We start from the raw sequence: 144,179 nt of genomic DNA on the forward strand, positions 1-144,179 counted from the left end.
CAGCCCTGCCCATATGTGTGGTGGGGCCTCACTTGCTTGATGACTTTTGACCTTTCCAAAAATGTGATGTGTGTTCCTTGGTCATCAGAAGGCTGCCTGCCCTTGGTGTTAGTGGATGTCAGGGAGCCTTAAAGTAAGAATTCCTTTGAAGCGTGACATTGGGAAATACAGAGCTAAAACCTCCCTGGTTGGCCACATGGAGCTGATTCTGAAGCCTAAAACTGGCTCAAGTTGGACTTCTCTGTTGCTGCCCCCCCCCTTTTTTTTTTTTTTTTTGCTTTTGCTGAACTCTTGTCAGGTACCAGCAAACAGGAAGAGGGATTGTTGTGAGCTTTCGTTAGACTCAAACATCATGGATATTAGGATAACCAGGTTCAGACAAATTCCCAAGTTTGATGGACTGCTGGATGAAGTTGCTACTCAAAGTTTAGGGCTATTAAAACTATAAGAATAGTTTCAATTTACTGAATTACTGAATGACTGTTTCAATTTACTGAAAGAGTTCAGGGTGTGTGAGAGCATGGAGGGATGAGGCTGAGATTGTTATGAGCTCATCCATTGCTAATTTTGTGTGCGTGTATGTGTATATTTGCCTTGCCTTGCATTAGTAATTCTTGCTTTTTCATGTAGAGGTAATAGAGATTCATCTTCCCCAGCCTTAGTATGTGGGGTTCAACTCTTAGAATCCTTGACCATGATTGTGCTGGCTGGGGAATTCGGGAATTGATATTCACACATCTGGATGACAACCAGCTGCATAGTGGCCTCATAGGTGTAATAAAAGAGTTCAGGGTCATATTCTGCTCTGCCTTGCATGTCTTTTTCAACCTTGACTATGGATGTTAGAGAAGCTTATTAAACAACTGTTAGGACAGTCCCCCAAATCCTGCCAAAATTTCCTGCTGAATTGTTTAATGAATCAAAAGGGAAACAAACATCTGGGGCATAATCATATTAGCTATATTTTTATTATGACAATGTTGTGTTGCCCTGTCTTTTTTGAGATAGAACTACAGAGTCCTGCTCAGAGACAAAACTGCAGTCCCAGGTATAGAAACTTGTCCATCCTCAATTATAAGCTGGTTTGAAAGTGGTTGGAAACCCTGTTTAATTAACATTGGCACCTCTGTAGACTTTACAATTCAGTGACAAAAAAGTGGAGGTGTTGAAGAGAAAGCTAGAAAGAAACAAGATTGGATGTGAGCACCTACTTGGCCCCTTTCAACTATGACTTTATGACACTATGCCCTAGCACAGAGCCAGCCCACTGAACATGTCAAACCACATAACAGCCACAGGCACTCCCAACAATTCTTGTTCTGTACATTGGCTCTTCCATTCATTGTCCACTTGGCAGTGCTGTATGTTTGACACAAAGTTGTGTAGGCCAGGATTGGCCTCTGTGATGCAGGTGGCATTCCCCTAAAGGATGCCAATAGTGGCACAATCAGTGACATCTTTGTCTCACCCCGGTTCCATCTGAGACTGATGCTCCACTAGGAAGAAAGCAGATCATCTGTAAAGGGAGAGGACCTCTCAAGATGTCTGGGAATTCTATTTATATTATCCCTCCAGCTATTATCTTCACTGACATTTCCTTTAACAGGTCTGTTAACATTCTAAGATGTGCCGACTTCTGTGTGCATCTCTCTCTGCATCCATAGCCATCTACCTAACCATAATGCACAAAAAAATGGACTTGCTGGACTTCCCTCTTCTCCCCCATACACTTAAGAGCTGGATTTGTGCCATTATTGCACACCATTATCCCAGGACTTGCCAGAAGGCCGTTTGTTGCATTTGGGAACAGAACATTATTTTACAATAAATTCAGTTGTAGCTCCATCAGTCCTGTTTTTGTCTATTGTTAACTAGCAGTAGATCCGCAATGGTTCAAAAAGGCTCATTCCTAACCCTACCTGGAGATAGAAGGAACTGAATCTGGCACTCTTGGGATGCAAACTAGAGGGTGTACCACTGAGCTAAGCCTATAACTTATAACAAACACATAACTTGTTTAGCCAAAGAAACTAGTTAACTCTCAGCTAGGACTGGGGAAGATGTATTATGAGCGAAAGCTGTTCAGGTTAAATTGAATAAAGATGATCCATGGAGAGTTCTGCTGGATTAAAGATGCCAGCTTTTTCAGAGTGCCCCCCCCACTTTTCAAATGAAGGGCTTTTTTGGGAGGGAGATCAAGGGGTGAGAAAAGTTTTGCCTTAATTTATGCTCACTGAGCTGCTGTAATAGGAACAGGGCAAGATAAAGATAGCTAAAAGAGAAGTTGCAAGAAGCTGTTTATTCATATTGATCAGAAACAAGGTCTTCAGAATCTGTTGTTCCACAAAATAACATCAGATCTTCTAACGTGGTTTTATTCTCCAGTTTGGAGGACAAATTGAGTCCCTGTGGGCATCCTTCCTGCTGTTGAGGTGTGGCTGCATCACATGTGTACACTTTCTGATCTGATTGCTTTCTGAGTCCATCTTGACTGTCATTCCACCAACACAAATATACATGGGGAGCTGGAATTGTTGCAAATGGTATTGGCTGTAGGTTCTACAAGGACCTGATCAGAGGCAGGTTTTGAATCCAAGTGTCAGCTAGAAGGGGAAGTGATTTGGAGTGAATTTGGATAATGAAAAAGCTAAAGTCTTCAGGTCATGCTCACCTGATAACATCATGAATGTTTCTGAATTGTTTTCTTGGCAACAATGTGGAAGTGGTTTTCCAAGACTCCCTTCTGAGGTGTTTTAAAATTTTCCCAGTGTAGCTTTTAGCCCCAGACTGATGGCCTCTTATCACAAGATTAACCAGGTCCAACTTCACTTAGCTTTTAAGATCAGTCAGGTTCAGCCAAGTATTGTTACCTACATGATGCCAGCTCAGTAAAGGCAAGGCCCCCTGAGTCCAGCTCATCTCCTGGCAATTTCATGGACACATGCATGCTGTTTCAGTGGCAACAATGTGGAAGTGATTATCCATTGCTTTCTGGAATTGGCCAAAGTGGCTACAGGCATTTATCTAGTTGGGCCAGTTTAGATGAGCCAGAGCCAAAAAACAAACAAGCATGCCAAGAGACCAGGGTAGGATGGGAAATAAGAAAAGGAAAATGGGAACAGAGCAGAATCAATGTTGTCACTGGAATGGGAGTTATCAAAATGTTGGCACAACTTAAGATCCAAAGGGCCAAGCACTGTCCTCCATGTAATCCCACCAGGGGTAAAGTAATTTTTGTTTCCTACTTGGCACTCATGGTAACAGGATGCCAGACACCTGAGTTTGGTTTGATTCAAAATCCTTATCCATCCATCCATCCATCACTTTTAAGCTGCTTCCATTGTACACCCTAAGCAGTGTATGACAATATCCTTGAACCATTTCATTAAAACCAAATCAATAAAACCACATCAACAAATACTATCAATAAAACAATGTCATAACAGTTGGATAACCCAGCCATTATCCAATCCCACATCTATACTAAAGGTGCCCCCAGTAGGACCACTCACTCTTCTATCCCTGTGTGGACTAGGCTATCAAGTTAAGCCACAACTCAATTTTTAATTTTATTTATGGCCAAAAGTCCCAAAGCTACAATATGGTTGATATATTAGGGTGTAACATGTTATGTGAATAAAAGCATCAAGAGGTAGTGGCCTTCCCTTCGGTGGGGGCATTTAAGCAGGACTTGGCCAGCCATTTGTCACAGACCCTGTATAGGTAAGATTCTTCTGTTGAGCAGATGTGAACTTCAATGCTCCAATTCAATAATTCCTTTGAGTATTGTAGCAAAAGGCAGCACACCTTGTGCTCTTCCCCACACAATGAAGTCACAAAGGTACACCAAGAACTTCTGACAATTTACTGTAGGACAATTCTCTCTTTTTTCCTTATTCATTTTTTAACTAGAACAATTGAACCCTTGAGTCTTCAAAGCAGCCAAGGGCAGAGTGACAGCGCAGGGAACAAATCCAGTGTACAGGAAGTAGCAAAAACTGGAGGAGATGTAGTTCAGGGGTGAGAATTGAGTGTTTGAATTGTCCTTGACTGGTGAATATGAAATGCATCTTCTCCAGATTATCTGCAGTTATTTTGGGGGGTGCAGGTCTGCAGGTGATGCAGTCTTGCTGTGCTAGCAGAAACTGAACATAGGTATTTAGGGAGTAGAGAAACCTTGTAAGCAAGGTAAGCATTGATAGGTACTCAGGGTTAATAACCAAGTGTTTATTTAAGGAACAATCCAAACAAATTCACAGTTGTCAGGAATTTAGAAGAATGCTATGGGAACCAATAAGCCCCACCCAGCCAATCTTCACTAATCCCCTTTTACTTTTCCAGTGGTCAAAATATTGAATTTCCCCAACTCCCCCATCTGTTTACCTTTAGTGTTCTTTTTCCTAGGCAATGTCCTCTCTTCCTTCCAAATGTAACTTAATAGCATCACTGAGAAATCCTTTTCTGGCATCTCTACCAGATGCACCACAGATCTCCAGTGGAGTAAGCCCTTCGCTGAAGACAGTTCAGGGCTTAAATACTGCAAAGAGTGCTTTGATCTGGACTTCAAAATCCTGGGAAACCAAAGCATCTACTAGCTGAGTCTACACAGCACCCTTCAGCCAAATCTGACAGACCACATTGTGGCTCAGCATGTTGTCTGAATAAAGCCCTTGTGATGTTGGTAAACTATGGTTAATAGTTAACTAAGGTCCGTGAATGCCACAAAGCAAAGCATGGTTTGGGTGATGTATGAACTAGACACTGATTCTTGTATTGACTGGTATCTGAACTCTGAACTAGAAAATCAGGGTCAAACCTTCACTCAACAAAGGAGTGCTCTGATACTAAGCTATGCTTCTTCCCCATTTCAATTGTTCTGCACCAGGAAGAGAGAAAGACATCAGTTTCTGAAAGAAAGGAAATTTCAGATTCTCAGAATAGCTCTTAAGATTCTCCATCACTTTGTGGGAAACTTTCACAGGACCCTAATGCTATAGATATGTTGTGTTGTGCAAACACAGCCAACTACCAATTGCATTTTAGCATAACCCAGGCTGTGTAGTTAGTTTGTACTTCAGTGGATTGTGCAAAATTGGATTGAGAAACCATGATTAATGACATATAAGCATGTCGTGTGAATACAGTCACCGAGCTGGAAGAAGCTGAGTGTATTTCAAAGGTGGCTGAATAAATCCATCCTGTTCTCACGGTTTGTGAGCCATTAAAACAGGAGGTATTTTTCAATTTATTATTATTTTTAATTGTACTTTGTTCAAGGTCTTGTCATCCGGCCATGTCTCATGGATGCTCTCATTTGGGTATGGCTCATAGCCCATCTGGGAAGGAGTTGCTTCTCTCCCTGGGAAACTGTGAGGCCCCCAGACCCAGAGGAACTACTCAATTGTAGCTCTTCCAGAATAAAAGATTTTGAGGTGCTAGTCCCAGAGGGAGGATGGAACACTCTTAATTGCTCAACAGCTTCTTATAAATGCTGGGGCCCTGGCCGCTGTCCGAGACAGGCACAGCTATCATAAAAGTCTGTGCCAAGGTGGGGGAATGGCTCTACCAGCTGCTTCCACCCTCCCTGCCCATGCTTCCACTCAGTCCCTCCCTCCCACCTCTGTTTCACAGTTATAAATACAATTGTCAGCTCATTAAACAAAACTGGGGATCTGGCATTTGGCAGATCAATTAACCGATTAAAGTTTCATACACTTGCATATCTAATACTATATTTTAAGATAGTGTCTCTCTGTATATTTTTCTCACCTAGGGATCCCAAATGATACTTGGAGAATTTCTTTAGTTTTGCTATTTTTAAAAAAAACAAACACTCTAGCAGTTTGGCTTTCAATGGATGCATGCTTTGAACAAGTTTGGGGCACTCATGAGCTTAGTGCTACTTTTCAAGATCATTAATCCACTATATAAAACAGGCAAGATATCAGGACAGACTGTTGGTTAGAAAACTGAGCTGTGAAGTTGACAATTCAGATCTCCCCTTCACTTTGAATTTACTGGATACATTTTGGTTTTGTGCACTGTAGTTTTGGAGCCTGTTTTCCAAGCTTGTTGAAAGCATTACAGATTGTAAAAGGGTGTGTATGTGTATGACCCATTGCACTAAGCCATGATGTATTTTGTTTGCTTTTGGCTTAGCATGAGTATGAGCCTAGCTATTTTGGTTTGTTGGATAAACCATAATGAAAACAAATCATGGCTTAATGTATTATGAACCCAGCCAGCATGAATGCAGCATTCTCTGAACAGATAGACAAAGTGCTATATAAATTGCTGCTTTCCTCTTAAGTTTGGTTTGTGCACTGAACCAGAAATATTTATACTTTTCTTTTTTTTGATTCTGGAAGGATTTCAACTTAATACTGGCTGAGTTTAGAGAGGGGTGTGTGTGTGTGTACACATAGCTGGCTCACAATACACTGACACTTTGATGTTTTCCAGGCCATGGACTTAACAGGGAATGGACTATAACAAGCTTTTCCTGGTTACCTCTGTCTTTTGCCACCAGCATCCTTCTGACTTTTTTTTTTCCTGTAGAGCAGAAACTGATAAAGTCTCCAGAATATCAAGGCAGGAAATAGATGGGAATCCTGTCTCTCTGTAGGTCGTGCTGCAGAGACAGACATTGTCTCTCACTCTTGCATATCTATCTGCTGGTTTTGCCAGGTGTCTGGAAGACAGCTGCACCGGAAACATGAGGCTCTGGCCATCCTCCCCTGAAACAAGGAAATTCCTGGCCACAGATATGGTGCTGAGCAAGGGAATGATGCCCTGGAAGAACCGTATCTAAAGTCCATCTTGAAAGCCACTTCCTGAAAGCAGTGAAAACCACAATTTCCAATTTATCCTCTCAAAAACTTGGCAGGGTGCATCGTAGTAGGAGAAGAGGTAATGGGACAGTGCCTAATAAACAAAGTAAGAATACTTGATCATTCTTCTGAAAAGAGAAAACTCCATCTTGTTGAATCATTGCTGGGGATGCATATGGGAAGTGCTTGCCCATTTGGGCAAACTGGTGTTTCCAAAGAGGGCTAAGCCCTACTTTTCCTTTTGTAGGCATCTACCCCCAGCTTTGAATAGGATGTGTGGGGGTCATGGTGACCCAGAAACCTTTGCCAAACTGTGACAGCTGAATGATTGCCCTGGAGTTATTACCAGGAACAACAGCTGAATGATTGCCCTGGAATTATTACCAGGAACAAGAACCTCCTAGGGATACATCCCTACTGAAGGAGTGAACAATGTGGTACCCACACATGCCTTTCTGCTCATGGGCACCTTGGCTGGCACTTTCCAGTCTCTCAGAACTGACTTAATTTTCTAAAATATATTTTTAATGAAAAAAGGGAATGGGGCCTGGGTGACAAAACAACGCGCTGGTCTTTTATCTTTACTTACAGGAATGCCTCTGGATTCCATAGGCAGCCACAGAAAATCTTCAGTGAGCCACTGTGACTTACATATACGATGGATATTTAAAAGCTTGGTTAACCCAACACACTTTACATGGTTACTGAATCAATCCATTTTATGATTTGTATTGTACAAAATAATCAACTGGCCCAGTAGCATCTGCAGGAGGGGCAAGGGCAGAGGGTCCGAGTGATGAAAGCAGTCTCACAACATGACCCCTGTCCCTTTTCTATGTGCATCATAATGTCAGCATCTTCAAAAGGGCAAAGATTACAGTGCAATGCTACAGCACTGTTTTGGTCATTCTGATGAAAGCAGGGAGAGCCTCTGGATGCCATTGGTTTGTCCAGCATGCTAAGCCAGCAAAAATCCTAACCAAGATTCAGACTGACCAACCTTAGTAGTTTGTGCACACAGTGTGTTTAATTTGGTTTTTGTTTAGTGTAGTGTAGAGTATCACAACATCTGCAACTTCCAAATGTGTAGACTCATTCTTTTGAGTCAGCCAATGGCAGCCAAAGTTGTTTTCTGTGACATTGAAGAAATTCAGTCTATTACCGCTGGAGACATTTGTGATGCTTGGCAAAGAACTGCTATCAAGACCATGAATCTTCCATCACCTCTGTTTCCAGGAAAAAGGAACGGGCCGTGCACACCTCAGTACATTCCTGAAGCCTCCTGGGAGCCTTTTCTGCTCCGTTGCCACATGCAAGACAGCAGGCAGCATTTTCCTTTTACCTGAAACAGTGGAGTAGGTGACTCAGCATCTCTGGCTCTGGAAATTGTGTACCCCATGATTGTGGAGCTGCTGGGGAGGGCAACACTTCCAAAAAACAGCAGAGGAACAAAAGTGAGCATTCTAAGAATCCAAAGTTTCAAAAAAATGCCAATTGTGCATAAGAGGTCTTTTATTTATTTGGTTGGTTGGTTGGTTGGTACTTGTAAATATTCAACAGGCAACTGCTGCTGCTTGCCCACTTTTTAGTTAGCAGGACCTTTTTGTTGTAGCCATCAGTTCCTAACCCAATATGGAAGGATATCTGTACTCACAGTAAGCCACCTTCAAATGCCTGGGACCAGAGCAGACATGACACAAGAAACACAGGATTCTTTATAGTTCAGGAGAGCAGAATCCATTGGCCTTCCAGTTGCTGCTGCATTCCAGATCTCATCATCCTAAACTACTGGCCATGCTGGTTGAGGCTCTTGGGGTTAGTTCCCACCACAGGTAGATGCCACAGTGATTGGTGTTGGGCTAAAACTTGGTGTGAATTAGTGGGGGTAGAAAAAAAGGGGCAGAAAGGGGGGCAAGTGCACTTTAAGATGGGGAAGCCAACTCATACATTGGATTTTTGGAAAAGAAATAAGAGTGTTGAAAAAGAGTGTTCCCTTCAAAGGTTTATAAAGAAGTGGGCAGTAAGGACAAGTGATTTGTCTGGAAGTGGGGTCTTGCCTCCTTCATCCCTCCTCTGGAACCATCCTTGTCATGAATGTCTACACAGACAAGAAATATAATTGACCAACTTTGGGCCAAGCAGATTTGCTCAGCCTGACCTACCTCCCAGGGTGCTTATGAAAACCAACTTTTATTGCAGTAAATGGCATATAGACCGCTTTGAAGCTGTGAAGTAAGCTGGAGTTAAAGCATCTGTGCCTGGAGGGAAATAATCAGCTGTGTTGGGGAAATAGTATCTAAAGAAAATCTGTCATATGCCTGGTTGTTTTTTTTTTTGAGATTTGTAGCAGTTTGGGGTTTTAATATGAAAAATAGCATAGAGCACATATCCTCATATTTTGTGGTACTGCACTCCCTTAAAGTGATACATGAATTTGTCTACCCTCACCAAGAATGAAACTAATGTTTTAATTGGTATTGGAGTTGAGCAATATATAATATGTTGCTTTTAATTATTACATATTTACCACAGGGGGTCTCAAACCCACAACTGCACTGGAGCTTGCACAGGCAAAGTGAGGACCAAACCCAGGGCACGTTTTGAGAAGGATCCCCCTCTCTGTGTGCAATGCTGATCAGGTGTGTGTGTATGTGTTTAAACTGCTACAGTCGTAGCTGCTAATGACCCAGGGCAAGTATCCTCCCACAGTATGAAAACCCCTGGCGCAGAGTTTTAAGCCTCCCTCCCTCTCCATCTTCCATGCATCTAGAACCCTTCCAGGAAAATGAGAACAAGCAAAGCAGTTACCAGTCTCTGAATCATATTGGTTTTAACCCTATGGCTCAGATTCAGAATGGAAGATTGGAGGGAATTTTAACCATGGCCACTAACTAAATGAATAGAGCTCAGATCTTTTGGAATTTTGATTGCGAGCAATTTAATGGGCCAATTATCCCTTATGCCAAAAGTCAGTGACCTACAGTTTTAAGGCTATGTGTGGCACTTGCATAATTTCTTAAGTCCTCTGCAGGTTTTTCTTGCCCTCCACAGCCTGCTGCTTGGGGAAGAGTATAAGGGAAAAAAGGTGTGTCTGGGGGGGGGGGGGGGGTTGCTGAGAAAAATGGGTGTCCCAAGTACTTTCGGATATGGGCACACCCAATGTTTATTTCTCCTCTGCTCATTGTATAGCACTCAACAGATTTTTTGGGGGGGCGGCTTGTCTTCAAGTCAGTGTTGACTCCTGGCAACTGCCTGGGCTAGTCCCTGCAGTTTACTTGGCAAGATTTCGGAAGTGGTTTGCCTTTGCCTCCTTCCTAGGCCTGAGAGAGAGTGACTGGCCCAAGGTCATCCAGCTGGTTTCATGCCTAAGGTGGGACTAGAACCCATGGTCTCCTGGTTTCTATCCCAGTGCCTTAACCACTGCACCAAACTGGCTCCTCTGAATGTAGCCCTCAATAGACAAGATTGCTCACCATTGCCCCACATTTTTGCAAGGCATATGGCAACTTGAAGGATCCTGTCTTCAAATAGGATTAGGCCTCTATGCTCCATATACAGGTTTTTTAAAAAAAATAATAATTAAAAAAAAACATTGGTCAAAAACACACCCAACAATTAAATGGAACTTCTGCCTCTATACTTAATATTAGGGTATATTAATATTAATATACCCTAATATTAATATATTAATATTATCTTGATGACATTCCCACCCTTTTTTGATAAGTTGCATATATTTCTAAAGAGAGCAGAGCTTGGAGAATAATAGGCATCCCATATTACCATGTGAGCCATTGTTCTAGGGATTCCCACCAGAATGCCTTGTGGCAAAGAAAAGACATTCCAGGAACAAGCCAGCACAGTAACCCAGTGGTGTCTAGGCGGTGCTGACAAGATCTTAATCACCACGGACTTGTTAGCAAAGCAATTAGCTGATGAATTGTGAATATGTGCCCTTGGATTAAGAAATCCTTTCCATGTTGCCGTAAGCATAATCAGCCATACTACTGACTACAGGTGATTTCATGTTTGCCGAATGTAGGAAGCATTTCCCCATCAGCTCCTCCCTCCTTGGTACAGTCTGTATTCACTTGCAATTCCCTTCTCGCGTGGCAAAGCCATCCAAACTTGGATCAATTGCGATTCAAACTTAAAGGTGGTCACTCTTAGGCTTGTAAATGTTGAAGAAATCAGCAAGAGTCAGATTCCCACAATTCCTGAATTCCAGGTAATTAATTCCTTACCCTCCTGGACCTCATCTATTCCTTAGTAGAGGTGCTGTAGATGTTTTCTTGGTCTTTGGTTCATGTTTTTTTTTCAGCAAATCAACCTGGAGTTTGCATTTCCCAGTCATGTAGAAATCGATAGGTAGCCATGTTTTAGATAGTGGCTGAGCCTGACTTTTGCAAAGCAGTTCCTGATGCTTAAACATGTTTTAAGAAATTGTTTTATTTTGAGGATAATTGCACGTGAAAAATATGTTACTTTAGGTGGAAATTGCATGCAAAAATGTTTTACATTACAGAGCATTGTATACCATTTCAGTGCGTGTTTTGTGCAGTTTAAAGCAATTTGCAGTTCATGCAAATTTCTGTGAAACTGACCTTTATGTGTGACCCTTATAGACCACTGGGAGACGGGCTGCCCCAGCTTGAATAGTATCAGGTTCAGCTTGGTGTACATATGCTGCACCACAATTTTAGGAGTTGCACTGGTGACCAATAAGCTTTCAGGTGTGGTTATGTTTGTTAGATTTGAAGCTTTTTATGTTTCGGGACCTGGAAATGTCAAGATTACTTTCTCGGTGTAGAATCTACTCACTTGGGGAGATCCAGTTAGGAAGCTTGCTGTGGGTACCAAGCCCTAGGAAAGGCCATCATTAAGAACCTTGAGGGCAAATATGATCTATCGTAGCCCCTCTCCTCTGGAACAGTATGGCAGAGGACATAAGGACTGCCCCATCTTTGCTATTGTTCTGGAAGGCAATTAAGATTCGGCTGTTCAGAGAGTCTTTGGGGATAGTTCAGGATAATTGAATAGCTCTTGAAGAGGTTGTGTCAGACAGTTGTGAAGGAGTATGAGCTGAATACCTGTTATGTAATTGTGACCTTCTGTTTGTTTACTGATACAATACCTTAGCCCAGCTACTAGCATCAGTATTGCCTCTAAACCAATTCAGGTAGGAATTCTAGATAGGACACTGGAAGCTGCCAGGGTAATCTCAAACTCTATGGGTTACGAATTCACTAAACAAACTAAGCTGAGACTTAGTCAGAACATACCTGCTGGTAACCAGTCTCATAATTTCAAGGCTCTGTCTTAAACCCAGATCCAACCCAACAGCTGGGTTCTCCAACACAAGTCAAAGCTGCTAGTTCTGCAACACAGAATCACATTAACTGGATTTTAAAAATGTACGATTTCACCCACTTTCTCCAGGTGCTTACTATCCCATGAACCAGGAAAGTAGAGACAAAGCTCCACTGCATCATGAGAGTAGGATTCCCTGCTAGTGGTGGCAATACCACCACTGCTGGAAAGGCTCATGTGAAAACTTCCCTCCCAATGTTTTTCTTGGGGTTGAATGGAGCCTGCCAAGTACTAGAAAGACTGATTGCAAAAGAAAGACTGAACATTCATACATAGATACCCCTTGGCGTTCTCCCTATTAACTGGGTGCAAGAACACAGCTCCCGTTCATGTGAATTTCACCAAAATTCTCCATTGTAAAGAGTTTTGAAAGCAACTTCTCTTCCATCAAAGCAAGTGTGAATGGATAGGGGGAAAATGCAAGAACATTTCTCAACCTGGCACTAAACGAAACCAAAGTAGATTATAATGTTGGGTTTGCAAAACTACCATCTCGTCTTTGGTATTTTATTTATTTATTTATTAATCAAATTTATCGCCGCCCATCTCCCAAAAGGGACTCTGGGCAGTTTACAATAAAAGATAGATAAAAATATAAAACTATAAAGCCCTATAATACAGATAGAATAAATATAATAAAAACCTTGATGGTTAAAAGTTCTTTATGATTTGCAGGCAGAACTGGGTCCTTCTAAGAAACTAACCATCCCCAAAAATGGCTACTCTCCCTCCCGCCCGCCCGCCCCAGGCATAATTACAGAACCAGGTCTTTAGCTGTTTCCTAAAGTCCAGGAGGGAGGGAGCTAATCTCACTTCCGGGGGAAGGATATTCCAAAGGGCAGGTGCTATTGCAGAGAAGGCCTGCCTCCTGGACCCCGCCAGATGGAATTCTCTTGCAGACGGGGTCCGTAGCATGCCCTCTCTACACGACCTGGTGGGGCAGGCTGATGTGATGGGGAGGAGACGGTCCCTTAGGTAACCTGGACCCGTGCCATGCAGGGCTTTAAAGGTGATAACCAACACCTTGAATTGGACCCGGAAGCATAATGGCAACCAATGCAGCTCGCGGAGCAAAGGAGTGACGTGTACTGATCTTGGGAAACCCAAGATCGCCCGCGCAGCTGCATTTTGCACCAGCTGTAGCTTCCAGATACTCTTCAAGGGTAGCCCCTTGTAGAGCGCATTGCAGTAGTCTATATGGGAGATAACCAGGGCATGAGTGACCGTTCGAAGGGACTCTCGCTCCAGGAAGGGGCGTAACTGGCGCACAACACGAAGTTGCACAAACGCCCTCCTAGCCATGGCTGCCACCTGCTCTTCGAGCAGGAGCCGTGAGTCCAGGAGGACTCCCAAGTTATGCACCGGGTCTGTCTGGGGCAGTGCAACCCCATCCAGAATTAAAGATGATAATTTCCCAGAAAACAAGGAGCCATTAATCCACAGCCACTCCATCTTCCCCTGGGTTCAGCCGCAACCTGTTGTCCACCATCCAGGCCCCCACAGCCCCCAGGCACTCGGAAAGGGTGGCCACAGCATCACTTACTTCACCTGGGATGGAGATGTATAATTGGGTATCATCTGCATATTGATGATACCTCGCCCTGTAGTGACAGATGATCTCGCCCAGTGGTTTCATGTAGATGTTAAAAAGGAGCGGAGAGAGTACCAAACCCTGCAGCATCCCACAAAGGAGGGGCCGCGGGCCGGATCTCTCGCTCCCTATCAACACTGACTGGGACTGACCATGGAGGAAGGAAGTGAACCAGCGCAGAACTACGCCGCCTACCCCCAACTCCCTAAGTCGGTCCAGAAGGATACCATGGTCAATGGTATTGAAAGCCGCTGAGAGGTCAAGAAGAGCAAGGATGGATGCACTGCCTCCATCTTGCTCCCGCCAGAGGTCATCCATAAGTGCAACCAATGCCGTTTCCATCCCATAACTGGGCCTGAAACCTGACTGAAAGGGGTCTAGATAATCCGTTTCATCCAGAATCCTCTGGAGCTGCAAAGCCACCACTTTCTCAACCACCTTCCCCAAAAAGGGGAGGTGGGAAACTGGATGAAAATTGTCCAGTATAGTAGGGTCCAGCGATGGTTTCTTGAGGAGGGTGCACACCAGCGCTTCCTTAAAGGCTGCTGGGAACACTCCCTCTCTCAAGGATGTGTTTACCATCCCCTGGACCCAGCCACATGTTACCTCCCATGCTGCTTTCACCAGCCAGGAGGGGCATGGATCTAATTGGCACGTGGTAGCATTTATAGTCCGAAGGATCCTGTCCACTTCCTTGGGTTCAACAGGATCAAACTGGTCCCAGATAACCTGGTAACTACGTTCCCTGGGTATCTCCTCTGACTCTGTCTCACGCTTGGAGTCTAACTCGGTCTGAATCCGAGCGATTTTATCCTGCAGGTGCCATGAAAATTCCTCCACACAGCCCTGTAGATGGAAATCTGACTCCCCTTTCCCTAAAAGGGATCGGGTACTCTTAAACAGGGCCACCGGGCAGCAATCTGTGGATGCAATAAGAGCGGAGAAGTATTGGCGCTTCGCTGCTCTTACCGCCACAAGGTAGGCCTTAATCACGGCTCTAGCTTGTGTTCGGTCGGGTTCGGCTTTTGTCTTCCTCCAGTGGCGCTCTAGGCGTCTCTTAACCCTCTTCAAAACCCTGAACTCCTCCGTAAACCACGGGGAGTGCTGGGTTTGAGTGGGCAAGAGAGGCCACACAGGCGCGATCCTGTCCAAGGCTCTGGCTGCCTCCCTATTCCAGGCAGCAGCCAGGGCCTCCACTGGACTGTGCAGGAGAAACTCGGGTTTAACCCCCAGCTCCCTCTGAAACCCAGCCGGGTCCATCAGTCGCCGGGGGCGGACCAATCGAATGGGTCCTGCCTCCCTGCGGAGGGGGGTGGCATGAGAGAATCTCAAGGCCACCAGGGCATGATCTGACCATGACAAAGGGGAAAGCTGTAATTCTCCCCTCAGATCATCTTGCCACTGCTCCGACAAGAAAACTAGGTCTGGGGTGAGGCCATTGTCTCTAGTCGGGTCCTGAATAATCTGGAACAGGCCCATGGCTGCCATAGTAGCCATGAACTCCCAGGCCGCTTCCGAGGCCCGCCCCAAGGAAGGCAGATTGAAGTCCCCCAACACCATAAGCCTGGGGAACTCCATTGCCAAACCTGAGACGGCCTCCAGCAGCTCAGGCAGGGAGGTCGCTACGCAGCAGGGAGGCTGGTACAGTAGCAGCACTCCCAACTGTTCTTGAGAACCCAGCTTGAAGAACAGGGTCTCACACCTGGCCACTTGAGGAGCAGGGCCCCTGACGGCCGCTAGGGATTCTCGGATGACAACAGCCACCCCTCCTCCCCTGCCCTGAGGTCGCGGCTGATGCCAGACTCAAAACCCAGCCAGGCATATCTCCGAAAGAGCAACGCCTCCTTCAACGCCCAGCCAGGTTTCAGTAATACACGCCAGGTCTGCCCCCTCTTCTGTGATCAAGTCACATATGAGGGGGACCTTGTTGTTTATTGACCTGGCATTACAGAGCAGCAGCCGAAAGTCAGGACAACCACGAGTCTGCTGTCCAGGGCCCGGGTTCGAGCACAGAGGGCCGGAACACGCCACAGGTAACAAGCACCGGGGGCGTCTTCCTCTATGATGGTTCCTCCCTCTGGCTCCCGTCATATCGTCCCCTGCCTGTCACCACCTCAATCACCTGCCCCACCCTACAACCCCGGGATCTCGAGGTCCATTAGCCCCCACTCCTGGACTTCTAAGATCACTGGTTAAGGATAGGGACCCTTCCATTCGTTCACACAACCACACCACAACTCAATCACAGGGCAATGGTGGGCCCCCCCAGTGCACCAGCTCATGCTCTTGGCACTGGTAGAGCCCAACCACCACCCACACTCACACACTGTGCCCCCCCTCAGCTTCTCTCATTAGTCAGCAGGGGGGCTACCCAACCACTACTCCTCACCTCTTGCCTCTCACTCAAGAAGGTGAGTATTCTCGCACTACTCATCCAAACCTGGGCGCCCGCTCACATCTCTCACACCTGAAGGGGCCCACAATTCACCATTTAGGGATCCCTAATAGCCTAATTATATCCTGGGACGGTTAGGAAGGGATGGTCAGTTAATTTGCTATAATCTCTATCTCGATGTCCTCAAGACTGCCCAGCTTGCTTTATCAGTTCCTCAAACCCCCAGTCTGCCAGATTCTCAATTCCAGCCTCTTGTTTGTTGTCTGTTATCTTGTGTCCTAACGCCCCTGGCCAGTTCATTCAGTATTGAATGAGTGAGTTCATTCCAAGAAACAGCAAAAGCACTTCATGGAAGTTGGAGGTAACCTGCTCAACTTGGGTTCTGACTGAACTGATGCTCTTTTCCCGACACCATCTAGACACCACATTTTGGTGCCTCATTAGAAAATTCTAATCCAAAATCAACAGAACTGTGCGATACATGAAAACTTAAATTGCCTTTTCCTTTTGTGTAGCCAGGTTCTCCCTCCCTGCACTCCAATCAGATTTTAACGTCTATTAAATGTTTCAGCATTTTTCGTACCCATCTCTTGCCAAGATATTTTTATTAAGCCACGTGGGAACAAGAAAGAGAGGAAGAGTCTATGGAACAGTTCTCGTATGTGCAACTTATTTTGCTGTATACCGAGAAGTCTTGTGCTAGGAAATGCCTAGGTTCTTAGACCTTTCCAATTTATTTTAAGAACAAAATATTTTTACTGTGCTTCTAATAGCATGCTGCTGTCAGGAGACTGAGGTACAAAAAGTTCTACTGCCGTAACACAACAACCAAAATTGATAATATTTATACACATCAGTGAACGATCAACAAGGAGTCCAGAGAACACTAAAATAATGGCAGATGTAATGCTTTGAGATGAAAACATAATCAAAAGCCGAAGCAAATAAATATTTTCCTCCAGAACCTCAGCAGGTGGTAGCAATTTATCTCAGCTCGGAAGTTAAGCAAGGTTCGATAAATGCTTGGATGGGAAACTCCAGGGTGAGATTCCAGAGTAGTTGGCTAGACTAGAAAATTGATGAACATCACAAAAAGCAGTAGTGGCAAAACACATCTGTATTATTGCATTTGATTAAACAGCGTCATTCCAGTCCTTAGCCAGGATACTTGGGCCCCCAAGATCAAAGGAGGAGTTGGGAAGGAGCAGCATCTGGGTGAGAGATAGCTACTTTTTTCCCTATAGGCCCGTAGAAATGGGGCTGGGTAGACTTCACAGGAACTTGTATCAGGGGTCTGGGGAGGGGTTGATGCATACAAGGCCTTGTTCCTTGTATTTGACAACCAAAGAACAGTGGTAAGTCAACATGCAGACAGATACTGGTATGGTGGTCCTTCAATCAGTTTCAGTCCAAACTGTTTAGTGAACCATAGCTATGTTTTTAAAGATTAGCAGACACCATGGGCACCAACAATATTCACACTTAGCACCTTTCCTGCACTGTCAGTACATAGCTCTAGTATATTCGTATGACTACTCCTCTAGTGCTTCATGTTTTTTCTTCTCTCACGCTCAGTGGCTGTAGAATAACGTTACTGCAGTGAAATCTTGATTTAACAGACCAATCACAAATTACAATATTCCCAGTGACTTACATCATGTGCATAATGGCATCTTGGCGTAGCGGTTAAGACAACAGGCTAGAAACTGGGAGACTGTGAGGTCTAGTCCTGCCTCAGGCACAAAGCCAGCTGGGGGACCTTGGGCACTTTTTTTCAGCCCTAGGAAGCAGGCAAGGGCAAACCACATCTGAAATCTTGCCAAGAAAACTGCAGCGACTAGTCCAGGCAGAGTCATCAGGAGTCAAAACTAACTCGATAGCATTAAAAAAAAAAAGGCAAATAATGTCATTTGTATCAATTTATACCATTTGTGGTGCCACAACGTCATTTGAATAATTAGCTTTATGAAATTTCAGCAATGATGCTAATCATCAAGAATCCTGTAAAATTAGTATAAATCTAATTGATTTTTTTGGATGTAATGGACTTGTCTGTAATTTCAGGGGGATGTCTGGACAGAAATTTGGTCCATTGGATCTGAAAGTCTGCTAAACGGAGTTCTGTAAAATTGATATCTTTGATGCAACTTTGCTCAGTGTGGAATCTTTTTGACACATCTCCAAATAGCCTATTTGCAAAGTGAGTTAAGAGGGGGCATATGAAGTGAAGTCTCCAAGGCATATTTTAAACCAAATGTGTGCATTTTTTTCTAGGCCGAAGTTTGGCCTTGGATTTGTGAGCCAGGCCTGCATTCCAAAAAGTAGTGTCTGGGGCTGGATAAAAAGTAAAAGCCCCCTTGAGTCAAGCTGAGCTCAGGGGGATTAGATGGTGTCAGGTCCTCTGAGGCAGGCAAATTCAGGAAACAAGAACCACTTGGATTTCTGGGAAGATCTTTCTTGCTAGCAGAGTAATGTAACAGAATCTTAAAAGCAATTCTCCAGTTCAATTTATACCAAGCCTAATTAAGGTGGAGTTAAACTGAGTCTCATTTTTATGTTTCTCCCTCCCCTGGACTCAGGAATGTTTTCTATAACATCTCCTGTAATGATCGTTCTCCCGTTTCTGCATTCCCAGGGTCTGTTGATAGATGTCTGTTGATAGATGATTGCAGGTGGATATATTCATGTCCTTTCCTTGGCAAGAATATGGAAGTTGTTTGCCATTGCCTTTTTCTGGATTTGTCTGTTTTGAGTTTCCAGTGCAGCTTACCAACCTTGCCCTCCCAACCTGCTGGTAGTGCTGTCTAAATTTTCCCAATTTGGGGTCTTTCTTGAGATGGCCATGCTATCAAAAGATGATGATCAAGGGAACCAAAGTCCAGCACATCCAATTGGGAAGGCTAAGTTAGATGCTAAAATGGTAGAGATCATCTAATGTACAATTAAGATGCTGGACTGGGGAAACTCGCTAGGTGACTTTGGGCCAGCCACACACTCTCAGCCCAACCTCTACCTTACAGGGCAAGTGTGGGGATTGTATAAAGACAGATCCCAATGGGAGCTACTGGAGGGAAGGACAAAAGCTTAAGGAATGAATAAATCTGCTCCTAAGCTTTTGAGTAAATCTGCATTCCCCATGTGCCCAGTCTGTAAATATGGATTCAGCTAAACATTTACAACCAATGGCAGCTGCTGCTTCTCCAACATAACAAAGTTCAGGGAAGCCAGAATGTAGATAGCAAGAAACAGGCCTGGCATGCAAGGGAGAAGCCTGCTCAAGTTAGAAGAGTTCAGACATCAGAGTTTGCCGCTCCAGTTCAGGGTACCTTCTGAAGGTGACCCTGGAGGCAAAGCAATTTTACCCTCATCCTTTCTAGACAAGGGTTCCTTGTTTGAGACCAGGAGACAGACGGGTTTTGCCTGATAAAGCCACTCACTTATCAGAGAGACAGAAAGAGAATAGCGTCACTCCAGTCCTTAGCCAGGATACTTGGGCCCCCAAGATCAAAGGAGGAGTTGGGAAGGAGCAGCATCTGGGCGAGAGATAGCTAGTTGTCTAGGGCTGCCCCAGTGCAGAGCAAATGAGCGGGGCAGGGAGGCCTGGGGAAACAGCGAGAGACTTGCTAACATGTCCATGTTAAGTAAGTAAACAGAAGTAGCTGCCTGATGAAGAGATGTTCCATAGCTGAACACCAGAGCACAGACTTTGCCTGCAAAGGATCCCCAGGTTCAGGGTCCCATGAAAAAGATCAGACCAGGGTTCCACTCGTGGCAACTCCAAGCCAGGCTGATGTTTTATTTTATTTTTTTAAAAAAATCAAAGGCTGTTTTCATTCTAGTCTGAGCAGTTCCTGATTCCAGGGGTTTGCCTGGATCCAAACCCCATTTCCTCATCCTAGAATAACAAAGTTGCCCTGCTAAGCTGCAGCCCAGAGGGCCCAGAGGCCAATGGGTCACAGTGCACACAATTTTCCAATTCCTTTTGGTGCAACAATCCAGCAGCCAGCAGTGACAGGCAGAAGTGAGGAATTTGTGCCTGGGAGGCAAAAGAAACTGCAGCCATCTCCCCCAGTCTGGCTTCTTACAGATGTATTAGGCTAAAGTTCCCACCATCCAATCTTAACACATCTGTGGGGAGCTAGCTTGAGATCAGATATTGGTTATCTTCTTACTCCAAGAGTTCCAATTTAGCAGACTAAGCTAAGCTTTTTTTGTAGCTACTGTCCTGATTAAGTCAGCTTTCCAAGCAGCAAAAGTAAAATCACAAAAATTGCCCTAGATGGTATCAGCACAGACTGATATAAACAATAATCTGGAATTTTTTCTGATAATCCACTGCTTATGTTCATAAATTACTTCAAGCCCTGTTTTGCTTAACTGTCAGTAATTGAATATATCTCAACCATTTGATTAATTAATTAATTAATTAATTATTAAACTTGTATGCCACTTGACTCCCAATGTCTCTGGCTGGCTCACAACAATCACAACAAAGAAATTACATAAAACCAATTAAAAGGAAGCATAAAAGATAAAAGATGGCAAGAATGACTGACTGGATAGAATGAAGCAAGGGGTCTCCTTCTCCCTTGGCAAATGCTTGGGCAAAGAGTCACATCTTCAGGGCCCTTCCAAACACCATCCAGACCTTGAGGGGAATCCCTTTCCAGAGGGCAGGTGCTGCTAGAGAGAAGGGGTGCTTTTGAGGTCCTGATAGATGACACTGTTTAACTGAAGGAACTTGGAGTGTGCCAACCATGCAAGATCAAATCAGCTGGGCAGATACTATGGTAGACACGTGGTCCCTCAAATAATCAAGTCCTATGCCATGTAGGCATTTCACTATGATTAGTTGAATGTACCACACATTGTGCTATAAAGCATGATTTACAGATCATGATGGCTGCATTCACACATCACACAAAGCCCAAACCAATCATATGATATGTGCTGTCTTTGTTTTGCCTTTATTTTTCTCTTCTTGATGGGGGGAAGGGGTCAAATGCATGCTTAGGCAGCCCAAATGGCACCATTTTCACACAGAAGAATTTAAAAAAAAGTTAGAGTAGGGAAAACCCACATGTTCCTCACACATAAAACGTAGGGGAGAAAACCAAGGTGAGAAGACCAAAAGTAGGAGAGAGCATGCTTGGTAGATACAGAATGGAGGTGGGGAATTGGTGGGGCTCCAAATATTCCAGAAAACAATGTGGTTGAGGGGCTGCTGGGAAATGGGAATCACAGCCCTGCAAATTGCAAAATTTTCCTGCAGATTTGTGTAGCCTTCCCTTGCATTAATTTCCTTTCAGCCCTCCCACAATTGCTTGTCAGGGTGACAAATAATATTACCAAAAATTGTACCAAAGCAGTATTTCTCAAGCTTGGCATCCTTCAGATGTGTAGACTTAAACTCCCAGAATTCCCCAGCCAGCATGAAGTCCACACCCCTGTAGGTTGCCAAGTTTGAAAACACTGTATTAAAGCTATTTTAGATCAGGTGGGTGCTTTGGATTGTTAAAGGATTGATTGACAGGTCCTTTGATCACAGTTGATCGGCTTATTGGCAGAAGCACATGAATAATGTTGTTGGTATGCAAGCTTGGAAAGAATAGGTTACATTCAAATTTCATACTAGTTGTGGTGAAGTGGAAGGCACACAATTGATGAGAATAAATATTCAGAGCCAGAACAAATGAGAATGGAATTATGGTTCAGAGTGATGTGGTCACAAGACCTGGAAAAAAAAAAAACACCCTTGGGCACATGAGTGGAAAGCTACTGTGGCCATCATCAGATCAGGCATCTAAAGGGATGATTGATGAGGCAGAAGATAACTCAGACAAGAGTTCATCCCTCCTGAATGCTTTACAAGGGGGCCATCATTTCAATAGGCTCTGTTCTCATGCTGTTAAAGAAGATTAACATTCAGGATTTAAGTGGGAAAGCCCTTTTGGAAATGGAGAGATGCAATGGACCAACTCTTGGTTCCTTATTGTTCTACTTGCTACCAATGGTCTCAGAAGTTGAAGAACATCTAAAGAAAGGGGTTTACACAGTGCAAGCTTCAGTATAATTGCCCAGAATCAGACACACCCAAAGGAATTTACTCTCTCAGTAAATTCTTATTGCACTCTTACACCCAAGGGAATGGATGCTTTTATCCAGCATCCATTCCCTTAGGTGTAAGTGCCATAACGCAATGAAGCATACTGCTTGGAAGAGCTGCCTTGTATGTGGACTTCAGACAGCAGCTACTAATGTCATCATTTTTATTGCTTATTTACACCTCACTTTTTTTCTTTTGCTCCAGGGCCCAGGCACAGTTATCCACCTAGTCATCTTCACAACTCTGAAGTAAGGGAGACTGCCTGACAGATAATGACTAACACAGACTCACTAAACAAACTTCCTGGAATGAATGGGAACTTGAATCTGGTTCTTTCCAGTCTTTGTACAATTCTAAATACTCTGTGGTAATTAAGGATAAGAAGTCCATTGAAAAATGCTTGAGCAGCAGCAAAAGAAGATGTCATGCCTTTAAAAAAAAACAAACCCTACCACTTGCCTGTTCTGATACTATACACCAGTGTTTCTCAGCCTTGGCAACTTCAAGGCATGTGGATTTCAACAGTTGAAGTCCACGCGTCTTAAAGTTGCCAAGGTTGAGAAACACTGCTATACACAAACATAGACGCTAGTTGAGTAAGAATATTGTGGCAATGGCTTTAAGATAACCTTCAATAACTCAGACTGAGCAGACTGTAATTCCCATTATCGAGCATAACCAGGTTGGCAAACAGTATTACCAAAAACTGTAGATACTAGGAACTGTGATCCAAAACATGTGGCTTTTAACCATGGCTAGAACCCAAGAAGCAAGTATATGCAAAACCTCAGGCCATCTTTCTTGGTTGGATTGGTAGCTCAATAATACATTTTAGTGTAAATTGATTAAGAAAACCAAGAATAACCCAGAAAATGGGTAGAAAATTGGATGTCATTTATCCATTTTTGGTATGCACATTTCAAGCTTAACGACCAGTATGTTAACTGCCAGAGCTAATGTGGTATTTTCAACATAATGGAAGGCTGATCATGGATTTTTTTAATATGCATAAGCCTTTGCTCACCCATTTTCCCCTTCAATGGAGTATTTTTCCCTTGTGGTTATGAATGAAGGTGAACAATTAAGATCAGATCTTGTTATAGATCAGGGTTAGATAATAACCTCACACATGCATGCTTGAAGGAGAAAAATATTGTGCCTTTTCATCCAAGCTTCTATTTCCATTCTTCTTCTGCAGGACAAACAGCTGTAGCACACTGATGAAATAAATAATATAATATAATTAATATAAAATATAATATAATAACCACAACCACCACAACACTGGTTACATTTTGCAGTCACCCTTGCAAACTATTGCAGTAGCTGTCACAAAAAATTTCTTTGGAATTTATCTAACCAGAAGCAGCGGACAGGCACTGAGAGCCCAGAAACCAAGACATAAATAAGAAAGGCTAGCTCTGAAGCCAAGACCTGAATAAGAACTAGAAAAGGCTAACTCTGACCCTGCCTCGTGGGCCCTTTCCAAACTTTCAGACGAGACGGAGGCTACCGAAAATCACAGGCGCAACCCGAGGAAAAAACAGAAAGCAAGCCGAACGGAGACCTCCTCGCTCCTTCCCGGGGTCCCCGGCCCAGAAGCGCGGCTCGGGAGTGGGGGCGGCGCGCGTGTTCCTTTAAGGGGTTGGTCCTGCCGCGGTTTCCTTTTGGATCCCCGCCGCCCCGCCCCGCGGATCTACAACCCACTTCGCTAAAGTTGCAGGCGGCTCAGTTGTTCTTGTCCACCGCGGAGGGAGGTTTCAGCTCTCGGCTGCTGCTGCGGCTTGCAGTCTGTTGAGGACGCTGCGCTGGTTATGCCCCCTCGCTCCGTAAGTAGGAGGTTCGGAGAAGAAGTTGAAGGAAGAGCCCTCTTTCTCCCTCCCCGTTTTTCTCCTCTTCTCTCCGCTGCGTTTCATCCCACCGGGAGGAGGCAGGACCGGAGTGCGGGACGCACGAACACGCATCCGCGCAATTTTAAGCACCTTTGTGGGCCAGCGGTTAGCCAGAGAACCTGTTCCGTAGGTATTAGGCGGAGGGTGAGGATTTTCTGGGGTGATGGGGATATATATCCAAACGACGCCTTGATCTTAAGAGCAAAACGGCTGGACCAACGATGTCTGCAAGCGTGGAGATGCCGCTCATATTGTCAAGCCCATATGGGCTGGGCTTACATCGCACACCCCGAATTAGGTAGCAGTTGTATGCACAGAGACTTCACTTGGTGAGGGTTTATCTCAGGATTTGTTTCCCCAACCATCCTCCCTTGGCTTAGTTGGTTGTGTGAACTCAGCTGGTTTGGTCAGGGTATTGTTCAATGTATTGTGCAACCCAGGAAATATATTAATTTGTTAATTCTGCACCTTGTGGGAACACAACCCTTGTGCATGGCTGGACTGAAGCCAGAGAGGCAATTAAAGGTGCTGAGTATTGCAGACCTGTAAATCTCTTTTCTAAATCCAACAAGCAGAGGACCTCACTGGGAGGGGGAAGATGGGGAAAAGACACGTTGGAACATCTTGTCTGCATCTTATTGGTATATAGTACTGAAATTGCCCTGTGCGACCTGGAAAGTTGATTTTATTTTATCTTTTTCACCCTTGTGTTGGAGAGCAGTCGGAAGCATCAGCCTGTTTTGAAATCCATCCAAACGACGCTTTGATCTTAAGAACAAAATGACTGGACCAACAACATCTGCAAGCGTGGAGATGCCTCTCATATTGTCAAGGTGGGCCCTGCTGCCAAAAAGAACTGAAATGTATGGTCTGATGATGTTGCGTTGTTGGGAACATCCCTTTGCCCTCAGTGGCCAGTTACATCTTAATAAAGGGTATTAAGACTGAGCAAACATGTATAAGTATGAAATTACCTGGGCTACTATCTGAGAATAGGAAAGGAACAGGAGGATGGAGATCTATCTAAGCACAGCAGACAGAGAAGTGCTGATATGAAAGCGTAAGCAGGCATATAATTGGTGTTCCATTACAACATCCCCAAATGTGCCCAGGATAAATTTGAATTGAAGGAATGGGGGTGAGCAAAACTTGCCAAACACAATGTAAATAACAACCATTTTCCTAGAAGGGAGAACTGGAAGGAATAATCTGTTGATCGTAGTCTGGTAGGATGGAAACCTGGGACTCACTGTCAGACTGCCACCCAAGAGTTAACAAGATTATTGAAATTGCATGATTATTTGAACCGTTAACAGTTACCTACTGCTGATTAGGTATCTGCAATAAATCATGCCTTCACTTCGTACTGGGGAATTCTATGCATTGTGTGACTAGACTGATGTGATGAACTCTTTCCATTTGGTCTATGGGTTGGGATGAACTAAGCAAACACATGGCTGGATGTTTTGCACTGTCTGTCTCCTGATGGAATCTATGAGAGCAGCTCTGCATTTATATTTATACTTGGAAACACGTCCCACTGAGCTCACAGATTTTTTTCCCCCGCTCTCATGTAAGCGTGTGTTGGATTACAGCCCTTGTTCTTTCAAGGTGAGTTTTGGGATGAGTTGATAACCCGGAAATGCTAATGTCTTAAAAGCTGCTTCACATCAAGTGTCTTGTTTTGTTTCTTTATGCCAAAGCCTTTTTGTGAAAAATTTCATCTTTCACGTCAGAAATGGGAACTCTCCCATTTTCACACCTAAAGCCTAAACCAGCCAAGATTATGATGCAGCTTTGTTCAATCCTATAAGGAAAGACAGTGTAGGAGGAAACCCATATTAATCGATCAACAACAATGAAACAAACAGGTGGAGTCTGTAGCACCTTTTCTGGCTGACTATATGGATCCGATGAAGTGAGCTGTAGTTCACGAAAGCTTGTGCCTTTTAATAAAAGTTGTTAGTTGGAAGAAATGCTATCAGCTTCCTCTTGATAAAGAAAGGCAGTAGATAAATATATTGTGAACTAATTAAGCCATCATCAGCTGAGGGAAGTGTTTGATTTCTCTCCAGAATTCCATTCTGACTTGGCACCACCTATTAATGATGCTAGGGAAACTATTTTGAGATGCAGTATGCCTCAACTTCTGGAAATTCAAGACTCATCTTTGACTCAAGTATGCATTTGGGGGCCCATGTCTTAATTTTGGCCATATATTTCTGCTACTTTGGCGACCCTTTTAATATCAGGCTAGAACTAATGGATCCCAACTGAAGAGGCATGAAGGAATTCTTCTAGTTCTGTTGTTTATGCAAGTGATTCCTGTTCTTGTGATAGCTTTTATTTATTTTTGTAATTGATCACTTTTGCCCCTTGCCTCATCAGAACAGAAACTGACTTTGGAATGCCAGCAACTAACTTGAGTTCCCAACTCAGTTCGCTTAATGGTGTGCTAATTTTGTTAAAATGCATTCTGTTATCCATAATGGATAACAACTGACTCCTTAGTAAGTCCTATACTTTTCACTAAGGCTTATTTCCAAGTAAGTTTGGTCAGGATTATAATTAACATCAGCATTATGGGATCTGCTTTGTTTTTATATAGAACCCTGAGTGTTTCCCTATGCAAGTTAATAGCTCTGGAAGTTAACAAGCCTGGTTTGAAGAACTAGACTATCTAGAAGATGTACTCAATCTAGGAATTTATTTTTACTGCCAGATTTGAATGGACACTCTTTACACAATTTTTCCAAACACTAAAGTTGTTTAGTGGCAAATGGAAGAAGAATCATGCCCAATCTCAGGGATTGGAAACTCTTGTTTATCTCCAGCAAAATTACCCAGAAGTCTCTCAAAAATATTCATCCCTGTCTTAGGCTGCAATATTTAGTCCAGAAAGAAGGTAAAGCTTTCCTTGAGTCTAACTTGACTCCTGGCAGTTTCATGGGCATGTCCATAAGCCAAAAGGAATCTGACAGCACCTTTTCCAACCAACAAATAAGTATTCATGAGCTGCAGGTCAAATTGTTACCAGATCCACTATCTCCTCCTATGGTGCACATGTCCATGTAGTTCTCTTGACCTTCGTAAGTTTCTGCTTTTGTTACCTATTGACATTTTTTTAAACATTCCAGTCTAGCCTACAGCCATGGGATTCTTTGGTGAACTCCAAGTGCTAACCAGGATCCATCCTGCTTAGCTTCTTAGACAAACCAAGGTTGGCCAGGTGCTGCTAGACAAACTAGGCTAAGGAACATAAAGTTTCATTTGAATCAAGCTGCATTCCTGGTGACTTTGTTGAGATGTTCATGGAGTTTTCTTGGCAACAATATGAAAGATAGTTGTCAGGGCTTCAGGGATGTTATTTTAACTTACAGCCTTGGGATTCCTTGATGGCTTCCACTGCAAGTACTAAGTCCAGTCCTGCTTAGATTTTATAGATCAAGCAAGATTAACTATGTCCTGCAAAGAAGCTCCTTGAAATTTATGGGACTCACCTCTAAGTTAACCTACACTTGGCTGTTAAAAACCTGAATGAATCCTCTTGTGACCCCTGAATTGGGTACAATGAATAAGTAAAAACTGATAGCAAAAGAAGCAAGTTAAACATTTTACTCCCCCACCTCCACGATAAAAGGATTATCTTGTTTGGACTGTATGCAGCATATATAATTCTTATGTTAAGTCCTGGTTTGATAGTTTGGGCAGTCTTTTAAAGGTGCCCCCTGCCCCCTTCTGTTTTATTTCATCATTCCTGTAAGTTAACTTTGTTTTTTGAAAGTGGTAGAACATACAGGGATGTCTTTGATTTTTCCTCTCCGTGGGAAATCTAAGAAGAATGGCAACATGTAATTTACCCTGTCCATGCTATTATTATATGATAAATAATGATGGAACTTTGAAGAGGCATTGGGCTGGTGTTTTTAAAATAAAAGTCCTTCCAAAGACTCTAATCACAATTTATAATGGAAAATTTTGAGAGAAATAAAAGATTTGGGGGAAGGGAAGATGCGGTTTGCAGCACAAAAGATTATGTAACCTGCTGTGTTCTAAAGGGCCATTCCAGAGCCAATGGTTCTGGTTAGAAGACAAGAAGTACAGCTCTGACCAAGACCATGGACAACTTCCCTAGAATCCCCCAATTTGTAATATTAAGTCCATTTACTTAAAATGACTTTTCATCCTGATCCCATCCACTTCTCCGTCTTATGTCCCAGTTGTAAAAGAATCTGCAGCTTGGGACAAGAAATTTAAGAACAGCTACTGTTCAAAGAGGCAAGCCTAAATTAAGGCAGCTGTTTGCCTGCTTGATAAATAAGGCAGTTTCCCATAATATGAGTGTTCCTGTCACTCTAAGGATGCTTTTGTGCTGGCAGTTTGCACAAGAAAAATGAGGTAGTGATGGAGAAGTAGGGGCATATCTCAAGAGTCAGCAAAGGAAGGAATGACTGAGATGAAAACAGCAGACTATATGGTTACTTTGAGTTAAAATGAGGCCATTCTAACCTGACAATAGGGCTATGCATGCTGCATATTCTGAAGAAGAGTTTGGGTCTCGTGTAAGCACAGGACTTTGCTCTTCTACATTTAGACTGAAGCGAGGACTGGGAAAAAACTCCTTGCTTTAGGGAATCAACTCATAAAGCCGCACTATAGTTTTTCACAATTGCAAGGAAGTTGGTCTGCTTTAATGAATAGCAGTAGCTCACTTGAGGTCCAAAGCACTTCTGAATCATTCTGAAAGCCTGTATAACTCCAGCTGGCAAGAGCCAACCATTTAGGGCAAATATGCCCCTTTCTCATTATGCTCATGAGCAAATCTGAGATACCGTACATAATTGCTTAATATGAAGAATTTCACTTTCAGCTTAGTTCTGCTTTAAGAACATGGATGCTAGCTAATTCTTGGACAAGACTGATTGGTCACTCTGTAGCACATATTGCTTGGAAATCCTCCCAGAAATATCTATTTGCTTGCATATTGCCTCTTTACTTTAATTGGTTGTTTCTTTTTAAGAGCTGGGTTTAGAATATTGGACTAGAAATGAGGAGGTGCAGATTCAAAGCTCTAATAAACCATGTACGGGATGTGTGCATAATATATGTGCATATGCATAATCTCAGGCTGACCTTGGGTCAGTCAGACCCTGAGTCTAATTGATCTCTTAAGGTTGTTGTGAGGGTAAAATGTTGTGGGGGGGAGAGTACAAGCACAACCTTGAATTTCTGGAAGAGAGATGGGCTATAAATGTAATAAATGCAGTAGAAGACTAGCATGATTTAAATGTCAAAATGAAGGTGTGATGGAATATGAGGGTGACCTTGGAAAACAGGGGAAGAGATGCCACCTCGGGAATGATCCGATAAAAGAGAAAGGAGCCCACAACAGAGTAACGGCCAGAGAAAGCAACTTAGGAAGGACCTGCCTTAACTGGTTAGGCAGTAAATGGGGATGGCAGGAGATTTGTACTTTCAGACTTGCTAGATTCTGTTAATGTAGCCTTACAATAAAGTAGAATTAGCTCATCTCATTGTGTTTCCTGTCTGGTTTACCTGGGAGGGCTGACATCAATCTTGCAAGTCTGAAAGTACAAATCTCCCGCCCTCCCTATTTACCATCTGAGTGGTCAGGGTGGGTCCTTCCTAAGTTTTTTTCTCTGGCTGTTACTGTGTTGTGAGCTCCTTTCTCTCTGATCATTTCCTAGGCAGCATCTCCTCCCCCGGCTTCCAAGGTCACCATCATATTCCATCACAGAAGGTGTATTTTGCCCCCATTCACTAATGCCATAGATGGGGCTGCCTGTCCTCTGCTGCATGAGTTACTGTTCTGAATTTAAAATGATAGAGCTGGAAGGGACCTTATTTCATCCTGCCCTTGATAAAGGATGGATCTTTGTTTCTACAGCATCATGGATAGGAGGATCGCTTTCCATGGCTTGCACACCTTACCTTGTGTCTTCCATTCCAGGAACTAAATAAACAGAGGTTTGGTTGAAATCCTAAATCTGATAGGCTCAAGAGGATTTGTGTACCTAAATATACTGTAGATGTTCAGTTAAGCAGCAGCCCAGGGCTCAGTTCCATGAGAGTGCACTGGAGTCAGCAGTGCTTAACTTGTAGAGGACTGAGCTGTTAGCTCAGAAATATGGGCAGGTGGGTTGCTTACACAAGCAAGCAATTCTTACTGTGTTTCAGTTGGAGATACTTGTGGTGTAAAAGTGAAATATGTCTCCAGCACATCTCAGTTGTAATAAGGATAATTACCCTTAGCTGAGGCACACATGGACTTAACTCCAGGCATTTTGCATTTAAATAAATGTGGCTGGGTTCACACATTGCACAATGCCATTATGTGGTTGGTTTGGTTTGGACTTAACATGTGCAAATTCAGTAACTGTGGGTTGTTCAACCCTGGCCAAGGCTCTGCCTGTGCATCAACCCACTCAGATGTGGCTTATTCAAGAAATGACTGTTAAGCAAACCAGGATAGAGCACAGTTGATCAGGGTATCCTGTCCCCTGACTCCAGAATATTGATAAATGGGACCTACAGAATACTGCAGTTTGGAGTGCTCCTACTGAAGGCATCAGCCAGCTAGTGACATTGTTTTCTGATACCTGCCCTTCCATCCTCCCGGTTTTCTGCCACCCGCTCCCAACAATAAGCATTCTGTGATATTTTGGCTATAACTCTGCTGTAATTTGGCATATGAGCTTGCAGTTAGCATAATGACTGCTTTTTGCATCTTTCCAAAGTTCACAGGGGTGAGAAAGGCAGTCATTATTGGCCTCCATGAGCAAGAAGCCAAGTGTGTGAATTTCTGCAATGTGTGGCAAGGATGAGAAAGGCCATTTGAGGCCTTTGGTAAGAAAAGAGGGTGAGGGGGGGGAAATCCTCTTTATAGAGCTGCTCCTTTGGTGCAGACAGGGAGGTGGCAAGTTTCGAAGGAGGTTCAATCTTTGCCTAGCCAGGAGGCCAAAAAGTCAAATGTCTGAGCAGAAAGGGCACAGGGAGATGCTAGTGATGGGTACAAAGTGCCCTCTGTTGGCAGGAAGGAATGGTATTTTGAGATTCAATCTACCATGCAAGGCAACTTGCAATAATTTTGCACTATAAAAAAGAGAGAGATCCTTCCTTGCATTGGAGGAGAAATCAAGACACGTTCATGTTACTTTAATGAGCTGCACCATCTCTAAGATACTATGAAGTCATGGTGAAGCACTTCTCCATCAAATTAATTTTTTTAAGGGGCGCGAGGCACACGTAACTCTTCACTGCAAAATAATTGGACTTGCAGGTGCTTCACCATAGCTGACTTGCATTTGAGGATGTACACTATTTTTGAGGCTGACAGCCACATTTGGCCTTTAGGTAGCGTGCTAGGGACCACCCTTCAAAAAGTGGGTGGTCCCCAACATTTAATTTGATTTCTTTCACATTATTTAATCTGTTTCTGTCTCAGGAGGTAGAAGCAGCTGCTTGATCTGGAGCAGGCTTAGAAACAGAGCAGGATTAGGGGTGGCTAATAGTGGGATGGGAACTTCTTCAGGAAATCTGTGGGTTGTAAGGCTACACTGGGAAGAAAGAAATTCTGGAAGAAGACAATTGCAAATCACTTCCATATGGTTGCCCCCCCACATTTCCATGGATGTGTCTACATAACAACAGTTGAGCTCCAGTTAGAGGAATGTTTTGCTTTTTTTAAGGTATTGTGCTGCCAGCCACTTAGGGTTCTCAGCTTTAAGCTGTCCTTGACCCAGGTAATATATGTAAATCTGTTCTCTAAGGCACACAACATAGTATTTATACTTTTCTAGGCTAAGGGAGCCCAAGGCAGCCAACAACATAAGAGTACAAAAATAATCATAAAATGTTTGAGATTCAAAGGGTACAAAACAAAAAAGATATATTAAGATGTAGTTTCCCCAGCATTAAAAACAAAAGATCCTGAAACTTCGGAATTAAAATGTTGTATGGCATTTGGAAAGCCATAAAAGCATTCCAAGTGTTTATACTTCACATCTATTTATTTAGTGCAGCATGTTATACTTTTGCCCAATTAGGTAACATCACATAGCTGACCTTGGATGATCATAAAAAGGCTAGGTGGGATCACTTGGAGGAGACGCCACCAGGAAATTCCAGAATTATAGGCTAGATGGAAAAGTCACTAAAACTTCCTTGAAGAAGGAAATAATAAGCCACTTCAGCACTGCTGCCAAGGAACTGGCCATCCTTGTATAGTCACCAGAAATTGAGCTCAGCTTGACGGAATCATTATCCTTTAGCTGTAGACTTCTGTTAGTTATGTTCTTGAGGACACTTGAATCATCTCAATTAAAAAAAAAAGATTAAACACACCAAAGAAAAACTATGAAAAGTGGTTTATTGGGGAATCAGTGAATTCAGGTGGAAGAGAAATAACCTTCCAGAAATAAAAGGATGATTTCATAAAGTCATGACATTGGAAGGGGCCATCATGTTCCATCCTTTGAACAATTTTTTCAGGAGATGCATATCTTTCTCTGGATGCAAATAAATGTCAGTTTATAAATACAAACCAACCACCCAACCCTTCTTCCCAAACAGGATGTGAGTTTCTAACATATATAAAATGTCCAAGTGTTATCTGAGGTCTGGAAGCCAGGGAGAAATTTGGAGGTGGGAAGGAAGAGCATGGATAAACTTGAGTCCTTAAGAGGGAGGTTGAAAAAAAAATCCTATTTGTACTGAGACATTTCTTTTCCTTGAAATGTCTCAGTATAGTAAAAATTCAGTATAAATTCAGTTGGATTTTGGATTGGATTGAACAGGATTCAATTCAGTTTTGATAGGCTGCTCTGAGAAAACAACATCCTCCGGCATAGCTAGTAGACCAGCCTTTCTCAACCTTTTGACCCTGGAGGAATCCTTGAAATATTTTTCAGACCTCAGGGAACCCCTGCATATTCAGGCTCAAATATAGGCCGGAGTTACAAAATTACTGTATTTGTTTCATGGGTAGGCCTATATATATGCATTAACAGGGTTCTTAAACTGAAAATAAAGAAAGTTACCTCTTTAATGTGAAGTTGTCCAAATTTGAAATAATGTTTTATTATGATCTCCCAGCGACCCCTAGTGACCTCTTGCAGAACCCTAGGGTGCCACGGAACCCAGGTTGGGAAACCATGTAGTAGCGTAAAAATGTTCTTGAGTTCGGCACTTTCTTGGCAGATATTTTGGTACTGCCTTCTTTGTGGATGTTTTTTCATCTTTCCAGTTGAGCTTACTTTGCCATACTATGAAGAGGTAACTAACACTATTGCCATAGTTTGTAACCAAATAGCCCAACCCCAACCTCCCAAACAAAGAAATGAATTAGCTTATTACTTTATTGGATGCATTTACTTATTTCCAGGTATCATGAGGCATCTCCCCCAACATTTCTTTTTAATTGTATTATAATAGAGTAAGAAGGTTCTTGAGTTGAGCTAACTCATGATGACTTCATGGATGCGTCTGTGCAGGTTTCTTGACTGCGGTACAGAAGTGGCTTGTTGCCTTTGCAATGTCCCAGTTTAGCCAACAACATCAAAGAAGCAACCAGGATGATGTGGATTGCATCTTTGGGGGGTATTTTCTATCCCATCCTGATGTGTCTAAAGTTGACAGTTTATGCATTGTTGTGTGAGAACAATGGCAGGTAACCTATTGAAAAACCAGTAATCTCTCATCTTGTCTACTTGTTTTGCTGTTGCAACTAGTTGAGATGTATGTTTGTATATACACAGAAACATATATACACACACACACAACACACACACCTATACACATACACATATGCATAGACTAGTTCTTAAATGTGCAGTAGTGATGTTTTTGACCTTTGCAACCAAATGGATTCCTTCTCTGTTAGGAGGAAGCCAATCATCAATACAAAGAAACTGTTGACTGCTAGTCTTCTCTTGAAATGTAGTCCTATTTTAGTCTGACGTTTTACTGAGCAAACCATGCCCAATTCTCTTTCCTGAGGGCAGGACCACTAAGAGAAGGAGTGCTCTGACTTAACTATTTTTGTGTTTCTGTCCCATGCCATGGGCCTATCTTGCTTAGCTTTGGGGGATCAGCCAAGGTCAGGTTGATGCTGCCACCTGCTGAGGCAATGTGGTAAGACTCTATATTAATCTGGATGGTTTCTACCCTCACTCTTTTGATTGACAGGTTTTCATTCCGGTTCCAGAATCTTCCACAAATGATGTTCTTCCCCCTGGTGGTGATGCTGCTACAGACTGGGAGTAGCCATGGCTCCCTTCCTTTCTACAATGGCTTCTACTATGACCGAGTCATGAATGATAAAGGAGATGGAGGAGGTAGAGTTTGGACAGGGAAATTAGTATCTGGCCTGATGGGTAGTTGATTTACTTAAAATCTATAGATAAATCAGGATTCTAAAGTGAGAGTTTACAGGAGACAAATAAAAACTGTGGTTGAGCTTTCACAGTTTTCTGTTTAACTTTGATTTGATTTATAGATAACTAGGTCAGAAAACCGTTTGACCTGGCAAGAAACGTGCATATCTTACACCATTGCAGTTGTTTGTAAATTACATTAAATTGTAAATATAGCTCTGCTGAATCAGTCCAAGGTCCATCATAGTCCAGCCTTTTGTTTGGCTTTGGGGTGTCGCAACCAGGAGCTGGAGACAGACTCCTCTCCCACTGTTGTTCCTGGGCAAGCGGTATTTTGAGGTGTGCTGTCTGACATCTGACCTTTGTTTCTTCCTTTCTCAGCTCTGCTCAATGGTGTTCGACTGATGGTTGAGACATCCGATGATGCCATCTTTACCCACCGTGGTGCCAACGTTACGCTGCCCTGCCATTATCACTATGCACCTAAACTGAATGCCCCACGCAGGATCCGCATCAAATGGTCCAAGCTGCGGGAGGACAACACTAAAGAGCGAGATGTGTTGGTGGCATCTGGGCCAAAGCACCGCAGCTTTGGTGAGTTCCGTGGACGGACTCATCTGCAGCAGGAATCTGCTGATGAAGCATCCTTGGTGATCAATGACTTGCGCTTACACGATGCCGGGAAGTACCGCTGTGAAGTAATTGATGGTCTGGAAGACGAGAGTGGGACCGTGGATCTAGAACTGCAAGGTGAGTAGGGTGTAACTGTTGTGACCAAAAAAGTGAGGTGTAATGAAGTGGTTAAGAAATTGGCCTTGAACTGGGGGGACCCAGTTGACCACAGAGCTTCTAGATGATGTTGAGAGGCAGATACATTTTCTCTCACCAAGTTATTGTAGGGACAAAATGGAGGGCAATACCCATGTATGGCATCTTGAGCTTTCAGGGTAAAAATTGGGGTAAAGGTAAAGGTTTCCCTTGACGTAAAGTCCAGTCGAGTCCGACTCTAGGGGGCGGTGCTCATCTCCGTTTCTAAGCCTTGGAGCCGGCGTTGTCATAGACACTTCCGGGTCATGTGGCCAGCATGACGACTCGGAACGCCGTTACCTTCCCGCCGAAGCGGTACCTATTGATCTACTCACATTTGCATGTTTTCGAACTGCTTGGTGTGCAGGAGCTGGGATTAATTGGGATACAGATGCAAAAATAAATGGAAAAAGTACAACAAAGCCACAGAACTAGATGCCCCAACATCGTATTTGTATTAGGGTAACATTGCACAAAGATGGACACATTCTTGAAGAAAAGATTAAAAGGCATAATATATGGGAAAGCTATGCACACTAGACAAAACTGCAAGGTGAAATGTGTATTCTTTGAGAAAGAGGTGCAAAAATGCATACAAATTTGTGTGAGGTTTTTAAAAGTTAGCATGTATATGGAATGAAGATATGAATGCAAGAATGAGATATTTAAAGTGTTGGATTAGCTTCTGACTAGCAAGAAGGTACTTTGCTATTTTATTTGGAAGCTTAGTAAGGTCAGCAGAAATAGATAGATAGATAGATAGATAGATAGATAGATAGATAGATAGATAGATAGATAGATAGATAGTATTTACTTCAGTAAGTGACCAGGTAACTAGAGTTTCTTCCTCTTTCTGGCCACCAGATGTCACCAGAAGTCCGTCATTTTTTTCAAAATTAACCTTCCTATGGACTATGAACCCAAAGATAAAATGCTATGTAAGAATAAAATTGGTATCATTTTGATGTAAGCAGCCTATTGTGTGATTGCTTTGCTATAGTCCAGATCCTACATTTGCAAAGTGGGCAGAAAGAAGATATGTGGCCTTCAATCCGGGTATTTTTTTTTAAACCAGGCAACATTTGGCTGTCTGGTTGTTGCTGAACTAAAATTTCCAGCTGCTTCATTCAGTATGGCTAGTGGGGAGGGATGCTAGTTCAACAGTGTCTAGATTGCCACAGGTTGCCCACCTCTGTTTTACTTTATCTCTCCCCACACTAAGATCATCTAAGTTGGGTTTGATTCACTCCTCCAATTCCAGAGATCAATATGGCCCTCCACTTTTTTTATTTGAATGTTGGATTATCCAGTACCAAATGCATACATTCAGTGGTCTTTCTATTTTTCTTCATCCGCTTTTCCCAATCCAGGAGTTGTCTTTCCGTATCAGCCTCCCCATGGACGCTATAAGCTTAACTTCCATGAAGCCAAGAAGAGCTGTGAAGATCAGGATGCAGTGATAGCCTCCTTTGACCAGCTCTTCAAGTCCTGGATGGAAGGCTTAGACTGGTGCAATGCTGGCTGGCTGACTGATGGCACAGTCCAGTACCCCATCACATTACCCCGGGAGCCCTGTGGTGGGAATCACTTAGCCCCTGGTATCAGAAGCTATGGAGAGCGTCATAAGAACCTCCATCACTTTGATGTCTTTTGTTTTTCTTCTGCTCTGAAAGGTGAGTGCAGTTATCTTTGGGGCAGTGACTATTTTTACAGGGAGGTGTATTGAGAAAGAGGTAGCAGGCTGGGGGATCTTTTCTCTTTCTGGACCACAACTGATGTCCATGTTCTGATATCATCTGGGACTGGCTACTAGCATGTCCTGTACATCAGTCTGCCTTTGAAGGTGGTTTGGAAACGGCAGTTAATTCAGATTCAAACTAGACTATGGGCTGGACTGGTTGATGGGAACATAGGGATCTATCTTCAAAGGCAGACCATTGAGTCATTGTAGACAGGAGTTTTTCTTAGCTAAAGAGGTCAGGGATGGAATCTGATATCTTTTTTATTAAAAAAAAATTCTTCCATTGAGTTGTGTTTTGTAGCTCAACATGAGAGAGATCTCACTTTCAGATACAAATATAAGATAGGTTCTTTTTCTAATGCAACAGCTAAGGTATGAAACTGCCTCTATAGGGAGGTGTGGTTGGTTCCCTCTTTAAAACTTCGAATAAGCCATCCCTTTACATATTTTGTCTGGCTCTAGTTTGAGTTGAAATCAATCTCCATTACAATTTTGCTTTTGTTTTATCATGTTCTGGTGATACATTAATCTTCCATTACTTAGTGAGTGCCCTTGATATGTGTTGTACTACAATTCCCATCACCCCCAGCCAATATTCTATTAAAAGCTGTCATCTCATACAGATAAGAGGACACTCTTCCACAGTGGTGCAACTTGCATATCACTTGCTTTTCATTCTAAACTTTGGGTTAGTGAAATGTAGGACCTCATCCAATGAACAATAAACCATTGTTTATGGCTTAGCATTATATCTCATCTGTGCCCCTCTGGCTTGTTTAACAAATCATGGTTAGCCTAAACTATGTTAGCCCACATTTGGCTCTTTGGACTATAATAACTGATGAGTTAGCATGGTACGCAAAGCTAGCCAGTTGCAATACATTCATTCTCTTCCTTTTTAGCAATTCTGATTTCTTTTTATGTTAGATTTCTAAAAAATATATAAATATCAATAAAATATTCTTTGCCCACCTGAATAGGGACTGTCTACTATCTGGCTCACAATCAGAAGTTCACCTTAGAAGAGGCCAAGCAAGCATGCCAGGATGACCAGGCTGAAATTGCCAAGGTGGGTCAGCTTTATTCAGCCTGGAAGTTCCTGGACTTGGACCGTTGTGATGCTGGGTGGCTGGCGGATGGCAGTGTGCGCTACCCCATCACTTCTCCCCGACCCAACTGTGGCCCACCAGAACCAGGGGTCCGAAGCTTTGGCTTTCCCCAAACCGGGAAATTTGGAGTCTACTGTTACAAGATGAGCTAAGGAAAAGCTTCCTTCATCAGTGGACAGTGTCCTTTTTATCACCACTTAGAGTTTATTATTTAAAGGGCCAGTCTCTGGGGGTCTGTTTTAACTGTATGTTTTCAAGTTTGTGTTTTCTTCTGTGGGTTTTTTAAAAACACTTTTGTAATGAAACAGAAAATGCTGCACGAGCTGCGATATGGAAATTGAGTTGCCTTGGTGCTGAACCTATGAGCTTCCAGCTATGTTGCCTGTGTAATCATGTAGCTGGAAGACCTGAGCTTAACTTGGGATGGTGCACATGAGAAGAGTTGGCTTGTTCATCTGGTTATGATGTCTTTTGGAATGGGCTCCTGCCGACATCTCTCAAGGAGATTAGGAAGCCATCTGAAGGCAGCTGTTATAATCACTGTCTTGGGAAAGGAATTCCTAGTCCAGTGTGACGTTCCCGACTCTTAGTAGCATATGATCTCATCTTAAGTGATCCAATATTTACAACTTTCAAAGTGAACTGGCTATTTTGATGGCTCAGGACACTGTATGGTAAGGGACTACATTATTACTTAATAGGCTTCTAAGGATCAGAAATAAGGGTTGTTTGCCTTCTGACTTGTTGGCAAGAATCTCAGGGCAAAAATGGATGCAGAGGGGGCTGTTTCTCAGTATCCCTTCTCCTGTTCTTCAGGCTGTCGTCATGAACTGGGGAAAATACAATTCCTTCTGTTTAATGCTGAACTGGACCCATATGCATATTGGGTAGTGCCTGTGATGGCACCAATTCATCTCCCACTCCCATCTTTTTGTAAAGTGAAGAAAGTGGAATGACTGGGCTCACACAAGAGGCTCTGCTATATTGTACTTTGTTTGGTTTTGGCATAGATCGTTGTGCAAACCCAACCATTTAGTATACCATAGTTAAACTATGGCTTAGAGTAATGCATGAATCCAAGTTTCTATCTTTGCACACACATACATAGATACCTCTTCTAAATTTGATTTTAAGAATTAGACCAGTCTGAGGAGAAATCAAGGAATAGAGCTTTTGTCATTTGCAATCTGATGTTCAGCTTGCTGTAAAGGGTGGGCAAATCTGGGCCTGGATTAACACATCTCACTAAGCCATATTGTCTTGTTTTGTCACTTTTTGTATGCAGAACAAGCGAAACTCTGTTAGGACACTGCAAACAAACCATTGTTTTGGGGAGCTTTTGCTTCCGTGCCTTTGTATTGTCAAGTGTGTCTTGAACATTGTCTTGTGGTGTCTAAAGATGGGGTGTCTGGGACCTCTGCTAATAAAACTTTGAAGGAAACCACACAAAGAAATAACTTGGATGTCAGTGCCATGCTCCATCCTGATTGCAGAAGCTGTCAACAACCAACCATAAACTTGTTCTAGAAGTCCTTTTTCTACCAGATTCTCCAGAATAGAAATAGCATTGAGGAGGTAGTGAGATACCGAGATTAATCCTGAGCAGTTTGGGGCAGAATGGAAAGGAAGTGTTGAAAAGTGAGATGCACTGGGCAGGGGGCAGGAAGAAAATGTTGTGGGGGTGTGGAGGGGCCACAGGAAAGACTGGAAGGCTGATGGAAGGAGCGTTGAATGAGCTGCATTCATAGGGGCGCCGATGACTAATGAAAAGTCTCTGCTGTTTACAGCACAGATTGAAACACTCCACTTAAATACTGAAATCAGATTAAACACTCTCTTTATGTAAAGAGCCAAAATCATTTGCAGAGGTGGTTTCACTCTTCTCATAATTAAAGCCAGCCTAAGACTGCGGCAGGACATTACCACGTTGAAGCCCAAATGGTGTTGATCCCCTTGCTGTTTTGTATGACAGCATTGGGCCTATTAGAGAATTGTTCCTTTGTCTCTTCCCTGCTTACTTTTCTGCTAGCTTTGCCATTAAACTTTGGTCATAAGCCCTCAACTACCTTCTCCCCACCTACTGCCACGGCATGCTTTACATTTACTTCTCCAGTTTCACTTGGACAGTAGCACTGTTGTGATTTCAGGAATCTTATGAAATGGAGTTTGATTTCTGCCACCCTGCTGTGAAACAGGAACTACACTGATTTATGAATAAGAACCATGCGACTGTAAGGAAAGTAAGCAAGCACAACTGGATGAGCATTTGTAGATGTCTACAAACAGCCCATTTATAAAAAGCTGTACTAAACAAGAGGATGCTACAGCAAGCAATGTCAACTCATCAAGACTGGTGCTATCTTTTGAAGGCGCTGCCTCCTCCGTTTGGATCCTCTGGGCTATGGGGTCATAGCTGTCACCTCCTTTTGGACATGACTGAGCAGGGCATCTGACCTGCACTAGAGCACTCACAACAGGTGCACCCCAATGGTCAGGTACACTCATGCATCCAGGTGCACCCACCCACCCACAGTGCATGCAAACAGCACCTCAGCCAGGATAAATTACAACAACTTTTATTGTACAGGATTCACCATAGCACTGACAGCAATAGGCTTGGCTCTTTTTCATTCAAGACTTTGCTTTTTGTGCACCGGGCTTTCCAGAAAATAAAAATTCTGGGGCTCTTTTCCTTGATAGTCTTTTTTGTTTGCAAAATAAAAAGTTCTTCCTGGTTTCCTTCCCCAGTCCCACCCTTCCCCTACCCGACAGTTTCCCTTTCCCCATTGGATACAGAGCACATACCCAAAGCTGGGCTCCTACCAGCATCTCAGAGACATTGGCAAGTCCATTTAAGTTACTGTAAAAGTGACTACTTGGTTTCCTCTCTGTTTTCAATTATTATAATATATATATATTAAAAATAGATGCAGGGATCCAAGTGCCCTGCACAGTTCCCTGTAAGAGAGAATACGCCATCTCAGGATGGGAGCTGCTTTGCTATGCGTCCTGGGGAAGGAAATTGCAGCAAGCAGAAACATAGGCATTATAATTAGCCCCAGCCTGCTTCCAGCCCATTCCCTCAAGGGACTTAAAAAATGAAAATGGGGAGGAGGAATGAGTCAGAAGGGATGCAATGTCAATTTCAGCTAGGACCACTGGAGTCTGACCAGGAAGGGCTGGAGCTCAAAGGCAGCAGGGTGTGGAGTTCAGTTCTGCCCCCTTCTTACCTGTTTGCATTTAGCTGATCTGATGCTCTTGCTAATTTCAACTTCCACACGTGATTTGACATTTTGCATTTATTTAAAGGAATGAACATATCCAAAACAAGCAATCACTATTTGCACCGTGTTGGGAGAGCTGGAAAAGAGGTTTCCTGACCCTTTTCCTTACAATGCCTTGACCCAGTTTGCTTCCTCTTTTAAATGCTCCCTTCCTCTCTGTGTCTCCTCCTGAATCCCATGATATGCATTCATTTATTTATTTATTCATTCAATTTCTATAATTTGCTGCAATAGTGGAAAGATTTGGGGTGGGATGGGGGGGTGTTAAAAATACTTGTCCACTCTGCAGTTTAAAAATTACATTTCTTGTAAGATAAAAATCAGGATTCCTCCCCCTCCTCCACCTCCTCCTCCACCACCTCCAGATAATCTGTTATTTAACTTAAACCCACATCCTCAGTAACCCTCCCTATCCCTTTTCCCACAAAGGCACAAAGATAGTTGGATCTAGCAATCATTAAAAAAAAATGCTGGAATTATGTTTGCTTCCTATTTTGCAAAGGGTTCTTTTCTCTCCCTTTTTTTGTTCTTTTCTTTATATATACACATTGTTCCTTATATAATGAGACCCCCCCCCAAAGCAACAACAACAAAAAATATATCGATTTTGTTAATATGACCGTTCCATAAATTCTCTCTCTCTCTGCTCCCAAATTGCTCTCTTTAAAGGGTGGATCATGCCATCATCTTTCCATTGGTCCTTGATCGAGTCCGTGAACTTCTCTTGTGTAGTCTGCGTTTATAGGTGGAGGCTGTGGGAGGAGAGTGAGAAGAAAAGAGACCTTGTTGTTCCAGAATGATGGCTACAGAGGCCCAGCTTGTCCCAAGCTGGATTGACTGAGTTTTTCCCTCCCTCTGGCTCGTTCTCTTCCCGTGGAAAAACACCACAGAGGCTGTAGCATGTTGTTTCTCTGGCTGCCCATGACGAACATGCTACAGTGCCAGATTCTTAGCTCTTGCACAATTGTGCTTTTTTTTTTTTTTACCTTTGGGGCACTGGGAGTTGATGTTTTAGTTGGGTGGGGATTTCTTAGTGCACCTTGGAGCAGATCCTGTCCCACCTGCTCCCTGTCCCTCCACCCCTCCTTCCCACAAACATTAAGGTGAAAGAGATCAGGGACTGCCAGAGAGAATTCTGTTCATGTCCCATGGATGAGCAAGGGACTATTTTGGGGGGCCCTGGTGGGGTGGGGGAGCTGCATGTAAATGAAAGCCTTGTTATCATTAAGACTTACGAAATTTTAAACTTTTGATTGCATGGCTTAAAATGAAACAGGAGCTTCCCTTTCCTGGTAGAAAAGGTAGAAAATGGTCCAAGACTTTCTTGGTGCCTAGAAATCTAATCCCTGAAGAAAGCTATTCTACCATTTCTAATAAAAGAGCCAGCTCAGATGAACTATACAGATCCAAGCTAGACCGCAGGCTAGATGGTTCTGTGGTGTAGCTCAAACTCTCCAGTTGGGTTAGAGCAATGTTCAGATAGAGAGCCAGTCTGGTACAGTGGTTAAGGCATCAGGCTAGAAACCAGGAGACCATGAGTTCTAGTCCTGCCTTAGGCACAAAACCAGCTGGGTGACCTTGGGTCAGTCACTCTCTCTCAGCCCTAGGAAGGAGTCAATGGCAAACCACTTCCGAAATCTTGCAGGGAAAACTGCAGGGACAAGTCCAGGCAGTTGCCAGGAGTCAACAATGACTTAAAGGCACACACACACACACATCTTCAACAGCAATCTTATGTTGACCCCCAGAGTGTGCAACATTTGAAGAAAAGAAAAATTGCATGAATTGGGCAGGAAGATGACCACCTCCTGCAGCTTAGGATTGTTTTTCTTCTTTGTCTCTTGGTTTGTCCAAAATAAATCCATGCAGCAAAAGATCAGGCTTTTATCGCATGGACTAGGAACCTCCTGTCTTCGTTCTTCTCCAAAATGCCATGTTGTAAGTGTTAGCAGACCAATGTGTGCTTCAGTTTGGAGTCTACACCCTACATCCATCTTTTGGGATGTTTTCTGGAATGGTCATGTGATGTGCAATGTGTGCTTACATGACCATTCCAGGAAATGCTGGGGGTGTGGGGGGAGAACAGAAAGTTTGCACTGGAACTTCACAATCCCCTACCACTGACCAGTTGGCTGGGCTGAAAGGTTGAATTCCAGAACTCCTGGAGGCCACTAGTTTATCCTTCTTTAATTTATACTCATCCTGTCTTGTGAGTTCCTCTGCTTGCTCTGTGTTCTTGTACAATTCTGAGAAACCAAAGATTTATAGAAGTTTGCTGAGTACCATATGTTGGCCAAGAAGGACTTGCCAACTATAGGCATTCCTTTAATTAAGACTCAGTGCTCAATTACCAGTCAGCCCTTGCAGTCCAGCTTTATTGGGAGATGTTTGAACTAATAATCTCTGTAGTACTAAAGCTACAGTCAAGAGCATTTCCCACATATCAGGAGGTTTAATGTAGCCGCCTGAATGTTAGAACGAATCATCTGATCATTGCTAACAAGGAAAGAAAAGCTAGAACAGAAACTTAGCACACAAGGGATTCTTCTACCCCAGTGCAGGCATTGTCTTAATTGAAAGCAGGTTTAAATCTCATTTGTGGAAAGTCTTTCAGGGAATTCCCTCCTAATTAAAAGAATTTTACAAATGAGTAGGTGGTTCATACAAATAGTATGAACAGGGTAGAGAGAGCAAGGGATCTATTACAGCTCTAATTCTATCATGAGAAAATATAATGTCTCTCCTTCTACAGAATGACTTTATTTTCTCCCCTAGTTGTCTACTTCACTTAGTCACCCGAGGCAAATGTTACCAAAACTTTACCCCCCACCCTTTTTGAATCCAGAAATACCTAGTATAGATTGATGCATACTAGCTGGCTAGTCAGAACCCAGTCAGTTTGGTTTATAAACCATGGTTATACAGATTCAGGCAATAAAATCAGCCAATATAACATAATTCATATATCTAATCTGTTTGAATAAAGATTATTGTAAATTTTCATTTGGGCTGAAATACCCACATGGAATACTGAAATACTCAAAATACTCTATTTGTTATAGATTAAAGGGCTATGGGTACAAGCTCTGTAAATTCACCAGAAAACATTACGTACAATCTATACAGGCTATCCGGGGCTCTTCCCAGTGCCCATTTGGTTGGCATCGGATGGTGGGCACATGGCGCTGTATGTAACCCTGATTGCATTGGTATCGCACCATGGCGTTGATCTCATAGCGGTCCTTCTTCTTGCCAAAGTGCCTGGCGTTCTCAACTGCAGGAGGGTCTCCACAGGCAACTGGTGGAGAAAAGGAAATCGTTCAGATTGCTTTCTGCTCAAAGCAGCATTCAGCCAACTGGATGCTCCTAGTTGCTATAGTAATTATAGTTTCTGGTCACTGGAATCATTTTCAATGTTTGTCATGGCCTCTTTGGATGATTCCTCTTCTGAAGAGGAGGAGAAAGCAAGGGCTGGATCAAGAATCTAGGAAGTCTGATCCAGTAGTGCTAGGGCTTAGATTACAGCATTTTCTACTGCTTCTCATTTCCCAACCCTGGACTGTAACCCTGTTCAGCCACAACCTCCAGGCCACTTGAAGGGCAGAGACAAAGGAAAGAGAGAAGAAGGAATGTCAGAGTGATGGGAAGAATGTTTTGGGAGCAGTGGTCTATTTGGGAATAATAGTGTACTCAGGAATTTGATATTATTCCCAAGTAATCCTTTTTCTGCAATAGGTACAGGTTCTAACTGGGGAGAGATCATGGACACCTGGTATAAACACAGTCAAGGGCTTGGAGACTTTCAGTATCAATGTGACCTTGTGCCTGGACTCTAATCCATGATTGAATGGATTAAAAAAAAAAAGAACAGTGTGACTTGTTATAGAAGAAATCGAGAAACTCCTTAGATATTACAAAGAATATGCGATGGACACCAGGAGTGGCTTGAATGAGACCCGGGGAAACAACTGCCTCATGGATAGCAGCCCTGCAGCCAGTAGTTATGCCTAAATTTCCCACAGTGTCATAATCCAATGTGGCATGGAATCATTGTAGCAATTTTAAGTGACAGACTAGACCAGGGTTTCTCAACCTTGGCAACTTTAAGATGTGTGGACTTCAACTCCCAGAATTCCCCAGCCATTCCACACATCTTAAAGTTGCCAAGGTTGAGAAACCCTGGACTAGACCTAGTTATGTGGTGCTGACATTAGGCCAGAAACCAACAGCTTGGCAGAAGTGCTGAGGCCTTTCCTTTTTATCTCCAGGAGACATGGATTATGGCTTTTTCAAAATGTCATCCCAGAAAGAAGAACAAAGCTGACACAAGGCACTTATACATGGTGCAGAGAATTGTACCTGAACAGTGCAGGTGCCATGGATAAATCTAAATGAAGAAATGCTAAATTACTTGGAAAAGCCTCAATGAATGTAGTGGCATCCTTGGAGTGAATTATTGCTCCCAAGAAGCCCACTTTCTACAACTGGTTAAGATTAGCATCTGCTGTACTTGGATCAGGGCCAGTGGTTTTCAATATTTCATTTTCAGCTGCTGGGACAGCCTGTCCTTGGATCTTCCATGTCTTTCCTCCAAGTCTTGCCTCACTGCCTAGTGCTCTTAATCATTGCTTGGTCCTGACAATGCCATACTACTCTGTCCTCTGGACCTTGACTGCTGAGACATAAGCCGTTTGCAGTGATAACCTTGGACTGCTTGACTGGGCTGTGAGCCCTTCTGAACAGGACATTGAGCCTCACCTATTCCTCTTTTGCACGTGAATGGGAGGTGGTAATTGCATGGAACGTCATTCCATTCACCCTTCTCATGCCAGATCATTACCACACAGTCTTCTCCTTTGACAAAAAAGTTATCCGGCTGGTTAGGTCGCCAGTTCTCATATTGCTAGGGAAAGAGAGGAATAAAGCCGGAGTAAAACAGAGTCAGATGAAATGAAGGGAAGGTTTAAGTTAAGTTAGAAGCAGCTGCAACATCCCCATAGGGAAGTTTTGTTCTATGATGCTGGAATTTGAGGGTCATGACCTGCTTCCTATGTAAGACTGTACTTCTCTAGTTTTCCAGCAAACCTTCGTTTTCCATTATGGGTTACAAGCACCTTTAAGGAAGGGAGGCATTTTAATTGGGGAAAATGCCTAATCCATCCTGCCTTAGAAATGCCCAACCTTTTTTTTTTTTTGGACCAAGGACTCCCTTGGTTTCTGAGTGATATACAAGGGCTACATCCCAAAGGGGGCAGTTCCAGGACATAAAAGCAGGGATGGAGCCAAGACCAATACTGATTTAATTTGGTACCAATCTCATTATTAAAAATGAGTAGACACAGTAAATAAGATTACTCTCTGTATATTTAAGCATTCCCCTCCTGTCACATAAAAAACAATTGCTTGGTGGGTTCTGGGGGCTGTCCCTAAGACTTTGGGCTGCTGTAGGCAGATCTGGGCAATATTATACTTCTTGAGTAAGAAAGGTGATTTGTATTCTTGCTACAAAACATAGCTGCTTCCCATACTTCCTTCTCTCCCTGTAGTGTTTCCTTATATTGGCATTCCCCAAGTTGGTGTCCTATAGGCACTGTGGGATTAGCCTGTTGGATACTTGGATCTCTGAAGCACTGATTTCCCAGCAGTCCAGAAACATCTCTATATTAGATAACCTCCAGAGTCTAACTTACAAGAGAATGTCCATCAGACCAGCGGAAGTCATCTTCCACAGCTCGGTCGCTTAGCCCAATCCACTGGTAGTTCTGTGCATTGCCTAGAAAACACACACAGAAAGAGAAATTAAAATGAATGCTGGCTTATCTGGAGGCAGAGGATGACTCCTCTGACTTTGAACCTAAGAGTGAGGTTCAAACTAAGCTATGGAGCACTTCAAATTCAATGCAAAAAGGTGCTTTGGAGCACCAGGGCACCTGCCTACAATTCCTTAAAGCAGCTACATCTTTTCCCAGGACTGCACATCAGTTTCTATGGTGCACCATGATCCCTGGAAAAGACATACATGGTTTAAGGAGTTACAGAGAGATGCTATGGCATGCCCCTGCAGACTTTGAAGCATCTTCTTGCCTTTGAATCCAAAGCAGTGCACAGCTCTAGTTTATGCAATGCTCAAATTAAATGTGGAGCACTTTCTTTCATTCAGTAAGTAATAATGGGGCATTTATTCCAGTTTAGTTTTATAACATATAGAGGAGAGGAGTGATTCAGTCTTCAGGCACCCTTAAAATTTCTTCCATGCCCTGGAAAATAATTAATGCTAACCTGTTGCTATCAGCAGCAATGGGAATAGCTTTATTATTGACACACAATGGAGCGTGATCTTTCTTGGTTGGGGAGAGGAATGTCCTACTTGGAGTCAAGCTGTATGTTAATTAACAGGATATGCAATTTGGCCTTACATTCAGGGGACCTAATTATTTTGCAAAAAACAAAAAAACAAGGTGGAATAATCTTTGAAGAGGACAAAGACTCTGTCAAGCTCACATTAGCTCCTGGGGGCTTCATGGAGACATCCATGCAGTTTTGTTGGCAGCCATAAAGAAGTGGTTTGCCATTTCCTTTCTTCTAGCCTAAACCACAGGATAGTTTGATTTTCTTCTGTCCAGGTACTAACCAAGTCTGACCCCACTTTTCTTCCAATAGAAGAGAATCTATGTAGCTCAGGGTTGAAGTGTGGAGTCCTTGGTGCCTCTGAGCTTGGTTCTTGGCTTGTAGACATTTTGTTACCTGACTAGGTAACTTCATCAGTGCTAGTGATGATGTTACCTAGTCAGGTAATGAAATGTCTGCAAGCAAGCAACCAAGCTCAGAGAGAGCAGCAAGGACACCACTTTCTTTTCTTGTCTGCCAGTTACTGCAGAAAAAACTCCACTCATTTCAGAAACTTGCAAGCTTAAGTTGATTGCCCTCTCAGGAAAGCCTCCCTGTAAGGACTTGGAGAGATCAAAAATGAGGAGAAATGTGTATTATAGCCTGAACCCCTTGAGCAAATATGGCCAAGTAAGATTTTTTTCCTAAAATAATGACTTCCTCCTCTTCTTGTGCCTGAAGAACAATGACTTGTCCAGTAATAAAACTAATAATATATACTAATTATGGCTGACCTCAGTCATTACTCATTTTCTTAAAATATTTTCATATTTCATTTTTCTAGGAGTACTGAGAGCAGCTAAAAAGAATTAAAGTCATATTAAAATGCTACCATGTAGCCTTGTAAAACATTGGTTTCCCCCCTCCCCCGGTAAAATCAACAATGATCAACCTTGGTTTGTTCTGGCAAGGTTTTCATTTTACTGTTCAGCACTGACAAGGATTTGAACAGATGAGTTTCAGGCAGTAATGAGCACCACAGAATGGGAGCAGTTATCGAAAGACCCACTTTCACATGGATACCAAGCTGGCTTTTAGGGTGGGGGGGGGAAACATTCAGATCGAAGCCTCTAGCTGTTCTTATGAACTATAAACCATAGGACTGTGCAAACCGTCAGTTTAGAAATGTGATTAGTCAATTGGAATATGAACTGATTTGAAGCATCAGATTGGATGCCTCTGAACTGATTTGGTTCTTAATCAGCAATTCAGGGGCCTTTCGCATCTGTGGAAAAGCACTTGTTCCAAATCATTTCAGAAGTCTGCATTAGGTAGAGTCAGGTCTCTGAATCCATTTGAAAATCCAAATTACATTTTGGGTGATTTACAGACCTCTAATACACCATTACAGTCATATCAAATAGTTTTCTAAATTGGTCCATTTTTCATTGCCAAGCCATGAAAGGTCTCTTTAACTGGTATGTTTTTTATAGGAAAAAAATAGACATCCTCATACAGTATTAGTCATGGGCTATAGCCCAAAGATGTACTAAAGTACCTGATAACCAGGACCGTTTTATCAAGGAAAAAAAAAATCAACTGCAAGATCAAATGCAGATATTCTTAACTTTTCTGACATACCTTATTATGAACTACTAGCTATTTTCTTTCTTTCTAACTGCATATATTTTGGGAACCTTTCTTATTATACTTTACTTAGAAATTATTGATTTCTATATCTAATTTACTTGCTAATTGTGAAGGTTTTTTTAAACTGGATTTATCTGGTTTTTATATTCCCCTTGTATTAAGGATTTCATTAAAGTCATTAAGACCCAAAAAGCATGTTTTACTGCTTGATCAAGTGTTAATATAGAATGAATACATTCAACTATTTTGGCTGTTTTAGAGACTTATCAAATTTCTATGCAGCTTTTATTTTTAAAGCAACAATATTATGAATTCAATAATCAACATTCAAATGAATTGAAAAAAGCAAGGGAAAAATAATTGATAAAATGAATACAAGACTCTAAAGCCCAAATGTGTAACTCATCAAGAATATTGATAATGAATTTGTGATTTTTTCCCCAAAGATTTATATGCTTCAAAATTCCATAGTAGATAAAATTAATAATAATTTACATAATTTGAAGTTGCTTGGATTATCAAAGAACACTCAATACTTAGATTCTAAAAAAAAGAAAAACAAAACAAAACACCAAACTCCCCAAAGCACCTTCCTCCAGGAAAGTAGCAGAAACTACCAGCAGTTTACAAATCATAGTTTGTGAACCTATAGTCTCGTCTAGCTTGTCCTGCAGTCACCCCTGAATATCACCTAAATATTTATTTAACACATTTCCAATGTACCCAATTAACTAAAATTCTTCAGATGGATAAGAACATGATTAAAATATTAAACTTTTACCTTATACAGATATAAAAGAACTTGAAAATATGGAATATAATAAAACTGAAAAGGTACTAAAGTGGAAATACAAAAGATAAATCAAGAAAAGGACTTAGACAAGGAGCAGTTGTGACAAAAAATTCTGGACAATGCCTTTTTACTGGATTTGCAAAGTGGCTTGGTAAAGGATCTGAAGAATTTTTTGGAATGCCTAAGATTAATGAAAGACCAAATCCTGCAACACCTCTGGAATGAATTAAAGGCCAAGATTGTGAAGTGCAAAGGGAAGGAATATAAAGTTGGACTGTTTGATCAGGGATAAAGTATTTGTTTGACATTTCTGGTAGCTTCTAATGGACTTTTTGCTGAACCAGGATTGAAAAGATGATAATTTCTGGATTGTGTATAGTTAAGTTAGGTTATGGGAAGAAGAGTTTTTGTTTGTAATTTTAAAAGAGGGTGAAGAGCTATTATGTTAGCTTATGCTTGGTGTGATGAAGGTTGGAAGCCACTTTTTTATTATTGTCTTTGTTTCTTTTTCTTTTTTCTTTTACTCTCTCTCTTTTCTTTTTTCTTTCTCTTGTACTTTTAAAACTTCTTTTCTTTTTAGTTTAGTTTGTATTTGTGTTTCTGTGTCTACTAAAAACTTCAATAAAAATTATTATTAAAAAAAAATAGTTTAACAAACAAACAATCCATGGATAAGTAGCCCTGAAAGGTTGGCACTGGGATAAGGTGAGGTTGGAGCCAGAAGATTGTACTGAGTGTTTGACTAGAGATTGTGGGTCAGGCACCTGGATTTATTGTATTTGGGTTGTGAGGGTTTTTTTTTTTTGGTTGTATTTTTTATTATTGTTGTGAGTTGCCCAGGGTTTTGTTACAAGATGGGCAGCTACAGAAGTTTTATAAATAAATAAATAAATAAATAAAAATAAAAAACAATTAAAGCCAGTTTCCCAGTAACAATGATTAGAATGAATGAACACACAAAGTAAACAGGACTGGTTGACATATGGTTTGCAAACTGCATCTAACCCCAGTTTTTAGTGTTTAGGGTGATTTTTATTACAATGGCAAAAAGTGCACCACCGGAAGACCTGAGAGACCAGGTTAGGGACAGATTGTCATGGAGAAAAATCTATCTATGGGGTCTAAGAGTCAACAACAACTTGATGGAACATAATAAGGGCAGACCTCTGAAAAGTTGCCCTGCTTTCTAAAGAGCTGCAAAGCCCTTCTATGTCACTATGTCACTATGTCATCTGAAGAATTCTCATGGCATTTGAAAGGTCAGAAGATTAAACTGTGGCCCTGTCAGCTGAAACATTGCCAACTTTGGATTTAACCCATGTTTTATGTACTGCAGCTCATGATCATTATAATATAGCACTGGTGCATTCTACTAAAATATGCCAGGCCTAGCCATGAAAAGTCAGCTTGTCTAGACAATCCATTTCTCCTAAGACAAATTCAGAATCAGTGTTGTAGCTCCTAACAGTCCATTGGTTTGAAGGTATTTTTATTTTTTAAAGCAAGTTCAAGCTGCCACACTCACTGTTTACAAACTCCTGCTCTTCAGGGGTGATGATACTGCTCAGGTGGGACTGATATTCTCGGCACAGGTTCTCTGCATCCATCCAGGTGAGTTTCTCTTCAAAATGCTTGTAGCAGTTACCTTGAAATTTGGTCCAGCCTGTTTCACATTCTGCCAGATCTAGACATGGACACAGAAGGACTACATTAACAAGAATCAAAGCAGAGAGTGAAGTTTAACCCATTCCAAATTTCTTTGTAGAAGGCTTGATGGTACTTGACCCGGCAGTTGTGTAAAACTTACCTGTTTCTTCCAAAACAAAGTATTATTGATTTTCTTGCCAATGAATGCCATCATTTTAAGGCAAAAGATACCTTGGCAGAGCTTATTAGAAATGCCAAAATGGAGGGAAAAGTGTTTTATAGGCATCTGAAGTTTAGAAGCTTCTATCTAGGCAAATGTTCAGATTATGGGCAAGAAAAAAAAATCCTGCAGGATATTCTTTAGTTCTGTACAACTTGGTACATGTTATGGAGAAATTAATCCATACAAGTTTATTTAAGAGGGAATATGAAATTTTAAAAATTGATTCCATGTGCTTGTGTATTTAATTGTTGTGCCCTATTGTGTATTTCCTCATACCCAAAGGGCACCCCAAGTTTTTATATATGTATGCATTTGATTAATTTATATGGCTGCCCAACTCGCAAATTGTGACTGTGGGAATTATGATTGGTCTATAACAAATAAACAGAACAAAACAAAAATAATAGTAAAAACATAAAAAGAACAGTAAGAACATACATGTCCAAAGCCATTCTCTTAAACCATAGCAAAATGGGCTCGTCTAACATCCCAGCCCAATGCCTGGGGAAGAGCCAGGTTTTCAAGGCCTTATGGAAGGCCATGAAGATCATGGTCAAGGCCATCTGAATCTCAGGGGGCAAGCTATTCCACAGGGCAGGTGCCATGCAGAGAAGACCTGCCACCTGATGGCATTGTTTCGTAGAGGGACCTGGATCATGCACACTATCTAACATACACTAATTCATACTTACATACTTTCTATTTGCATCTCATTGAGATACACCGTATTCATGTCATTTTTAATAAATATTCATTCTAACTTTGTTCTGAGAGCATAAATGGAGAAACCTCAATATATTTGTTTTTGTCCTGGATCATATTGGTAATCAGAGATAAGCCTATATTTTCTACGAGGGAGACAGAGGAATAGGAGCCTTTTGTGAGGAGATGAAAGACGGACACAAGCATAACATCATTAATGCCAAGTAGAACAGAATAAGTATATTTTTCTCTTTCCTTATTTTCTGCTTCTAAAAATAGGTGCCCTTCTACATTAGACCAGCTGAAGGACCTTATATATAAGCATTTAAGTACATAAGAAACACAGGAAGGTATTTCTGGCTCTGCCCCAACTCCACAACTTTTTCCCATATTGAGGTGTGAAACATTTTTGTCCCTCCACATTCACCATGGTGCACATAAAACCTTCTTGAATAATTCAGGTTTTGTTTTTTATGGGGGGGGGGCTTCTAAAACCTGTTAGCCAAGCATACATTGAAGCATCCATGCATTGTTGTGGCTTGCCTTTTAATACAAACCAGTCTATCTTTCAAGACAAAGCAGAATGCAATTATCTTTCTGTTTTCTTGTAACTCCAGGTTCCACCATGCAGCTCTGATCAAGAAATGCATAAGGAAATAGATGCTTAGGGAATGGAGGGTACCAAAAGAGGAAGCACTCAAATAAAATGCATATTTTCAGGGAAAATTGCCTATAACAAAGGATATGATTTGTCAAGTGCCAGTTGTAAATGAGGTTGGGGGAGACTAACATATGGATGTAGCTAAAAGGTTTTCTTTGCTTACTAAAAATGATGCAGCAAACACCCAGGTGTCTTAAGAGCTTCAGAGAGAGATACACAACACTTGAGCGAGGCTTGGCTCTGCTTTTGGGTAACAGTGTGACAACAAACATCTCTCTTGCTCCCTGCCAGGCTCCCTATCCCATCAGCCTTTAACCCTGTTAAACAAATCTTTTAATTAAATAAGAAAAGGGAAGGCCAGTTTGATTTCCAACCATGGGTATTTCCATCCTGGCCATGTAGACATTCTTAGAAAACAAATATGGTGGATTACAGCAACTCAAATGCTGGGAACATCCTGCCTATGCTTGCTATTTTGTAGATGTGCTTATTTCAACTGTGGCCATTAGCCCCAAAGTCGGAGGACCTCTAGCTCAAAGGAGCGATCGTACAGGTAGTTCTCACCTACCAACCACAATTGGTAGACTTTGAAAATGGAATTTGTTATTGGGGAAGAGGCTGGCAAAAGAAAGATCAAATTTAGAAATAAGCAGAATCAGGCTGAGGGCTGTAGGAAAAAAAAAACAATTCTCAAAAATTTCCCCCACTGCATCCCCATAGGAAAAACAGTTGGGCAGAGGCTCAGAAAGCTGCCAACTCTTCCATCCTAAGTCCCCGCCATTCTAGCCACATGATTCAGAGCAGACAGCTTGCAGCCTGCCCTGCCCTGTGAGAGCACCCATAGAAACCCCAGACTGATGCCCCTGCCTCAATTAGACCCATGACATACAAACAGAGGCAATGCGTATGCATCCACCTGATTAGAATCTGTCTCTTATACACACACATAAAATAAATGCATACCCCAATTAGTCCCTGGAGAGAAGGTACACACGAACACAAGATGCTACACAGAAGAAAATTCAGACCCTTTCTATGGCCTTTACTAGTAAAGGGATTGGAAAAATTCCAGAAGCCATGCTGTATGTGTTTCCCCTACCTTGTATGACCCCATAAAAACTCTCAGCATTTCCTGGTGGCTTCCCATGCAAGCACTAACCAGGCCTGACTCTGTTTAGTTTCCAAGCCTGGATGTGTTTCACCAAGGTCAACAGTAGATAGTGATAAGAGGAAACAGCGTTTTTCCGCCTGGCAACAGGCATTTTAGGAGTTAGTTGTGATGATATGAGAAATGGATGCAATACAATAGTACTGGGTGCATATGTGTCAGATTGCCTTTTTCCATCCCCCAGAGAAAAAAGAAGGGATACAGTTAGTAGAATTAGCTGAAGCTGGGTAAGGTAGGCAGGCCATACCAACGTCACAGCGGTTCCCTCCGTAGCTGGGAAGGCATAAGCATGTGAAAGTGCGGATGCCATCGACACAGGTAGCTCCATTCAGACAGGGGCTGGAGTGGCACTCATCAACGTCTGGAAGAAATCAAGGGCTGCCATTAGGACTTTGGCTGGGCAGAAAGTCCACAACAGGAGACCTGGTTTTCTTGGTTTAACCAGAATATAGAGGAGGGAGTGAACTAAAGATTTGTAGAGGCAATGAGACACATTTGGACACTGGGGCCAAGTGAAACTGCAGCCACTGAAGTGGAAGAAAATGAATGGGAAGATGGAAAGGAAGAGATTCCCAACCATGGGGGGGGGGGGGGGGGAAACTTAGCAACCACCTGGCTACCCTGATATTGCAATGATGACCAGAACTTGCAGGTGAACTGCAGAAAAAGCACCACCGTTCACATTTTTGGGGACAGCTTAATAACATGAATGGAGTTATAATCAAGAGCAGCTTTCTCTGGCTTGGTGGCCTCCAACCATGTCAGAGTATAGCTCCTTACTATTATAGGACGTACCTGTCAAAGTTGATGGTGGTTAATATCCAACTCATTTGGAAGGCACTGGATTGAGAAAGTCCAATCAATAGCCTTTATGTTTGCTATAGGATGCCAGATACACTTGCTGGAAAGTTTGTGATAAAAGGTCTGAAAGGGGTAATGAGCAATGAGCAGGTAGTTCGATGTTATGTTTATAGTGTTATTTAAATACATTTAAATCTTGGGAGTAATTTGGAAGAACATAGAGCTTATATATGAGTATATCTACACGTTAAAAGTTTAAAAAGGACTAATGTGTAATGAACATCTGAGTTCTGGGAAAGGTGATCTTGGTTAAGACTTGAGAAGTAATAGTCATTAAATAATGAAAATTTTTGATAATATACAGGATTATATGTTGAGGAATATAAAAATAGTACATTAGTGATCAAACATTGTATGTACAGGGTTAATTTAGTTCATCTAAATCAGATAAATAAGCAACAAAGCTTTTAAGTTGTGTTCACAGTCATTCAACAGTATGATTTCTTTTCTTTTTTTTTTTGCCAATAAATTTTTATCTGCCTAGTTAAGCAAATCTGGCTTGTGGTTTTCCAGCCTTCATCCATCAGCTAATGAGAATAGTTGTAAAGTCAAAGCAAGTCAAGCCCAGGAAGAATTCAATCACTCTAAACTGTGGGAAGAGTGGGATATTTTTAATTAGTAAAGGCAACAAAAATATGGATAATGACCAATTTCTTATACTTGGTCCACTGGGGATCTAATTTCCTTAGAGCTCAGCAAAGCAAACCCACAACCTAAATGCACTTAACCCAAAGCCTGAAGTATAAATAATCTTCCAACCAAGCAGCATAAGGAACAATAGCTGAAACTCTGCAACAAAGTTCCCTGAGAAGACTCAGCTGTTGGCTTGTGACCACCCCAAGCACAGGAGAGTTGGGCTGCATGAATGGTCACTGATGACTGCCCATTCTGATAGATGGCTAAGTTTGTCTCTTAGGCCCCTATAAAACTACTTTCTGACCAGGAATCTTGCACAAGCAAACCAGAGTTGCCTTCAAAATATCAAGTTAGATTGTACTCTGATCTGTGTTTTGTGAGTCTGAATGCTTGGGTCCATTAGAAATGTACTTTTCTGCTGCTTTTCTGATTGATAAAAAAGACAGTAGAAATTGCCTGATGGTGTTTTCCTTGCTCAAGAAAACAAATCTAATGAGCGAGGAAACCATTTTAATTGTAAGAAGAAAACATTCAAGGCTATGAAATGGAGTTGGCTCTCGTTTATCTTTGTTAATGAAATTGTACCTTTATCCTTGAAAGATTTGTCCTTCAGCTTCCGAGGGAGTGAAAAGCTTTAGAAATGTTGATCCTGAAATACTGATAATCTAGAAACTATCCCCATAGCATAGCTAAAAAAGGATTAGTATTTGCTGCAAATGTATAGTGAAAGATGGTGACCTAGATAGGGTAAATGTTTTGCAGAAAAGAAAAAAATAAAATTATATATCTATATATTCATATTCACTAATGCTGGTAAGGCACAAGGCACAAGATAGGGACCAAGTTTCCACTATGGAAAGTCTAGGACAGGGAATAATCAAGACTAGAAATTCTATAAAAGTTCTGCCGCTGCGGAAACAGCATTGGCACCATTCATTGCTCTCAATGACCTGTCCAGGGTGCTGAAAATTTTTTCCACTTGATATTCTTGACCAAGATTCTGGCCCGTCTTGAGGTTTCTGTTCTGGTATCTGGATGTTTGAATTTTGAATGCCCTGAAAGATCTGCTTTCTTTATCATTTGGCTGTACCACTTGCCTTCTATAAATTCTGCTTCCCTGAGACATATATCAATGGTCACTGGAGGCTGAAAGTTTGCTTCTTGGGAAAACCATTGCTAAACATGGGATGATCCCCAACATTCCCAAACTGGCAACCTCCAGATATGTGGGCTTAATTCCCAGAATTCTCAACAATGCCTATGGAATTCTGAGTGTGTGTATGTGCAATGTCCACACATCTGGGGAGTACCTAAGTTGGGGAAGGTTTCTATAAGAAGGAACAATTCTAGAAAGTTTGCTCCTATCTCTTGCTAGTCAGAGGTGGTCCAGCTACCCAAGATTGCAGGGGTGAAGGATTATCAATTAATTGCACAGTAGGGGGGATATTTTTATATGTGGCTTGGGACTGCTAATATCTGGGGCTTGTAAGAGATTTTTAAAATAATAAATTCTTAAAATAAATATGCAGCAAACAGTGCAGAACGATATGTAATAGCATATGGGTGAAGAGTTTAGGCATCGCTCTTTGGTATGTGAACTATGGTGTCAGAAATACATCTTCCCCAGAAAAAATGAATGTATGACTTATGGTTCTGATGATTAGACAGCACAGATTACAGAAAAAAAGAGTTATGCTGCAACCATACAGTAAGAGTAAATTTGTAATTGTACTTATAACTGCTGTAAAGAAGTTTGGAAGCTACTTCTTTGTACTTTTTTCTTTTCTATTTTCTATTTTCCTTTTTTTTTCTTTTTTCCTTTCTGCACTTTTAGCTTTCTCTTTGATTTCTTTCTTTTTTTTTCTTACTTTATATTAGTTTGTATTAGTTTTTAACTTCCTTTTTTTAAAAAAAAAATCATACATAAATACATCTCCCCCTTTTTTATCTGTGAAATTGTAAAGTATGCAGAGGAAAAAACTTTGAAAAGCACAGCATCTAGAATACATCTTCCTAGCCATGGCTCATGTGCTTTCTTCAAATCAACAAAACCAGAAAGCGAGTGTATGAAATTGATTTCAGACAAGTGATCCATCAGAGTGGCATTCAACAAAGTATCTTACCAGCCAACAGACCAAGGATGTTATTACCTTTACAGTTTCCTTTTTTAGAACATAAGCTGTGCCCAGCTGGACTGGACCCCTGGCCCATCTAGTCCCAGAAGTCTGTTCTCACAGTGCCCAACCAACTGCAAAAGGAAGCCCACTAGTCTCCCAGCAGATGGCCTTCAGAGGCAGTCATACTGCCATCAAGGTTAATAGCCATTGATCCCCATGACTTCCATAAATTGGTCCATGCCTTTTGTGAAGCCTGACCAAGAAACACAAAATGAAACAATAAATTGGAAAACAAGACTAGTACAGTAAGTTGAAAATACCTCCCCACTTACCCTTCCAATCACATCCCATCCTAGATTTGCCAGATCTCAAGGTTAGACTTGAAATTTTATTCTTCCTACCAATCTGTTATGATGCCCACCCTTATACTGTTGTGTTGGTTTCCTGCTATCTCTGGATCAACCCCTACTCCTTGTACTAAGTCAGCACATTCTTGTCCCCATGTTTCTGTTTCTGCCTTCTTCTCCCCAGTTCTCTCCTAAAATTTACTATTTTGCTTTCCTCTCATGGTATAACAACATGAGGGTGGAAGAGTGAGGAGGAAGGTTGAAAGTATGGCAGCTGGGGTGAAGGTTAACCCTGCCCTCCAGCCTGCCACCTCATTTTCAAATTCCTACTATTGTCAAGAGCTTTACAACTGTTCAGTAAGAAAGGCAAATCCAGCATTCTGAGCATGTAGTTCTGCTGTTATTTACCCCTTCTGACAGAGCTCTTCACTGAAAGAGTTCTAGATATAATGGAGTAGAGATCAGATCAATACCTAGAATTCAAACATGCAGTTGAATAGCTGATCTCTCATGACTAATGTTTGGGCTGATTGCAACCACACCTATTTACTTGAATTGTTGTTTACCATCTCTGTATTTTTCTAGTAATCCCTTCTCTGTTTTTGAACCACTATTCGTCACAGTGGTTAAAAATAAGCTTTGAGATAAGCGGGAGAAAACAGTCGACTTACTTTATTAATTTATAGCCACAGCCACACCCCGCCCCCTGCAAATCCCCTGCCACAAGAAGTATGTTACAGAAGTAGAGTACAATAGAATAAAATAAAATATAACAAAATACAGAAATCAGCAGAAGCTGCAGCACCTTGAATCTATCCACTGCAGGATGAATTAAAGGTCATGGACTGCAGGTCATTAAAAGTCATGGACTGTAATCTACCATGTTAATCTGGTGTGCGTCAGAAAACAGATGTCTTCAACTACCCAGTAGCAATTGCAACTGAGTGAAACTTTGTTACATTACTGGAAATGTCAGTGGAGAAATTAGCATGTAAAAAGTAGGTAACTTGAATTAAAAACCAGCAGCATAGTGAGTAAGGAGTTGGGATTATGAGCTCTGCACACCAAGCACAATTGAGAGGGCAATGAAGGCAGCATTGGAAGAGAAGCAGAAATGTTCTACATAAAGGATGTAGTTATGCTCCCCTTTGTTAGATTGAGGGCAATTTTGCTAATGTGAATGTTCTTCTATAGGGTTAGTCCCAACTTTGACATAAAACCCTAAATGGATTGGAAATGTATAGAATAAATCAGCTGTAATATTATTGGAATTCCATAAAAATTGTATTAATCTGTGTCTTCCTCCCTCTTCCCCATGGCTATAGCATGGCCAAACAGAACTAGAACTAGAACCACCCAGAGTCCCTCTTTTGGGGGAGATGGGTGGTAACAAAATTTGAATAATAAATAAATAATAATAAACTACAAACAGATTTTATATATGCAGGGTGTGTTTAATTCAATGTACCTGCTCTTTCTTGGTTCTCTCTTCATGCTCAGAACCTAAGACATTTGCCCCCTCCCATAAATAGGGTGTTTTTTCAAGAGCACTTTGCTTGGTATGATGTATATTCTCCAGTTCCATATTAAGAAGAATTCAAGACTTACCAATGTCACAGTATTCACCCATATATCCAGGTGGGCACAAACAGGTGATGTTTCCTTCTTGTTCTTGGCAGGTCCCAGTTCCACATAGTTTCTCCTCACATGTCTTAGGTGTAGCTGCAACCAAATATATGTTTTCTTTAATTATTCTGTAGAACCATCAAGCTCACAGTTACTTTTAGAGATAAGCACATTTTCTATTACAACACAGACAGAATTTCTTAAACTGAAATAAGGGTTTGATTCCAGTGTTGAGAAAATATATCCACTGAAACCTCACCACAGTCCAGAAACAAACTTCCTTCCCTAGTAAAACTACATTGTTTGCCCCTAACTGTGAACTCTAGCTCACCCACTCTTGTAGCCCTTTGGATTTCAAGGATTGTAAAAGTAAAGTAAGGATTATATTTGGTCCAAAGCTTTGGTCAGAAGATGCTTTCAGTGCCTACGAGATTTGCACAGCTACTGCATGTGAGACTATATAGAAATAATAGTTCATGGTTTTCGGTGAGACAAATATAATTTTATAACCATGTGCTTTTATTTGTTGATATGGAAGTCCTTTCTGAGAATGCTCCATAGTAGTGGTCAAAGATTTTGGGATTTTTCATCAATACTTTAGAGAAAACTGAGCATTTTATTTCCTAGGATAGGTAAAAACAATTTTTAAAAAACTATCTGGTGTAAGGGACAGATATACAGCTATATTTTTAGCTCCCTCATATTTGAAATGTTATAGAATTTATTAGAGTCCCTGACATTACAGTGTTCTAACTTCTTTTGTCTCCTAGCTGATGACAAAAGAGATGAGGCAATAACAAGAAATCAAAATACAAGTAACCTTTTAATAAGTTTTAAACAGGATGAGAGGAGAGCCAATATGTCCAATTTTGAATGTTCAAAATCTTTTGCTAACCAGCCAGTTAGATGAACAGGAATGAAGACCTTCCTGAGATTCTACTTCTAAGAGCCACCATGTCAAGGGAGAAATAAGGGAAAGATCAGCAAGTGTGAAAAATTAGGAGAATCAGACTGGCTATTGAAAGTTGCACTGCATACATATATTTCTGAACCTACCTTGTGTAAGAAGCTCTATCCCATCAGTCACCTCTGATGAAACGTTAGGAAGGAGATCAGTAGCTGTTGGTGATGGTAGTGGAATCCCTGGAGTAGCAACATCTCCTGTTTCCAACTCTGGTGTTGGATGTGTGTTGGTCTCTGTTTCAACCTGAGACTCAGTTAGATGCCTTGAGTGTTCAGTTAATTCAACATCTGGTTTGCTGGTGCCAAATAGGACATCTGGCAAAAAAACTTTCTCTGGTGTATCTGACACTGCCTGAGGGGCTGGACCTGAACTATCCCCATTAATCTGACTCCTTTCATCAAAAGCCCCAGATGGTAAGCCACTGATGAATGGTACCCCAGATGTTTCTGAGTAGCTTTCAGATAATGAAGATGTTTCTCTACCTGGTTCATAATGGGTTGAAGTTTCTAGGTGGGTTTTTGGCAAGACTGATGTTTCGCCACTTGTTTCATTAAACAAAGGGGTTTCTACACTAGTTTCTTGAAATGTGGATGTCTTACCGCTAATTTCATGATATTCTGGGGATGATATGGTACTTTCGGGATATGCAGAAACTTCTGTACCAGATGTGGAGGCTTCCCCACTTGATTCATGAAAATGGGAATATGTTGCCTCTGTTCCTCCAACCAGTTCCTGTAAAACTGTTGGTCTTGTCACAGCTTCTATTGAATCAGAAGTTACTAAGGTGATTTCTGGGATTCCAGAGACATCACCACTAGCACTGGCTGTGGTTGAAGACTCTCCACTTAAGTCAGTGATATCAGTAGTTTCTCCACTAAAATATGGAATGCCTGATGAAGTCCCACTGAAGTCAACTTTCCCAGATGATATTCCACTAGCTGTTGTCACATCATATAATGCTCCAGATGTTTCCTCCTGTCCTGAAGAAAGCCCACTTATTTCTAATACCCCAGATGTCCCTTTTCCTAATTCTTGTGCAACAGATGGCTGTGTGATAACTTCCACCAAAGTTGCATTCACAAGGGAAACTGTAGGAAACCCAGACGTGAGGCCACTGTAATCATATGTTCCAGATGAAAAGCCACTGACAAGATCAACACCAGAGCTTTCTCCACTAATGTCTGTTAGTCCACTTGGAAGTCCACTGACTTCAGTAACTCCTGAACCCCACCCACTCAAGTCTACTTGTCCAGAAGAAGGCTGGCCACTCACATCTAAAACTCCTGGTGTTGTGCCTGATAGATCTTCATCTCCTGAAGGTAATCCACTTATTTCTACAAATCCTTTCCCTTCTTCTTCTTTAGCTGAAGGAGTTGTCACTTCATACAAATTAGCATCAATGAAAGTAACACCTGAAGGTTCACCACTCCCATCAATACCTGAAGCTTGGCCACTTAAGTCTGCATAGCCACTTAGATCAGATGTCCTAACAGATGTCCCACTGAAGTCAATTCCTGAGGACAATCCACTGATATCTAGTAGGCCAGATGACTGTCCACTAACATCAAGTCCTGATGGGAATTCACTGATATCAGGTATCCTAGATAGTTCCCCACTGGTACCAAGTCCTGAAGAAAGCCCACTGATGTCACTGGTTCCATAGACATCAATTCCTGAGGGCAATCCACTGGTTATGCCACTAACATCCCAGTCAGCAGAGGGGAAACCTGATAAATCTCCATCTCCACTGACTCCAATTGTCCCTTTCCCTTCCATTTCCCTTTCTGTTGCTGTGGTCACAACTTCCACCAAAGTGGCATTCACCAGAGACACAGTAGGAAATCCAGATGTGAGACCACTATAATCATACTCTCCAGATGGTGAGCCACTGAGATCAATGCCAGAATGCTCTCCACTAAATCCAGAAGGCAACCCACTAATTTCTGGGATCCCTTTGCCTTCCTGGAGCCCAGGTATTTGCTCTTGGATTCCTGAACTAATCCCTGATAATTCTTCATCTCCAGAAGGTAAGATGCTGACTTCAATAATGCCAGAAGACAGGCCACTTATGTCTCCTGATGGTAGCCCACTCTCTCCAGAAGGCAACCCACTCATTTCAGGGACTCCAGTGGGAAATTCACTTTCTCCAAATCCTGAGGGTTTTCCACTAGGCTCAATCATTCCACTTATATCTGGGATTCCAGAACTCCAACCAGAAGCAGACGTCTCTGTGATTGGAGCTTCTGCACTTGTTTCATCAGGTATTGCATCAATGGGGAGAACAGTTGGTCGACTCACAGCTGATGGACTCACTTGCATGAAAGAGAAAGAAAGAGCACACATGCAAGGGTGAATTCTCAAGCGATGCAAAGAGGAACATCAATTTTAGGGTATGTTTAGACTTTTTTTTTTAAAAGCAATATTATCCTGTAATACATTAAATATACAGGTAGTCCTTGCTTAACAACCACAATTGGGACTGGAATTTTGGTTGCTAAGTGAAACCCAAATTCTGAATGTGATAAGAATCTATGTGTTAACCTGTAGTCTAGAAACAGTTTCCAATTGTAATTAAATTCAGTGTCAGATTTATTTTTAAAATACGATGTTATTTTAGACATTGAAGCTTATTCCTACAGCTTATTTAGCCATTATTCCATTGAAAATAACAAATGCCTTTTCCAGTAAGTATATATCTTTGCAGCGGTCAATATGTACATATCTAATTCAGTATGCTTTGAGGGAATATGTGGTTTAATAAAGTTTAAATAAATTTATTTTATTTAATAAAATAATAAAATTATTGCAGGTTGAAGTGGGAATTCAATTTTTAAGATTTATTTCATTCTGGTATGAATAATTTTCTAGAATTATTGAGCTATACAACATTGCCACCAGCTATGAAAGAATGATTTGACCTGCTCATTATATTTCCAGGAATTTTTAGAAAAATGTTTTATCCATTTTGGTGATCAGAACTGGAGTAATATGCCAATAGTAAAACATCAATTTTCTCTAAATATAATATTCAGAGTAAATTTAATATTCTTCCACTGAAATTATCATTGTTGCATATCTGTTACTACATCTCTAAGTTCTACATCTTTTTAATTCTGCTGTATAATCTTTGACTTGTTTCTGAATCATACTTCAGCAGTTTATAAATAAGGCCATGTAGATGTTCTGAGTGATACGTTATAAAATGTTTAAATTCAGTTAAGTCTTTATGTGTCCCCTTTTGCATCTCATACATACCTGCTATAATATTTTTCCACTCTGTAAATAATTATTTTGAAACAAATCCTTATTATTTTTGTCAAATAGATTCCTAAGTGTTTAACCTTTTGGCAGTAGTGTTAAACCCCATTACTAGATGCAGGTATCATTTTTTTTTCCCCTCTGCTAAAGTCTATGTCAACATTTGGGTTTTTAAAGAATTTTTGTTATTGATCTGATAACCTGAAACAAGGCTGTATTGCTGTATATATTCCATTAACAGTTCTCTGTGGCTTTTGGTTTGTTTTGGTAATTTGCATAAACATAGCATAGAGAGGTCTTTAGGCAAAGAGTCTGACCAGTTTTAGAAAGCTGCAGATATAAATGACTTATAATGAGGAAAAATAGTTTAAATATAAAACTGCTACCAAAAAGAGACTGGAGCTAGTTTTGCATCACACACTAAACTCTAAATCTAAGTTAAAAAACACAGTTCCTGAGTTCATGTAATTTGCTATGCCCAAACAAATAAACCACACTATGGATTAATCTGATGGCTTGATTCATGACATATGCTGGACCACAAACTATCTGGCCTTTTTTAGCCTAGATAAATGATTTGGGTGAATCCTTCCAGGAAGCATAGAAAAACAGGGATGAAAAATCACAGATATTGGCAGAAGGATACAGTATATATCTTAATTTTTCAAACAAGTCAATGCTCAACCCTCCTGGATTCCATAGTCTTAGAAACTATAGCTGTCTTTTGCATTAAATTCCTTTGTCTTCCATCATGACCTTTCTGTCATGAAGGCATTAGGGCAAATTGGATATATTTTTGCTGGCTGGATTCACACATAGTATGTTTAATAATGGTTTATTGGAGAATCTATAATTGGCTAGGCCAAACCAAACACATTATGATATTGTGTAATCCCAGTGCTGTCTTTATGTTTTCAAATTCTGAATCATTAATGGAGTTCTAAAGAAATTCTAATTTGGATTCAGTGTGTGTTGGAGAAAACTTACTTTGATTCGGACATCTTTAAACCTGTCCAAATCAGCATGATTAGATTCAGGATCTGTCAAATACAGCTACAATTACTGCTGTTGTTGTCACTGCTACTATCATTATTACTATGATGGTAAAAGCTCAATTTTATGGACCATTTGGAAAGGGTATCCATGAAATCTGAATGTCCATTAAATCCAGGAGTTACATAGAAGTTGCATAAATGTGTGTTATTTGTATCATTATGTAGTTACAAGTGAATAAGTGACTTAATGAGACAAAGGTTATAGATATTTGCAAATAATGCAAATAATTTTTTATATATGGACAAAAAACACTTTTTGAGATTATCTGGACTTTTGGGGGAGAGGGAGAATGGACTGGATCTAAATTTCATTCATTAAATCTGAAATCTGCTAAATGGGAGTCCATTTAGAATCTACTAGAGTTGGGTGGCTAATCAATTTAACTTCCTAACTAATTAAATAAAAATTAAGATGAGGTTTTACTATATTCTTATCATTAAATATATTTTTATACAGATTCCTATACAAATGCATCTCAAAAAAGTTGCAGTTATGTCAGTTTATTCTGGAGTTGAACCAATGGAACTTACTTACCCGATAACAGTGATATATTAGTTGGAAATACTTCTGTTCCCCACTCGGTTTGATTTTCAGAATCAGTGGCAAACTCCATTTCCACAGTTGTTTCTTCCCCAGAAGGGACTTCTTCTACTCCAGGAACCAGCTGGGCTGCAATTAAGTCTTCCTCTATATCCTCATACAAAGATGGTAGAGCTGAAAGATAGAAATCATTGTTGGGAATACCCCAAATATGGAAGTTTAAGGTAGATATACAGATGTATTTGGTTTGTATTTTGAATGATACCACTTTCAAAAAAAGCCCAAACAAGATATATCCTTCTTATTGTCATTTCCCAACACTGGAAATTATGGGCTACAATCTCTACTAGTGTCAGCCTTCCCAGGTAGATCAGACAGGAAACACGATCAGATGAGTTAATACTTTATTGTAAGTTTACATTAACAGAATCTTGGAAGTCTGAAAGTACAAATCTCCCACTGTCTCCTTTACAGCCTGAGAAACTAGGGAGGATCCCTTCTGAGCCGCTTTCTCCATCCATTATGCAGCTGTGGGCTATGCCCTCTCTTATCTGACCATTCCCCAGGCACCATCTCTTCACCCCATTTCTCAGGACTTTCTCACATACCATTACATCTAGCTATCACTTACTGGAGTTTATCTAATTATTTTAAATGCTTGTCAGAGAAAGGTAAGTAGCACATTGCATGACAATGAGTTCCAAAGTTCACTGGCGCACAAGTAAGCAACCTCCCCTCCTTTTTGTTAAACCTTGTGCCAGCCAATTCCATTGTACAGCTCAAGTTATACCATGGATATACTTTCATATGACATAGATATACCATGTAAATGTATTTCCAACTGTGCCATATATCATCTATTCTTTGCCCTCAAATTTGTTCCAGAGGGCTCTCAATTCCATGGAAGAGAAATCTACGTACCACTATTGCCTGTTTTATTAATGGCCAGACACCACTGGATACAACTTTCTGTATTTATTCAGTATTCTTAATAGGGCTAAATTATTTCCCCATTCCTTTATTTTTCTATTGATTTGTTCTATGAATTGTCATTACTGTTGAATTCCACCTTAAATAGAATAATTTGTAATATTAAATATTCCTGTAACAGCTAAGTCTTTCCGCTGATGCAAATCATTTGTATTTTTCATCACTTACCCACCCTTAAATATTAATATGCATTTGTACCTTGAAAAAGCACAAGAGCTACATTCATACATCTGGTATAAATCTACCAGACATACTTGCACAACAGCTTTGATAATATTAACCTTAATTACATGTTAGTGGCATAGCATATTGTGTAAACCCAGCCCACTTGGTTAGCTTATAGTTAAATGCAATGTGTGAACCCCCAGAATGAATTCAGATACTGTATGAATGCAGCCTGTAAAAATAACATTATCTTGGTGTAGTCAAGAGGGAAGAGATGATGGTTCAATGGTAGAGCAACTGATTTATATAGTTCTGAGTTTAATCCCTGGCATCTCTAAGAAAGTGTTAAAAAAAAAAAAGAACTCCTGGAGAACCTTGCTAGTCAGTGTCAATAATAATGGACTTGTCTTAGTATCAGGGCATTTTGCATACTTATCAAAATATATAGTCTTATTGATGACTTTATTAAGACATCATTTCTCATGCTTGCTAAAATAGGTTAGAACCTGGGAGACCATGAGTTCTAGTCCTGCCGTGGGCACAAAGCCAGCTGGGTGACCTTGGGCCAGTCACTCTCTCTCAGCCCTAAAAGCAGGCAATGGCAAAGCACTTCCAAAATCTTGCCAAGAAAACTGTGGAGACTAGTCCAGGTAGTTGCCAGGAGTCAACATAGACTTAAAGGCATTAAAAAAAAAATTATGTACACGTAGAAGGAAAAATTCCAAGAAACATTATCTTAATGTGTATATTAAAAATACCATGCATAATCTTGCTTAAGAAACTTACATTAAGTTTTGCCTTTATTAATATTTCACAGCATAGCTTATCGAGTATGGAGAAATACTTTCTTACTCGTTGATATGATTTAAATACTAGTTTGAGCCAGGGCTTTGGAATGCTCTGTTAGACATCTCCCCAGTAAAAGTTTGGATTAACTTAAGTCCTATTTATTTCAATGGGTCAACACTAGACTCGGCTAAATCTAATTTTTCCTTGCATGCTACTGTTCCCATAATACCTTGAAAAAAAACCAGACTGTGATGCCAAGATCCAGCAGGAAAGCTGCCCCTTTTCAGTTGTGCAGAAAAGGTGCATGAAGCCTCCATGATATGAAGGAATTGAGAAGAAGATTGAGTTCTGAGTGGAAGAGATTGCTCCCCCAGTTCAGAAAGATGAGCCTCTCCTTACCTCTGAAGCAAAAGGCATGATGCTTGGATTGAGGGTCAGGGAATCCTGTCTGATTGGGGTACAAGTACGTAGTTCTCACTCCAGGCTTGTCTCCACCACAGGAAGGACGAGGATTAACAATGGGATATCGGAGGCTTCCATCAGCCAACCAGCCTGCCTGACAGTTATCCAGGCCCAGTATCCAGGCAGCGTAGAGTTGTCCGGTGGAAGCCAAGGTAGCATTTTGGCTCTCACAGTATTCTTGGGCTTCCAGGAAGGTGAATTGTACTGTCTGAGTAGCAAAGAAGACCTCACCTACAGATAAAGAGTGAAAGGAGGTGAGGTCCTGCGATTTCCCCAAAATGCCTGAGAACATGGATCTAGCACATATCCATAACCCCTCCAAGCAGCTGCACCCTTTCCTGGGATTGCGCAGCTGCTGTGGAGAGCAGCTGAAAAATCCCATAAAGGGATGCAGTTGCTTTTGTTGGTGGTCCAAATCCAATGGCACTGACTCTTCAGCACTACCTGACCTACTGGCAACAATAGGGTGTAAGTAGAGAACAAAGGTTTTGTTATGTGTCTCCTTCTGCCTGCTTCGTCTAAGTGATTGCTAGACTGAAGTCACCTACTTCTGTCTTTCTTGCAGGGCATATGTACCACAAGGCTCATTGTTTTGACTCTCCTCCTCATGGGCTGCAGTTAGTCTAGGCTTTGTCTAGCTCTATCACGCTTCTCCTGTAAATAAATATCCTTTCTGTGATAAAACCTGCTTTACTAATCTTTGCTCAGGGCAGATTCCTGCTCTCCAGAATGCGCTCTCTCTCACACACCTACAGAACACTTCAATCTTCAACAGCTTAAGATGTGGCAGACTGCTACGACTTTCACATTCCTGAAAGCTCTGAAACATTGAACCTAAAATGTTGTCCAGCCCTATTTCCCATGACTAAATCAGACATGGATAAAGCACTGTCCTTCCTTCTCCAGAAGGTCCCATAAATGGAAACGTACCTTTCAGTCTTTCGATATAGCAGTAGACGTCAAACTTTTCTGATGCTGGGCGCATACCGTATGTTCGCACCCCAGGGAAGTCCTCCTTGTCTCCCGCACATTTACTGCGTGGAACAACAATGGGATACCTGGCCAACATGGATGAATCTCATTAAAGGTCTCAGAATTTTTCACTAATAGATGAGAATTGCTTTGTGTGGTTGTGGGCTAGGATCATGCAACCATTTTCAGTCTAAGGCGTGAACTTCATGCCGGCCGGAGAATTCTGGAAGTTGAAGTCCTCACTTCTTAAAGTTGCTAAGGTTGAGAAACACTGGTCTAAGGATTGCGCTTAGCATTTTGGGGATATGTCTGAAGCTACATTCCCAAAGTAGATGAGGCCAAAATTTATATTTAATTAACTGAATAAATTTTATGATCACTTCACATGTACTTAATGGTTAAAACATTAAACTCTGTAATTTGCTGACAACCTTTGGAGAGTCTTCTGAGAGCTCACCCAAAGCTTTCAGATCTGGATGTGGCTCTGGGGCACCAGCCTGTGCAACTGGTGAGGTCACAATGGGCTGATTTGAACCAAGATCCTCAGCTGGAAGACCATTAACAACAACCTCTTTGCTGAACAACATTAAAAAGAATGTGACAACAACTGGGTCCTTTGCATGATTTGAAAATGAATTTGTGAACCTGCCTGAATGTTTGTTATTTTAACTTCTATATTCCTCAATGTGTGATGTTGTGGTTATTAGTTTCTGTTCTGTTTTTATATGTTTTTAAAGCAATTGTAAACCATCTAGAGTTGCTTGCCACTAAACAGCCTTCTAAATCTAATAAAATAGATGAACAAATAAAGGCAGACCTCCAAATTTGGGAGGGAGAGAGAATATACTTAGTAATCAAGAATATTTTAAAGCTAGAACAACACACCTCACTTCAGGTTTGCAAACTACATCACGGGAAGTTTCTGCCATTGCAATTTGAAGAATTTGAAACTCTCCTGTGAGTTGACAAGTTCAGGGTAAATATTTTGCTGGAGCGAAAGGAGTGGGTAGGTGGATAGCTCTGAGATAGACACAGACCCATACCAGTGCTCCAAAGCCTTGCTGGGCATCCCTTTAGAAGTTTTATGTCTCTACCTAGAGTTTCAGGCATCATTTTCTAGAAAGAACCTCTTAGAGAAGATCCCACTGAATTAATAAACCTGAATCTCAGTTGTGGGACCTCTCCTGGTGGAATTTCGATTGAAATCAGTCTCTGTACCTAGAAAAACAGTATGGCAGGTAGAAGGCTATACCTTCTCATTTTCTAGGATCACAGAAGACTGATCCAGGTACACAAACCTTTTCATGCTCAGGACTGGCTTCTGCATTTAAGTGACTTACAAGGACTACATTTAAATAGCAGACTGGGCCAGGACAAAGAAGGCTAGGACAAATACTAAATTTGATTAATTACATTTGAATTATAGTCAGATCAATTAAATACAGTCAGTTAATCCTTGGTTGGGCTCCCATAACTTGTTTACCTAGGGCAGTTAACATCATATTGGTTGCTTATGCACAACACCAGATTGCTTAAATTCTGATTAGGTTTTTGACAGGTTGCCTGTTTCTGCAAGCTCAGCCAGTTTGGTTAGTCTAAGGTCCAAGACATCCCAAGAACCTAGCAAAAATGGATTGATTTAGCATCTGAGTGAAGTGTGTTGTAAGCAGCCCTTCCTTTCATATTGGAAGTTAGTCCAGTGGCAGCTTTTGGAGGAGCAATGAGGCCCTCCTAAGGTTATATGCAGGATCCCATATATTCCTGGGGCCTCTGTTCCGGGAACCAATACTCTGTGGATAATGTGGGGATTAATGGCCTCTCAGTAACAGGATCCATAGAAGTTAGTGGTAATCCTGCTTAATGGAGATCACCAGAAGCTGATTAAAGATGCTGATCTGTAGACAGGAAAATCCCTATGTTTGGTTCTTTCTTTCTTTACCCATCAGCCCAGAGCCTTACCTGACTGTCTGGTCCTTCAGCCAGCCAGCATCACACTGATCGTATCCTTCTTCATAGGCAGCCTGTAGTTGCTCTGGAGTAGCAATAACAGCATGATTATCTAGGCAAGCTTGCTGAGCTTCAACAAAAGTCAGGGAATATCTGTTGGTGGCTGGCCGGTAATGAAAGACAACACCTGCAGAGAAACCAACACAACACAGGAAAGTGGGCTGAAAAAGAAATAGGATGCACTTGCTGATAGTTAAAGAAACAAAAACAAGGTAAGAAATTTTGCTGGGAGTTATTCCTGTGTTCCATACAATATTTGGGATCTTATTCACATGACCCATGGGATGTGTTGTGTAGTTCAAACACTCAGAAAAAAATCATTTAAAAATACCCTCCTCCAAAACAGAGCAGAGATTGTGTCTCTTTCCTTTCTCAGGAAAGGATCATCAGGATTGGTGGTAGGCTCTGCAGCGCACCCACATATGTTGAAAGGCTAAAGACAGAAAAGGTGTCAGAGAAGAAGGGAAAGTATGGAGAAAGTTAGAGGGTGCTCAGGCATGGGAAAGAGAGCCCAGAGACACTGTTCACACAACATGCTTAATGAGGTGACTCAGTCTGGTTAAATTGTTTTCATGGCTTAGCACAGGGGCTCCCATGCTTGCTAGAAACCTAGTTCAGAAATTCTCACTCTGTCATGCATGTCAGAGAGATGTCATGCATGTCACACAGGTCATCTCCTGTCTCTCTTCCAACCATAGAATGCATTTTCACAGGTGTCACCCCCATGCTTTGAACCTTCAAGCAAAGAGCCCAAACCTTTATCTCTGGCCATGCTTTTGAGTAGGATGCTATTAATCACTTCAGTTGTTTTTACAGATTTTTAATTCTCTATTATTTTGACCTATTTGCCAATTTGATGCTCAACACATAGGAAGGTGAAATATTTATTGAAATAACCCATAACCTTGGCTGTGTACCTGTGGAAGAAATGGGTTTCTGAGGGACTAGACCAGTATCAGGAACAGCTGTCCCTGGCATGATTGGCTGTTCTACTGTAAACGGTGAGGGTGATTCAGACTCTGTTGTGGCCGTAGCCCACGAACTATATTCCACTGATGTTGCTTCTGGAATATCTGTGGGGAAAAGCGCATCCAGGGTTGAGGCAGTACCATTTTCTAGGTCTTCCCAGATCCTAATCTCAGTTCTGTTCTCTGTCTCCTCAGTGAAACCTGTTGCAAAGAGATCCGGAGTTGCTGTGATGCCTTCATCCACCTCTAAGGTGGTGGTAGTAAAGTCTATAGGTTCCAAGGTTGCAATGCTTCCTCGAGCTTCTTCCTCAGTAGTGTTGCGTGGAAACTGCAGCTCAATGTCTGCCTCCGTGAATGTCTGGATGGTGAAGCCACTGCCCAGTTCATCGACAGATTCATCCGTGATATTCTCATGGAGGACAGCGCCAGAGTCAACCCCTAAAGCGTGAAGAAGATAACTGCTGGTGAAGCAAATCACAATGGGGAACTCACCCTTTTTAGGGCCTTTTCCAGGCCTATCATTTAGAAGCAGGTAACAATGCTCTCATTGCTCCAGACATCCGATTCCTTTCTCTGGTCCAGCTGCTAGGACTATGTGTAGGAAACACTTAAAAATGCTAGAATTTATGTTATCAAATGGTGTAGATGAATGAAACGGCTGATTAGGGAAGATGGGTCAATGGAATTTGGATGCACAGTTCTGAAGGCTATAATGGACCATTTCAATAAGAGTGGTTGAGAGGAAGTTCACTGCCCAATTTTTAAAAGGGTACCATAAATCAAAACAAAATCCAAATTTGATTTATGTTCTCTTGTACATAAAGTTAATAAAAGTGATATAATTACTATGATTATTCTCGAGTCACATATTTATCACTTTTTCCTTTGGTCACATCAGAAATGATAAAAAACATTTAGAGGTTTCTTGTACCTGTTCCTAAGGGTTTCAAAGGCTAAGGCCTCAAATTTGGCTCATTGTAGTAGAGAATTAGACCTACCTGGGAGTAAGCATTTACCTAGGATTGAGCATCACTAAACATAGCAGAGATTACTTCTAAACAAATTTGTATAGCTTTACCTTGTTAATTAGCACTTTAATTCTGGTCACAATTTGGATTCACACATTACACTAGTCCATCATGTGATTTATTCAGCTTTGATTGAGGGCTCTGTGCAAATCCAGCCATTATGGCTTATAACCATGGCTTATGGCTTAGCATAGTCTAGACCCAGCCATTGTCTTGTTCCACAACCTTCACTTCAAACAAACCATGGTGTATGGCAATGTAGGAGTTTAGCCACAGTCTCTATTCTAGAATTATCCTACCAAAATCAGTGGAACTTGATCACCCTAGGGAACAAGGGTGAAACACAGGCATTTTCAGTATGCTTATTTGGATAAGGCAAATGCCAAGAGCTTTGAAATGGTAATTCTAGTGAAAGTGATGCTGGACACATTTGTTTGAAGTTTTCTTTTTAAGAAAATGGACAAAATGTGTACTTCCCACACTAAGCAGCAGAATGGTTATTCTCTAAATACCATTCATGTTTTGTGATGTATGTAGTTTATAGTTGAAACAAGAGGAAACTTACAAAGATGTGTGTTTTAGAAGGAAGTTCATACAAAAATTCATATTTGAGAGGTAGAGGAAGATGCCAACCTTATAAATGCACATCTGTGTTTTTTTTTTTTTAAAGGGTGGTCGGGGAGAGCAGAAGGTAACATGAAATGTATGAAGAAAGAACCGGCAAAACTGCCATAGATTGGAAGAAGCTCAGTCCCTCTGTTTCTACTTACCAGTATAGCAAATGGCATCATAGCGAGAATGAGGGTAAGGATACCCTGTCTGGTTGACATAAAGGTACACTGTGCGTATTCCCACCAGGTTGCCACCACAGATGGGACTTGGTTTGTTGATGGGATACCTGACACTGCGGTCTGCCAGCCAGCCAGCACTGCAGACATCCATCCCATCTTTCCAGGCAAGATATAACTCTCCTGTCGTTGCCAAACGTGCATCAAGACTATGGCATTTCTCTGCTGCTTCTGAGAAGGTGAACTTCTCAGTAGAGGTGGCATAGAAGACTTTGCCTGCAATCAAAATGCACAGATAATTATGCCACCGATTAGTGGCTGGATGATGCCCCTTCCATTCACAGAGAGGCTTCACTAGACTTTTCTATCCATTAACTTTGCTTATATATGTGGATTGAAGAGTCCAGAGAAAAATACATTGGAGCTGAAAATGGTTCAGAAAAGGCATTTCTGAGAATGAACTAACAGAAATTTGAACTCTTGATTTCCTAAGGACTGGACTATGGAAAAATTACAGCCCCTATCATCTTAAGACAACCCCCACCCATTTTATCAGTCATGGCCAGAATGAAAAATGTGGAAAAGGATTGAGGTTATTCCCTGTTGGATCCATTTGAAAAGAATAATAGGCATCGTCTTTTTCCTTTTAGATTTTCCTTCCTCAGCTTGTTCCTTCTTTCACTCATAATACAGTTTCATTAACTACTAAGATGCTACATAGTAGAAGAGAATTATGTCTCCCCCAGGAATATTCTGCAAATTGCTCTCTCCCCACCAAGTTTGCTACCTACAAGTTCAACCTTTTCATTCAGTCCTAAAGATGAATCTGGAATATTAAACTATAAAACCACCAACCACCCCCTGCAATTTTGGCCAATTTTTATCTCAGCATAACTTATCTCCATGGGTTGCTAAGAGGATTAAATTGGAAGCAGGGTACCATATCTGCTATTTTCAGATTCTTGAGTACAGATTTTAAAAAGTAAGAAAATAAGAGTTTTGATAAATCTAGAAAATGTTCTGAATATGGTTGGTGTTGAAGGTACAGTTCACTGGAATGGATAGTACTTTGCTTGTAATATCCAATATTAAACAGCATTTCCTTGAATTTTGGAAGCAGCTCATTCCTCAAAACACTTTCAGAACTCAGAAAAAGGAGGTCAATTCCTTTGAAAAACTCACTATCCCCCTGCCCCCCCCCCAAAAAAAACAAACCACATGGCTCTCTGGAGAAGTCATCCAGAAGTTAAGTTTTGATATCATTATTATGTAGATGAGATGAGATAACCCCCATTTAATAGTCCTTGTACAAGTTGGGCTGAGAGGTCATAACTCTAAAAAGCATCGAAAAATGCATCAGATCAATGCATTTATTTTGCCCCTTAAATCGTTGAACAATGGTTTTAACCCTGCACAAGCTGTCGCTAAGACCTTGTAGCTGAAGAATAGAATTTAAGTGTGTTAAGTATAAAAACAAACCATTACCTTCCATTTCCTCTGCATAACAATACACATCATATGTCTCATCTGTATCACGAACACCATATGTTCTCACTCCAGGAAATTCATCCTTGTCACCATAACAACCTTCTCGGGGATGGTGCATTGGGTACCTGATTCAATAAAAGAGTTAGGGAGAGGAAAATTTATCTCCAAGGGAAGAGGACAGAGAAGGGAAATAGTATATTCTGGGACAGAAATAATTTCTAGAAAAACCAGAAGGATGACTGAGACCGAAGTAGCATTCAGAACTACAGCTTTTATGGGAATTGGAAAACTGGCATGGAGAACCTCCAGCTTGTGGGCCTTAGATGACAACTGAGTTCCACCATCAGCTCACCAGCTTCTTCTCATTGTTTCCAAGCCTCTCTTTCTCTTCCTCAAAGTCCCCATCCCATACATTTTTGCTCAAAGAAGTAAGAAATTCCTTGCTCAGGAAGACTCTCCTTCCAAACCCTGAGAGCAAATGCTTCTCTCTTTAAAAAATAGGGAATTACAAGCTGTGATTGTTTTCTCTCTCTCCCCAGAGAAACAGAAGGAATTGGGATCACAGCTCAGGGGGACAGGGCTTGTAACTGGGGGGACATTTTCATTGCCAGCTGTTGAACTTAGCATGGCAAGGAACCTAGGCCACAATGATTTAGCCGTGCCACCCATACCAGAATTTTTTGTTTGGTTTGTTTTAGAGGGAGATTTTCAGTTGTCTTTGTTTTTTTTCAACATGTTTAAGCCTCTTGTAGGGCTTTTACTGTTAGCTCAGTGGGTTTCCTACCTTTAACTGACAAGAAACCATGACAACTGGGCTCTGGAGCTATAAAAAAAATCAGTGGTGAGGCCTCAGGTTGCCCATCTCTGCCTTGCAGCATAGTTGAACAAAGTATAACCATTCAGAGGTCATTTAACTACAACTCACAGCAAGCAGGACCATCCGTGAGGGAAGCTTGGAGAGGTAGTTCAGTGACGTCTGCAGATCTACAGGCAGTGCACCCAGGCTTTTAAAAAAAATTACTTTTTTTTCCTGAATTCTTCCCACTAATGTTATCCAGTCCAGCAGGGTTGTGTGGAGAGAGAAACCTAATTCCTCATCCTTGCTATGAAGCCCTGGATTCTCATCAAATGGAAAGGAGGGAAATAGCCCAGTCATGTAACTTCCTACACCTTCTCTGATTGCTGATCCACAGCACTGCTTAATATTTCACCATGATTAGTCTTTCCCCTGTGTTTGTATACAGCCATGCTTCCCCAACCTGACAACTTCCACTGGCCACACTGGCTGGGGAAGATAGAACAGTATTCTAGATGATCCAGAGTTGGAGAAGATGTATACAAAACCCTTTCGCAATTGCTTACCTGACTGTTTGATCAGACAACCAACCAGCATCACACTGGTCAAAGCCATCATCGTAGGCAGCCTGGAGCTGCTCAGGAGTTGCAATGACAGCACCATTCTGGATGCATGCCTGCTTTGCCTTCTCAAAGTCTAAAGTGTAGCGGGTAGAGATGGCTCTGTAATGGAACACGATCCCTGGAAAACACATTGGTTGTGTTCATACAACAGGCTTCACTTTGTCTCTGAATTAACCCATTTTCTGCACTGGCGCAATATTTTGATCCATATGTTAACAAAAGGGTTGGGTGCATACAAGATGTCAATTCCCAAAAAACTAACCAAGTTTTGTACAATGCATGCATGCGTGCTAAGCTTGTTGTTGAGATCATCAGCCATTCATATCTACATAGGTCATGACAAATCTAAAACCGTTTTCAAAGAAAAATGGCAAAATGGCTGACTTTTTAGCCCTGCCACTTTCCTATGAGAGAAATGCTATCTTCATTTAGCACATCCAGTTTGACATTTAACACCTCACAAAAGAGGATGCATATTTTTGGCTTCACCCAATGACATCATATCACCTGAACACTGTTGGAGCCTCAGAAAGTACTCTTCAAGTGCACTGAAAGTAGCTGCCTACCCTTTCTTTTGAGACTTCTTCATGCATACAGTCCAATCATGCTATTCCCTTTTGGACTAAACAATGTAATGCTGGATGGAAAAGAGGAAGAAATAGGAAGCTGACTATATACTGTAAATACATGAGAAAAGAAAAAGAAAAGGAAACCACTAAACTTAGTTTCCATCAATACCACTCACTATATATCTCCATCCATAAACAACCTAGGGGACAGAACAAACCCTTGCCTTCTTCCCTGCTCAATGTTGAACCATTTGCTAAACACTCCATTTATTCTCAGATATGCTTTGCTTCTATCATGCACTATCCTTACTTAATCCCACAGCCAACCTTCAAGTCATAACTGTGCCAAACACCTCATATCTCAAGCTTATTCACTTTTTCGTACACCTTTTCTAAATCACTTAATGTACAATAAGCTTTTTTCTTCCTAGAGTTCTTAATGACCTACTGAAGAGCAAAAATCTGTTCTGCACATCCCCTGTCTGGAATAAAGCTGCACTTCACTTTTGCTTATTGAAATGATACAAGAGGTGACAGTCCTTTCCAAGCAAACCTAACAATTAATTCCCCTGCATTCACTTTTACTGTCTTTTCCTCTGAATGTGGGAACACTAACAATATTTTCCCAATTGTCAGACTCAGATGCTGTCTTCACACATATATTAAGTCATAGAGCCACTGCATAAGAAAGCCACATCTACCGTATATTTTAATAATTTTCCAGTTACACTATCTACACCTGCAGCTTTTCCAATTTTTAACACTCTCATGTCATTTACAATGTCCCTTTTGTTAATTTTTCTTGGATGCTAACATTTCTGATATTAGTTTCAGCTCCACTCTTCAACATATTACTACAATTCCCACAAAAATCTCTCTGAAATACTCCTTCCAGCATTCCCTCCCTTCAATTTCATTGCAAATCATTTCATCACTTCTCTTTTTTCACTCTGCCAGAGGCTGCCTGCTTAGCCTATTTTCAAACCTTTTTTAAAAAAAAAATATTGCATCAAAAGAACTATACATTTTCTCTTCCTCTTTTAATCTTAATAAAGCTTTCTTTAGTCCATTTTCCACACAGTTGGGGGATTAATCTATCTTCTAATAGCTTTTGGAGTAGGTGGCCATAATACATTTAAATAAATAAATAATATTCCTTTATACAAGACACGTTTCCTTCTCCAGCAGTCATTATAATTTTAGTTTTGTTACTTTCACTTATTTCTTTTTCTTCCTGTCTATTTTTCCCCAGGACCTACACTTGGTACCACCCAAAAAAGTTCTTTCCTATACATTATTTAAGACCTCTCATCTTCCTTATATTGCTCAGGAATTCTCACAATTTTTCATCATAAACAACCACTTATATTGATTCCTTTGTCATATATTCAAATGGATAGATTTGTTCTTAAACTACATATTCATTGCAAACAGTATCTGCTATTCTCAATATCTGCTTTTCTCAAAGCAGATATCCCCCAGTCACGATTCTTATTCATTCTCAGATCTCTGAATGACTCAGTCTTCTCTGCACTACCTCATCTCGTTCCCACTCATCCATTCATGCTACCTAGCAGAATATTTTTTCCTGCTGGATCAGAGAATGTTGTACACTTCTTCCTGAAACTCATCTCTAGTTCTCCTATTATCACTGTTCACTAAAGCATAACATACTGTATAACTGCCATCAACTTTTAGATTCCTACTTTCCTATGCACCCAGAGCAACCTAAATGACATGAGTTCATACCTTCTGACATACACTTTAGCCTTTTGATTCATAATTAAACCTACACTTTCACTTTCCTGCATATATTCATCCATTCCACTTAACAAGACAAGATCACCTTCATACAGTATCTTTCTCTTAGTTAACAGGCAAACAACAACCCCTTTTTTTCCTTTCCTTTCCTTTCCTTTCCTTTCCGTTGTTTTTTGTTGTTGTTTATTCATTTAGTCGCTTCTGACTCTTCGTGACTTCATGGACCAGCCCACACCAGAGCTTCCTGTCGGTCGTTGCCACCCCCAGCTCCCTCATGCTTTTTACCATTCACTCCACTTACATGTCAGGTTACAATCTTCCAGATGCCATGGTTATCACCAGATAGAAATACAATTCCTAACTCTGTCCCTGGAGGGCAGCTGCCAGAGACCAGATAGGAGGGGTATGTGTGCATTAGCATACACTTGGCAATCACAGTGGAGATAATTGCTGTGATGCGGGAATCCCCCCAATATATTTTTTTAAAGTTTGAATGAATGTATGGGAAGTAAGAAGGGTGCTATCAATGAGAGGATTATCCAATGAAAAATTACACATATTACACAATTACATGTATCTTTTGGTCATCTCATAGCTAAATAATGCAAGAACATTAGACTCTACCCAGGACAATTTCATGGAAATTCTTTCCTCCTTGAAAAGCAATTTCACCAGCAAAGACTCTTTCATCAAACTCAGTGAGCACTGGTAGGAGTAAAAATGGAGGAGAAATTTGCAGCACACCACTAATCAGAACTTGGCTCCAAAGCAGCACAGAAGGTTTGCTTTCTCACCTTTTACTTTCACCTCCACTGTGTCCTGGCTGTCCTCAATGCCATGGATCACTTCACAGCGGTAGATCCCAGTATCGTTGGACCGGAGTCTCTTGATTTCCAAAGTAGCATCAGTTGGTATGGCAGGATAATTGGGCAGAGAGATAGCTTCCTGGTAGGCAGTGTTGATCCGTACATGCCCATCCATGGCCACTAGGAGAACAACTTCTTTGCCTTCTGACAGTTTGCTCCATTTGATTCTTGGGGACACCGGTGGGGTGGCTGGAGCTGTGGTGACTGGGCCCAAGGTGTCAATAAAGTAGCAGGGAATGGTCAACGTTCTTCCCAGGGGAACACGCAGGGGAGAACGTACAGGTATGCTCACACTCAGTGTGGCACTGTGATCTATTGATCCCAAAAGAACAAGGAGAAAAGAAGAGTGAAATATCAGTACCACAGGCTCACTCTTGCTTAACAGACAACTATCATTTCCAAACCATGCCCCAAGGAAGTATTGCCTATGTCCTTTCTTTGCAAACCTGGGGAGCCCTTGGACATAACCCTAGAAATTGGGGGTGTGGTTTTTGATCCTTTTGAGGCAGCAACCAGGTGAAAAATGAAGGCTTTGGTCAACTTGTAAAACAGGTTTAACATAGCTTTTAAAAAGAAACAGGGAAAAAAACCTTCAAAACTGCTTCTCAAACCCAGGAAAAAGAAAACAAACAAACAAACGAATTCTGTTCTGACACCATCCATTGGCTCTATTACCCATCCACTGGAGCCCTCAGGCATTGAAATGTTGCCCCCTCCTGGATTAAATCTGACATCCCTACTCACAAAGCAAGATAGCAGCTGTCCCTCTGGGTACCCATGTGCCATTCTTCTGCAGCATCAGACCAATAGGCAATATCTGCAGGCAGCTGTCAAAAGCCCATTGCTACTCTGGATCCCTTTTCTAGTACTCCAGTTTGGGTCAGATGGCTAGTATTATAGTTGCATGCAAAGCTGTATTTTTGGCACTTTTGGGGTGATATGGTGCCAAATGCCTGGTGCTGGTTAAAGGATCTCTGTTCCCTCTCTCCAAACAGTAGCATCCAGATTTAAAGAGAGGATAGAAAGTGATTGCTGAGAAACTGTTAGACTGGGGTATGTTCAACCCTCCAAATGCTCTCAAAGATGCTTTAGTCAAAAGAACAAATTCAAATCAAATCAAATCAACTCCTCACATTAAGAGTATGCAAGTGGGAGGTTGGATGCACCTTTGAAAAAGGAGTCATACTTTCAACTGGTAGCACCTTTCCTATTAGTGTCTAAAATACAAAATGCTTAACACCATCTATAATTCATAGCTTTTGGTCTGCCTTATCTTTCCCCATTATTATACGTACTGTGCCTTATGAAGAAGAGAATTCTGTGTAAGTTCAGTGGCAACTTTCGATACAGCTGCCCAGATTTCAGTACTGTACATTGGCCTTAATAACAGGTTCCAGAGTTTAAATTGAGGCTGGCCTATACATTCAGTAGTCATGTCCCCCTCCTCTTAAAAATCATAACAATAAGGGTTGGAATCTTGATTAAATGAGGGGCGAATTTACTATATAGAGAGAAAAATGGTTTAAATGCACCGCAGCAGTCTATGTAATTTCATAGTGCTGAAGATGCCATCAAAGTCTTGTCCCAGTGCCTGGAGGATGTGAGGGTCTGAATCGGGCAGAACAGGTTAAGCTGAATCCAAGCAATACAGAATTACTATCTGTCCATCAAAGCTTTTTGTCTGCTCCACTGTTGTCTCTCACTGGGGAGGCCCTACCCCTGAAGGAGCAGGTCTGCAGCTTAAGGGTCCTCCTGGACATCTTCTTAAACAGCAGGTAAAGTCTGTGGCCATGAAGGCTTTGCTCTGCTTTGGCTGGCACACCAGTTGTGGCCCTATCTGGGGTGAGAGGACCTCACTACAGTGGCTCATACCCTTCTCATTATCCTACTAGCCTGCTCTAGCACGCTGTAATAGGCTGCTTTAAACACTACTTGGAAGCTGCAGATGGTACAGATTGCAGCAGCCTGTGTACTCACTAATTTGTGTCATTGGGAGCACGTTATGCCTGTGCTACAACCCCTATGTTGGTTGCCAATAAGCTCCTAAATTCAATTTAAAGTACTAGTTTTAATCTATATAGCCCTCTATGGCTTGGCACCAGGTTGCTTTCAAGTCTGTTTTCTCCAGCTAGAATCAGCTTGAACTACACAGTTATTCCAGAAGAAGCAGCTTGTGGTTTCTCACTTCCAGGGGGTGAAAGGGACTGTGGTTCCCCAATTCTGGGAAGTAAGGGGGGCTGAGGCCAGGAGGAGTTGCTTCTTTGTGGCAGCAACGCCCCTTTGGAATGGCCTCCCAGTTGACATTAGTTTGGCTCCCCTTCTAAGGGCCTTCTGCAAAAAACTTAAAACAGAGCTCTTTTTGGGGACTGAGCCCATTTATTGTTATTTTGGTTGCTGTTTCTCTACTATATTTTATTCTGTTTTTTTAGTTTTTACCATGGTTATTTTAACTGTACATGTGCATATCTGTAAAATGCAGAGAGTTCTTAAATGGATTGCATTGGAATATAAATGAAAGAAAAAATAAATAGTGTTTATAACAGTATGGATCAGTGTTTAAGATGTGTGGACTTCTCAGAATTCCCCAGGACAAGGGGTCTGTAGAGTCACAAAGGATGAATAAGCTTGTTATAGTATACTCTTATGTGGGTTATGACCTAAGAAACATGGCTGGCTGGGGAATTCTGGGAGTTGAAGTCCACACATTTTAAAGTTGCGAAGGCTGAGAAACACTAGTATGGATTAATATTGTTTGGACTATTTAAGATAGGGGCAGAGAACATGGGACCTTCTGGATGTAGCTGCTAAACCACAACTTCCATAAACCCAACCTGTATGCTCAATGGTATAGGATGATGGAGGTTCTAGCCACCAACATATGGAGGGTCATATGAAATTTGTTCTTGCCTTAGAAGCTGTTAAATATCAGAAGAACATCATGATGAATTAGAATGTAGAAGAAGACACATGTGATAAAATATACTTTTACAAACTGCAAGGACATTGCCAATTAGTTCCCATAAAAGCCATTGAGTTGCTTCTGTTTTGTTTACAAAGCTGTGTCATACTTAAGGAGACCCCTGATATGACATACCTAAAACTTCCACAGAGGTGGCTGCAGCGATGACATGCAAACACACAAATGCTAGTAGTAAAGTGGTCATGCTTTTCCTGAAATGCAAATAGAGGTTAGTGAGTTGCCGTTTTTGGTAGGATGAAAGAAACAATGACCGACAATTTAGCAGGAGATGCTTCAGTCCATATCAAGCTTATACATACACACAAATATTTTACAATAACGTGTTTGGGATTTCACCTTCTTTAGCTGATAAGGAAGAGAAATATTTTACATTTCAATATTTTGGATTTGCTACCCATTATAGTCAATACAGAGTTCAAATTAAGAGGGGACAATGTCCATCCTTCCAGATGTTGATGAACTAGAGTTCCCAGGATCCCTCACCACCATGCAGACCAGCTGGAAAGCTGGACATTGTTCCTCCTAATTAGCAGCTGCCTTTCAACGTTTATTAAATCATAGTTTTATATTGCATATGAACAAGGAAATTGGCTTATGCATGGCACAAACTGTACTTGCAACAATAGTTTACCAGAACATTTTTCTAATTCAGGGTGAATGGAAACTGTGTTTTAATCCAGCATGGAAGCATGGCAATAAGGTGAGTTGAGAGATGGGAAGAGGGGAAATAATGACCCCCCCAAGCAATACTTATTGGTTGGGTTCACACAACACAATAAACCTTAACCCCAGGCTACCAAAATATAATTACTGGATTCTCATAATATGCTGTGGCTGAACAAAGGATATTATGGTTTAATATGATGAACCAGGTTATATAAAATGCTAAGTCAATAGCTGCATTTCCACAATGTGCTAATCACATACTACTGAACCCCATTTTATCCTCATCTAAAGTATATAGTGAAGCCAGCCATTCTGGCTCCAATGAACTACTGCCTATTAGATAGAAATTATTAGCTTGGTTTATATAAAGAAACCATCATGTGATTAATACATAGAAATCAAGACATTATCACTTAGTTGTATGTGAACCAGAGCAGAGTAATTTGTTCAGCCATCTATGATGGAAAAAAGTCTTGACCTGTAACTGTAGAATAGTAGAAGCACGTAGTGGCTGCTTTATTTTTCATGCACCAAGAGTTGATGCAGTAGAAAATAATAAATAAATGTAATAAGTCACAACGATCCAATTTCAGGATCACAACAAAAATACAGAGCTGTTACTTAAGTCGCCCGTAATATTTAAAAAAAATAATTAGAACCTATGTCTACGTAGCTATACATTTCTGCGTTGAAAAAAACACAAAACTTTAACCAAATTAAGAAAGGCCCATTAAAAAACAAACAACTTTACCAGCTTTAGACATTTGAATAAATTAGGCATCAGGCCAAATGGTGGTAGAAGCTGGTTCCAATGGATTGGCAATAGACAAAACATAAAGCTCTCACTGGTAGACTCAGTACATTTTGTAGCCTCTCAATGCATTTTTAAAATATTATAGTCTGCTCAGAAAGGACAAGGGGTCTTTAGAGTCATGAAGGATGAATAAGCTTGTTTTACTATACTCTTATGTGCTTTATGACCCAAGAAACTTGTATACTGTAGGTAGGTAGTTCGGTCTCTCTTTTCCTCTCTCTTTGCGGTGGACTTCACACAACAACTTAAGCTAAAATGTGACTGGCTATTTAACAGCTCATTGTGCCATGCAGACTAACCCAGCCAGTGTGGTTATGGTAGTTTAAGGTTTTATGGATCCAACAGAAGAGAAATACAAAATGAAATCTCTAAAGGGAGAAAAAGGGACAACTCAGGAGACATGTATGAAAAGGTTGGGAAACACTGCTGTGCTAAGAAAAGCAGACTAACAGCAGACATACAGCCACATAAGATCCTGCAGTGTTTCCCGTAGGAGGGAAGACAATGATTCTTCCAGGCTGGTCTAGTAAGGTAAAGGTTTTAGGAGAGGCAGGGTTGGATAGATTGGGAGACCCCATTTCAAAGCTCACTGGGTGACTTTGGGCCACCAGCATTCCTCATTGGGTGGTTGTGGAGGAAAAATAGAAGACAGGCGTAACCTTGGGAGCAACTGGAGGAAAGGCAGAATAGAAATATGATGAATAAATAAAGGCCGCTAAATTCTTCTGCAGGAGCGGATAACCAGACATTCATATATGGACAGAAGGAATTCCCATACAAATTGCCTAGAGTCCACCTCTTCTATTAGGAATATATATAACCATCATGGCTAATAGCAACCCTAACCCATATTTTCCAAGAAAACGTTATCCAAGTTGGGAGACCACAGCCCTTGAGCAGGGATGGGCAACCTGTAATCTACAGCCTAATTTCATGCTGAATCTCCCCACTGCTAAACCACTACTTGTGAACAAATTTGTAGTTTTGATGTGAATTGGGTGCTAGTTGTTCTTTTGTAGGATCTGACCTGGAAATAGAGCTTGTACAGAGGTATCCTCAATTTTTAAATGATTTTTTTTTCTTCCTGAAAAAGAAGCAGAGGAATAGCATCCTAACCACCAGTCTTTATAAAAGAGCTTAGTCTGAGATAGTTTGGAAGCCGTTCAGAATGGAATAAATGTCTTATTTTTGTTACCGCTGAGAAAACACCGATTTAAATAATAAGGTGTTTTTTTTTATTAAAGCCACCAAAGTAGATTGATTACTGTGTTTGGATTCTGGCATTTGTTTATTTATTTAAGGAGAGAGGACTGGGATGTCCATTCCTGGAAAACTATCTCTTCCCTTCCATTACTCCAGCTGGCCAGAATTTTGCAGAAAATCTCTTCTAGTTCTAGAAAAGTGACTTTTAGAAAAAATGGTAGATTTCTTCACGGGCGGGGACATTCGTCTGAGAAGATAAAAGCTCCCTCCATATTAGAGCTGGGAGGAAACAGGGTTTTGACACACACCCCTACCAAAAATGAATTGGATGGAAAAAAAAGATAAAGGACATCTAGTTCTGTGAAATGGTGCCATTAACCAACTTTCTCCCTCTAAGTCCTTTTGCTGAGTGAATCTACTGAACTTGACTTGCTCTTAATAAGAGATGCTGTTATCACTGATATCGGTGATAGAGGAAATTGCATTCAACTGCCATGCAAGTTGGCTCTCCTAGAAGTGCCTTGTCTTTCTTCTTGGGCAGATTTCTTGGATGAAATCTGAGGATTGTTCCCATGAAGACCTGGTTCTGCCGCCTCACCTGGGATGGGAAGGGCAATAGTTCTTCTTGGGGGTGGCTGGTGCTGTAGAGCCCTCCCCAATTAATGAGATCTTTTGCCACTTGGATTTTATATCTCTTTCATTTTCTATTTATATTGGTCATTTGTACTGTGATGTATGTGTTTTATCATTTTAATTGTCGATTTTATTGTAAACTGCACAGAGTCCCCCTTTTGGGGGGAGATGCGCAACGGTAGAAATTCGAAAAATTAATTAATTAATTAAGCTTGATGGGTAAATAATAGAAGTTCTCTGTTCCAAGGCAAAATATTCCAGCAAGCTGGGGGGCTGCACTCTGGGACATTTGAGAACTACAGTTCTTCCAGACAAAATGTGGCCATGGTAGTGGAGAGTCTCTTGAGCAAATGATGTTATAGGTAAGGGCTTGCAACTGACCTACTTCCATATCAGTAATTGCAATGTTGATATATCCCCACGTCAGTAGCACTGCATCTGTGGATGGGAAAATATTGTTTCGAGGCAGCAAATGTCTCATCCTTAACTTTACTACTCCTACCTTGTCTACTTTCAATAGAGGGAATTCTTGGCCTGCACCACCTCCCAATTCCTGGAATCAAACTATAGCAGCAAGCTGGCATAAGGAACCCAAATATAGAACTGCTTGCAGTAGAGCATTGACAGTTTGGAGGTTTATCATCATGGAGAATGAAGAAAAATGTGGGGAAGATAGCAGATTATTCTCTGTAATTTTATAGAAGATGGGGGAAGGAATGAGTGCTTAGGCACAGACCATAGAGAACAAAGTGAAAATAATCAAGTAATGGATGGTGGAGGATCTTTCCTTTCCCCGATGGGATTTCTTATTTTATCATCTTAGTTTCACTGTTAATGCTTCTTTGCAATATGGTATTATTGTTGTTGTTTTTGTTGTTGTTGGGTCTTGAGGCCATATATAGCCCACCAGTTGTCCATCTTAGATGAAGATCCACAAGTCCCTTCAACTTCTTTTCTACCTTAAATTTGTATTTCTCTCTCTTTAACTACCTTGTGATCCATTAGCTTGGCAAGCCTCATTCAGTACTGTCCATCTCAATCCTCTAATTTGGCTTTGTCATTCAGTATTTCCTGGCATGGCTGGCTTTACCATTAATGAAGATATTTCAGGTGGCAAACAACAATAAGTCAGAACAGTGCTCAAGTATTGGAAGATTCAGGACACTTCCACATAAGGATTTTGTGGCAGTTTAAAAGCAGCTGTAGAAAGCTTGGGCTCCGTATTTCTACAACCTAAGTAGGGCTGGAAAGCTGAACACAGTTATTACTGTCTCAGACCTGAAAGGGGAATGCAAGTTCGACAGATTTCTGGAAGAACTTTATTATTAAGGGCCAACTAGATGGCAGATCCTAGCTGATCTTATCTGATCTCAGAGAGCTAAGTAGTGCTGGACTTGGGGTGTACTTAGATGCAAGAACATCAGGAAAACTCAGCTGTAGGTCAGACTGAGAAATTATAAAAAACATTCCAGAAGGTGGCACTGGCAAATTACCTCCATAGTGTTGCCAAGAAAAGTACATGGGTGTATTATGAGATGGGCAGGGAAGAAATACGACAAATAAATAAATAAATAAATAATTTTACAAAGTCACCTTTCCTTTTTGATCGCTATTATGTAAATTTGCTCACTGGCATAGGAGGAGGCGGGTGTTTGAGGACATGATTTTAATTAATTAATTAAGCAAATTAATATTTACTCCATTCAGTTGGACTCTCAGCAGCCTAAGTAATTAAAAGCATTAAAATATCCATGGTAAGAATTAAAATAAATCTATAAGGACTATAAAAACCAATCAGTTGTGGGTGCCCCATTATTCATAATAAGCAGCTGAAACAGTTCACTTCCAGTCATTTCTAGAAGGTTAGCAATGTAGGGTCCAGCCTGATTTTTAAGGGAAGGTTATTCCAAATTATAAGAGTTGCCACTGTAAAGCAGAACTGATGAGTCTCAGCACCATGCATTTTTGCAGAAATGGGAGATCATCATCAGTTTCTCCTAGGAGGCATGGGTGGGGTGGATCGATCCTGGTTGGAATCCTACGCATACCTTGTGCCAGACTAATGACCGGTGCTTTGAATTGTGCTCATAAGCTGGTTTGCATTCTGGACTAACTGAAGGTTCTGAGTGGTCTTCAAAGATAGCTCCAGGTGGAGCAGCGGTAGCCAAAACATGCTGAGTGTTAGTTCTGAAAGCTAAAAGGTGATCTACTTCATACTTAAGGGCAGCTCTTAGCACTTTCCCTGACCCTCTGCCAATAAAAATGGAGAGCTATTGGAAGGCCGTGCTATTGAGTCTTCATAACCTTCTAGTTAGATTAGCAGCCTAAATGTTCTCAGTGGTTTCTGATTGTATGGAATGCCAAAAGGTGATTTCAGCAAGAATGTGACAAACTGCCACAGTGGAAATTCCATAGACCTAGACATTTGCTTGGAGCAGATTTCCCCCTTGAGTATGAAAAAAGTAAATATATCCCGTCCGTGCTTACCGCACAAGATGGTCTGCTTTGTGTCTCATTGACAGCTGCACTTATGCAAGCAACTGGTTTGAGGTTCCAGCTTGTCCTGTACTGGTGACTCCTTCAGATTGCCAGGCTATGTTTGTTGCTTCTGTATCTCCGTGCTCAGCCACAACTAGATTCCCCACATGGGGAAACCTAACCTGGCAAGGCAAAGTTACATCTATACAAAGTTACATATATTTACAGACATAGTTTAAAACGGCACAACTATGAATGAAAGGTAGCTAATCAAACGCAAAAGATTGCAAAGATGCTGCGTCTTTAGGATTCGCACAGGAGGACGAGAATGTTGGCAAATTCAGTTTGCTACCTGTGGATGAAAAAAAGCTGCTTTTGTTGGAAATTTGCTTGGCAGCAAACCAACCATTACCTTGGAGTTTTCAATGTTGTGTAGAAGTAGGAATAACTGTACATTAACTGCAACAGGCACCCTATCTTCTTTTGCAGCGGGTTGTTCTACTCATGGGGTGGATTAATGATCTTTCTCCAAAGCAGACTCAGGATCCCTTGGTTTGAATTGGAGCCTTGGCATGGAAGCGAAAGGTTCAACATCTTCCCCCAAGGCCACAGTCCCAGTCTAAACTGAAGGACCCACAGCTACATTTTGAAAACTGTGGGAAGTTCCCATTTCAAACGAGTATGGTTGGTCCTTGTTGGACCAGAGAGAACAGTAATAACAAAAAAGCTTATTTCATATGCTGTTTCTTCTTATACTGTTCTGGAATTCTTCTTATACTGTTCATGGCTAGTGAGGCACAATTAGGAGAAATACAGCAGATAAAGTTTCCACTTGCTGTTTTTCTTCTTGCTGTGTGACCATGAGATGTGACTGTACCACTAAAAATTAATACGATTAATATCAGTATTGCCCAGGCTATTTCCAGCATGTGCCTTTATTCCCCACTCTCTTTATAGACCGAATTCACCCAACATGCTTAACTTACTGAATTCATTTATTTGCTGGATTTATTGAACAAGATTACTTGTAAATGAATCAGCACTATGAATTGTGAATGAACCAACAAGCCGGGGGGGGGGGGAAACTAAACAAGGTTAAAACTAACCAAAACAACCAGGGCTACATTATGTCTAGAAGGAAACATCACACTAGTTCACATAATCAGAACTGGTTCAGAAAAACCTATTTCTTCAGTGAGCTAAGTTCCACCAGAATAAAATGCATAAAAATGCAGAAGCTCAGCTGGCTTTGTATTCAGATACTTAATGAGGCATAAGTTGATATTAAAGTAGAATTGGCTCAAGAGTGTAAGTAGGGAAGTACAGAATGTGGGTCAAGCTGAGCCAGACATTAAGGTGAATTTAATATAGCAAGGGATATTGGATTTCTAGTAAGGCCCATAAAATAGTGCAGAAATCATCTTTCAAAATTCTCCAGTTTAGTTCTGGTCAGATAAATGGGATGGTGGATGGGGAGGGAGGATGGAGAAGCAATTTCATGGAATTTCTCCAAAGACAGATGAAATTCTCCCAAACATTTTACCTCTAGGGTTCCCCAGCCCCACCCCTGCCATCTACCCTGTTATAACCATCACAATCCCATTTGCAGCATCATTTCAAGACATGGCGAGAATCAGTCTGTATGAAAGTGATAGGGAAACGGATGCCCCAAAATGGATACAGAATAATTGGGTGAAATGCAAAATTATTTTCTTTTTCTGAGGACTGGAAAAAAAATGGGGAGGAAAAAAAATCTAACTTTCTCAGGGCAGGGGAAAAACTTCTGAGAAATGTTGGCTTAGCTCTAGAAGCAGCTCATAAAATCAGATGAAATGCAAGAAATTACCTGAAATGTAAGTTTGGCAGACCCAAGAGCAACAGATCAAGTGATGATCAAAGAAAGATTGAAGACACATTCCCCCCTAGAACAGCAGGAAGGGCAATCTGGACAAAAATGCCACGAAGTCTAACTTTTTATATTCCATAACATTTTGGAAAAGGAATATGTGTGGATTCAACAGACAAAACACAACATTCCCTGTTGCTGAAGGCCAACAGATAAAGAATCAAAGCTAAGCAAAATTGATCAATGCCACAGTTGTTAGTTTGCAATTCAACATCCCTCTCTTCTCCTCCCCTTCTGAAATAAACAAGCTTCTATACTTCATTGGATGGTTTTTTTCTTTCTCCTTTTTTTCTTTTTGAGGGAGCCATAATGCATCCACCCCAAATATTTAAAACAAATCACAGCAAAGTAAAGACATCTTTGAGCTAAGCTTATCGCTTGGTAATTCCACAGATATAACCATACAGTTTTCTTGGCAACAGTAAGGAAGTGGTTTGTCAGTCCTTTCTTCTGGGATGTATTTTATTTTTTAAAATAATTTTTATTAAAGATTTGTAAAAAGGAGATAAAAACTAACAAGAACTAATGTAAGTAAAGGAAAGGAAGAAAAGAAAAAAAAGACAAGGAAGAAGACAAAAGTGCAAAAGGAATGAATGAAAAGAAATAGAAAGAAACAGCTTCCAATTTTCTTTACAGGAGTTTTAAGTACAAATACAAAATTACCTCTTACTTTATGGTTACAAAATCATCATCATCATCATCTCTCTTTTTTCTATAATCCATTTTTGCTAATCGTCAAAACCATAAATCAAAACTTCATTTCTTTTCCTGTTACACGCAAAAAGTATATCAGGTGTCTTTTAGACTTCCTAGTCTAGCCTACTATCTAGCCTACCCAATACTAGCCAGGGATTATCCTGTTTTGTTCTGAGCCTAGCCCAGTTCAGCCAGGTGAGCTACCTGCTGCAACATATTACAGTACATGAGAACATGTGAATAGACCTTCTGGATCAGACTTAGGGCTTTCTAGCCAACATCCAATCTCATATGGTAGCACATCAGATGCATCCAAGTAGGAGAGGTCCTGTCATGAGTAAGGATGGCGAGCAGGGGGCTCCCATCCAGACTGTCAAGCGCATGCGTAGCACTGAGGAACTGTTCAGCCATTCAAAGAGACACAGATCGGGACCGCCTTAACCCTTGGGGGTTATATGTCTGGGTTTTTCCCACGCTTCTTCAGTTTGTTAGGATTCCTGTTAAGTACTAGCAATAAATATTAGAGACCAGTTCATTAGCTCAGTGTGTTTCCTGGTTGTTAGGACAGGTCCTCTTCTCTCTTTTTGCTCCTGTATACCTCCTAGTAGGTAAAGAGGAACTGCCCCCAAGCCTGGAAGGGACATCCATCCATCAAGGCTAATAGCCACTCATAGATCTGCTTTCTAGGAATTTGTGTCATGAGTAAGGATGGCGAGCAGGGGGCTCCCATCCAGACTGTCAAGCGCATGCGTAGCACTGAGGAATTGGTCAGCCATTCAAAGAGACACAGATCGGGACCGCCTTAACCCTTGGGGGTTATATGTCTGGGTTTTCCCCAAGCTTCTTCAGTTTGTTAGGATTCCTGTTAAGTACTAGCAATAAATATTAGAGACCAGTTCCTTGTCTCAGCGTGGTTCCTGGCTGTTAGGGCATCAATCCTAACAAACTCCTACTCCCATCGAAAGAGGGAGGAACAAGAAATTAAGGAGATACATGTAGAAATGTCTTCAGAAAACCAAGAAATGCTGCTCGCCATCCTTACTCATGACAATTGGTGTGGTCTTCCTTGCAAGCCGTCTAAACTAGCAGCCAACAGCATATCTTGTGGCAGCATATTCCACAGGTTGATTACATGCCGCATGAAGAAATGTTTCCTCCTATTAGTGTCATATATTAGTTAATTTCATTACCACTGGAAAAAGAAACAGGAAAAAAAATGGTTTGGCATATCATGTCTTGAGAGAGGTGGAATTTCCTTTCTTTTACCATGATCCGATCTGGACTGCAAAAATCTAGATACCGTAGCTACAGGAGTTAGAGCTTCCCTGTATCTCTTTGTGGTCATCAAGTGGTCATCCAGATCTTTGCAGCCAACATCTGGCAGTTTTATTTCCTTGGTCTAAGAATGTGATGAGAATAGATTAAACCCATTGTATCTCCCTTAAACTCCACCAAAGCTTCAGCTACTATATTTAATACCCAGAGACAACTATGTGAAATGTAGCCTTTTATGTATTATCGAGTTTGCTCCTTTGGAAGAACTGATATTTTCAAGATTCTGAAGGGTCTCCAGAAGTTGCAATTCTTGGGGGGTTGGAATGACACGTTCCACTTTCCACATGCATATTAATGAATGCTAATCAAATATGTTACACAGCAGACAGCACACATATTGTTGCTGGAAAAAGTTAATAATGAGGTCTTGATGGGGTCTTGATAGAGATTTAACTAAGAAAACAATTATGCATTTTCTTGGAACATATCTTTAAGCAAAAGAACAAACATTACTTCTGCTTTTCCACTATCATTGTCATGAGTAAGGATGGCGAGCAGGGGGCTCCCATCCAGACTGTCAAGCGCATGCGTAGCACTGAGGAATTGGTCAGCCATTCAAAGAGACACAGATCGGGACCGCCTTAACCCTTGGGGGTTATATGTCTGGGTTTTCCCCACGCTTCTTCAGTTTGTTAGGATTCCTGTTAAGTATTAGAGACCAGTTCCTTGTCTCAGTGTGTTTCCTGGTTGTTAGGACAATCATGGGATACCCACTTGCAAAACAAACGCACAAACTAGACAAGATAAGACAAAACTAGCAGCCGGACAAGAGCATTTGCATCATGCAATAACCCAACTCAGACTTCTCCAACATGGTGCCCTCCAGAGATGCTAAAGCAGGAAGAAATGGGTAGGGGGAGAATTTGGAAGAATAGAGGAGCTGGAAGAATTCAAAGAACCGATTTTAGTATTCTCATCCATGCAACATCAGAGGGCACACTTTCATCTATACAGTTCAAAACACTGTTCTGTCTAAAGCCCCTGCCTGTCAGTTACAAAGTCAAGTTTGCAAAGCGGCTTGTGTCCCCTCACTCATCCTGTGCTACCTCACAGGATAGTTGTTGGCAGTAATCTATCTTTAAATGTGTAACTACCTTTGAGAGATGGTGAAATTTGAAAGTGCACAAGACTAAGAGTAAAGCCTCATAGGTGAATAGTGAATCTTGCTTAAAAACTTCACATTACTGCAGCCACAATCTGACTTGAGAATGGACTGACCCTACACATCTGGTTTAGATGAAGGCATTTCCACTGGTTTGGGCAGAACATGTAAAGCTGCTTTATGGGTGTCAAATCACTTATCCTACCCCCCTCCACCCCCTTGCCTAAGAAGGCTAAGAACTTCACAAAATTATTTCCTAGCTGTCCTGCTCAAGAACCGTTTAAGGGCTAGCAATTCCAAAAATTAAACTGAAGATTTTGTGAAGAATGAACAAATGCCTTGCTACTGAAAAAAGTCCACTTCATTTGATGAACCAGTGATGTATTGCTAGGCAGAGAAATTCTGCATTTTTTCCTACCATGCTCATTCAATTTGAGAACAACAAATTTATTCTGAAAGTATTTCATAAGAGGAGAGAGATATGGATAAATGTTTCTGGGGGCGTGGGGTGTCTTGCACTTATTCAGTTATTGGGTGGTCAAGGAAATTGTCCTGTCTTCCAATTCTGTTTTGTACAATCATGTCAGGACTGAATGTAGAGTAGTGACAACCTCCATTGTGAGACTGACTTTGAATTCTAGGATTTGTGACTTTAACACATGGCCTGATTTGGCACCTTTCTTGTTTCTTTCCTGCTGCCTGGTTTGTTTGTTGGTTTGTAATATCTTCCCTATTCTCTAGATTTCTAGAGAATTCAGAAGGTCTTATGTCAGTTCATTGGTCCTAATAAAGGCATAATCCTACATATATTTTGGATTCCAGCCTTTCCCCAATGGCCCAGTATAGTTGTTTTATGCATACTATCCCCTTTGAGATTATGAAATTGATATTTCAGAGGCATGACTGTAGTTCTTTCTAAGAACATTAATATAAATCTCTGTATAAGTTTATTTGACAATGAAGATATTGATGTGATGGTTAGCTTCTTCCTTTTAGGATTGACTATTGACAGTAAAGAAATACACTGCAGACTAGCAGTTGGTAGGGCAGCCATGAAGTCCATGCAAGAGAGATTCAGATGCCATGAGGTGTCTGTATCTACAAAGATCAGAATTGTGCAGGCAATGGTTTTCCCTGAGACACTTTATGGAAGTGAGTGTTGAACATGCAGGATAGAAAAAGTATTGACACTTTGGAACTTCAGTGTTAGAGAAGTCTCCTGAGAATACTACAGATAACCAAGAAAACAAACAAATGGATCATAGAACAAATTAATCCAGAGTTCAATCCAGCACAAGTTCAAATTAGTCAAATTTGGACACATTATGCAAAGATCTAGCTCTCTAGAGAAGTGCTGAGAAAAGTGGAAAGAAAAAGAGGAAGAGGACAAGCAGCAGCAAGGTGGATGGGTGCACCACTGGAAGACTTGAAGGGCCAGGTTGGGGACAACATCCTGGAGAAGATCTTTATGGTTGCTAAGAGTCGACATCTACTTGAGGGCACATAATCAATCAATAATCTACATAGGCTTATAGCTGGAATGTCAAACTGAATGCACTGCATAATTTGTTCATCCCTAGTGACATAGCATGCCTAGCCAGGTTTAAACCTTGGTTTCTTCACCTTGTTGCTTAGAGCATTGTACAAAGCTCCAGCTCAGTAGGTTAACTTAAAGTACAGTGTATTGCACAAACCTAGAACATGAGTTATTCAATAAACAGGTTTAGTGTGTTCCCCAAAGGCAGCCTACATATGCCTGATGTATTATGTCCCACTTAGCAAGTCCAAATTTGTGCAGGTCTGCTGAACTGAATGCATTCAAGCAAGCCCTGACTCTTTCCATCAATGGACCCAGAAGATAAATAACTATTTTGGATTAAGCCTGTTCTTCTTCTTTTTTGGAAAGAACACTGAAAAAAGAAAAAGCTTCCCTTCTTTTGCTGCTATTCTCTACAGTGCCTTATTGGAACCAATCAAACTGTTAAAGCACAAAAAAGACAAAAGTCAAAACTGAGAAAGTTTACAGCTGTTTGTTCTGGGTCAGGGAGGAAAAGAACATCAGGTGCCTCAATTACTTTATGGAGGTCCTTCCTTACTGGTCTGTCAGTTATTTAATTGCAGAAGGAAACAGGGAGGGAAGGAGATAAAAAAGAAAGGCACAGAATGAAGCATTGCCTTGAAAAGTGCCACCAGTGTGGCCAGGTTCACTCCGTAAATTAACCTGCAGCTTGGGGAAGCCAAATCTGTCAATGGAGTTTTCTCTTACATTCCGTTTCTTAAATGGAAATATGCAAAAGAGAGAGATCACAGTCCAGTTTTCACCAAGCTGGCAGACACCACATTGGCCTAGGAATGCAACCTTCATGGAGTCACAGAAAGCCTAAGGCAAAGCTCACAGAAACCCCTCAAATCTGTTGGCCTCGCAGGGTAAACCAGACAGGAATCACAACCAGATGAGCTAATTCTACTTTATTGTAATGCTACATTGACAAAATCTTGCAAGTCTGAAAGTAAAGTTCTCCTGTCATCACCTTTACAGCCCGAGAACTTAGGGAGGGTCCCTTTTGAGCCTCTTGCCCCACCCACTATCCAGCTGTGGGCTATGTTGTCTCTTATCTGACCGTTCCCTTGCCAGCATCTCTTTGCCCAGTCTCCCCAAGTCTTTCCCACATACCATTACACAATCTCACTAGCAAATATACCTATTATTTCTTTATTTATTACATATCTTTATATTTACCTAGCTCTCAAGACTGTAGGAACTGATGATATCTCAGTCCCAATGATCATTTTTAATGTAACAGGCAGGAATATGAGAAAAAAACACAGAGAATTATCACATTAAATGTGTTCAACAGGGCAAATTTAATCTAATGTTTACTACATTTTTGCCTGGGCTCATCCACTTTTTTCTTGTGGCCCTGCCCGCATTTTGGACTGCAGTCACCAACTTGCAAATAGCCTTTGTCCTCTAAAAGGTTGTGCAGCTCTGTCTCAAAATCTTTCCAAACTAGATCTTATTAAAATATAAAGTGAATCAAATCCCCACGTATCTGCACCAGCCAAATTCAGTACAGACAGGGGTTCTCAGTTCCTGGGTTTCAAAACCAGGATTTTTAAAAATAAACTAAGCACTGAGAACTCTTCCTAGGTGTGAATCTGTTGCTTCTGCGTTTGAATTATGTTAATCGCACATTCTTTCCATCACACTTAAGTTATTTGCGAATGCTGATTAGACCTTCTTTAAAAAATTAATTAAATCACCCCTACTTCCATTTAGATCTTCACTGATTTTACCTGCTCCTGTTCCATTTTATCTCAGCTTCTGTGGTTACTTCCAAAGCAGCAGTTGTTTTGTGTGTTACAAACAAAACAACTGTGTCAAAAGTAATAATAGTATAAAAACAGCAGCAACCCAGACATTATACAAAGCAAACAACAAAAATGCAGCTGTACCAGTCAATATGAATATTATTTCAGTACAGTATCACCAATTTTTCCATAACTAACATTAAATAAGTGCATTCTTACAAACATAAAGATTTCAAGGTGATGTAAGTTTAGTTGTTAAAATCGCTGCAGCATGACATCATGTCCCTACTACAAAAGGACTACACAGGTAATTGTAAATCACTGAGCTATATAATTCTGATATTTGAAAGTGTAATTATTTGTAACTAGGTTAATTTGGTATCTGGATCTGGATCTGGATCTGGATCCAGATCTATTGCCTTGAACCAGGCAGAAAACTTTTCCCCTAAAGAGCCTCAACCAGGACACCTTCAAACGCTTAGAGTTTGTGCAGAGTTTAATTCCAGAATCTTTAGCCCTGGCCATAATGGCTGAGGATTCTGGGAGTTGAAGTTTACCTATCTGGGAGCATCCAGGTTGGGGAAGAGTGACTTAAAGACCTTCACCATTTCCAAAAATAAGATGGCCGTCATTATGTCAAATGATTCTTAGAGGTGATCAGAAGAAACAAGGCTGAAAGGAGATGGAACAACATTCTCATTTCAGGTTTCTTTTTTAAGAATAAATTATTTTCCAGCTGGCCTGTTCCTGAGTAAAGAGCTGAATGAGTCACATCTGCATTTAAACAAGACCACAGATGAACGAAATGGCTTGAAATGGCCGCACCTAACATTAAAAGCCGACTTAACTTTTTCATAGCTTACAGTGAGACAAACATGAAGGTTTTCTGCTACACAAAGAAGCTTCTGTCTGCTTTCCCAGTCCTGGCTGTGGTTTGGGTGGATCCCAAAGTGCCCTGCCCCTGGGCACTCTCTCTAAGACCCCTTTGTTGTAGAAATTTCACACCTCTCTGCATCTCTCATCTTGCAGACACTTTTCCCACTCCTTGTTTTTTATGGCAACCTCAGCTCGGCCATGTATCTTGAAAGGCATCACATTTATCAAGGTTTAGATAAAGTCACACCCTTCCCTTGCCACCCTTCAAATAGTCTCCATCCAAAGAGTAACAATTTATACAAATGGTTGAGTAGGCATACGATTTATGTGTATGTTGTATCACTAGCAACATTTCTCTGGCCACTTCATGCATATCCCCATCACTCTCAATGCAAATGTTTTTAGATGTTTTTCCATGGAAGTATACAAGTAGAAAATGCCCTTCTATGATGTTCAGGCATCAGAATGGCGGTTGCCTGCTTACTAGAGCCAATGGGATTGGCTCTAGTTGTAATATTATGTTTCTCTAAATGTCATTCCTAAAATCTGCCAAAGGACAACACTTTCTCTAAAACGTCTGTTCTTCTGGAATTTCACTCCTTGGCTCAATGCTCTTCCTCCTTTCAGCTTACATTACTGTTGTGTGTGCAGGGTAAGGGTGAGGAGACAGAGAGAGGTTTCCCTTCCATCTCTCCAGAATCTGGAGCTAATCACTATTCTGCTAGTGGGAGAAACATACCTTGAGGTGTAGTTTTCCTAATGCCCTTAACAAACATCAAGGCCACTGGGAACAATATACTTCCCAATGCTTCTGGTGCCAATCTTTGGGTAAAGGGAGGAAATGTTCTGTTGCACATATAGTAAAGAAGAAGAGATAAACAAGCTCAGAGTTAGCTGAATACTCAGTCAGAAGGCAGACATAGGTCAGAGATAAACTTTAAACAACAGGAAAGATACCCCAAGGAAATCAGAGCCTAGGGCAGAGTCCAATAACAGCGAACTAAAATAACAGCGAACTAAAATAAAAACTGGACTAGCAAACATTATACTTAATGTGATCACCTAGTTCACACCTCATGCTAAAACAATGGCAGAGTTCTCACAATGTGCTGAACCACAAGCAGCCCAGCCCCACTGGAGCATAATCTGGCATTCCATGTGAAGATAGCTAGCATAGGGCCATCTCATAACCCATCTCTTGAATTTCTTTCTTGTCGAGCAGCATGTAATCTAAAAGAGGACACAATTCCTCCATTTGTGCAGAACAAGAGGAAATCTCTGTGATGCACACTCGCAAATACAGACATGTGTGTGTGTGTGCAGTCACTCTGAATAGTTAAAAAAAAAAAAGCTGGATGATTCCCATTATAAAGTTTAAAAAGGCCCATCTATTCCATGGCTCAACAGAAAAGCTTCTATATGTCTGCACTGTAAGTCTATTGAGAAAAGATGGGCAAAAGCAGCTGCTCACACCCGTTCCCATTGTACACACAAACGGATGGAGACCGGAGTACTTCTAGTTATGCACACATAGGGTGAACTGTTCTGTTCTCTCCCAAGGAGAACAGTGAGTTTTTCAAAAGCAAATGCTATGATTTCCACTGTTGCATCTTGCTTGAGTTAATTTAATATGTAACAACTTGCTCTCTTTCTCACTCCACCTCAGCACAGTCCCAGCCAGACAGCCTTCTCTCTTGCCCTCTTCAGAAAGAGAGTTAAACTTTTTAATAAGACTTTTAAAAATTCTTTGCTTCTCTGCAGCAGCCAAAAGCTGGCTGTGTACGGACCGTGAGATGAACGCAACTTTTGTTGCTGTTGAAGAGACTTTGGCTGTGGAAGGGCAACACAGCAGCTGGATTTTGCAGGGCAATGGACATTGTAGTGGAGGGCTTTGAGGAGATGACCAAATTTTGGGAAGGTGAAACTTTGCAGTAGCCAAACACCCATTCTCAGTGCAACTATGGGAAAGAAAAAGAAGCAGCAGCAGGTGAATTAGAGAACTGGAAGAGGGTGGAAATGTCTTATTTAAAGCCAATGAGCATGCCCATTGATTTCTAAAATGAGATGAAGATGCTTGGAGGGTTGACTCCAGCTGCATACAAATGTGCCTCCTTGTGAAAATAAAGGCAGGGCTGTGCCAATATTATTTTTTTTAAGCCAAGCACCAAGGAAACTTATACAGTTCTCTCCACATAAAGTGAGCAAATAATGGAGGCTGGGATAGATGCAAATCATCTTGTTCCATTTGTCTGGCTGTATTTGAATTTCTACTGGATAGGGAAGAAATGACCAGGGATAGGAATCAAGAAGGCTGGGTTAATAGTAACCCCACTTTTAAAATATAGACTGTAAACTCGGGAGAAGGAACTGTGACTTGAACAATGTTTTTATAAAAGTCTATGGATGGTGTTACATAAATTACAACATAAAAGTGTATCCTGTTGTTTCTGGCCTCAGTTTTCAGTCTGTCCCTGGCGTAGCATTGTCTCTGCTTTTGCTAAAGTCTTGAGTGTGAGAATTACAGAAATGATGGACCACTGGGATCTTGAAAAGTTTGCTTAAGTGGGTAGGTCTTGAATAATAATCTCATCATGCATAGACCCCTATTGTGCCCATGAACATTTGCACTGTGGTAGAGACAGAATTATTGGGTCTGTAATGAGCCAAAATTCTCAGGACTGGCAGTACTGGTAAGCTAGGAGTCTATTAGGATTCTGAACTCCCAGGAGCTGGGTTGAAGCAACATGCTAAATTCTAAATCTGGATTAACAAAACATGACTTCTACTTTCACAAAAAACGTGATACCTAAATGAAAAAAAATGGCATTATGGCCTAGTTCACCCAATATGCTAAAATAATGATCAAGTTTCCATAACACATTGACTCAACCATCTTAGGTGACAATCCAGCCAATCTGAGAGTAGTGTAGACTTGCAGGTTATGCTGGTATGACATAGTTGTCAGCAGCTCCCTGGGGGTAAAGGTTTACCCCTTTTGTGCCAGTAGCATAGCCCCAGTCAAATGGAAAGCAACCATGCAGGCTTCTTATCCATTGCAAAGGTGGCTGAAATGATGTTACTGTAATGGTATGTGGGAAAGACCTTGTGAGATGGGACAAACATCAGATAAAAGACAGCATAGTCCACAGCTGGATATTGGGTGAAGCAAGATGCTCAGAAGAGAGACCCCTCTCCCCAAGTTTCTCAGGCTGTAAAGGAGATGCAGGGGCAGGGTGGGGGATACTTTCAGACTTGCAAGATTCTGTCAATGTAGCTTTACAATAAAGTAGAATTAGCTCATCTGGTTGTGATTCCTATCTGGTTGACCCAGTGAGGCCAACAGTTACATCCTGCAGGGTTGTGGTTTTTTTCAACATTTTGTTTAAAATCTATAGTGGCATGATGGGATGCTTTACCTGCTGTTTTACCTACTCTCTCTCTCAAACATATATTTAATAGAGAGATCATGCTCCTAGAGCAATCCTGTCTTTATTTCTGTGCAGCCCTACTGCAGAAAGTATGATCTGCAGAACTTCAGGGATAATTGGTTTCATGCTGCCATGAATGAAAGGAAACCAAGTGATCCTCTGCCCACCAGCTGGCAAAGCACTGTCCAGCTAGCTGACAAGAACCAGACTGGAACAAGTGGCAGTATCAAGCCAACCATCTGTAATAAGAGAAAGAAGTCTTCATTGCTTTCCCCTTCCTGCTCAAGGTTGATGGGCAAGAGCAGGATAAGGGTAGGGAAGGAATTAATGAGAGAGATAAGTATGTGTGCAACAGGAGTTACAGGGACATGCACGTCAACACAATCCTGTGCCCATATATGATGCAACTTGCAGGGCGTTACAGAATGCAAAATTATAAGATTATTAGGTGAACCCCATGAGTGGATCTACAGGAGGTGAAGCCCCAGAAGGAAGTAATGAATTAGGCTTGCAGCTTGGAGGAAGGTGGAACCAGAACAAGATGGTGGTGGAGCCAAAAGAAAATTGGAAAAACTGACAGGAGGGGCAGCAAACTACCTGAGAAGAATCAATTCATGTATCTTTTCTAGATGTGTAGAAAGGGGAGTTTCAGCAGGTGCAACTTGTCATTCAATTTTCTAGATAAATAAAGAAGTGGAAGCCTGCCTGTTTGGCATATTCTTGCTCTATTGGCAAAGCCAGTGCAAAGTCTGAAGGTCTGGTAATTTCTTCTTAAATCAGAGCTTTTCATTCAACCTAGGGATTGTACTTATTGGGTTTGGGATGGATTTTTCTAAGCCTTTGGGGGTGCAGATATTTCATCTTTCGTTTTAGGCAAGGTTGAGAGTCAAAGCGGATACTTACTCATGTTTAAGCAAGCAAGCAAACAAAAATCGCTAAAAAGGGCAGTATTGCCAATGGGTAATTTTGCATGTCTCATCTAGAAGCATTCTGCAGATGAGCCTGGGATCCTCACCTTAGAGTATCCTTTCTCAACTTTTTGACCCTGGAGGAATCCTTGAAATATTTTCCAGGCCTCCAGGAACCCCTGCACATTCAGGCTCAAATATAGGCCAGAAGTTACAAAATTACTACATTTGTTTCATGTATAGGTAAAGGTAAAGGTTTCCCTTGACATAAAGTCCAGTCGAGTCCGACTCTAGGGGGCGGTGCTCATCTCCGTTTCTAAGCCTTGGAGCCGGCGTTGTCCATAGGACACTTCCGGGTCATGTGGCCAGCATGACGACACGGAACGCCGTTACCTTCCCGCCGAAGCGGTACCTATTGATCTACTCACATTTGCATGTTTTCAAACTGCTAGGTGAGCAGGAGCTGGGACGAGCAACGGGAGCTCACCCCGCCGCGCGGTTTCGAACCGCTGACCTTCTGATCGGCAGCTCAGCGGTTTAACCCGCAGCGCCACCGCGTCCCCAGGGTTTCATGTATAGGCCTGTATATATACATTAACAGTGTTCTTAAACTAAAAATAAAGAATGAAACTGACCTCTTTAATGTGAAGTTGCCCAAATTTTAAATAATTTTTTTTAATAAATTGTGATCTTCCATGGAACCCCTAGTGACCTTTCATGGAACCCTGGTTGAGAAACCCTGCCTTAGAGCAAGGTTGGACAGCGCATGGATTGCAGATCGCATAGGAACCCCAAACCCATTTGAAGCTCTCCTAAGATGACACTGTCAAAAATTTTCACTGGAATAATTTTTGCTGTTGTGTTTTAGAACAAACAATGGAAATAAGCTTGTTTGCACTCAATATGCTCCCCGGAGTCCTGCCAAAGTGAGCAGAGCATTTCAGTCTCACCCACCTCAGTGACATCGCAAGGACCACAGCCACAGACCCTACAGCTCTTGAATGCCATTTCATCCTCATCACATCTTTGCCACCGGTCACTAAGAGGGGAACCCTAGTTACAAAAGGGTTAGCCACCACTGACTTGCAGCCATGAGAAATAAATACTGAAAGCTGGCTTAGTAGGGTAGCCACTTGACATAACAACCTGGCAAAAACAGCATAAAAAAGATGAAAAAGCTTGCAAATTTGCAGTGTCTCATGTGTTTAGAAATCATAGTTTAAATACCCCCCATCTTCCAGTACGTTTCATCACAGTGCAAAATTACTAGGTTACCATCTTTTATTCAGTGCTTACATTTCAAAAGAAAAAGTGCCTCTTAGGAAGTTTTACAGTTAAATGGATTAACTAAACAGGCCTTCAAATAGTATGTTTAGGATGTTGGACTGGGACCACAGAGATCCTGGTTCAAATCTACCCTCAACCATCAAAGCTCCTACAGGAATTTTGAACCAGTTATTTCATCCCAACTTACTTCACAAGGTTGTTGCTAGCACCATGTGAAATGCTTTGAAGAAAAGGTGTGCATTCAAAACAGACTATTTCCACCACTGTTTTGTATTCAGGCTGCTTTGTTTTGAGGTCAGGCTACCACTAGCCATGTTGGAATGGCCCGTTCTAATATCAGAAGTTGGAATGGGATGCAAGACATTATGGTGTTGAAATGCTTTGTAGACTTTTAATAGTTGTGGGGGACAAACTGGAGGAGGGAGTGCTCCTAAAGGAAATGCAGGAGATAAGTCTAATAGGTGGACTTGGGAGACTTTTATCTAAAGCCAAGAGGCACAACTTGAGATGAAGGAAGTACTCAGCCTTGAGAGGAATTCCACTAAGAGGACTCAAGTTGGGACAAAAAAGGTTGATTAATTTAGACATCAATTTGTTAAAATTAAAATTGACAAAATCAGCTGACTTTGGGCTTGGAAATTAAGCATGGCTGGGCCTGGTTAATATTTGGATGGGAGATCACTAGAAAATCCCAGGGCTGAGGGCTAAATTGAGAAGTTGAAAAAGACATCCTGGGAGAAGGCAAGGGCAAACTATTTCTGTATTTTTGCCAAGAAAATGGCGTGGATGGTTCCATCCATGGAGTCATCAGAAGAGCTTGATTCAAGAGCACTTTTTTTACTTTAAAGTATGGTGTAGTGGTTAAGGCATCAGGCTAGAAGCCAGAAGACCATGAGTTCTAGTCCTGCCTAAGGCACAAAGCCAGCTGGGTGACCTTGGGCCAGTCACTGTCTCTCAGCCCTAGGAAGGAAGCAATAGTAAGCCACTTCTGAAATCTTGCCAGGAAAACTGCAGTGACTTGTCTAGGCAGTCACCAGAAGTCAGTACTGACTCAAAGGCACAACAACAACAACAACAACAAAAACAAACACCACCCTATTTATTTACTCATTTCCCCTTCCATGGGTGTCTGCAGGGTGTGGTCAAAAAAGTCAAGATGGCAGCCATGATGGTGTAATCGAAGCCTTGTTTTTATCTGTCTCTTGACATTTTTGACCACACTCTGAAGACACCCCCTTCCCTCTTCTGCAATATTAAATATCCCAATACAGCGGCAGCTTTTATTTATTTATTTATATTTATTTATCAAGTTTGTCACCGCCCATCTCCTCCGACCGGAGGGACTCTGGGCAGTTTACAATACAGAATAAATATACAATAAAATTCTAATAAATATACAATAAAATTCTAATAAAATCCCTCTAAAACAAGTTCTTAACTACCCTATTCTTGGAGGGATGTTAGATTATACACACCATGAATGGGAGTATTTTCCTTTGTAAAATAGATTACAGGGAATGGGGAAAAGTTTTTAGCCATTTTGTAAGAAGAGACAACATTCTCTTTAAGAAATGAGGAACTATCTCTACATTTTTGTTAGGATGTCAAAGACTTGCACTGTGTGAGAACTATGCGATTATGCAATATGGGTAAGCCTTTGTTATTTTATTATTCATATAAACTGCTGATTTCTCTGAAAGTGTTCAACGTATGCACCATGGGTGGCTTGGGCTACTTTTTAATAGATTGTACAACTTTTGCTGAAACTATGGCAGTGTCTCTCATCTTTAAAACTACTATGGTCAGTGTAGACTGATTCATTCCTGGAGAAAAGGAATCTCCTTTAACCGTTAAAAAAATGATTATATATCTTCTGGGTCTTACCCATTAGCAATCAAAAAAAAATTTAAAGAACAAGCAAAGAGACATCCTGATAGAATAAAGGAACAAAATCCATGCATGTTCCGTTGTTTTTTTTTGTTTTTTTTAAATTTATGTGGTCACATTTTTCTCTTTGGGTAAAGCATAGTTCTAATTGGCTATGGTAAAAGTTTAGGGGTTTGGCATCGGGCAGAAAATACAAGCATTCAGGAGTAATGAAGGGTTTGAAAAAGCCGACTCCATGAAGAAATGACACATTCTCTTTAAAATGAAACCACATTGAAAAAAAAAAAGTTCTGTGCATTCATTCAAAAAGAAAGTAGTTCTTTAGCCATTCTAAGCTGATTCCTTGGATTTTTTTTTAAACCCTAGTCACTCTAGACCTTATGAGAAGCCATCAGGGACTTAGGATCAACTTTTCACAGCAAGAAACTTTTTTTTTTTTTTTAAAAGAAGCAGGATCTAAGGCCAGTGTTCTCCCCCAGCCCTTAATGCTTTCATTCATCATTTGTATATGTTTTGCATTGGCCAAATATCCCATCTTTCCAGACAGCTTACGGCTTCCAGAAGTAAGATGAAAGAATAACATTCTAAGAACAAACCTCTGAACATTGGGGGTTCATAGCATAAGGAACAGTAGAACTTTTGGTTTGCAGATATAAATCTATAATTTCACAATTTTTGATACCAAGCCTTACTCTCTGAGTAACTAATAGCTAAGAAAAAATTGGTATGAAAAACAAACACTTTGACACTGAATTGGGAAGATTATTTAAATCCTCATTTGTTTATAATAGCTTTCCCTAGGTGATCCTACATTGCTTATTCTGTTCACACAAGCTGCCTAACCTAGCTGGTGAATTAACCCATGTTCTGGGTTCTCATAGCATAATAAGCCATAAATTGAAAAGATGGGTTGAGCTTGCAGAACAAACTAAACCAAAAGCACATAGAAAAACCAAAATTAACACCACTGAAGCTCAGTATGATGTGCTAATTCAGCTTTTAGGTTTTTACTCAACCTGAATAAGCTTGTTGTGCATAGGCAGTCATCATCTCTTAGTCTAACACACTTCATAGGGTTGTTGTAATAGGGGAAAAGGAAAACAAAATCTATCCATGCCATTTGCAGTTCTTTAAAACAAAAAGTATGAGGTAGTTGTGTAATTAATAAATGTAGTAATGACTTAAAACTAGTGCTACCCTGACTCCTTAGCTCATGAATGATGCAGGTAGCTACCATTCTGAAGAAGCAATTTTTTTCAAACTCAGATGTCCCCACTTCAGAGTTCCTGATGAGGGATTCTGATGTGCAGACTTGTTCATTTCCTTACTCTAATAAGAGCAAAGAAGAGAGATGTAATTCCAAAGCATCCCTTGCATTTAGCGATGTTCCTCTCTCCTCTCTGTTTCCCAGCTTCACAACTGGGTCCATACATCACACTAAGCCATAACGTTTGATGCTCTCTGAACCAAGCTATTGTGGTTTGTAAACTATGGTTTGGGGTTTAGTGCATTGTGTGAAGCCACTGAACTCTTTTTGCAGTAGTTAAAGCAACTAGTGCTTAGTGTGATCCTTGTCTAAATGTAAGTTCTTTTGGAAAAGGGACCCATTTATTGTGCCCTTGTAAATTGGCTACATGCCAGGTAGATTAATGGGGCAGGAGAAATAACAATATAATTATACGGGAGGAAGAATCTGCAGCAGCCAGCAGTAACTTCCTAATGGACAGAGCTGGACCAGATCAGTTTTCTTCTAAAGAACCCTCCATACTCTGTTGGCACAATTTAAAGGGGCTTCCCTTCTAACCCCTCCCTCATCTCTGGCTTGTAAGGTAATATCATCAGAATTATCCTTCTTTTTTTTTTTCTGTCTACAGATCCATTTCTCAAAAAAAAAAAAAAATGAAAGGAGTTGGATGTAATTTTTTTTTTCCTTTGCTTGGTTGCTTGGCAACAATAAGCATCAATCTATCCAGCATCCTTCATGAACAAACTTTGTATGTTGCACCAGCTGAATGTGCATGGATGCCACTTAATTGGAAAAGTTGGCAAAGAAAAAAAAGAAAAAGATGCTCCTCGAAACACACACTTCTTCAAAGTAGGCATTAAAAGACATTCTGCATGGTTAGATAGAGTGTTGGCAGAATGCTGGGAAAGCCTTTAGCCCAGGAGAGATCAGAAAAGTCACACACCAGGCATTTCTATAAAAATAATTTATTTACAGAAAGCAGAACGAAAGCAAAACATATTTAAAGGACTTAGCTCTCATTGAGAGCAAGCCTGGCTTGCTACATGCTGGCACAGAGAAAAAGAGGAAGTGAATCAAGTCCGGGCAGGTTCCTCCCCCCAGGCGATTGCCATCAAGCATGTGAAAGGAGACAATCAAATACAACCTCTTCACCCAGCCAAAATGATTAGGTACAATAGCAGTCTTAATCGTTAGTAGGAAAACATCAACATAGAGAAGGCTAAGGTTTTCTCTATTTAACTCAACATCCTGCCTTCAACAGAGCAATTTCTCCAGGTAATCATCAGCATGGCCTGAAGACATCTGCTTTTGCCATATGCTCCCAATACTGTCTAGCAGCGAGAAATGATGCACTCAGCATCCCATGATAACAACAAAAACACTTATAAAATGTACACCTTAAAATTTAAAAGCAGAAAGAACAGACTCCATCTTACCTTTAACAGATCAGTGCTTCAAGAAGTTAAGTCCCATACACCTAACTGAATGCTGGAAGTCTTGTACTTGTGTGTGACTGAGTTTAGGAAGAGATGATAACTTCTGACAAGCCCTGTTAAGTCTTCTTCACAGCCTCCAGGTGTCCTGCTTCTCTTTGGTGTCACCTCGTTCTTAATTTATCCCCCTACCCCCCCCCCCCCCAAAAGAAGAATCAAAGTTCCTGGTATTTGTGTATCAAATTCTTTTCAGTCAGGAGCAGCAAAAACAGCAGCAGGATTAATATTGGAATGAAAGAAGAAATGAAAGAGGGAAGTAACCGTCCACGATAAGCTGCAACTGGCTGCAGGGAGACTTATTGACTCCTCCTGTCCTTCTTTAGATACCTCTTGCTATAGTTGGTTGATTACTAAGGGCATTGAACCGTCCTATGAAACTTTGAGTCAAGGTAGGCAAAGATCCAGGAAAATAAGGCATGGGTTGGAAGGGGGGAGGAGAAGGGGGAGGGGGAGAGGCAGGAATGGGAGACTTGGAGGAGAAAAAGTGGGAGCCAAACCTCTCTGAGGAAGGAAACAGGCAAAGGAAGAAAGCTCTTGAGCAAAAATTGACTTTTTAAAAACGTGATCCTCTGGAGAAAACCCAGCCAGATTATGCATCACAAGTGGTTGAAAAGGAAGGTATGATCTAAGGAATAAGGTTAGAGGACCAGGGCTTATTTTAGAAGAAAAAGCAGCTACAGCTAATTTCAATCTGTGAGCAAGAAGGGATGAGTGAAAAAGAGTGTCTGCAATGCAGTCAATATTACTGCAAGCTGGCTATAAGCTTTTGAAATAAATATTCAGAGCCTCTTACATAGGAGGTTGCTCAGAATAGGCAAGACAGACAAAGGGAAAGTTAGCAGAATTTCAGGTCTTCTGGTGGGCTTCAGAATCTACTGATGTGGATGAATCACTCTGCGTGAAAAGTGGCATGACTGTAAAGAACAACTGCCCCCAAAAGGGGATGCCAAGTTGCAACAAATTAGGCATCCATAATTTGCACTTATGAAAGTATGCAAACATAGAAATAATGGCACATCTAAATAAAAATACAATATATTTTATTGAACTAGGGAAGTCTGTGAGTTTGTAACCTGTGCAGTTGCTGTGCATTTAGCAGCCAGTATTAGTGCTGATGGCAACTTCAAGATCTTTGATTTCTTTGATCTTTTTATGGCCTCTTATTTGAAGAACATTGGTAGAACTTTGAGGCTGGGTCAGGCTAAAGGCCTGTCTAGTCTAATATCTTGTGACACACACACACGAACACACATAGTGGCCAAGAAGGTCACAAGCATGGACAGGAGGACAACAGTCTTCTTCACTGCTGTTCTCCCTAAGATGTTATTTCAGGGATACTACTTATGATTCAAAAATTGTATTCAGCACCAAAGCTAGTATCCATGCTAGCCTGAACTTCCATCAGTGTATCCAGTGTCCTTTTACAACCTTCTAGACTGATGGCCAATACCATATCTGAATACCATGCTTTAACTACATGTTGTGGAGTTGGAGCAACACTTTGGATTAGATCTGATAAAGATGCTTCAGAGCATCCATGGCAGGGGGGAAAATGAATGTAGCACCCATCTGCAACTCTTTAAAGCATCTATGTGATACTGAGCAAAGACATGGCTGCTTTAAAAAGTTGCAGATAGGTGTTATGTTAGCACCCCCATGTTCTCTGATATACCCTTTTGAATCAAATTTGAAGAATTGCACAGTCCTAATGTTTTGTGTAAAGACATGTTTCTATTGATCAGTCCTGAATGTCCACTAAAAGTTGAATGGAAGGATGAAAGTTTAACAATAACATTTGTTGTGACTGGATAAAATAATGGTCCCAATATAGATGGCTCCTGTTACAAATGTTTAAAGGGGAATATATCATGAGTGAATTCTTCCCAAGAAACATTTTTAGAGTGGGAAGCATGGAGCATCTATGGGGGAGGAAATGTGTGATCTCAAGGCTAATAAAATATTTTCATCTCATCCCTGAGGAATAAAATGGCACTTACTTGATGGCATTCTGGAAGGCTTTAAAGACCTGGCTGTTCTTTCAGGCTTTGGAGTAAGATGGATGGAACCCCTTGTTAGATGTGCTTGACAAATCATATATGATTTGTTGTTAATTGTCTGGATTTTCCAACTTGTTTATTTCCTTTATTGTATTTTTAATTTACTTATCATATTGCATCTTGTTTTTTTAATATTGTGAGTCCGCACTGAAGAGGTTGCCTAGTCTGGCAATGAAACATCTGCAAGAAAACAGCAAGGCTCAGAGAGCACCAAGGACTGCACAGTTCAACCCTGAGCTACAAATATTCACTTCGATTGATATTGTGAGCCACCCAGAATTGGTTCAGAATCAAAATAAGTCAAATCATAAATGCAGGTAGTCCCCATTTAACAACACTAATTGGGACTGGAAACTAATTGGGATGGAAAACTTATGCAACGTGGTCATAAGTAAAAAAAAACACATGACCATGCTGCTTAGTGATGGTAGTTCTGGCCCCAGTTGCCATCATTAAACAAGGATCATGTGGGTCATTAAGCAAGAACCTCATGTGACCACAATTTCTGACTTCCTGTCGGCTTCCCAATTGACTTTGCTTGTGGGAAAGTGGCAGGGAACTTTGCAAATCATGACACGTGACTGCGGGACATTGCAATGGCTGTAACTACCACTCATTCAGTGCTGTCATAAGTTTGAACAGTCGATAAATGAGTGGTCACTAAATGAGGACCACCTGTAAACAGAGAAGAGAAGAGAAGAGAAGAGAAGAGAAGAGAAGAGAACTCTGGATACTGGCTTCATGACAGGACCATCCACAGATGGGACCAAAAAGTCCAGATCTGCAGCTGTTTGATTGAAATCCTGCCCCATTTTTTTACAGTATGCGTGTCATACAGAGCATGTAAAAAGGGTTGGGGCTTTGATTGTGCATTTGTAGCCAACATCTTGACTTTTTTTTCCCCCTGCAGACAATCCTGCCCACCTGTTGTTTGCTTCAGCCCACCTGCCCCATTACCCCAATAGTTATCCCTTAAGGAATTTTCTCTCAACAGAAAAACAGTCAGCCACCATGTCCTTCCACCACTCTCTGACAGGAAATAATCAAATAAGACCCAGAGCAATAAAATAAGCAGAAAAGGCTTTCTGAAATAACATGAGAACAGAGGTTGAAACAATCCAGAAACCTGTTTCACAGGGAAAGAAAAAGTTTGGATGACTGAAAATATTTTAGTAGATTCATAACAAATCCTGTGACCGAAATTATGGCTAAGGCATAATTTAGGGAATTTTCCATGTAATTTTTCCAGGATGATGCCAACTTGGGTAGCTTTCAAAAAACAATTAGACAAGTTCAGGACGAGTGACAAAGTCTCTAAACGACTATCAGTCCTGAAGCCTATCTGGAACTTTCCCTGCAGGAGTTGGTCGCCTTTTACTTCTTGGAGCTGCATTTTTTTGAACTGCTAAAAGTAACGCAGAGATGGTGATGATGCAATGACAACAGAGGGAGCAGAGGAAGAATGCTTATCTTCCTTTATAAGTGCTTTGTGGTGGAGTTTTTGGAAAGATTTTCTTTCTTTTTACTTGTTTTGCAGTTGAATTCCAGAGAGAATTCCAGATTTGGGGAGGGAAGTTTGGGGGATGCAGACACACTAAAAAGCTGGAGTGCATACTGTCTGTGGATGATGATTGGTTGCTTAGCTCTGCTTGGTTCAGAGTCAATAAGCTTCTGGAATTTTGGGGTCCCTTGGACAGGAATGGGCAATGTGACATCTATCACTCTATTTCTGCAGCCTCCAGAACCCTCCAGCATGGTGCCATTGAAAGTTAGCAGCAAAAAGCTCTCAGCAGTGCAATTTTGGTCTTGTTTTTATTCAAACAAAAAATTGTATAACTGTTTCATCTTCCTCTCCAATGGAAAAGGGCAGGCCAAGTCTTTTACTCCACCTATTCTGACGACCTCCAGGTGTCACCACCAATAACTTTTGCAGCTCAATTAAGATAGACATCATCCTCATCCTCATCATTTGTAGTCCACAGAAGAGAAAAGATGGCCAATCCTGGCCTAGGGGAAACCAGATTGCTACCTTCAGGCATCATGCATAGGCATCCCTGTTTGGCTACTGTGAAGAGCCAGGATGGTAGACCAGCAGGGGTTTTGGTCCGCTCCAATCAGATTCTTCCCAACTTCTTGGGTCACATGCACTGAACTCGAAACTGAAATTTCCATGTCATGACACATACAACGATTTATGCTCATATTTGGGACAGCTGGATCCCTCCTCGTTAGCCACAGGCAGGTTGGGCCTTCTGGTTGTTAACACCACTTTGCTGTTAGCCAGTAACTTCTGGGACAATGTATCTATTTAACTTGCAGTGGTTGGCTCTGAATGAGGCCCCTTCTCATTCAGATGGTGTAGACTGGGCACTTTACACGGCTAGGTATAAACAGCCACAAGCCTTCTTCCCCCTCCTCTACCACCACCCCAATATTGTGGTTTATTCATCAACTGGCAAAAATAGCAGCAGACATGTCCAAAAAGGACAGGACTGACTTACAAAGTGAGCTCTATTTAAATGCTATCCCAACCCAGCTTTCTTTAGCGCTCGCTCTGTATCTTTCCAGTTACTCATCAAACCAGCCAGAAAGAAGGATGCATTGAACAACAAGGCTAAGAAATTAAGTTAAAAACCAGGAAATTCCCTGTTCCAACTTCACTTTTTCTATGAATGCTTTGGGTGGCTGTTGGGAAGCCCCTCCCAGCCTGAGACCCACTTCAGCGATGATATGGAGGATAGTGTCAATGATTATTTACCTTCCAGGATGCAACTGGATAATGTATGTAAAATCTTTTGAATTTTGCTTTTCCAAAAGTTTTTCCCCTCCCCCTTGCCCCCCTGCCCCGCCCCCAAAGCTTCTGTTTTTCTATCTCATTCATGGAGTGCTTTAGAATTCCTTTGGATTTTTTTTAAACTCTTACTTATTGCAAAGATATGGTAATGTTCTTTTTCCCCATTACACAACTCTCCATTATTTTAATGCAGCCCACTAGTTGAACACACAACCAAAAGGAAAAAGGCCCATGGGAAAGGTTACTCTAATATCTCTCCAAATAAATCCTAACAAAGGATAATTGTACCCTGTAAAGGATGCTGACCCTGGAATTCTAGCCTCCTGGAACTTTTAAGTCCAAGAATCCTACCTCTAAAAATTTTGCAAAAATTTCCTCCTTCTTTGGGGAGAGGGGAGGAAGAAGGAATCTGTTCTCCATCCCACTGAATCACAACAATGAAACGCAAGAACATTTTTGGCAAAATGCTGCTTTGCAAGTTTGAAAATGCTACACAAATGTTAAATCCAAATTATAATTCTAGCCCTGAAGCTATTACTGACTTTTTCACTAGGCATCCCTATTATTTGACTCAGGAAACATTTGTTACTTGTTATTGTTATGAAGCAAAGTACAAGGGAGTCCCTACTGTTTTCTTCCTCAAGAACTTGAGCAGCTTAGCCATAAAAAAGATCTCTCAGGAAGTGGAGCAACCTACACACTACAGTAAATACAAACTGCCACTTTGGCACCTTTTGATTGAAAGATGACACTAATTCTAATTAAATGTCACAAACTCTTGATCTGATCCACTTCATTTAAAGGAAGTAACCTGAGAGGACACTGTTTTGAGTAGAGTTGCTATAGACTAAAGAAAGCATGCTTAACCTTATTTTTGTTTGTTTTGCTCAACACAGTTATCTTTTGCCTCCTTTCTGGGTACCACAAGCTTTTTATCCTTCATCTTTGTAAATGCATCTGGAAGCCTTATCTGAGAAATGCTTGGGTTGCCAGCATAACCATTGTCTGCATTCATACAACACATTTCACCTGGTTAATGGATTTACCCATTTTCTGAATTTGCACAGTATGTTGAGTCATAAATGAATCATTTAGGTTGGGTTCAAACAAGACACTAAACCACAAAAAGCTAACCAGGGTTAACACTTTCTAAGGTTAGTATCTCTCATTTATGCAGTGTAGGTGAATACAGCCATTGTTTCAAAAATGAGAGCGAGATAAAGGTTTACATAAAATGTGCACATCCTAGTGTTTGCCCCACCGGCAATCTTAGAAATAAAGATGCAGCAACAGGACAGTTAGCACTTCGTTTTCTATTCTCTTTTAAAAGATGCTTTTGTTTCATTATATATAGCATATGATGACTACATGACAAGAGAAAGGCAAATATATACACACATTTCATTTCATTTAAAGAGTAGGATGGGACAGGTAGGCACCAGAGAAGATACCTCAGTTGGATAAGGCTTATTAGCATCACTTTATCTACTCCTCATTTAAATGCTTCCATTTCACCCTAGCTCCAACTTCACCTCTATTTTCTAGCTGTTCATCCCTTTCATTTTAGCCTCTCTGCTAATCATAGGGCTAAAAATGCAGCAAAAATAAAAAGTGAAGGCATTGTAAAGGACAAATAAATAAAAACTGAATGAATTGTATGTTCCTTCTGATGCTATATGAAGCTGGGCAATAGGAGAACGTCAGGACTTTTGTATGTGTGAATACAGAATGTCTCCCATGTTGACTTTTCTGCCAGAATTTTCTTCTGAGTTCAGCTCTTTACAAATAGCTCTCTGTTGACCTTGCAGATAGACAGAGGGAATACCTCAGGTGAGTGACAGTTGCTGTGCTGTGTGTTCCCATGAATGCTTCAGGGGAATACTTGATCTCATGAAACTTGTCTCTTCTCAGCTGCATAGGTAAAAGCTAGGGGAGACATGAAACACAGACCATTGTTTCTATTATTCAGATGTTCCCATCTTACCCCATCCACTCTTAAACAGCATTTGCACAACTGAAGCCAGCTCAGTGAAAGACTCAGAGCCTGCCTTTCCATATTGTGTGAAGTTTACAGTAGTTAGCGCTAATTTTGAAATTTGAACCAAAATCAGGCCAATGTATTGTGCAAAACGGTTACAGTAATCCTGTATTCAGGTTGGGCCTGGCAGGTAGTATTGCAGGGCCATCTACAAGTTTGGTATTTGTTAGGTTTCTTTGCTTGCCATCTTTCCTTCAGAACCATGCCTGAGTTGGGCAGCCTTATAAATTTGTTTAATAAAAATAAATAAATAAGTAAAAACATATTGTATATTAAGGTTACCATATCTGGGTTGCAAAAATATGATCAGCCACTAGAGGTGAGAAATAGTGGGTGTCCTCTATGTCCCTTTGCTGCCCTCTAGTGGTCAGTCACATTTTTTGCAGCCCAGGTCTGGTGGCCATAACACTATGATTGTCAAACTTTGCAATTCCCCACTCCCCTAAAACCATTAAAAAATTGGTATGATCCTCAGGAATAAAACCAATGATCACATTGGTGTTAGGATTGGGCAAGAAATGAATATACGACTGTAGTGGATGAAGACCAATCCCATCCCAGGACGTTCTGACATGAAAAAGTTTAAGGGCATTTACATCTGAGCTATCAATCAGACTTGAACCAATCAGTGCCTGGGGAAATCAAACTCTGAAGAACCAATCAGGAGCAGGAAACTTCCCCTCTCAGGTGGGATTTAAAAAGTGGACAGAGAAATTCCATTGTTTAACCTCCATTTGAAAGAGAAAACACTGTCAGACATGGAGCAGAGTTGGAGAATCAGAAGTACATAGCCATAGGGAATAGTGGACTAAGATGTGGATTAGGATCCTTTCCTTCAATGATTTTATGGTTTGAACTATGCCTTTGCATCATGAATCCTATTTAGTTCTACCTGTAGTTTGCGGGGTATGAATATGTATTCCAAACAAGATTGGGTAAATCCAGACTGAAGATGAAGGAAAATGGTCCATCTTGTTTTTGTGTCGTATTCAGGGCCCAGATAGAGAGAGAGAGAGAGAGAGCACATCTGAGCATATACTTGTCAGAGATAGATTTTACTATTTTAAAAGAAATGGCAAGGTAAATAATAAACCCATCACATTTTCCACCTAATGTTCTCTCACCCCGCAAACAACTGCCCCTGCATATTGGTACCTGTTTTTAATGCCATGTGGTTTGATTGAACTGTTTAATCCCAGAGCAGATGGGAATTGAAATTCAGGGAAAATGTTTGGAGATTCCTCTATTCAAAACCAAGAGGATGAACTGAACAAAAAGTACCAAATGAGGAATCAGCAAATAAGTTGATGGGTGAACTTTGATTTAAGAATCAACCTGTTTACTTGTTTGTTTTCCAAATAAAGATCCTGTTCAGAATCACTGTGAGCCTCATGTAGTTATTTCTGTTTTTCTGTCATGTTGTTTGGGAACAGTCATGATGTAACTAATGGGACATACTCTCTCTTCTTCCCAGAACCACAGTTTCCTTCAATATATTCAAGTATCAAAAAATAGGTACAACAGAAACAAGAAAAATGAAAGGTGGGGAAGGAAATATCTCTCATCAGCCTGGAGTTACTAATGTTTTCACGGGCTGGTTTTCAAACTGTTTTTCAAGTACACAGCATTCCAAGATCATCTCCCTACTGATCTTCGTAGTATCTCCTAGCCATTGCTGAAGTGATATAAGGCTTATCTCACCACTGTTATTTTGTCACAGTGAAGGTTGGAGGACTCTAGAAGTTGAAAGTTGCTACTGGAGGAATGATCTTACTCTATCTAAGACAATGTGGAGCAAGTTTAATTGGAAGCTGACGGAAAGAATTTGGGGGGTGATGTATACTGCACAAAATCAATCTGGGATAAAATGGATTTGAAGACTGGCAGCCTCCCATGATAGTTCTCCAGGAGGTGGCAAAGGATCAGATACCATCGAAGTCATACACTGGGGAGGTTCATGAGAATACAGCCAATCTCAACAGGGATGAAATGATGGGTGGTCACTTTTGTCTCTGAAAACTGGCATTAAAAGTGATCTCTAAATATCTTACCAGAGCTTATGGCTAGTCCCATGCTTGAAAGAGCCTACTCTTTAGTCAGATCTCTCCCATGCCAGTGCTTATCAACAGACTTAGTTCCAGGCAAAAATAATACCGCAATCAGTGCTAACCATTTTAATTTTACAAAATGCTCCACATAATCTCTCTCTCTCTCTCTCTCTCTCTCTCTCTCTCTCATTTTTTTAGTGGCTTTGAATTGGTTTGGATCCCTGGTGACTGCCTAGACAAATCCTTGCAGTTTTCTTGCAACATTTTTCGAAGTGGTTTGCCATTGCCTCCTTCCTAGGGCTTAGAGAGAGTGGCTGGGTCAAAGTCATCCAGCTGGCTTTGTGCTTAACACAGGACTAGAACACACAGTCTCCCTGTTTCCAGCCTGGTGCCTTAACCACGACACCACACTGGCTCTCGGTGTCTCTCTGTGGACCTCTGAAACCCATTTGATGGCATTTTTTGAAAAGTAAAAAGAGCTTTCTGCAGGAATGCTAACAAACAGCTCCAGATTTTATTTCCCTTGAGGAAATTTTGGGGAAAAGTACAGTATGTTCTACCATTTCCCTATGCCAAAAGAAAAGAAAGGTTATCCAGTTGGTAATGAAGCTCTCTAAAGACTGGAAAAGATTTCCATACTCCTGAGGACTTGAACCTCCTTAACTGGAAATTTCACTCATAGGCACTTTTCCTGGGAAGCTTGAGAATTTCAATTTCTTTTGCTTCTCAGTTTGATTTAAGAGACAGAGGAAAGTAAGTATCCCATGCTCCCAGCAAGGAATAATGCATCTTAGTTTTCCCATGGCATAAAGGTAATTTGGGAGCTTGCAAAAAGCATTGATGGTGATTGTAGGGATGATCCCATATTTAGAAATGTCTGAGCTGAATTCATCATTTGAGGGGCTTTTCAAAGGTGAATTCATTTTTTAAAAATTCCACTGTGCCCAGTCCAGTAAGAATGGGAAGAAAATCTTTCTGGGAATTACATAGAAACAGTGAGATACAAGCCCTACCAATACTATATCCATATCATTGACACAAATTAAGCTATAGTCTACTTGGCTAAATAAATACTGAATGTAAGGTTTGTTTGTTGGTTGGTTGGTTTATTTATTTAACTTCTATGGCTGCCCATCTCAACAAGTGACTCTGGGCAGCTTACAATCATAAAAACCATAAAACAGTTTAAATAATTAAAAATAATTTAAAAGTACAAAATATATACTGTTGTGAAGTAAGCAATGCATAGATGTTAGTATAGCCAAGAAACAGGGCCCTTAACACACTTGGGGCCCCAGGCCTGGGCACATAACCAGGTGTTCATGGCCTTACAGAAGGCCAGCAGGGTCAGGGACATCCTGATATCTGAAGGGAGGATATTCCAGAGGCAGGTGCTACAGCAGAGAAGGCACGCCTTCTAGTCCCCTCCAACCAACATTCCTTGGCTGACGGGACCCATAGCATACCCAACCTACCAGACTGAATTGGATGGATAGAAACAACTGGGAAAAGACGATCCCTTAGTAACCCAGTCCCAAGCATGGAGGACTCTAAAGGTGACAACGAGCACCATGAAATGCACCCGGAAGCACACCAGCAACCAATGCAGCTCATGTAGTAGTGGTGATACGTGCATTGAATATCCAACTCCATTTACTATCCGTGCAGCCGCATTCTGCACCAGCTGAAGCTTCCAAATGCTCTTCAAGGGCAGCCTCATGTGGAGTGCATTGCAGTAATCCAGACAGGAAGTCATGAGGGCATGAGTGACTGTGAGCAAAGCCTCTTGGTCCAGGTTACTCATATCCACCACCTCCTGTGTCTCTTTCCAGGCTTACTATACAGTTTGTATATGCAGAACTTACCATATATTTTCATGAATTTGAGAGATGCTTCCATCCCCTACTGCCATTCACAAAATTAACTTATTGAAATGAACTCCTGTGGTCCAGGACATTTCCAGACCATGAGATGGTAAGAGGGAGGGGTTGGGTTTATTCTTAGACTTTCCCTTATTTTTACTTAATTCATTTCTTTGCTCAAGAAACCTGTGCTCCTCTTTTCCAATCTTTTAAATGGGATTCTTTCCAATGTTTGGATTGCATAACTTGGCTTATTGGACATTTGTTTTTCCATAGAGGATGGGGTCTGAGCATACGTAAAACCAGTCAGGAAATATCCAAGTTATTAAAAGAACAAGACACCCTAATTCCTCTAGGTGTATTCTACTGTTATCTTGTTCCTATAAGCAGGTTGTCATGTTTAAGTCCACAAACCAATTTATTTGTTTGGCATTCTCAAGTAGCTTACAGTCCAAGATAACAACAACAATACAGCAGAACAAATACAATAGAAATCACTACTGAAGATAGAGGTAAAATGATTGACATGCCATCAGAGAAAAGGATTTAGAAAGATAATCTCCACATGATCTGCAGCAGTGGACAGTCGAAGTGTGATCTCTATTAAAATACAGACTGGTTCTTTTCCAACAGAGGGATGTGGAAGAGGGTTTTCAAGTAATTTTGTCAAACTGAAGGGGTGTGTGTGTGTGTTTCTAGGTGTTTAAAAGTCATATTATATGTAGTGTTGGTAATAAAAGTTTCTTGGAGGTCTTTATGCAGAAAATGGGCAGCATCTGGTCATTTCTCCACTAGTGACTTACAGAGTTTTCTAGAGGCATCCAACATAGTTGTGCCCAAATAATTTATTTATTTGCTGTTGTAATCTACATAGTGTACCAGCAGTTTGCAACAGTAAAAACAAATTTAAACTACTATTTGTTTATTCATTCAGTCACTTCTGACTCTTCATGACTTCATGGACCAGCCCACGCCACAGCTTCCTGTCGGTCGTCAACACCCCCAGCCCCCCCAGGGACGAGTCTGTCACCTCTAGAATATCATCCATCCATCTTGCCCTTGGTCAGCCCCTCTTCCTTTTGCCTTCCACTCTCCCTAGCATCAGCATCTTCTCCAGGGTGTCCTGTCTTCTCATTATGTGGCCAAAGTATTTCAGTTTTGCCTTTAATACCATTCCCTCAAGTGAGCAGTCTGGCTTTATTTCCTGGAGGATGGACTGGTTTGATCTTCTTGCAGTCCAAGGCACTCTCAGAATTTTCCTCCAACACCACAGTTCAAAAGCATCTATCTTCCTTCTCTCAGCCTTTCTTATGGTCCAGCTCTCGCAGCCATATGTTACTACAGGGAACACCATTGCTTTAACTATGTGGACCTTTGTTGTCAGTGTGATGTCTCTGCTCTTAACTATTTTATCAAGATTTGTCATTGCTCTTCTCCCAAGGATTAAGCGTCTTCTCATTTCCTGACTGCAGTCAGCATCTGCAGTAATCTTCGCACCTAGAAATACAAAGTCTTTCACTGCTTCTACATTTTCTCCCTCTATTTGCCAGTTATCAATCAAGCTGGTTGCCATAATCTTGGTTTTTTTGAGGTTTAGCTACAAGCCAGCTTTTGCACTTTCTTCTTTCACCTTCATCATAAGGCTCCTCAGTTCCTCTTCGCTTTCAGCCATCAAAGTGGTATCATCTGCATATCTGTCATGTTACCCATTTCAATGTGCTGTTAACATTGTAACGTTTCACATGTCATCTTCTGTTCCGTGTTTCTTCACCCATCCCGGGTTTTTCCATTCCTCCGCCCCCCGTTGTTCTGAGGGCTTGGAATGTATATTTGGGTTTGCGCTCCTGCTCAAGGTTACTTTCCCAGGTGCGTCTAACGGTTCCTAACACCTGGGAGGGGGTGCGCACTGACGAGGGATGGGGGCGGAACTTGCTCACAGGCAATGCTTTTAAGTTTGTATCAAACTGGATTTGAGAGAAGCCTATTTTCGTATTCGCATAAGGGAAGGGGATGAGTGGAAAACAGCATTTAACTGTCCTCTCGGGGCTTTCCAATACAAAGTCTTACCCTTTGGTTTGTCCGGAGCACCTGGGGTTTTTATGCAACTAATCAATGAGGTCTTGCATGACCACCTATTTAAGGGGGTACTGGTATATTTGGATGATGTATTGATTTATACTGAAACCATGTCAGAACATATCCACTTGGTGCGTCAGGTACTGGCTAAATTGAAGAAAGCAGAATTGTACGCTAAACTGTCAAAATGTGCCTTTCATCAGTCACAAATTGATTACCTAGGCTATCGAATTTCAGCTAAGGGCATTGAAATGGACCCTGCAAAAGTAGAAGCTATTGTGGCATGGGAGCCTCCCCGTACCAGGAGACAATTACAAAGTTTCCTTGGATTCGCTAATTTTTATCGGGCATTCGCCCAAAATTTTGCTGAAATCGCCCTCCCCCTTACTGAACTGTTAAAAACCAAAGGACAGGGGGATACGCGACGTTCAAAAAACCCAGGAGCGCTCCTTAAATGGACTCCAGCCTGTCAGCAGGCGTTCGAAGCGCTCAAACAAATCTTTACCACAGAGCCAATTTTACAGCACCCAGACCCCTCTAAACCATTCGTTGTACAAGTAGATGCTTCTGATTTTTCCATAGGAGCACTCTTGCTACAATCTGACCACTCTGGCGCCTTAAAACCCTGTGCTTACCTCTCTCGCAAATTCACTGACACTGAGAGGAGATGGCACGTTTGGGAAAAAGAGGCTTTTGCTGTAAAAACGGCTTTAGAAACGTGGCGACACCTATTGGAAGGCACGTCCAACCCTTTTGAAGTCTGGACTGACCATAAAAACCTGGAAGCTCTAAGCACCAGTCGAAAACTCAGTCCCAAACAGCTGCGCTGGGCTGAGTTTTTCAGCCGCTTTGACTTCACCCTTAAATTCATACCAGGCAAGAAAAACTTTTTGGCTGATGCACTCTCCCGCCGACCCCAAGATGCTGGCCCAGGGCCAACGGTCCAAGGCACCGTCTGGACCGACAAACAATTAAGTTTGGCAGCGGTGACTCGCAGCCAGACCCGAGCGCAGTCAACGCAACCTCCAGCCGCTCCGCCTCCCAGCCACTCGCCACGCTTGTCAATTCCATCCGATTTGCAACAACAGTTGCTTCTCCACCTTAAAACAGATACTTGGTTACAAACCAATAGAAACAGTCTAACTTTCACTGACGATCTTGCCTGGCACAACGATCGTCTCTATGTACCAGATGCTATGCGAAAAACCATACTCCAGCGCTGCCACGATGACAAGCTGGCTGGACATTTTGGCTATTTAAAAACTCTTCACCTTGTTCTCCGGCAATTCTGGTGGCCAACCTTGCTTAAAGACCTTAAAGCGTATGTCACTGCTTGCCCTGTTTGTGCAGCAACAAAGCGCAAAACGGGCAAACCCCAAGGTCTCCTTCAACCCGTCGCCACCCCATCTGTCCCCTGGCAAGACATATCCATGGACTTTATCGTTGATCTACCCCCTAGTCAACGCAAAACAGTCATTTGGGTTGTCAAAGATTTTTTCTCGAAGCAAGCTCACTTCATCCCATGCGCTTCTATCCCCACCGCACGACAGCTGGCCCGCCTCTTCCTCATCCACGTGTACCGCCTCCACGGTATCCCCGCCCGTTTGGTGAGTGACAGAGGCACACAATTTACGTCACAATTCTGGCGGGCATTTTTAAAACTTCTGGACAACTCTAGCTTGTGAGACTGAGTATTTGGGATTAGGCAACCATTACAATATCTGAGATTGTTAATGTTTCTTCCAGCGATTTTAACTCCAGCCTTGGATTCCTCAAGCCCAGCATGTCACATGATGTGTTCTGCGTACAAGTTGAATAGGTAGGGTGAGAGGATACAGCCTTGCCGTACTCCTTTCCCAATCTTAAACCAGTCCGTTGTTCCATGGTCTGTTCTTACTGTTGCTACCTGGTCGTTATACAGATTCTTCAGGAGGCAGACAAGATGACTTGGTATCCCCATACCACTAAGAACTTGCCACAATTTGTTATGGTCCACACAGTCAAAGGCTTTAGAATAGTCAATAAAACAGAAATAGATGTTTTTCTGAAACTCCCTGGCTTTTTCCATTATCCATCGGATATTGGCAATTTGGTCTCTAGTTCCTCTGCCTTTTCTAAACCCAGCTTGTACATCTGGCAATTCTCGCTCCATGAACTGCTGAAGTCTACCTTGCAGGATCTTGAGCATTACCTTACTGGCATGTGAAATAAGTGCCACTGTTTGATAGTTTGAACATTCTTTAGTGTTTCCCTATACCATTATACACACACACACACTGTATATATATAAATATAAAATATAAAATATATATTATATATAATATAATATATATACTACTATATCCATTATAAAACCTTTATATCACTTCCGTGATGGTTGGGTGATGCTATGAAGATGCTATAAGTCACTAGAGGAGAAATGGCCTCTGTTTGGAATATTCATATTCCAACTTTCTTGGAATATGAATATTCCAAACCACTTTTGGACTGGTCTAGAGCTAGGCAACTGTGGTCTTTTGGGTGTCACTGAATTACCGCTTTTAGCAATCTAAGCCAGCCTGGGCAAGTATGAGTGATATTGGACTGTAGTTCAACAATATCTGGAGAGTCAAAACTTGCCATGACCTGATGTAGAGGGTTACAAGTCTTCTCTGGTTGTGATCCTAAAAACATGTCCAAATGACAAGTTCCCTCCACCTCCTTTTGCTACTGCAAAGATTTGTCTGATGAAGCTACCCTAGAAATGTTATTCCTAGCACTGAACATGGCAATTGCTGTGTCAATATTTGTGAACAGGGATGGGGCCTACTAACTGCTAGTGCTTATACAAATGAACTGCTCCAGAAGAATCCTGGGGATGCTGAATCATCAGCCAAGAGCTTAGAAAAGACTATCTAGTCTCACCCGTCATCTCTGCCCCCAAAATGCCACCTAACCACTAATCCATGTAGGTCAACTAAGGTCACCCTAGGCAGTCACTTTTGCATAGCAACAAGATGGTACAGTATAACACGGAACTAGTGTGCACTGATTTATAGGGTCAGATAAACATTCAGAAATAGTTAGTGGGATTTAAATAGAAATACGATCCCTCTTATCCATAATGGGGAGGATTGAGATAGTATGAATTGTGTGCCTATTCAGCCAACTGTTTGGGTGCCACGTGGAACAACTTTAGAATGTTCATGTGGCTCTTTCTTTTTATACCAGACTTGGAGTGGAGTCTAGACAGCCTCCATTCATATAGGACTGTCTTCTGTCAAGTAGGACAATTAACCTGTGTCTTCAGGATTGAGAAGGAATAATTTTATAGCAGCACTGCAGTCTGAGAGGTTATAGATAGCCCTTCCTGGACTGCATCTGTGGGGCAAAACAAAACTGATAAGAATGTAAAAGTCTTCTGGATAAGATTAAGATTTATCTGGCTCATTATCTTTGCTTCTTATTGCAAGTATCTAGATATCCTGGTACCCATGTTTTGAAGGCAGAAATTGCCTTCAGATATTCTCATAACTGCTTGACATAATTAGTCATTGATACTTCATTTCTAAACTGACGGGTTTCATCTCTAGCCATTAAAGCAAATAATAAGCAACAGAATCATGTCCTCCTTGAATTCATTTTAACTCCTTTCTCTATTCTCATCAAACAGCATCATCACTACTTCTTGTGGAGGTGAATACCATAAATGAATGGTCTACTGCAATGTTTTTCAACCTTGGCAACTTTAAGCTGTGTGGACTTCAACTCCCAGAATTCCCCAGCCAGTTGAAGTCCACACAGCTTAAAGTTACTAAGGTTGAGAAACCCTGGTCTACTGTATTATACGAAGAAGAATTCCTCTCTTTCCCAACATCTTTAACCTTTTGCCAATTAAAGAGTACACTGGAGTTGTGTGGCTAATACATTCAAATAAATACATAAGTATTAAAAGAAGAGGGTTTAGAATAGCTAGGCATGGAAAGAGGTACATGGTGGGATACTCTGGCCACATCAACAAAGACAGAGAGGGTCTTTAGGTGGTAGCTCACCAGCACAAGTAACTTCTGTGTCTATTTGGATGTCATGTTGGCATCAGGCAATTTTGTTGTTTGTCTGTTCATCACTCTTTTCTTTAACACATATCGTGTCTGTTTAGATGCAGGCCAAAGGCCAGGGATTCATGTTTTCATGGATCTGTAAAATAATCTAGGAATCTTACAGGTTGATTAGTAGGATATAAAGAGCTACAAAATGAATAAAGCAGATAAGTGAATCACTTGGCAGAAATTTTCCAGAATTTCAGGCACAGTTCTTTCTCAGCCCTTCCTAATTGTCAAAGATTGAACCTTGGATCCCTTGCTTTCAGAAGACCAGCACTGTGGTTATATTTTGCAGAGGTTCACAGGAGGCTGGGACACAATGCATCTTGGTTCCTTTTTTTGGGCCACATCCCCCAAGATCTGCCAACAGAAAGCATCCCAGCATGTTGATTTTTGTTTTCCTTCATTTATAAGGGAAAACCATTTCACACATAATTATAATACTTGAACATATTGTACAAAAAATTGCCTTACTGGAAATATTAAGGAAGGAACAAGGGAAACTGTGTTTTAATTTCAGCAATTTGTTGAAAGACTCCAGACTGTAATTGGTGGAGCAGGACAATGTGGAGGGTTCACGCTACAAGAAAGAGCTCCTTCAAGAGCAAGGCAGGACTTCCAGGTGTTGGGAGAAATCGAGCCAGAATGGACCACAGCATATTTTTCCAGGTTTACTGAACATTATTTGTCAAGGTGACTCCTCCATAATGTTTATGTGAGAAAAACAAAGCACTGGTTTTTGGAGCAGGAGAATATCGGACCAGAAAATAAGGCATTTCTCATTATTATAGGCCCCCTTTCCTTCATAAATTACAACTAGGACAAGGTAAAATGATCCATCACTGTAATGTAACTGGCACTCCCTATGATTCCATTCACAAAATATGCTTAACTGGGTCAGGTGAAGAGTTAGCAGATGCATTCAGACAACATAATAACACTGGTTAATGTTAAACTTGGCTACAGGTTGGTAGATGTTTTGACTTAGTCTATGTGTTGATCTAGGCTATTTGGCTAGTTTAAGATTCAGAGCATTGTGCAAGGCCATAAAAACAAGCAGCATCTCTCCCTTTCATCTTCCTCTCCTCCTCCAATCTATATCTAGTTTGTAAGCCATTTGGGACAGATACATATCCATTGATTATGATATTATATACATATTATAAGTCTTGTACATATAGGCCCTAAATGTCCTTTTTTTTAAAAAAAAGAATGTATATGAAACCCCAAAACTCTATTGCTAACCATAAAGGGTATTTTTTCCCCCTTTTTTGTGCTTTTGATCAGTGTTGACTCTTGGCGACCACCTGGAGAAGTCCCTGCAGTTTTCTTGGCAAGATTTTGAAAGCGGTTTGCCATTGCCTCCTTCCTAGGGCTGAGAGAGAGTGACTGGCCCAAGGTTGCCCAGTTGGCTTCATGCCTAAGGTAGGACTAGAACTCATGGTCTCCTCATTTCTAGACTGATGCCTTAACCTCTACACCAAAATGGCTGTCAACAAGGGCATTTTTTCCTGTTAATTTGCACGGAAAAAAACTAAACCAAATCTGTAAACTAGCTCTTTCCAGTGGCTCGTTTAGAATGCAGAACAAAGACTCGCAGCTCCTTAGATCAACTCAGAAATCCCATCCTTTCCCACTAGTATGGCATTATTCCTCTATCCACCAAAGCCCTTGGAGCCAAATAATTCAAAGGCATGACTCTATCCACCCCAAGGTTGCCACTTACAGCACGTAGCTGTCTAGCTCTCTGGTTAGCCACAGGATGGAAGCATTCATCATTAGCCTGGCCAGAACAGGGTTGTCATTTCTTGCGTTGCAGCTGTCCAACAGCCTTAGCCAACGTGGTGCCATCCAGATGTGTTTGGGCCACAGCTCCAAAGACTGCTGGCCAATATCACCAATAACGGCATGGGTGAGAATAATAGGAAATGTAGCCCAAATGTCCCCTTGAGAAAGCAGCTGTGAAGGTGCAGCAGTAATCTTTACAAAAGAACTCCAACTCCCTGGGGCCTTGATCAGTCCCTACTCTGCCTTAACATGAAATAGAATGTATTTATTATGTAATGATATTTTTTTTCTGTTGTCAAGCAATTTAGAAACCTGCTCAAGGCTAATTTAAAGCTAGAAGCAAGTCTCAGCAAAGTGCTTTGACAAAGTCCTTTGCTTGAGGGCTTTCTTGAACCACAGGCTGACCTTGAATAAGCCTCAAAGAGGCCTGACAATAGAAGAAAATAAATAACATTATACTTTTTAATTTATTTAAAATACAGTGTGATCATTGATAAAGTAAGAAGGGAATATGCTCTTACACACACAAGTATGCATTTCTTATTTATCTTAGGTGTACCCCAGACCTGGATTGTAAAAATCCAGAATGCCTTTTGCTGCCATCTCAAGGTCTTCTGGATCATTTGCAGTTTCCACTATCTCTATTATGTCATATAGCGGTCATCCTGATTTTAGGAGATCAGGTCTTTTTTGGGAGCCCTAATCTATCTAAATTCTGCAGATTAGGGCTGTATTAGACTGTGCAGTATACCAAGAACTACACTCCATGGCAGGAAGAAATCACTTTGGGGGTGATTGTTGGAGGTTTAAGGCATACTTAAGATTTTGAAGCTGAAGGAACTAATTTTATTCCCTAAAACTAACTGAAGTGCCGCCGCCTCCGCCTCCTCCTCCTCATCTTTTAAAAGGTTCCACATGTTTGGGCTAAGTTTTAGAGACCACAAAAAAGATATTGGTGGGCCCAAGCTGCACTTCTTGTATTCTTGTGCTGTACCAAACAAACAAACAAACAAAAATCTGATTAAGACTCAACCTGACCCCCTCTTAGCCTAGTGTAATATGTGCAAAACCTGTCTGTTCCTTTATAACAAATAGAATAAATCTGATCTGTGGCCTTATACAACCATGCAGCTTTCTTGGGAACAAAATAAAATAGTTTGCCATTGCTTTCTTCATTTGTGGAAATTTTCTTCCCTGTCTAGCCAACAACCATGACATTTTCTGGTGGTCTCCTATCTAGACCACCATCTAAATACAGACCGGATCCAATTCTGCTTAGTTTTCTGGGATTAGCCAAGGATTGCCAGGTGCAATGATAACTTTGCTAATATTTCTGATGAATCAAACAAAAACTCAAACTCAAAGCAAACAGCAGCTTCTGTATATTTTTTGCCATCCAGGTAAGTTGTGGAGTGAGACTGTGTGTTTTGTCCCTGTGTGAATGTCAGACATTCAAATGGCTGCAATATCTACAAATCCAATTCTTTCTTTGAGTCACATCATTTGCTTTCATCTTGAGGTTCCGTTGGGCAAAAGGAAAGCAAAAAGCAAATCTGGAGTTGAGAAAATAAGAATGAGGCCTTTTCAGAGATCTTTTGTATCCTCATGTCTTTGGACAGCTCCATGCTATTGATCCACAGCAGTCCCCTAGAAGCCACAAATGCTCATGTAAATGATATCATGTAAATGATATAATTTGTGACAGTTGTGACCCCCTCTGCCAATCTTTTTCACACTTTCTCTTGTTATACCAAATGCATTTACCCAGACTAGTTCCGGCATGAAATAATTTCCCTCTGGGTTCATACATATCTTTGCCACATATAGATTGTAATAAGTCCTTCCATCATGATAGCCTCTATTTTCACATTAAGCATTATCTACCGGGCTCAAGCCCCATCTTGCTTTACATGGCAGTAAGTTGTCTTCCACTTGCATTATGCCCTTATCCATTTGCTTCTGTGCTGAGTCCTGAAGCAGAAAGATCTTAGCACTTTGACCATGACAGCTTCCTACTGTGGGTATATGTTGGTGATGGCACAGGAGTTAGCCAACTAGAACTAGCTGCAGATAGCTTTTGCCAGAAACGTGCAGAACTGGTATTTTCCAGAGCTCTGTCCAAGAGAGAAAGAGAGAAAGAATTTAGAGCCAACCCAGGTGAAGACAGAGTCCACTTGATTGATGTTATATCCATCATCACTTTGATGCTAAGGATTATGGGCAGTGGAGTAAGTGGTAGAATTTTCCAATGTGAGCATTCACCATACTGTACCTCTAAGGGGATCCTAAAAAGTAGGGCAATGTATGGATACCTAAATTGCATGAGAAAGGGGCAGAGAGGGATTCAGCATGTCCAGTTTTAGAAGTTCTCATCTCCATCAGAAACAGGGCTGTTGTAAACAAATGGGGTCTTAATTGTCCATTCAATACCAAGAGGGATAAGTTGAAGCAGGGTACTTATGTTCACAAAATCTGTTCTCTCTTCCCATCTCACCAAAGTTCAGAGGGAACAGAGAAACCTAGTAATAAAGGACAGATAATGCCTGTCCTGACGCTGGTTCCAAGGTAGATCAAATGCCTTGGTCGTGCTACATCTCTGATTAAGAAGGATTTTTAAAATTATTATTATGGGTACAACAGCAATAAGATAAAGAATAGCGACTCCCTTCCCTTTGTAGCTATGGGCAAGTTCTTTCTTGACTTAAATCAGATTTTCTTGGAAAGAGGCCAAGAAAGACCTTCTGTTCATCCCATGAGCCTTATTATTTAAGAACAAGGTCACTAAGATTGGTTCTAGAAGCAGGGCATCTAATGATCCCTAGCAAACGAATAGAGCTAAACCAATCAGTGGCAGGCTTTTCTCTAGTAGAATGTTTGTGCTTATATTATTGAGTTCACAGATCATGCTAAGTCATGGTTTCTTTGATCACAATTTATAAACTATGTCATATAAACAATAGGTAGGTTCTCAAAGCTTAGCAAACCATATCATGGTTTAGTAGAATGTATGTACTAGCTCCACCTGCTCCAGTCAGTTCCCAACCACCAATCTGATTTAATCCAGGTCTCCTACTGTTTGGATCTCCACCTGCCTTTTCTGGAGCCTGATCCTCAATTTTCCTCAACAATATCAATTGCTTCTCAGCATTTTCAACAACTGAAGCTTCCAAGGGCAACCCTGATATTTTGGAACAATACACCATGCTGAAATGCAAGAGGACAGACTTTCTGGAAGACTTAAATACATGGGTTTTGGTCCTCTGCAGCAGAGTTTTTAAATCGATGGCAAATTAATTCATCTCTTTGGGATTCAATGCACTAACCAATCAAATGTGTCGGCTTCACACAACGAACTAAGTTATGCTGACACACATGATCAAAATTAACTGAGGTTAAAACTAATGAAGTTTGCATGCTATGAAAATGCAATTGCTAGATCTGAAATGATTATACATGTTATGAAAACCCATCCGTAAAGTAAATACTTTTTAGTGTGAGGGTAGATGAAGAACCTTTAGTTTTTAAGGAAACCAAAAAGAATCATGCTTCTGCAAACAATTGTTTGGGAAATGCTGTCACAGAAGGCTTCATGTCCTTAACTTCTTGCCATGGAGAGCATTGAAATAAAAAGTGTACTTATGTTTCCATTAAGACAATTTTTGAAGGTGGTAAAGCAATGCATGGTTCTGTGGTTCAATAGCTCTCAGAGAGGTATTTTTGGACATCTTGTTTTAGGTGCTTCAGCCAGGAAGCTGATGTCCACAAGAATCTGGCAGGCAAGCTGTAACCCCCCTAGGACAACATTTTGGAGAAGTACTGGAAATTCTGGTCTGCTTATTTCACAGTGAATGTTTGTTGTAGGATCTTAGAACATGTTCTCTGCACCTTGCTGTCTGCACTTCTTGTTCACGGCCTATTTCTTTCCAATACTTTCCCAAGTACAATCAATCACTTTGTCTTAGAGATGAGCTTCCACATATGACACAAAGCATACGACTTTCCTAGATGAAACAGCCGAACTATTGCTCCCTAGACAAAAGCCTTCTGCCTCTTCTATTTTTTTTCTTGCCATAATTTGGTTCATATAATGATTAACCAAGATCACGTATGGGTTGGATATCTAGCAGTTCCAAATGAGATCAAGTCACTTAAATTAAGAATGCACAACCGAGATCAGGAATATACGTGGACCCCCAAATATTTCAATGACCAAGAATTTCTAGAGAACTGGAGCTGTGATACTCTTGTCCTAAAAGAATTTGCATGCAGGCTTATCTACCTCTCCTTTCATGTGCATCCTGAAATTGTAACTATGTTGTTGAGATCCAGTGTGGTTAAGATGTTGGATTAGGAATGAGGAAGTCCAGGTTCAAGTCCAATCTCAGCAATCTCAGCAGATCTACCTCCCCAGGCAATTATTGTGGGGAATAAAACTGGAACAGGGATACTATGGAGGAAAAGCAGGATAGAAATGTAATGAATCGAGTAAATACAATAATAAATAAGCACATTAGCCCTGGTATTTGTCTTCCTCACCCTTGTGGAATGTACAAGGGCCTATGTTGGTAGAAGATGTTTAGTTATATCCAAACCCAAAGCGATCCCTGTGGGGTATAACTTGGCTCCATTGATCACGTTCAACATTCATGCTCCATTGCTCTGCCTTTTCACTTTATTTTCATTTCCAGTTTCAGGCTAGGGAGGATCTCTGGAATGCAATCAAGGCATGACCCTTCTTTGTAGACGTAAAGCTGGCTATTGCAGACCGGGCTGCAGAGAAGAGGAGGAATTTAGCAAGTTGGGAGTAGAATTTATCACCATGGAGGGATTAAGAAGTCTGCAGATTCTATCTGTAAAGATACCGAGAATCTTTTTTCAGTGATTTCCAAGGCTGTAAACATATCTGAGCTACGTGTTGTCCCTTTAATTGGTTATTTCCTTTTTCTTTTGTAAATGCAAAAAAGATTAATCAAGGAAGTTTGGGATACCAATATATATAAAAAAGATTTTCTCTCACCTTTCCCACTTGCCATAACTATCTATATTTATTTTTATTCCACCCCTTCAATAAATGTTGATTCTGTCCTAAAAATGCGTGCTCTTATATTGAATAACTGAATTGTCAGTGAAACATCAGTAGAAAAAACAGATGATCCCTTCTGTTTGACTCATATAAACTGTCAGGCTTACAAGGAATGACTTAATGGGAAAAGACAGTTAAATGAATGAGTGACAGAATCAGGGAATGTCTCTGTTACTGACTTGGGTTGGGAAAAATACAGTTAATCTCTTTAGCTGGGATGGAAGACATCTACACTTGTCTCATTTGAATGAAAATGTATCCAGTTTTGTATTTTGTATTTTATCTTTCAGAGTATACACATTGTTGGCCATCACAGTGCAGTTTTCCAACAAACGAACACATCTTACATTAAAGGAAAGTCAGCACAAAAATACAGATTTTCCTTGAAAAGAATTGTGGACATCAGGCAAAATTGCAAGCAAGCAAGCAAGCAAGCATCTTCTTACTTTCTTTCTTTCTTTTTCTTTCTTTCTTTCTTTCAAATACAAGGAGGCAGTTTAATGAGAAAATATGCAAAAGTACAATCAAAAGATTGTCTGTCTCTTTCTCATCTGTCTCTTTCTTACAGAGATAGGAGTGTTGCAAAGAGGACAGACTGGAATCTGCACATCCTTTTTATATGTTGAAGAATATATACACTTACATTGGCTGTAGGTAATGTGGTCTTTGCAGAAAATCTCCTCACATGCATCACATTTCAGAGGAAGAAAATCCAGCCATTTGCAGGTCTTCTCACAGCAGTGTTTTCCTAGGCCTGGGAATTCCATTCTTCAGAAGCCCCCAACTTCCCAGAATTATGGTCACTTAGCTAACCCTACTGGGCTTAGCAAGCCATGGGAATGCACTCCCATGTCTGTTCTCTCCAGCCCAGGTCCCCTGGGTGGTGGATGGAGTAGGAAGCTCACAGGATCTATCCTAGATGCACTGGGCAAAAGAAAAGGACATCCATATCAGACTGACACACACAGCCCACCCCACGCCAAGCATCAGTGTCCAGCCCCGTTGCATTCCAGCGCTTTATCGTGCAAGCAAGCATATTCTTTCTGTATTTTGTCTGCATGGAAGTACATTAAAAGGAAAGGGGCAAACCAAATTTATGAACAGAAAGAGAGAAAGTGAAATTGATCGAGTTGCTCATCCTGTTACCTCTACGTGTGAGGAGGGAGAATGGAATTACTGGAGCTCTGTTTCACTCCACCCCTTTGCATCTTAATGCTTCTCTCATGTATATGAAAGAACTATTCATGGAGAAGGGGTCTCAGTGTGGTGTAGTGATTAAAGTGTTAAACTAGGACTGGTGAAACCCCGGTTCGAGTTCCCTCTCAGCCATGGAAGCTCATTGGGTAACTATGGACCATGGAGAAAAGTTGATGGAAGGAGTGGTATGTATGCCACCTTGAGCTCCTAGAGGAAAGGCGGGGTATAAATCTGACAAACAAAGCTCAGGATGTATGTTTCAGAAAAACAAAATCCCATCAAGGTTGTTGTAATTTATAAGCATGAGCTAATCTTTTAGTTAACCGGGTATAAAACAGTTCAGATCGAAAGTAGCACTTGAATTAGGACCAAGAACACTTTTAAAAACTGGGCAGTGAGTATAGAAGAGGAACAATATGATGGATGCTTGGCTTTCTCTAACACTGCAGTTGGTGTCTTCTGTACCAGTCGTAGTTCCCTGTCATCTTCAAGGACTGTCCTGTATAGAATCCATCAAAGGAATCTAGCTGGATGTCCCCATAGGGTGTGTCAATGACTTTATTTTGGCTGAGGCTCTTTGGAGATATGTCTGTCACAAACTGTAGCTTGTACAAAATTTCATTCACATTTATTTTTAAAAGGAGTAGCTCTGAAGCTCTTGTTCACTTATATTTATAGGTCTCCTATTTTCTTTAGAATCCAGAATTAGTCATCCTTATTCCTAAGGTCCACTTGACATTTTGAGACCAGTGCTGGGTAGGAATTGTTTATTTTAGGAGTTGTTTGTAAAGACCATTCTAATTGAAAAGTCCATTGGTAAAGGCACTTTGGCCTCAACCAATGTGAAAGGCCTCCTATAGCAATGAGGTGTGGACATTTTTCTTCTGAACTGTCAGTTGAGCATTAAGATCTATATGTTTTTTCATGAATCAAAGGAATGAGCAGCTGAAAGCATGCCTCTCTTTCTTCTTCCACATGGAGCTTCTGTCGTGTTGGCAACATGCTTCCCAGCTGGAGTAGATATCCATGTAAGGAAAAAAAAATCCCTTCAAACACTCTTTTGGAAGAAGAGCTTATGAAGAAGGGGAGAGGGAGAAGGAGAAAGAGTGCAGAGGAATATTTCAACGTTCCATGAATATGATAAGGTTCTCTCTCTCTCATTTTACTGAGGTTCTGAACTTCATCTTAGATAACTCAAGTCATTCTGTTCCTCCACTAAAAATGATGTGCCATGTGTTTCTTTCAAAGGGCAGGAAATGCTCTAGGGCATCTGGAACATGGATACTGAAATGAGAGAGGGCAAGGGCTAGGGATCTGAGATGCTCTGGTTATTCCTCAACTACACTTCTCACCTCTTCCAAATGGCCATGGTGTCCTAGCACAATGTAAATCTGCTGGTGGTTCATGTTCAGCAACATGCAGAGGGCCACAGGTATCCTGCTGCTTGGGAGGGAGACTTGATAAAAGAGGTCTTGCTTATACCGATGATTCTAAATGCACACAAACAATTGCACATGAGACTTTCAGACTTGTCTGATGCAAATAAGTCTGGGCTTAGGCAGCAAGACAGAGATGAGTGAAGATGAGAGGGGTAGAGCCAGCCCACACATGGTCAGATTATACATTGAAAGGGTTGTTATTGCTGTTGTATTCAGCATTCTGTTTTCCAATTGTGCCTTCAGAAGTTGTTTGGTGAGAATGCAAGAGAGCTTTCTCAGTCACTTCTCCTAGACTTTGGAATTCTCTGCCAAGGGAAATCTGGCTTTCTTCCCCTCTGTTATCCTTGTGCCAGCAGGTAAAATCAAGCTGATGTAGAAGCTGGTTTGTTGCTGAGTTCAGATGGGTGCTGTCTACATTAACAAAGAGACAGAGACAGAGACAGAGAAACCCGTTTATACATACTTTCTCCATCCCATTCTTAATGTTGGGCATACCTTTCAATAATCAGTTATTAGTTTTATTCTTTCTGACATTTTATGTACTGCTTCAAAGTACAATTTTTGGCAAGGAGATAGAAGAGAAGAAAATGAATTAAGAGGAAGGAAGGAAACATCATGTAAAGGCTGTTTATATCTTCAGGTATTTCAACCGTATTTTGGCCAGAAGAGCAAGTTCCACTAGCAGTTGGTCTATTTTTTAAAAAGCAAATTTCCCACTAACTTGGTCCACTTTGGTAGAAATCCTCAGCCTTTGACAAGCAGGATTTTGGTTAAAAATAGAGATTATGTATCCAGTGGATTGATTTAATTGGCATATCAAGTTAACTACATTAGCCTTTGAAGTTCACAAGAGTTCCATTTCTTAATGTTCTGCAAGTTTTTTGCTTTTTAAAATCCTTTTTAAGATGCAAGTGTTATATCTTTGCAAGGTATGAATCCCTTAATTCTTTTGATAAGACTCAGCATAAATTTTATCTCCTTTGTACTGACCTGTCCTTTGGGAGTTCTAGCTCCGTTGCCAATGGGGTAACATTTTGTGAAAACCGTAACTTTAATTGTTTAGTGCTGATTCAAGGGGAAAACATGGAATCTTACCCAATCATTATGCTTTCTGGGTCATGGCCCATGCACAGCCTTTGCTTCCAGATGCCCAGCCCTTGTTCCATCTAAGAAAATCTGACAAGACCACAGTTAGAAAGGAAGCAGACATCAGGCTAGTAACAATGAATTCTGAGCATGTGCTTCAAACCACACAGCTAGTATGTTTAGTGAACTTTATTGAAATTAACTGGGCCATAAAAATGTGGTCACTGGATCCTCTTCTTTATTACTAAAACCAGATGCGACATAGTTTGTTGGCAGGCATAGACAAAGGAAGGAAGGAGGGAAGGAAGGAAGGAAGATAATGTGTTTTTATTTCATTATTCTTTCTGGCACTCATGCAAGATTGTTGTATAAATCCTAGAGATGCATTGTGTGAGAGGTGGGATGATGATGATGATGATGATGATGATTTTGATATGCAAATAAGAAAAAATACATGCATGCAACTCTAAATGGTCAGGAGCTGCTGACTAGTGCCTAATGTGGGGAACCATGTCATTGCAACCATTGCAACCATTCAGAGTATTTAAACATTTAAATACTAATTAAATGTTTGACTTAAGTTTCTAGATTGCTTGGTCTTCATCCATTGGCTCCTTTGGACTGTCCTGGTTATCAGTCCTTAGCAGGAGGAAGTATAAAGAGGGAGTGTCCTGGTGAAACTGTTGAGCAACAAGACGTCTCTGTGTTTCAAAAAATGGGACACACGAGAATGTTTCTATTGCTCCCGCTGTGAGTTGATTTGAGTTTTTCATTCCCATGGAGATTGCTGGAAAGGATGCATGCTAGCAAGAACAAAACATGCCTAGCGCTTCATTCCAGAAAACAACAGAGAGAGATGCTACTTTGACCATGTATGAAGTTGTCAGGACTCTTCTTTTCTTTTTAATGCAGCAGAAAGGTTTTTGTGCTCACGGCAATGAGAGGTTGTCCACAGACACTGCTTCTCCTCTGCAACACTTTGTGTGGTCACACGGTCAGTGCAGGAAACGCTGCAAAGAAGCAGCCACTTCTGCAAAGAAGCCCACATTGCTGTGAGCAAGAGCACTGACCATGGTTTTTAATAAAATAAAATAAAATAAAATAAATGTTTTTTCCAACCCCACATAAATCTTGATGTTTTGATCAGATTTTTTTAAACTAACAATCTGGGCAAAAAAGTGCCTGCCCTACAAAATGTATGTTCTTCCTCAGAAATATCTTGTATTTCTGGTCTTCTCAGACAGGGCTGTACAAAACTGCCAAGAGGAATGTTGCTTTGGTCACACGTTGATGAAACCTCCCTTTGGAAGTGAAATAGCCCCAAGACAGCAGAGGCTTCTGTGAGGGTGCACAAGGCTCTTTTATCAAATTTGAGCACCTTATCAAGGCAGAGTGACTCACCTACACAATACCGAGGCAGACTGTAGGTCATCCGCACTGCTGTACTATCAGATACATCCACAACCTTTGTGGCAACTTCAAATGTTGTGATGCCTTGCTCTTCCTTCTTAGTAGCATTATTTTAATTCTGACCCTTTGGCTGGAAACCATCTGAGTTCATCTTGTGTTTAATGCATTTGTTCATGTTTCCAGATATCCAGCATCTTCCAAGATGATCCACTCACATCTTTCCCTGCTCCTAAAAATTTCTGCTTCCCTCTCCATCTTCCTTGGCATTTGATGGCCCTCAAACATGCTCGGTCACCACTGGGAAGGATTGGCACCCTGATCCTGTTGATACCTCCCACAAGTGACCTTGTTTTGGCTTCAGTCCTACTGGCACTTACCAAGCAGACCACTTGCCAGGCCGTGATGATTAAATGACTACAGCAGGTCCTTGGTAATTAACGGAGTATTTCTCAGCACATTTAGCAGCGTTTGCTTTTCTAGATATTGGTACCTTTAAAAAAATGACCACCCCACTCCTCCCCCAAAAGGGACTCTCTAGCAATAGCCAGGCAGTGAACAGGAATACGCTCCCCGTTTTCAACTGGACTTCTTGCAGCCTCAGCAGTTCTGCAGCTGGGAAATCAGAACCAGGAATTCAGACGTCACCCACTGGCCAGAGGATTCTAGTTTGGGGTTGGCATGCTAAAAATATAGGCCAAGACCTTCTGTTGAAAGATGAGGAAATAAAAGAACCACCCCTCCTTCTTCTTTTCTTATTTTGCCTGCATTGCAGGATTTATGCTTTCTTTCCTAGCAGAAATGTGAGCAATGAATCATATTGGATTGGGGTTTGGCCATCCTTCACTGTACAGGACAGAGCTGCTTATTCTCTTCATCATTTGCTGCCTGGTTCATACGTGGCAGTGATTATGGAATATTCTCAAGCTGAGGAGCTGTGGAAACAGGCAGAGTTGGAAAGAAAGCTCTTCCCTGTATTTCAACCAGCCCCTGCAATAGGCTCCCTTTTGTTCCTAGTGGCTGCAAAAACATCGCCTTGAGCGAAAGGTAGAATGAAAAGAACGTTGATGGAAGCTGAAAGAGGTTTCAATGAAATGGACAATATTTTTCAGGGCAGTTCTAATGTTTCCCCCAGTAGGCTTTTTGGATTTTGCCCATACAAAACTGTCAGTGTATTCATCCATCACACCACCTGGAAAACTCCCTTATGGGCAAGAGAAAAGTCCAATAAATAATCTCAATAGCAACAACAGTGAAGAAACATGGTGGTCTTTCAAAGAAGACTCTGCAACGAGACGGGTGGAGTTTTTCCCAGAGAGCAGATGGATTGGATAATCCCCTCTCTTTCTGTTCCTTTTATTTCTGAGCCTGGATGGCTTATGCAGACAGAGGAGCCCAGCCATGCACAGGAGAGTAGTATTAGAAGCATTAACAGAGGGGGAAGATTCCCCCCAACACTTCATTAGTACACCACCACTCTTAGGCTAATGCAGAGCCCAATGTGTGTAGGTCATAGTTTGAGACTTCAGATACTCCACCTTACACAATCATTTACTTTCCCTAAAGTGGGAACAGTTTAGAGTGGTAACATTTCCTGCATCTTCCCCAGCACCCTGAATTCTATGCCTGCTGAGCATGCTCAGTCATTCCTAGCCTGTTGGGTTTTATTTTGGGGCGGGGGGTGTGTGGTCTGGAAAGTTGTTGAAAGACAGCAACCAGTCATTACAATAGATACTGATTCTTAATCTTGAAGAAATCATTGGTACCTGTGTCAAGGGGGCCTAACAATGATACAATCATTTCTAACATCTGCTGGTGAATCTGAAGAATATCCAATTCTTTTCAATACATTACAGACTGTCCTTCAAATTCCCACTGTTTTCCAGTCAGTGTCAGGAAGACCTAGAAGAAGTTTAAAACACTCAGAGTATTTTATTTATTTATTTTAATTTGGACACTGCCCAACTCCAACTGACTCCGGGCAATTACATACGAGGGAATAAGAGAGGTTGGTTCCTTGATTTGGGAGTATGAATCAAGTGGCTTATCAGTGATTATTGGGATTAGTACATTTATAGAATTTCTGATGTTTACCCAAACCATTCCTATTTATGAACAATATGCTATGAAAGGAGGAAGAACCTACTCGCTTTGGCTATGAGCCATTAGCTTGTGCCATTCCGCCCCGTATCCAAAAAATGTTAAAAGCATCAAATGTTATATGTCCAGATCGTTGAAATATACTTGGTGGTGATTTTTTTTTAAATTTTTTTGGTTGCACATACATTTCTAGGCCAGCCTGGAAGAAAGCCCCCTTTCTTCCAAAGCAATGGGGACAGCAGAGACAGAGACAGAGAGATAGATATACACACATATACTCAGCAATTCAGGAAGTGTAACACCATATGCTCTTCACACTGGCCTTGCAGGAGGAGCCTGGCACAGCTGAAGCTTCTTTAACATTAGAGGAACATGCTTGACCTCACAGAGGGCATGACATAATCCCATGTTTGTGGGGGAGAAGCCCGAGAGACTGGCACTGGTGGAACACTATTTCATTTCTCCACAGAACAAGACAGTCAATCTTCAGAAGACTCTTAAGATGTTACAGAGTGTTACTATTTGGACTGCATGGCCCTGTTCTTGGAGCTCCAGAGAGGCCAAGAGGAGCACTCTGGATGCACACAGGGCATCCATGGGTTGCTTCCAAAAGAAGATGGTCAGAGGCTCTGCTAACTGTACAGGACCCAGGAGGACTTTTCTCCAGAGATTCTTCTCTGATTGCTCTTCTGTTGAAGACACAAGAAGCCTTCTCTTTGATGCAGCCTTTCTCAACCTTTTGACCTTGGAGGAACCCTTGAAATATTTTTCTGGCCTCGGGGAACCCCTACACATTCAGGCTCCAATACAGGCCAGAAGTTACAAAATTATTCTATTCATTTCATGTGTAAGCCTGTTTATATGCATTTACAGTGTTCTTAAGCTAAAAATAAAGAATGACACTTACCTCTTTAATGTGAAGTTGGCCAAATTTGAAATAATTTTTTAAATAAATCGTGATCTCCAAGGGAACCCCTAGTGACCTCTTGGAACCCTAGGGTGCCACGGCACCCCGTTTGAGAAACCCTGCGTTAAAGCATCCAAGATTACTTTCACTCCCTGCCTGTTTTCATGCCTTCTGTTCAGTTTCTGCATCAGTTTGCAATACTTGTAAAAATTAAAAAAGAAACACACATGCATAAAGTACATTTGGAGTATGCCTCTGCTCCTATGTGCCTTCCTTCTGCTAACAGGCCTACTCTGGGCTGATGAAACAATTTCTCCTCCTTGCTTCATCACTGTGCTACTGGAGGCAACAGATGTGCTTTTCATTTCAGCCTAAAAAAGGCCCATCTATAATTGCAAGTTTTAACAGACACTGCGAGGGAAAAGTTTCTCTGCTCATCTACTGCCAGGATCAACATCAAGAATCCATCAGTTCTGCCTGTCCTCACCTTCCTTACCCAACACATCAGAGTGTCAGGGAGCTGAATCTCGGTGTGGCTTTAATTTCCCACAATGCTCTCGGACAGCATTCATTCTGGGGCACTTTGGGAAACTACAGTGATAGCTAGACTATAATTTTCTGGCCACTGTATGTATTTATCCGCAATCCAGAATTCATGGCCAAGGAATGGTGCCCCGGACTGCCTTGTCCAGGTACCCCTAAAAGCCGGGGCCTGAGACAGATTGTTGCTGCAAGCTCAGCCCTACCTCTCAAAACACCACCCAGTGTGCTTGCTTAGAAGAACTTCTTCTACATCCTCTTGACAGCAGATGGCTAGAAGCTGAAGGCTCCTTGTAAGATATATCCCACTCAGTCTAACTTGCAAGGATTGATATGCTGCAGCAAGTACAGACTGATGCGGTGCCAATTAAAAAAAAAAAGATGCAGGCTTTTTAAAAGCATTCTCCTCAAATTTGTTTCCCTTTAACCACAAGAAGGAAAATTAAACGTAGGTAAAAATTTGCATAGTTGGGATGAGGGATCCTTGCACTTATAATGAGGTGGCCAAGAGGGGGTGTAAATGCTTCATTTTGCACTGTACAGTTTCCAGCTGTCTGCAGCCTCCTTCATTGCCCACACTTTGGCTCGGTCCTGAGGCAAAACTTCAGAAGGAACTCATCCCAGAGCCATTCCCCCCCCCCAAACTGGGAAGTGTGGAAGTGGTGTCCACAGTGGGGGAGGGTGATGGTCAAAACTGGCAGGATATCAGTCACAATGCCAGCTCTCCCCTTTTTGCTTTATGATGTTCCATCTGCCATCTTGCTGACTTTGATCTCACCTGGATACTGATGAAATGTGGGTATCCATAAAGATTTTAGCGGGGTGGAAAGATGCATTACAGAAAATATTCCCACCAGCAGTTGCAACTTCGACAAAAAGAAGCTCAAAAACAACATCAGGGAAATTTGAGAGAAATTCTTAACCACCCTGAGAATAAGGAAGAAAACCAGAAGCTTTCTTGACAGAGACAGAACATTTTCTGGAACCTGGAAGACAGATTTTGGTACAATGCAGTAACAATTCATGAAGCTTCCTCCTTTCCTTCTGCATGTTTACACCAACCAAGAGAAATGCTTGTAACTTAAAGAATCAGGTGTGAGGAATCTATAGGAGGCAGAAGCTTAATTATATTGACCTTTTAAACCCAACCTGGTATATAAAGAGCTATTTCACTGCTCTGTCACTGAGTTTGTATAATTTTTTTAAAGTCCAAACTATGAATAGATGCTTTGTAGGAATGCACTCAGTGGTCAATTCACAGGGCTTCTTTCTGTGGGCCCTTTGACAGCAGCAGAAACTGGAAGCAGGAGGTGAGAAGCATAGTATCGGCTACCAAACATATGAATGGATGGGCACGTCTGGGACCTGGGAAAGGAAGGGGTGGTGGAAAAAAGAAAAGAAAAAGAAGTTTGTTCTACAGATATCAGTGATAAGCCAAGGACATGAAGTATCTTTCAGCTGAGAATGTACCCACTTTGGATTTTATTTTATTTATACCTGATGCCTTTCTTTCATCATGGAACCCTGGGCAATCTCCATAGCAGTGCCATGCAAAAAAACAAAACAAAACAAAACAACAACCCTGAAGTTTGTTCCACCAATCTCATTCAACCTGATGACTGATCTCAGCCCCACCAGGTAGATCAAACCAAGAAATCAACTTCACAGGAAGACCAGAACTATTTTTATTGCTATTGGCCATAGTAACAGAATCTTGCAAGTGTGACTCTGTGCTTTACTCCACCCCACCCCCTGTGAACTAGGGAGGTGTCTGCCTGAGTCACTTGTGCATACCTTCTTCTTCTTTTGGGTTTAAGCCATGTTTTTCCCCTTGTTGCCCTGGTAACAGATCTGGCCTATCTCTGTCCTGGTCATCTTCCATACTCTCTGCAACTGTGAATTTGTTTCCAGAATTTTTTCCAAAGGAGAAAAGGATTGCCAGATAAATGTTCGTGAAAGAATGGCTTGTTCTTCCATTTATTTAGTTACCAATTGGCCCAAGGATGTGTGTGTGTGGTGTGTGGTGAGCGTGTGGGTTGGATGTTCAGCTTTTGATTGTGGAGCCCTCTTTCCAGCAGTTTATAGCCTCTCCGGCTTCCCACAATTCAGTTCAGTCCCAAGAAAAGACCTCAGTCGGGAATTTGTCCCATGCTAATGCATCTGGCGCTGAACTGGATTTATGTATTCAGAATGTCTAAGCCCAAACATCCATACAGCCAGTTTTGTACCATGTGTAAGGATAATGTACAATGTTAGAGTGTCAGCCCCACTAGGTAGGCCAGGCCAGGAAATCAATTTCACAGGAAGGCTAAAACTACTTTTATTGAGATTGTCTATAATAACAGAACCTTGTCTTGCAGGTCCCATTGTGCTATACCTTCTTCTCCTTCTGTGAATCAGGAAGGCCTCTGCCTGAGCCACTTCTGAATCTTGTTCTGGACTTTAAAAATGCTTCAGCCCCCTTTGCCCAGGCAACAGATCCTGAGTATCTCCATCAAGGTCATCTTCCTTTGGAGATTAGAGAAGTGGGTACAACTGTAGCCAGCTAAAGCGTCTCATGTAAATATATGCTCCAACATTTAGAAAGCTCATCAGTTTCACTACAGTCTGCACAACATCATCTTAGGTTATGTTTTTCAGTCTCATAGGAATGTAGTGCAAAGTTGAGATAATTGAATGTCATTATTATTATTATTAAGGGACGTGGTGGCGCTGCGGGTTAAACCGCTGAGCTGCTGAGCTTGCCGAACGGAAGGTCAGCGGTTCGAATCTGCGTGACGGGGTGAGCTCCCATTGCTAGTCCCAGCTCCTGCCAACCTAGCAGTTCGAAAACATGCAAATGTGAGTTGATTAATAGGTACCGCTTCGGCGGGCAGGTAATGGCGTTCTGTGACTCATGCTGGCCACATGCCCATGGAGGAAGTGTCTATGGACAAACGCCAGCTCTTCGGCTTTGAAATGGAGATGAGCACCACCCCCTAGAGTCGGACACGACTGGACTTAATGTCAAGGGAAACCTTTACCTTTACTTATTATTATTATTATTATTATTATTATT

At 41.2% G+C, this 144,179-nt stretch overlaps 2 protein-coding genes across 2 annotated transcripts; one reads left to right on the forward strand and one right to left on the reverse strand.

Annotated features, from left to right (window-relative positions):
• Positions 1-24,014: 24,014 nt before the first annotated feature.
• On the forward strand, positions 24,015-38,753 carry HAPLN3 (hyaluronan and proteoglycan link protein 3). The gene is made up of 6 exons (XM_063314193.1): positions 24,015-24,121; positions 24,906-25,017; positions 34,391-34,539; positions 34,960-35,328; positions 36,756-37,058; positions 38,107-38,753. Exons 2-6 carry the CDS (start codon positions 24,965-24,967, stop codon positions 38,385-38,387), a joined length of 1,155 nt encoding a protein of 384 aa, XP_063170263.1. The 5' UTR covers positions 24,015-24,121; positions 24,906-24,964; the 3' UTR covers positions 38,388-38,753.
• Positions 38,754-41,919: 3,166 nt separating this feature from the next.
• Positions 41,920-83,531, reverse strand: ACAN (aggrecan). The gene is made up of 18 exons (XM_063314224.1): positions 83,462-83,531; positions 80,296-80,679; positions 77,115-77,289; positions 75,750-75,877; positions 74,247-74,540; positions 72,398-72,886; positions 71,433-71,607; positions 69,432-69,559; positions 68,439-68,732; positions 66,090-66,269; positions 61,334-63,553; positions 60,260-60,373; positions 54,938-55,051; positions 51,815-51,973; positions 47,210-47,292; positions 46,278-46,422; positions 44,635-44,817; positions 41,920-42,271 (listed from the first exon to the last, which is right to left on the reverse strand). The coding sequence occupies exons 1-18, from the start codon at positions 83,529-83,531 to the stop codon at positions 42,195-42,197; spliced, it is 5,412 nt and encodes a 1,803-aa protein (XP_063170294.1). The 3' UTR covers positions 41,920-42,194.
• Positions 83,532-144,179: the final 60,648 nt, after the last annotated feature.

Source organism: Candoia aspera, chromosome 13 (assembly GCF_035149785.1).
Source record: "Candoia aspera isolate rCanAsp1 chromosome 13, rCanAsp1.hap2, whole genome shotgun sequence".
NCBI lineage: Eukaryota > Metazoa > Chordata > Lepidosauria > Squamata > Boidae > Candoia > Candoia aspera.

What these genes read in the sequence shown, in the direction of transcription:
- HAPLN3 (XM_063314193.1), top strand. Translation starts at nt 24,965, where the DNA reads ATGACTGGACCAACAACATCTGCAAGCGTGGAGATGCCTCTCATATTG. An exon ending in ATGCCTCTCATATTGTCAAG is followed by an intron (nt 25,018 to 34,390) that starts GTGGGCCCTGCT and finishes TTTGATTGACAG; the next exon opens with GTTTTCATTCCGGTTCCAGA. An exon ending in TGATAAAGGAGATGGAGGAG is followed by an intron (nt 34,540 to 34,959) that starts GTAGAGTTTGGA and finishes TTCCTTTCTCAG; the next exon opens with CTCTGCTCAATGGTGTTCGA.
- ACAN (XM_063314224.1), bottom strand. Translation starts at nt 83,531, where the DNA reads ATGACCACTTTACTACTAGCATTTGTGTGTTTGCATGTCATCGCTGCA. An exon ending in CACCTCTGTGGAAGTTTTAG is followed by an intron (nt 80,680 to 83,461) that starts GTATGTCATATC and finishes TGGGATCAATAG; the next exon opens with ATCACAGTGCCACACTGAGT. An exon ending in AGGGAACCGCTGTGACGTTG is followed by an intron (nt 51,974 to 54,937) that starts GTATGGCCTGCC and finishes GTCCATGTCTAG; the next exon opens with ATCTGGCAGAATGTGAAACA.